The sequence below is a fragment of the Anabrus simplex genome, chromosome 3 (assembly GCF_040414725.1).
Source record: "Anabrus simplex isolate iqAnaSimp1 chromosome 3, ASM4041472v1, whole genome shotgun sequence".
NCBI lineage: Eukaryota > Metazoa > Arthropoda > Insecta > Orthoptera > Tettigoniidae > Anabrus > Anabrus simplex.
Genome location: NC_090267.1, coordinates 503,621,991 through 503,766,169, shown reverse-complemented (window position 1 = coordinate 503,766,169; position 144,179 = coordinate 503,621,991). Strand labels below are relative to the sequence as shown.

Here is a 144,179-nt window from a genome sequence, read left to right as displayed (position 1 = left end):
TACATGTTGTACAGTGTTCGGTTCTACTTGTTTAGTGATCTGAACACACCAATCAATGTTCTGATCACATGTTAAGGTTAACGCCATCGAGTGCTGTGTTCAATTCTAGTCTTGTTATGTTTCAATCTGATCTTCTTAGAACAAAAGTATCCCCTAACATGTTGTACAGTGTTCGGTTCTACTTGTTTAGTGATCTGAACACATCAATCAATGTTCTGATCACATGTTAAGGTTAACGACATCGAGTGCAGTGTTCGATTCTAGTCTTGTTATGTTTCAATCTAATTTTCTTAGAACAAAGGTATCCCCTAACATGTTGTACAGTGTTCAGTTCTACTTGTTTAGTGATCTGAACACATCAATCAATGTTCTGTTCACATGTTAAGGTTAACGACATCGAGTGCAGTGTTCAATTCTAGTCTTGTTATGTTTCAATCTGATCTTTTTAGAACAAAGGTATCCCCTAACATGTTGTACAGCGTTCGATTCCACTTATGTAGTGTTCTGAACACACCAAACAATGTTTTAATCACATGTTGAAGTTAATGACATCGAGTACAGTGTTCGATTCTAGTCTTGATCACTTATTTTGTGTTCTGAACACATCAATCAATGTTCTGATCACATGTTGTATCGAGTACTGGCTGTCTCATAAGGAGCTATGTATAGCCGCCATCTTGCGTCCGCCATCTTGCGCAAGCATCCTTAGGGCGTCTCTAGCCATCTTGTGCAAGGATCCTTAAGCCGCCTCATAAGAGCAACCACCATCTTGCGCAAGCATCCCTAGGGTGTCTCATAAGGAGCCTTGTATAACCGCCATCTTGCGCAAGCATCCCAAGGGAGTCTCATAAGAAACTATGTATAGCGATCATCTCGCATAAGCACCTTTAAGGAGTCATGTATAGCCACCATCTTGTGCAATTAGCGTCGAGAGATGGCTGCTGTAGAATTTTTCTTTTTAAATTATCCGCCACCATTTTTCAACTAAAGAGTGTAGCACTGAGGTTTGCGATGTAAGATGGCGGATGACAGCTGACAAAAAGCGCGTGAGTTTGTTTACTAAACAAGAGCACGTGGAATTTGCCGCCACCACAGTTCAAAGGTATCTAGCTAAAGATGGCAGCACGGTGCTCTCTTGATTAAAGATGACGGATGACAGCTAACAGAACTTTTCAAATTACCCGCTACTACAGAGAGCAGCAAGGTGCTCTGTGGATTAAAGATGGCGGATGACAGCTGACAAAATTACCCGCAGCACAGTGGTCTATTGATTAAAGATGGCGGACGACAGCTGTCAAAAAAGCACGTGGCTTTGTTTACTAAACAAGAGCACGTGGAATTTGCCGCCACCACATTTCAAAGGTATCTAGCTAAAGAGTACAGCACTGAGGTTTGTGATGCAAGATGGCGGATGACAGCTGTCAAAAAGCACGTGGAATTTGTCACCGGCACAAAGAGGGTAGCACGGTGCTCTCTGGCGGTTAACAGCTGTCAGAAAAGCACATGGATTTGTAAAGCGTGTAGAATTTACCACCACCACATAGAGGGCAGCACGGCTCTCTATGGATTAAAGATGGTGGATGATAGCTGACAAAAAAAGCGCATAGGTTTGTTTCCAAACAAGAGCATAAAGAATTTTTCAAATTGCCGCCACTACATTTCAAAGGTATTTAGCTAAAGAGTGCAGCACTGAGGTTTGCGATGCAAGATGGCGGATGACAGCTGTGATGTACCACATTTCAAAGGTAAGTAGCTAAAGAGGGCAGCACGGTGCTCTCTGGATTAAAGATGGCGGATGACAGCTGTCAGAAAAGCATATAAGTTTGTAAAGCACGTGGAATTTACCGCCACCACATTTCAAAGGTAAGTAGCTAAAGAGGGCAGCACGGTGCTCTATTGATTAAAGATGGCGGATGACAGCTGCACGTGGCTTTGTTTCCAAACAAGAGCACGTGGAATTTGCCGCCACTACATTTCAAAGGTATCTAGCTAAAGAGTGCAGCACTGAGGTTTGCGATGCAAGATGGCGGATAACAGCTGTGACGTAGAAGGTAAGTAGTTAGGTTAAGTTGGTAGCACTAAGGTTTAGACCCGTCAAGATGGCAGCACTGCGGATGACAGGTGACGAATTTGCAGCTACTGCGATAAAGAGGGCAGCACAGTGCTCTGTGGTTTAAAGATGGCGGATGACAGCTGTCAAAAAAGCACGCGGCTGTCAAAAAGCACGTGGCTTTTTTACCACGCGCTAGTTAGGTTATGTTGGTACTACTGAGGTTTAGGCCCGTCAAGATGGCAGTACTGAGGTTAGCGATGCGTTGTTGTCTGTCAAAAAGCACGTGGCTGTCAAAAAACACATGGCTTTGTTTACCTCACGCTAGTTAGGTTAAGTTGGTACCACTGAGGTTTAGGCCCGTCAAGATGGCAGCAGTGAGGTTAGCGATGCGTTGTTGTCGATGACAGCTGTCAAAAAGCACGTGGCTTTGTTTACAAATTCAAATCTCGCGCCAAAATTCAAATCTCCCGCCAAAATTCAAATTTCCCGCCAAAATTCAAATTTCCCGCCATAATTCAAATTTCCCGCGGGAGGAGGCCGCCGAATCCCTGTATTATACTACTGATAAATACGTGTCGCATCTGTGGTGGAAATCGGATTTGGAATCCTATTGGGCGGCCTAGTTCCTGAATCTCGGCGTTGAGGTTTTCAATTCGTTGCTATTCAGTCTGCATTATCTACTCTTATAATTTGTACCATGCATGCAACGACCATGACTTTGCTTTGTATTAGAGTTACTCATACTTCAATATGACCTTGAGGTTTCTATTAAATGTACAAGTAAGGTTGCTTACATCTATTATATAATGAAAAGATGGAGATATTCTGGATTGAATTGTATTTATTAATTTAAGTGATCTTACCTAACTACGACGAAACCAAAGCGTGATCCTAATTTTAGATATTTGGAATCATTGATAAAGATATAAATACGGCTGACGTAATTCAATTAATTTAGACTTATTTCAACATAATGCAGTGAATTTGAACTAATTAATCTTCATTTCCCAAGAGCTGTTCGAAATTACGAACGCATGTTTTCATTTATTCATTATTACACCTGAACCTTGAAATTAATTATTATTTTCGAGATCTCGTTTTTAATCTGTTCTATTTGAATGTATATGATCATATGATCATATTCTTTTCTTTTACTTTCATTGTTTTGGGTACCCTTCTTTTTTCTTGTTTCGCTTTGATACCAGGTTTACAATAGGCGAAGTTCAATTTTACTCGCGTCAAGTCCAGCTAATAATAATGCCTTTCTTTTTTATGTGATACCTATCCTAACTAAAATCAATAATCATCACAATCCTAGCTAACTTATGCCGTCCTGATGAGTCTCGTCTTGACGCAACAATAGTCACACGCCCATCCTCGCACATACCTTCGAGGATCGCATTAACTTAATGCTACTGCATACAATAAATAATCAGAAACAACACATATAAGAACATGAAATATGTACACTCAAATGTCAACAAAACATCACATGATATCTCTACTACTTAAACTTAACTACTATGTCCATGAAGTAAAACACCTAACCTAACCGATATCATGGCATGTGTCCTCGTAGTTATGTGCGTGGCAAACTTTCTACATGCCGCAAGCGTATCGCCATCATACCAACTGAAAATCCTAATAACCGAACGTAAATTCCGAATATGGCATCCGAAGTGTCGTGATCAGTTGTAATCGTGCAAGCGAAGAGGAAGGTTGTTGAGTGAGTGAGTGAGTGCTGACATGGGGATTTCAATAGAATTGTACCGGGCGACGATAGGTCGTTGGCACGGTAGAGGCAGGAATACGAGACGCAATATGAGTGGCAGAACCGGACAGCAGGTGAGTTTGGTTTCAATTTTGATGGCTGCATCAGTGATGGCAGTGTTGTTGGTTATTGGAGGGATCGAGATGAGCCCTGGACCTGATCATGAGAATGTGGTTGGTTGGGAAGACATGGAGAAGATAAGGGAATTTAGTAAGGCCCAAACTGAACAAATGAGAGAGCTATTACGAAAGCAATCTAGTGATCTACGAGAAATGGTGAAAGAGGAGATAGGAAAAGTGACGGAAAGGGCGGTCCAAAATAATAAAGAAATATCAAGTTTGAGGGATAAGGTGAGGAGAATGGAGGAAGTGATAAAAGAGTTGAGATGGCAGGAGAAAAAAAGACAAGAGGAAACCCGAAAGAAAAATATTTTTATATATGGGCTACCAGAGAACACTAAAGAAGACCTGGTATTTAAAGTGCTGGAGTTAATTAACGAGAAGATGAAGATCAGCTGCAGAGAGGCCGATATAGAAGAACTACAGAGAATGGGGAAAACAAAAGGCAAGAGACCAGTGAGAGTGAGATTTGTATCAAACCTACTAGTGAGAAAGATTCTGCATAGTACAAGCCGGTTGAAAGGTAAGAACATATGGGTCAAACAGGAGATGGAAAAAGAAGCCCTCAGGAACCAGAAAATGCTACAGTTTCACCTAGGGAAAGTTAGACGTGAAGGATTAAGGGCCTACATAAGGCGCAACAAATTAGTGGTGGGGGACAGTAACTGGACGAGGACCTGGGGAGTAGAGCAGTTAAAGAATATGTACAATACAGCGAGTACATTGGCCGAGGAGGAAGGTGAACGTACGAGGCAGCTGAGACCAGCAGAATGCGGAGAAGCGAGGGACAACCAGCTAGTGATGTAACAAGGACAGAGAGAGGAAGTAACAGATGCTGGGACAACGAATAGCGAAGGCAGTCCAGGCGACCTTCAGAGGCAGCTGAGTGCAGACTCTATGAAAGAAACAACACCGAAACGCAGACGTGTGAGTATCAAGGACTTCTTGCTCAGAAAAGGTAATGCAAATGAGGGTAGCCTTGATAGAGAAGGTGTTAACACTCTAGATGAGAACACTGAAGATCTAGGTGTAACAAGGATTACGAGGTCCAAGAAGATCAGCCAGAGTGAGGGACAGGGGAGAAAGACATAACTAGAGATAAGAGTAGGGTGTATCAATATTGAAGGCCTTAGGAGTAAGTTACAGAATGAAGCTTTTAAAGAGTTATTACATAGCTTGCATATTCTCGCATGTGTGGAAACCTGGATTCCACCGAAAACTATTATAGAAATAGGAGAGTTCACAGTCTATTATAAGTCAAAAGAGAGACGAACCGAAAGGGGCAGATACCCGGGTGGGGTAATGGTGATGGTTAGGGAGGATTCGCAAGCTAGAATAATTCAGATAGAATCAGAAATGGAGGAAATGATGTGGGTCAGAATAAAGATGTATGATGAAGATGAGTCAGACTTATGTATTGGTTTTGTCTACAACCCTCCTAAAACCTCGCCATTTGCGAAAAGGGTTTTCTTTGATGAGTTGGCATTAGAAATCAATAGAGTACAAAATATTTTTGAGGATACAGGCATTCTAATAATGGGGGATTTCAATGCGAGGGTTGCAGACCAGAAACCGGTATACGACAAGGAGACAGAAGCTCTTTATGTAAAAAAAGAGAGTGAGCCAGGATAAGGGTTGTAATAAAAATGGAGAAAAGTTGCTAGAGCTATGTGGTACGATAGAACTATATATTTAGAATGGATGGTGGCATGGCGACGAATTAGGGAACCTGACATACATTATGGAAACAGGGGGTAGTAGCATAGACTTGGCGTTATGCTCCAGGAATGCGTTGCCTGTGATTAAAAGTATGGAGGTTAAGGAATGGGGTGAGTCACATCATCTCCCAATTATTGTCAGAATAAAAGTTAGAGAGGGTAATACACCAACAAGAAATATCATAAAATACAAAGAAACGATAGTCACTAAATATAGATGGAGAGAGGAGCTAAAAAACGAGTTTATGAATTATTATGATGGAGAAATAGGACAGATAGTGAAAGCTGGAATAGATTCAATGATCGAGAGTAACCAAACGAGTACAGCAGTTAAAATAATTGAAAATCCTGTAAAGATGGCAGGGGAGAAGATGAGAATAAAGGAGGGGCAGAATGTAATAGGAAAAGGCTGGTACAATGACGAATGCAGGCATAAAAAGTATGAAGTGATGAAAGCATTGAAGGAGTTTCGGAGCATGGGGGAGGAAACCATAGGATGGGATTCTGTAACTTGAGAAGAGAATATAGGGAATTACTGTATGCAACTAAGTCTGAATGGCAGGAGCAGAGAGTTGTCGAATTAAATAGCAATGCAAAACAGAATGAAAGTAGAAAAGTATGGAGTACAATTAAGGGGATTTGTGGAATACGGAAGCTGCCGCGGCAGACGGTAATAAGTCAGGCTATCTGGGTGGAGCACTATAAGAAACTATTAGAGGCTGAAGATATGTGGAGACCGAGATTAAACGTACCGGTATATCGGTAGGGCTAGGATGTACTGTGCCGGCATTAGATAAGGAAATATCGAAAGAAGAAATAAGGGAGGTACTAGGGAAAGCCAGGAAAGGCAAATCAGGAGCGATTTCGGGTATCACTAACGAATTTTGGAAGCAGCTGGCGCAAAATAAGGATATCCTAGAAAGTATGGCGAAACTATTTAACAAAATATTTGAAGTAGGTGATTTCCCAAAATCTTGGCAAGAGGGAGTGATCTGCCCAATTTATAAGAAGAAGGGAGATAAAAATAACCCTAACAACTACAGGGGTATAACGTTGCTAGATACATTAAGTAAAATATATACAGAGCAAAAAGGATAATGAAGTGGGCAGAGGGGGAATCGATTCTGGAGAGGCTGCAAGCAGGTTTTAGAGAAAGGATGAGGACAACATATAATATTTTTGTAGTGAAAACAATAATAGATAAGTATGTAAAAAAGAAAGGAGGAAAAGTATACATTACTACTATTGATTTGGAGAAAACATTTGATTCTGTGAGCAGAGGGGCGGTCGTGGCCAAGATGAGAGGGATCGGGGTGTCCCAGAAGATGATAACAGCGGTTGAAAATATATATTCAGAAGTAAGGTGCGCAATAAAAACTAAGGAGGGCGTAGTATTTGGAGAAATATTCTCTAATGTAGGATTAAAACAGGGTTGTAAATTGTCACCAGTACTGTTTCTTTCAATCGAAAGGCTTCGAGGCAGGGGTTTACCCAAGTCTTGAGAACCGGGATATTCCGGGCCTCATTTTTGCTGACGACATCCTTCTGCTCACTTTGACACCCAATAGTATGCAAGGTAGTATAAATGTGGTGGTAAATTACTGTCAAGAATGGAACTGAAAAATCAATGTACAGAAAACCAAGGTAATGGTGTGCAAAAAAGGACATAAATTATCAAAGAATGAAAAATGGTGGATGGACGAGATGAGGTTAGAAGTTGTCAATAAAGTAGAATACTTGGGTATGATTTTAAGTGGAAACGGAAAGTGGTCAGAGCAAATAAAAAGATCAAAGCTAAAAGGCATGAGTGCACTGTCAGCCATTAGCATACTGGAGAAGAAGATGCCCAACACAGACTACAGAGTGCATAAAAATGTTTTTAATGCAGTAGTTAAATCTAGAGTGTTGAGCGGAGCAGACATTTGGGGAGTTGAAGAAAGGGTTGACTCACTTGATACAATTACGAGTAGATTTGGGAAAATAATTATGGGTCTACCCAGCTGTACAGCTAATTGTGGAGTGAGAATGATGTGCAAAGATATAAGTCTGCGAGTGGACATTATTAAAAGGATAATAAAGTATTGGTTGAGAATGAAGTTGCGAGAAGGGGGCGAAATTTTACAGATAGCATATCAACACCAAATGAAACATCAGAACCAAGGATACTGGGTGGATGGGGTACGGAATATTTTAGAAACGATTGGAATGGGATGTTACTGGGAAAAAGAATGTTTAGAGAAGTGGAAAATATGTAAAAAGAAATAGTTCTAAGAATTAAGGATATTGAAAAACAAGACATTGATGTACAATGTAGAAGTAAGAGGTCATTAGAAGAATTTTGTAATATATATGGGAGAATGAGAATAAATGTAGAGTTTATAACAAAAAAGAGAATGAGGGGTATGATATGGTGGTTAATGGGGATACATAAAAATAAAGCATATAGAAGGAACGGGGTTGAAAATATATGTTTAATATGCTCTGAAGAGATGGGATGGGCACACCTTATAAAAGATTCCCCTATGACAAAGGAAATACGAGAAAAATTCATAGACGATGAGGAGTAAAGAAAATTGAGAACGAAAATCAGTTGTATACAATTGTAAAGTTATTGAACAGAGAATGGATGCACCCGGATAGAATTGCAAAATTATTTAACATTATTAGGGGAAGGTGGAGCAGGAAATTGAAGGAAGAAAAGAATGTGATACATGTCAGCCAGGAACCGAATTGTGCCTAAGGTATCCTAGACAATATAACTCCGTTGAAGTCTAGAGCCATTAGGTACATAGGCTTAAGGGATAGCATGGAACTACCTCGTTACAGTAGTTCTACTAGTTTTATGTATTGTCGAGTAATAATTTCCGTTTTCTCTCTTTTCTTAACAGCCTGCAAAGGCAATATTATCTTTGATAATCTGAAAAGATATCACTATAAATAGATGTTTTTTGTGCCATAATGCTATATCTGAATGGAACTCCAACATTCAGTTTATAGTATTCTTTCTCTGTTCAATTTCTATGCACCTGCTTTATATGAACATTCATCGCATGTACCAATTATTAACACTATTCACAATAGTTATTTAAGTTACTCCTTCTAATTTTGTATACGGCATGTATCACAAATTATGAAACGATTACAATAAATAATACCCTCTCCCTAATCTATGACTTTCGAGATTAAGGGAGACGAGTATCTTGAATCTTGAATCTTGAAGTGTCGTGATAATCGATTGAACAACCGTGGCCGACATCGCATCGCAATTAATAATCATCAGCATCACCATCTTAGCCTATACTAACATATGAACATAACAATCTTAGCATTCACTCATGTATGAATATTACAACCTTAAAATTCACTTATACATGGGTATTACAATCTCAGCATTAGCTTGTAGCCTATATAAAATACAATTGTGCCATCAATTCTGGTGAATTTTAAGGTGACGAGTACTTTAGATGGTCAAGTGTATCATACAAATATCGCTTGTACCTACTCAACAATACAGGTGGATTTCGGAGGGTTGAAATGTTGCTGGAGAAATTTGTTTGCGTGTTTTACATAATGGGCTGTGGTTAATGGTGGTGTTGCATAGTATTTCAAGAAAGGATAATACTGTTCTTTCTTTACATCTATATATCTTATTTGCTGACCGGAGTTTCATATGTGAAATGTTTTTATACTCTGTGTCTGTTTCAACCCGACGTTGATACAATAATCCTCCCTTCGTTATTTTCCCCTCTGAAATTACATTTGGACTCAAAATACGGGATGGCGCTATTTTTGGTGTTTAATTATTTATATTTTGAGTTAGTGAGTTGCATTTCATTGACGTTCGACTTGTGACCTTTTCTTTAGGTGACTCGGAATAAACATGCATAACCTCTCATATCGCCCAGCGATGTCTGCCATGTTATTTTTGGATTACGGTCTGAAGTAATTGTAGTTGGTCTTGTCTGAGATGTAGTCGGCCTTGATCTGATGGAGTGGTACAATTTCTATCACAGATGTTTTCAACTTTCTCCCTGCATATGCCGCACGGGAGGTCACAGAAGTTTGTAGAAAAGGTCAGTTATGCACCTTCATTGAACTTCAGCCAATTGGTTATAGAAGAAACTGTACCAGGTGGTAGATCTCTACGCCGCACATTTGAATTTTCCGCCTTAAAGTACTCCTCTACTGGAGAAACATTGAACTTGAAACTGGAACTACTGAAACTTTTGCTCTGAAGATGTCACTGTGTGAATTTTGACTCATTTTTGTTTTGTATTTATCAAGAAGTTTGGACATTCTCTTGTAGATGTCACTGCCTAAAAACTATAATCAGACACCCTGGTGCGAAGTGAAGGAACTTTCTTGAAGAAATTTTGTACTCATAAGTTTTTTCTTTGCTAAATTTCGTTCTTTCATTTGTGGGTTGGCAATATTAATCTTTTCTTTCCGCCAGTATTGAAGTTAGCCAATCAATTATTTCTGTAATTAATTTTCAGCCAATCCCATACGTCTTCTTCGATTTTGTGTTTAACTGTGTACTGTAGCCAATAAAAGCATGTGGGTGTGTCTTAATTATTCATGAAAGGTCTCGAATCTTCCCCGAGGGTATAAAACTACTGATTTTCTTGTCTCTCGGCCACTTCATCGACATCAAACTTAGTGTATGGACGTGTAGCAGGAGGCGGGAGCGCCTGTTCCATCTGGCAGCAGTTCTTCAGTAAGGTAATGGCCGCTTAACATCTTTATTTCTTGCTAGCTCAGCAGTTTAACCCGCGGGAAATGTCCAAAACTTTTACAATGTAACCTACCTTTCTAAAAATGTAAACTTGTGCCGGCTTATGTAAAACCAGCATATATCTGTAACTGTAAATCGGGGAGAGAAAGTGCTTTACACTCTCGAGCTCAACTTCATTTTGACTTGAGGTGACTACGTTTTGGTAACTGATTTTCTACTCTTCCTTAATGTGTTAAATTTATTCATTATACGAGTCACCTCCATAGTTTGTTTGGTTTCGATGCACGGACCTCTGGGTTATGGGCCCAGCACGCTTCCACTTAGCCATGGAGCCGGACATGATGACAGAAAATTTACAAAATTTACAATATTAAAAGATCGGAACAGAAAATTCCAGCGACTGAGAAAATTGTTAGAGTTCAAATCAAAAGCAATGTTTAGTCGTCAAAAGGGGCTTAATTGAGACCCATTCAACCACGCTCTGCTACCACTTGCTCCGAGGTATCTGTGGAACAGCAGAGGTAAAAAGAAGGTGCCGGGGTGAGTGGGTCTAACTTCAAAGCCGAGATATGAATTAAAATTTCATTAAAGGTTATATTTTCAAAAATAGGAAAACTTAACGATTTTCACATAGAATTTCAAAATTTATCAAATAACAACAAGTCAACAAATAACCGACAATCAGGTACAAGACCGGGAAAAGCCAAGATACAGAACGATTCTGGGCCTTACGCCCCTCGCTTTACAATTCCCTTGAGCTCATAGCTTAAATATACCAATCACAAGACCTTCAAGGGCAGGAAACCCCTTCATTCAAGGAGCACTTGCTCCTAATTACAATATCAAGCCTCCAGAGGCACTTTTCCAACACTAGAAAAGGGCTGACACGCTCTCAGTTTTTCAAGCCTCTTCAAGGCCATACCATATTTTACAATTACTTGCCATCAAGGCTCAAATTACACCACTGAAACGGGGGTATCTTGTACCCAATCTACTGGGCCTTAGCAGAAGAAGAACAGGTTAAGTGAATGACCCGTAATACACATTTTAAAACCTAAAAGGCACTAGGCCGATGAAACAGTGGCTATTCCCAAACTATGGAGGTGACTCTATTATGAATAAATTTAACACATTAAGGAAGAGTAGGAAATCAGTTACCAAAACGTAGTCACGTCAAGTCAAAATGAAGGGGAGCTCGAGAGGGTAAAGCACTCTCTATCCCCGATTTATAGTTACAGATGTATGCAGGTTTTACATAAGCCGGCACAAGTTTACATTTTTAGAAATGTAGGTTACATTGTAAAAGATTTGGACATTTCCCGCGGGTTAAACTGCTGAGCTAGCAAGAAATAAAGATGTTAAGCGGCCATTACCTTACTGAAGAACTGCTGCCAGATGGAACAGGTGCTTCCCGCCTCCTGCTACACGTCCATACACTAAGATGTCGATGAAGTGGCCGAGAGACAAGAAAATCAGCAGTTTTTATACCCTCGGGGAAGATTCGAGACCTTTCATGAATAATTAAGACACACCCAGATGCTTTCATTGGCTACAGTACACAGTTACACACAAAATCGAAGAAGACATACGGGATTGGCTGAAAATTAATTACAGAAATAATTGATTGGCTAACTTCAAAACTGGCGGAAAGAAAAAATTAATATTGCCAACCCACAAATGAAAGAACGAAATTTAGTAAAGAAAAAACTTGAGTACAACATTTCTTCAAGAAAGTTCCTTCACTTCGCACCAGGGTGTCTGATTATAGTTTTTAGGCAGTGACATCTATGAGAGAATGTCCAAACTTCTTGATAAATAGAAAACAAAAACAAGTCGAAATTCACACAGTGACATCTTCAGAGCAAAAGTTTAAGTAGTCCCAGTTTTAAGTTCAATGTTTCTCCAGTAGAGGAGTACTTTAAGGCGGAAAATTCGAATGTGCGGCGTAGAGGTGTACCACCCGGTACAGACATTAATTTATGAATTAGCTATTAGAAATGTTCAATCGGGAGTGCCTCCGATATCACCAAGCTTAAAGAATCCCTTGGATTGCCAATTAGTATCTCGAACGTGGGAGAGACAGATGTTGATGAGGCTCTCTCCACGATCACGGACAACACTACTGAGCTAGCATCCGTAGTTATATTTTTTGAAGTAGGTGATACATCCCAAAAACAACTTAAAAGAGTACAAGCTAGACTGTTCCATTTTTACCCTAGAGTTAGTGATCTCTTAAATCTTAAGTTAAACGACGTTCAGGGTAAGGAGGCTAGTGCTCTTGTTGAACACCTTTCTTAAATATCCAGTAAGGTTAGTCAATTGTTATCTGGATCTGCTACTCTCAAAACCGACCAGCCCACTGTGGTAAACATAGCTAGCGAGGAGGATTCTTCCAAGGGTAAAGAAGATAGAAAATCCGTGGCAACTCAACAAACTTCTGCCCCATTAGAAAATGAATCTGAGCGTCGTACCTCAATCCCAGCATTTTTGTTGAACAATGCAGTCTCTGAAACAGCTTTTCCGCCCCTAAGGCCTTTTCCTAATATGTCACCCGGGTTCAGTAGTTTGCCTCACCCTTTAGCGATGTTGGTTAGGGGTATTTCTAAGTTCTCCGTTAACTCTACTAGTGATGTAATTTCATTTCTAAGATTTTTAGTCGAGTTCCAGGATCACGCTCTTGTCTTTTCTCTTTCTCCCAGTCAAATTCTTCAAATTATTTACCCCTACTCCATAGGTGTCCTCTCGTACAAGATCGTTAGAGCAATTGCTGAACAGTCATCTATAGAAGATTTCCACGCCCATTTGCTAGCAAATTTCATTCCGGCTAGGGCAAGGTCTTCATTAATACAAAAGGATTATTATACAGTACAGCGACTGGATGAAAATCTTGCCGACTTCATCCAAGACATTAAATTATACACGAGGGTATTTGCTCTTCGTTTCCCTGAAGATCAACGTGTGCAGGCCATTGTGGAAGGCATTTCCCCACCATACAGGTCATACTTGTGTTTTGCGTCGCGTCCGCAGACTTTTGCCGAGTTAGAGGCTATGGCTGTCTCAGCCGAAAGAGTTACATATGCCGACACCTTACGTGTCCGTCCTCGAGTAATTCTCGGCCTCCAGCTCGCCGAACTTTCACAACCCGCAAATGTTATGCTTGTGTGTCTTATGGTTAAATCTAGCGGGACAAAGAATGGAGCAGGGTCATCCCAAGGCTATTTAAAATGCGTCTCGCTTTCCCATATAGCTAAGAATTGCCCTAATACTAATAGCACCCCCTCCTGCTCAACTTCAGGTGCAACTTCCACCAACACAAATAATCAAAAGTGACTGGCTTCGGCTGAGTCGGCAAATTCATCTTTTCAAGGTTCAGCCCCAAGTAAACCATCCGAAATCTCCGGCTCGGAACATGGTAGAGTCTTCCAACCCTACATTTGAATGCCCTAAAGAATGTCTTAAGATTGCGGCGGAGACCTCCCACCGGTACCTTTCCAGAAAATTGAGCTGAATAATGAACCGATTACTGCTCTATTAGACTATGGGACTGTGTGTTCCATTATTTCGGCTGAATGGTATTCCAAATTAAAGCCTGTCTGTAAAATCGGTTCAATGCATTTCGGCCAACCTTTCTCCATTAGAAATTTTAGGTTTCCTATATGCCAAAATTCGCATTTCGAAATTCACTTGGAAAGTAAAACTGTTTGTGGCTAAGCACTTGTCTTGCCCCATTATATTAGGAACGGATTTCATGTCTCACACCGGTTTAGTGCTCGACATTCAGAGCAAGTCGTGCACCTTCAAGTTTGCCAATAATTGTAAAATCCCCTTGTTAAAATGTATTTCTTTGTCATGTTCATCGGTTTCGCCTACCCAGGATGAGATGTTCTTAGACCTTAGACAACTACCTGAGGAGCAGGCTGAGAGTATTCGTAAGTTGTGTCAGTCGTTTCCAGAGGTTTTCTTCGATACTCTTGGTGTTACTGACCTTATTGAATACAAGATTGAGGTTACTGATTCGATCCCAGTTAGGTTTCCTCCCTACAGGCTTTCTCCTCCTAAAATGAAGGCTCTTGAGGAGATCTTTGATCAAATGCTAAAATATGGTATAATTCGACCCTCTAAGTCGGCGTATTCATCGCCTATCTTCCTAGTTCCGAAACCCCAAGGTGGCTTCAGGCCTGTGATTGACTATACGGCATTAAATCGGAAGGTGGTGTTACAATCTGTGCCCCTTCCCGACCTTCACTCTTGTTTCTCATGGTTTCGGAAAGCTAAGTTCTTCGCCATCTTAGACGTTAATCAGGCGTATAATCCAAACATCTGACAGCTTTTGCCACGGATTGGAACTTATATGAGTACAACCGCGTGCCTTTGGGACTCCCCACGGGAGCAGCTGTGCTTACAAGACTGCTATATAGGGTCTTCTTCGACATCAAATTCGAGTACTTATACCATTATCTTGATGATGTCGTCGTATTTTCTGAGACCTTCGAAGAACATCTAGATCATCTGAAAGAGGTCCTTAATCACTTTCGTAAGGTTAACTGTGAAGTTATCTAAGGTTGCTTTCGCTAAGCCTTCCATGTCATTTCTACGGCATATTGTGTCGCCCGATGGCGTTTCGATCGATCATTCCAGAACACAGGCCACAGGTGATTTTAAACCTCCCAAGGACATCAATGGTATTGCCAGATTCTTTGGCATGGTGAATTTCTTCAGGAAATGTATTCCTAACTTCGCTAACAGCGCGGCGCCCTCGAACTTACTTCGTAGGAAAGGCGTCAAATTCGAGTGGGGGCCTTCTCAACAAGCCGCCTTCGAAGACCTCAAATTAGCTCTTTGTAACGCCCCTGTCCTTGCTATGCCTGATTTCTCGAAGAAATTCATCGTCCAAGCCAACGCGTTGTCGTCGGCGGTGACTTCATTCGTTCTTCAAGAGACTGAACTAGGGAGGCGACCCATCGCATATGCATCTAGGACTCTATCGGCTCAAGAAGCCAAGTATTCCATCTATGAACTTGAAGGTTTGGCAGTCTTATTTGCGCTAGAGAAGTTCCGCCTCTATCTGGAACACGTCAAGTTCGACTTGGAAACAGATAACCAATCCTTAAGTTGGGTCTTAGCTAGGCCGCGTCGTACTGGTCGTATAGCCCGCTGGGCCATCAGAATGTCTGCCTTCCAGTTTGATGTTAGGCATATAAGAGGGTCTGAAAATGTTGTGGCGGACGGACTAAGCCGTACGTTTTCTAATGAGGTAGAGATGTCTGAACAGAAATATAGTTCTTCACTTCCCGAGTCCATACCTCCTGGTGTAAATGCCATTATAACTGATGCTCCCATGTTGTTTAGGGATATTGAAAAATATCAACGTGAAGATCCGACTCTTGCCCCTATCATGGAAACCCTTTCTTCTGGGGAACATGTCGTCCCTTATGTGTTGAGGAATGGGGTTTTATGTTGCCCTTCGCAGCATGATAAGAATATGAAGGTTGTGGTTCCAGCAGTTCTCGTACCCATGATCTTCAAGTACTACCATGAGACCCCATTGGGGGGGCATTTAGGCATCTCCAAAACCCGAGAAAAGATCTGAGAAATGTTCATTTGGAAAGGTATGAGCGGTGAAATTCGTGAATTGGTAAAAGCTTGTAAATCATGTTTGCTTAGTAAACCCACCATGTCCACTAAGCTAGGTCATCAAGTCTCGCGCCCCATGGAACGTCTCTATATCGACTACGTAGGACCCTTCCCCCAATCAAAGGGGAATGCCAACAAATTCATCCTTGTGTGTGTAGATGGTTTCGCAAGATTTTCCTGGTTATTTCCGATTAAGCTGGCTACCGCTCAGTCCACCATTTCTTGTTTAAATACCATCTTTGCTTCTTTTGGTCAATGTCAGTACATTGTTTCTGATAATGCTAAAGCCTTTACCTCCATCCTCTTCCGTTAAATCCGTTTTGATCTGTCCATCTCTCATGCGTACTCTCCTCAACCATCTCTGGCTGAACGGGTCAGTCGTAATCTGAGGTCGGCTCTAATTGCCTATCATCATGATGATTATTCTAGGTGGGATACGTCCCTGCATTGGTTAGCTTTCGCTTTGAATTCGGCGGTTCATGAATCTCATAAGTTCACTCCAGCTTCGTTGATGTTTAAGTTTGTACCCAACACGCCGCTCTCTAACCTTTGGTCTCTTAGTGATTTTCTACCTGAGACAATAGATCCCGATAATATTAGAGATATATGGAGGAAGGCTAAGGCCAATCTTAGAGTTTCTCATGAAAAGGTTAGGGAAAGATATGATCGTGGACGGAGGCCAACCAATCTAAAGGTAGGAGATCAAGTCATGGTTAAGAACTTTGTTCCCGTGGGCAAGCTTGCCCCCAGATTTCATGGGCCGTGCATTATTTTAGATTTCCTAACTCCGGTTACATTGTTGGTGAGCAATCCAGCCACCGAGTTGATCTTTGGGGTCCATATTTCACAGATTAAGCCTGTGTAATATCTTTGTTAACTTAGCTACTAAACTTTGCTGGAACTCGGAAGGTTATATTTTTTCTTTTTAGGCCCTCTGCTCTTTCCTTTCTAATTTACCCAGAGTCCAATTCTCACTTCCATACTGAAGTGTACTCCATACAAATGATTTTGCAAAGGATTTTCTGACATCTATATTCAGGTGTGTGCTGGTTAAAATGTTTTTCTTACTCATAAATGTCTGTTTTGCCAATGTTATTCTTCTCTTTACTTCCAGGAAGCATCTATTATCCTCTGTTATCATGCTACCAAGATAATAGAATTATTTCACGTGATCAGTTCTGACGTCATCAATTTTTATATTGGTTTTAATCTCTTTCATATGCCTACATGTCCGTGCTTATAAACCCGCATCGATGTCGCGCTATGTTTCATGTCCGCTCCAGGAACACCCTCAAACCGATACGTTTTGACCACGCTTTATATATCTTAAAGGCAGAAATTAACGACGGGTGCAGAAGATGCGGAGAAACAGCTGAGACGATGGAGAGTATTGTGGATGCTTGTAAGGCCATGTATTGGGGGATAAAACACGACACACCAGGCACACCTTCAATACATTTATTTCGTTATTCACAAATACAGTAGAGACAATACGCGACACTTACGGATTTAGCCTCGTTAAAATGGGAGACAATTCGACGGTGGCGCTCCTAGTGACTTGACCTGAAAAGTCGCGCTAAATTAAAAAATCAATGGAAATGCATACCCTATACGAAAATGGATAAATTAATTACGTCTAGAAAGAAAGTTTTATTGAGATATTAACTTCGAAGTTGCTAAAGCAATTCTGGATAAATGAATGAAGAATTGTTTAAAAGGTTATTATTTAAAGACTGAAATTAGACATATAAACAAGATGTGAAATGGACTGCTTTGAAATGGCTTGATCTTTCATTTATGCATTATTTTTTTGCTCTAGCATTCCTGTCTGAACTTTTACGGTTAGATTTGTCATTTTTCTCATTTAAAAAACATTGTATCATCACATGAAGACACTTGTCAATAAAATATCAGCAAATTCCTTACACACATGATGCAATGAATTAACATTTAAAAGCTGGGCCATTTTCCTTTTAATATGAAGCCTACTAACAGAAAGAAAATCTATAAAATCCCGGCTTTAATCTGAGGAGAGGGATAAAAGAAAGAAAAGTCTTAAAATGTCGTCGATAGTGATGCTTTGAGGAATAATTACGTACAATTAGAGTAAAAATGTACGTAACATACCCTTGGCTGTATAGTCGAGGATTTCTAAAGCCGCTGGCCTGGAAATAATCTGAAAAGATCTTATAATTCTTATATAAGTGTAACGTCACTGCTTTCCTCTACACCTTATCCAAATCACTTCTGTGACATTTCAAAACCCACAGAACACACCTACAACAACACATCGGTATTGAAGGTTAACTTCTGCACTATATAATAATATATGCGTATTATATTTTAAGTCAGTTAAAATATGGGGCTAGCCGGTCAGAAGATTATGAAGTACTATAAAAATCTGTGTCACTGGAAGAATATATATGCAAACATAATATCACTTACATTTTCTCGTCACGAGTGAAGCGCGCATTCTTCTCCACTTCATAGTTACTGCAGCCAAACACAGCACATACCTTTCCCCTCATGTTGAGAGGAGATATCAAGGAATGACACACGTTACTATTTAATTATGTCAACTCACTGAAAACGCATAAATAACACCAAAAACTTCACACACAAATACACGTGCTCTTATGACAGAATCAGTAGTTCTCTGGTCTACCCGCTAGAGAGAGCTCTAATAGCTGTCCCTCGATATCTCGCTGAGTGTCGCGTATTGTCTCTACTGTATTTGTTATTTACTCAACACTCGATACATACAATCGATACAGATATGTCTGTACATGAATAGTTATTAAACTCCCTGGTAGATGGCGGGGCACTGCCCATTTACAATCCTCAACATCCTCCCCACCCTGGTCAATCTCGAGGGGGATGACGAGTTGTATGGGCCTGCTGATAGTGGTACCATCAGCTGTCCGTAAGATGAGTGTCCGCACCTTCCCGTCTGGTCCAGGCCTTCTCTCGGTGATGCAAGCTCTCCGCCACATATGCCTTTTTCTCATGTCGTCTTGAAGAAGGACTCTGCACTCCGTCAGTCTTCATTTCGGGATCTGGACTTCATGGTAGTTCCTGAGTTCGAGAAGATACTCCTTCCATCTCTTCAGGAAGTCCTCACGTAACTTTTGTCTGAGTCTGACTTCCTTTCTGAGGTCTCTGAGGATACTGGGCTCTGGACCAGAGGGCAACCTCGTCAATTGTTCACAATTTAAAAAATGGCTTGGTGTCAGTATCTCGGCGCCATCTTGAATAATAGGTCGAGAGTTTAGTGCGGTTTCTATTTCCACCAGTAAGGTTGTAAGTGTTTTTTCCGTCTACCTGCGACCGTCCCAACACTTTCCTCAGGCACCGTTTGGTCGTTCCAACTATCCTTTCCCACCAGCCTCCCCACCAAGCCGCCCCGCGGAGCAATGAACTTCCAAGAGACCTGAAGGTGAGCGAAGTGCTGGCCCGTGAATGGACTAGTGAACACTTGGGTGAGAATGTCCAGTTCCTTATTGGCTGCCTGGAGCTTCCTTGCGTTGTCAGAGTAGATAGTATGTGGTACTCCTCTCCTACCGCAGAACCGTCCAAACGCCATTAGAAACTTCTCTGTGCTCATGCCCGATGCAAGTTCTATGTGCAGAGCTCTTGTCGTAGCGCACGTGAAGAGGACGATGTAAGATTTCTGTGCTCGGCTCCCCACCTTGATGTAAAGTGGGTCGGCGAAATCGACACCCGCGACGGTGAATGATTGCTTGAGCACGTCCTCGGTCGTTCTTGGCAATTTTGCATGATGAACATCTGTGAATGCCCAAATGACGTAGGCATATATGGATGTGTTTTATCAGCAGTTCCGCAAATGGATGGGAACCGTCGAGATGAAGAGGGTGCTTTTCCTGTGGAGTCAAATGTGCATACTGGAGACGTCCTCCTAGTCGTATGAGGCAATCCTGTAGGAAGGGACTGAAGTGTCCAATTTTGGAACTTCCTGGGAGTTCTCTTTTATCACTCAGGGTGTTGTACTCGGCGATAAAGCTCTCTTGCTAGGACATTCAGATCCAACGCAGACTTGCAGCTTCATATTCGTGTGCGGTCAGATGGCCGGTGAGAGTCTCCGGGTGTCTTGCAATATGGAAGAAACGTAGAATCCACGCCATCATGTGTAACACTTTCCGGTAAGAACTGTATTTTGTGGCGTCGATGGAAGGTTCCCAGGTACTCATCGTTAGCACCTGCCGGTGCGTCTTTCGGATTTCTGGAAGTGAATCCTCTGGGAATACGTTGGGAGGCCAAGTATCAGGGTGTTCGGCGAGTCATGGTGGTCCCTGCCACCACATCACGGAAGACTGTATTTATTGCAGTGACATTTCACGTGACACGAGATCTGCTGGATTACTATCCGTGGGACAATGCCACCACTGAGCTGGAGTCAGATATTCTTGAATTTCCGTGAAACGGTTTCAGACAAACGTCTTCCAGCGATTCGGGTCACTGCGTATCCACATCGTTGCATTCGTGATGTCATATCTAGTTGACTTACATAAATATTTTAATAAGCGTGAACCCATCATCCAGTCTCACTTTCTTTACTGGTGACACTCAGTTTTTGCTGCACGCCAGACGAATCGTAATATTGTCCTCGAGTTGTGTTCTCACGTACAACACAGCTTCGAAAAATCTCTCGGATGCGTCGCAGAAAACACAAACCTGGAAATAAAGAGCACAAGGGCAGAAGAGTACTCAGGAACAGGAGATAAAGTCTAAGGCTGGATTTCATAGTCATAATAAGTAATACTTATGTTCAAGTCAGCAGATGCCATACGAGTAACACGCGTGAGTTTAAGCTCGTGGAATTTAAGTGTTTTGGCAGGTGTAAACAATTGCGACAGTGCTGTAATTCGCCACAGTTCATCTATTTGTATCGTGGAATCAAGTACTATCAACAATTATTTCGTTCTTTGTTCGAGTGCCGTGCAAATAGTGCAATAGTGAAATGGCGCCAGGAACGAAGAAGAATCAACAGCAGGCCGAGTGCAGGAGTGCCAACCCAACAGAAGACACCATGAGGAAATAATAGAAGAGACACTTCAGTCTAAGGTATTCGTGGAATTAATTGTGAGTACCATAGTGGACAAAATTATGGAGTGTGTGTTAAAGAGACTAGAGGAATCGGTGCAGTTCAATATAAATGCATGTGAGGACCTAAAGAATCAGATTGCCAAGAGAGACAAAGAACTCGCAGAACTGAAAGCGGAAGTGAAGTCAAATTATGATAATTTGGAACAATATCAGCGTAGAAATAACCTCCGCATATTTGGCATTCAGGAAGAGTCGAATGAGGACACGGACAATTTAGTATTAAATGTTGCACGTGACAATGGTGCCGACATAAAATTGACTGATATTGACAGGAGCCACAGAGTTGGGCTTAAAATTGGTAATAAACCCCGGCCTATTATCGTGAAGATGACAAGTTATCGCAGCAGGAAGGAGATATTCGCAAAGAAAAGGCATTTAAAAGGATCTCGTGTCACGATCCGGGAGGACCTTATGTCTGCCAGACTGACGGCTCTGAAGGCGGCTATCTCCAAGTTCGGCGTCAGAAATGTCTGGACCAGTGATGGAGTTATCCTGTTTAAGACCGCTGACGGCAGCATGCACCGCGCTACGCAGATGAATGACATTCCATGAGCTTTCTCATATCTAACCTATGTTTAGTTTACTAACCTATAAGTTGGTAACCCTTTGTATTAAGTTTTGTTTCCTCTTCTAGGACACATCTCCCTCTCGCTATCTCTCTCTCTCTCTCTCTCACTCACTCTTCCTTTCACTGCTATTGAATTCCACCCTGCTTGGCTGAACGGCTGTAGTCTACCTGCTTGACCTTCACTAGCTCGTTAATTACGGTACCCCACTGGACACTGACCTTGTCCCAACCCTCTGTACAAACTCCGTACTTACATTAACTTCCTTCTTAGTAATAACTAACAGCCGACTATAACCTTTTCCTGTAAATGGTCACAATAGGTCTAGAAGATGATTATGTAACATACCAACCTCTTTCAGAGACGAGAAGGGGCATCAAAGATTGCACGAGTAGATTGCAGAAGCATGCGGAAGGGAAAAGTATATTAGAAGTTTTTCATACTAATATTAGAAGCATAAGGAAAAATAAGAACATTTTAGACGTTGTTTTGAAAGCATATGATCATAGGTTTGATGTCGTAATTTTAACAGAAAGTTGGTCACTGAGTAATGTAAATATAAGTAACCATGCCTTGTATAAATCTTATTACAATGAGGGTTCAGTTAACAAATGTGATGGTGTTGTATTAATGGTAAAAAATGGGTTGGAGCACGAAATGGAAATTATTGAGTATGATGACTTTAAAATTCTCAGAGTAGTAGTTAACTATGACAACAAGAAAGTAGCTATTACAGGAGTATATCGGTCACATGAATATCACAAACAGCGGTTTTCTCAGTGCTTTAGACCATTATATCCAAGATAGATGCCATGTTGAAACCGAACTGATAATAGGGGACACAAATATAGACCTTTTAAATGAACACGACTGTGACGAACATTTCAACATGGTACAAGAAAGTAATTTTCAGTCCTTAATAAACAATGTTACTAGAGTATCTGGTACAAGTAAATCCTGTATTGATCATGCGTTGATTAAAAGTAGGTTGAGAAATGACGACATTCTGTCTATCATCTCTCAAAGTAAAATTTCAGATCATTATCCTATAATAGTAAGTCTCAACATTCAAAATGCCTCGGTCCCTAATAATATACAAAATTTTCGACGTAACTGTTTTAAAATAGATCATGTTGAGCTTAAAAATCATTTAAGTAAAATAAATTGGGGAGACATCTTAAACAGCAGTGATTTAGATATCAAACTTTTCCTTCCTTCTGTCATGATATTTATCATATAACTTAATTTTCCTTCTTGTTCTTTCCCGTTCTGCTCCTGTATTTACTGTAAATGTATTTTTCTTTGTTAATAACGTTGTTTATGTAAATATGTATTATATATGATTGTACAGTTTTTATTGTGTATATTCGTGTCCTTTGTAAGTATTTATATATCTTTCACTAGCAAGATACCCGTGCTTCGCTACGGTATTATACTGAAATTTATAATTGAATGCTTATTGTTTTATATATAATCCGCCGAAATTCGCGATCTGACTGGTTATCTGAGAGAATCCGCCAAAATTCGCGATCTGACTCGTTTTCTAATAGATTACGGCAAGTTTCCTCCCATTTTTGAATCTTTCTTTCCAGCAATCGATTTCGTACTTCCCGGGCTAGGTCCAGGTATTCCACCCGGTCAGTTGGGTCCCCAAAATCTTTGCCATCTTTTCCTATAAGAATTTTTAATATGGATCAAATCCTTGAGGAGATCCGGCGTGGTGTCCTCTTGGGTGCCTTGGCGGTACTGAACCCGCGGCTGGACTGCATTCTTAGTCATTACCTGTCCAGGACCCGTTTCCAGCGCGGTCTGCACATTTGACGACGGTCCAGAACATTATTATTATTATTATTATTATTATTATTATTATTATTATTATTATTATTATTATTATTATTATTATTATTATTATTATTATTATTATTATTATTATAGATGTTCTGGACCCCATAGCAAGACCGCTACTTGGCGGTAAATTACATCTGCTGCCACTGTCATTGTTAATAATGTGACCAGCACCATTGTCGCGCGTAGCCAAGTGTTCGGGATTTCTGGTGCTACGAATGACATATTCCGTGCATTGTTGAACTTATTATAGAGGTGAACAATTGGACGGTCAATCTCATTCTATCGTTTATTTCAAAGGTGTTTAAATTTTTATTTATATGCCAGGAGAATGTACTGTAATCTAACAACGTTCTCCGAAGAAAAAGATGGCTCTTGAAAACGAACCCAGGAAAGATAAAAAATGATCGATTCATGATCAGAATAAGTACATCGGAAATCTACAGCCTGTTTCCAGTCATTCGACAGGGTCAGGAATGGAATGAATAAAGCCCCCATCTGGCGGCTGCAATAGGAATTGTGCCGGCTGCCGAAGCCTGTCGCACTCCTCTGGGGCAATGGATAATGAATGACAAATGAAATGAAATGATGTTTGACAGTGTTGCTGGAATGAATGAATGATGACAGGGAAAACCGGAGTATCCGGAGAAAACCCTGTCCCGCCTCCGTTTTGTCCAGCACGAATGTATCATGGAGTGACCGGGATTTGAACCACATAACCCAGCTGTGAGAGGCAGGCAGGCGCGCTGCCACCTCAGCAACGGAGGCTCCTTATAAGTACATTATGAACAGTAAAATCAACTATTCTCACCTCCTTTTATACCCCACCGCCGTTAAGTTTATTTACCTCCCCCCCCACATAAAAAAATAACAGAAAGGCATGTTTCCAAACACCAATGTTCACGTCCATTACCTTCAGTTTTGAGATATAAGTATCCCCTTAAAAATAAATCACTTTTTTCACTTCCTTTCACACTCCTTCCCCCCCCCCTCCCTATTGAATTTTCCGGCAAAAACCTTGTTTCTTTAATAGTAAAGGATCTTCTAAATACCAATTATCACGACTCTAACTTCCTCAGTTTTAGATTTGTGTGACCTCATGAAACGAATTCAACTCCTTTTCAATCCCGCCCCCAAGATGATTCCCCCCCCCCCAAAAAAACGCGTTTTTATTTGTTTCTAAAGGAGATCCAAATACCAATTTTCACGTCTGTAACAACTTTAGTTTTTATTAGACGTAAGTATTCTCATACAATTAAGTCAATTAATTTTTCAATTATTGGATTTTCCAAAAACAATGCACACGTAATTCTTTATTTTTAAAGCAGATCCCAAACACCAATTTTCAGGTCTGGAATATCTTCAGGTTCTGAAATATAAGTAGCCTCATTAAAGGTATTCAACCCCTTTTTCACCCCTTGCCACCCTTCCTATTGGGGTTTTCGGAAAACAAAAAAATACGTGTTTCGTTATTTTTAATGAAGATTCTAAATACCAATTTTTACTTCTATAAACTTTAAAAGTGTTGAGATATAGATACACTCATTTTAAAAATTCAACCCCCTTTTCACCCCCCATTAATTGGATTTTCCGAAAACAAAAAATACGCGTTTCTTTATTTTTAAAGGAGATCCCAAACACCAATTTACAGGTCTGTAATATCTTCAGTTTCTGAGATATAAGTATCCTCATTAAAGGCATTCAAATTCTTCTTCACCCCTTTTCACCCCTCCTATTGGGAATTTCCGGAAACAAAAAAATACGTATTTCTTTATTTTTAATGAAGATTCTAGATACCAATTTTTATATCTGTAAACTTTAAAAGTTTTGAGATATAGATGCACTCATTTTAAAAATTCACCCCCCTTTTCACCCTCCCATTAATTGGATTTTCCAAAAACAAAAAAATACGTGTTTCTTTATTTTTGAAAGATATCAAAAGTACCAATTTTCAGGTCTGTAATATCTTCAGTTTCTGAGATATAAGTACCGGTATCCTGATTAAAGGCATTCAACCCCTTTTTCACCCTTTTGCACCCCTCCAATTTGGATTTTCTGAAAACAAAAAAAATATGTTTCCTTATTTTTAAAGAAGATTCTACATACCAATTTTTACATCTGTAAACCTTTAACGTTTTGAGATATAGATACACTCATTTTAAAATTTCACCCCCCTTTTCACCCCCTTGGCGACGGAATATCCAAAAATCCTCTCTTAGCGAGCACCTACATCTTAATATGAATATATCCCCAAAATTTTATTTCTTTCTGTTCAGTAGTTTTGGCTCGGCGATGATGAATCAGTCAGTCAGTCAGTCAGTCAGTCAGTCAGTCAGTCAGTCAGTCAGTCAGTCGGGACAAGTTATTTTATATATATAGATTTTAGATTCATATCTATTGTACATAGCTCAGATCGTTGTAATTCGGCGTTATGCTGTTGCTGATCCTGAATAAATAAATAAATAAAAAAAAGCTGCATGAACCTTTCCACTGTTAAATTGAAATCCAAGGAAGTCAAAAGAACAGAATGGATTTCTTACGGTTTGGTAAAATCTATTCACACAAGAGACCGACTTTATCAACAGTATCTAAAAAATAAGGATAACTTGGAAATTAAAGAACAGTACAGGAAATATAGGAACAAACTAAATGATCTAATTATGAAAACGAAAACTGAGTACTATAGGAATCTGATCAATCGCAATTCAAATAACCGGGGTAAGGTCTGGGACATAGTCAATGAAATAACACAAAGATCAGTTAGAAAAGACATTAGAAATTACAGACCCATTTCGATAACTACAACAATATCAAAAATTTTCGAGAAATGCTTAAAGAACAATATTTACCAATTTTTAGAAAAACACCAAATACTTTCGCCCAGACAGTTTGGATTCATTAAAAATCTCGGAACGACTAATACTATATCCGCCTTAACAAAGAGAATATACGAAAAAAATCTTCTCTGCTCTCCACAGGGATATTTCTCGACCTTGAAAAGGCATTCGATAGTGTGTCACACCGCTCGCTCCTCCAGAAATGGGAAAAATACGGCTTTAGGGGTAATGTGCTGGATCTGCTTGAGAGTTACTTGACAGTATATCAAAATTAATCAACATCTAAGCACACCGATGAGGATAATAAAGAGTGTCCCACAAGGCACAGTATTAGGTCCTTTATTGTTTATTCTATTTATTAATGGTCTAGAGAAAACAATAGCAAATGCCGAACATACGCACATCGTAACATACGCAGATGATACAGTCATTTATATTGAGGGTGATAGCTGGAATCTCGTCAGGCAGAGAGCAACTGGAGCACTGCTTAAAGTTAAAGCATGGTTAGATAATAATGAATTATTTCTAAACATTAAAAAGACAAAATTCATGAATTTTTCTGTAACAGATACACGAAACGATTTTAATGAATTAATTGTACACAACATCAACTGGAAATTTAATTGTAGCTGCTACAAAATTTATAAAGTAAGTAATGTTAAGTATTTGGGATTACTAATTGATTCGAACATGAAATGGAAAAGTCACATTACCGATTTAAGAAAGAAAATCAGAAGAACGGTTTATATATTTCATAATTTAAAATACATATCCAGTATGAAATTGTTAAGAGAGGTTTATTACGCTTTAGTTCAGTCTATTCTTAGCTACGGAATTTTGGCATGGGGAGGAGCCTACAAAAATGTAATCATTAAAATACAGGTTGTTCAAAACCTTATATTACGAATAATGTACCAGAAAGGAAGATTATACCCAAGTAGTCAATTATATGCTGAAGCAAATATATTTAATGTAAAACAGCTCTATGCCCTTGAAATATACAAATATATTAACAAAAACAAAAATATAATTGAGAACGTTGAACATGAATATTCAACACGCAGTAAGATGTACCACCGTTGTATGTTATACAAACCCAAACTTAGCATAACAAAGCGCAATTTCTTGTACTTCATTCCAAAATTCTTTAATGTCCTTCCCGGTTCTTTACAAGTTACTTCATTAGGTCAGAAAATGAGTCTGAAGTGTCTTCCAAAACTGTTATGGAAGAAATAACTAAATGAGAATATCACGTCACCATATCCAATTTCTATTCTATGCTCCACCATGTGCTGTTGATCATATCCGTTATTCACTCATACCCATACTCGTACTTCAGACATCATTTTAAAATATATTTCTCTCTATTTAATTAATATTCTAAATTACCACACACAAGGTTTCACCTTACGTGGTATTTTACTGATATCTACTCGACTATGTTGAGGTTGGTGTGATTTTGTATAATAATAATAATAATAATAATAATAATAATAATAATAATAATAATAATAATAATAATAATAATAATAATAATAATAATAATAATAATAATTTATTTAATGTGTGCAAGAGATAGTTACAAGTTCAATTTATTTTAAGTATAATTTGTTAATAATACTACTACTATTTCTTTAATATATGTGGTTTAGTTACAATATTTCTGAAGTAATAATGTTATTAGAAGAGTTATGTATATATAAAACAGAGTCCTGTAAATATGTAAACGACATGAATGAATGAATAAATACTACTACTACTACTACTACTTAAATCTTGACTTTATTCCAGATTCCGGTACAAATAAGTTCTACTTAATAGCGATATACTTCATAAAGTCTAACTTCATGAAGCTGGACTTATGGAATTCATAGTCATATACGTGCTACTAATGTGATGAAATAAGTTGAACTTTGTCAAGTTAAGGAGACCCTTGACATATTTCGAATCTTATAAAATGGATGAAGATTTTGAGGAAGTGTTAGAAGAAATCCGTGCTTAAAAGCGGTACTTGAGAAATGTTATGGACCCATTTTAATTCTACCAAATTAGTGCTAGGTAAAATGCTACTTATGTAATCTTGGCTTCTGTAATAGTATGTCCCGATTTCACCAAACACCAAATTAGGTGAAAAATGGCTAGTGTAAAATTAGTTGCGTTCTGGAGCTTATTTCTTTCGTAATGAACACCATTAATTACAACTGCAAGGTCATTGTATTAGTTTAGCTGCGTCTTAATTTAATTTTGCTTACTATCCTATCATCCCGGGTCTCGGCACCAAAATATTTGGGGGAAAAATACGAAACACCAAGCACACCTTCAATACATTTATTTCGTTATTCACTCAATACTCGATACATACAACCGATACAGATATGACTGTACCAGTGGCGGCGCATGACTTTCGTCACTGGGGGTTCAACAGAAGTAAAAATCCCCCCTCAGTATCTCCCCTCCCCCCTGACACCTGTACCAGGACTAAGTTCAGATAATGGGCATAACGGTGCACATAATGTGCATGCCTAAAATCTTCCCTGATGAGAACTTGCATCCTGAATGGTGACCACTCATTACATTTGTTCCATCGTAACCTTGTGAAATCAGCTTATCTCTATTATCCACAACTTCGCTCAAAGAAAATTTTAAACACTCTGCTATTGTCTTAGCATCATGACTAGAAGGTAGAGGAAACCCCAGAATCTTTCAACTGGCTTACCGTTGGGAAGAATGATAACAAATTGTGCTGTAGTTGATATATCGGTGGTCTCATCTGCGATTACCGAAAGGAAGTGCGCTGTGGTGATTTCTTTTTCTTTTTTCTCACGACAGATATCATACATGCACGAAAGCAAATCATTCTGAATGTCTTTCGAGGTGTCTTTGAAAACAGTAGCTTTCGACAGATGGTCTCTTAATGCACCGTCAATTTCAGAACTAAAATTGACGAGGCCTCGAAATATGCCAGGATTCGATTATTCACTTGTTCCGTCATGCCCACGCAATGCCATCTCAAATGCGCCACAGAACTTTACACAGCACATAACGAATTTTCCGTACTTGGTCGTTGTCTCTTTCTTCAGACTGCCTGTAAGCACAGTCAAATTACTGACGGTTATCGTGTCTTCCTAGGAGACCGAATTGTAACTGGGCAAGCATATGAGATTTAGAACTTCTGTGTTTCTTTATTATGTTTTTAGACAAATATCCTATATCTACCACTCCGACTTTGGTCCAAGTCCCTTCGCTTTCATCAATCATGAATCATAAAAAAGGAAAACAAATCAACATGTTAGTAATTTCGCACGCGCAGATCCACTCGATTCTTTTATACTGTATAAATTCATTCTGAATTTACGCACGATTTCATTACTTCTACTTGTAGGATTCCTCGTTATATCAAGATCAGGCATTGGGCGTCCGGCATCCTTAATCTTAATCTTAAGTTTACGCTCAAGAGAGAGAGAGAGAGAAAAAAAGAAAAGTTTGTGTTCTGAAGTATCATGTCACTGTTCAAACTCATTATGTAGCTCCTTACCTTTCCCGGGAACAAAAATTATGGACGCAAACACAGTGCACAAAAATACACACACGGAGAAAATATTGTAACTTCTTTATGTCCTAAAAATTAAGTTTCTGAACGGCATAACAGTGCAGAAAAACACTCACACGCTTGCACAGCGTACAATAATATTACGAATTATGATAACTATTGCAAATTGTTGTAAACACTAGCATCACACTTGAAAAACAGAGTAAACTTTAGGGATGTATGTTCGCAATGTTGGTAACTTAATTTTAAGAACTCCTGTAGCTAGGCAATTAGCGTTTTCTTTGGTATTACATTCCGGCTACTCTTTGCCTCGGTGATTTTTAAGTTAATTTTCTCTCAAGAAAGTAATTATTCCAAAGAAGGCAAATGAACAGATGTTTAGTAAATATTGATGTATTTGGGAAAAGACATCAATTGGAATTTGGCTGTTTAATGTGACTGCTGGCAGTAATGATGCTCTTCAACACTAGCGCCAATTATGTGCACTATTTTCTGCTACGTAGTTGAATTCCTGTAAGGGCAACAGACGGCAGGCTCATACTTACCCCAACACAAGGTCAGTCTAGACAGACCTTGCCCCAACACCCCCCGACAACACGACTAGAGAGAGTGGCATATTGCGCAAGCGTAAACCACGGATATAAGTTTCTGCGATATCCTGGTCTTGTCTACGTGCCGGCCGAAGTCCCCCCGCACCTCGCCACTCCCTTCGCCCAGGTACGGACGGAGAGATTTCCTTCCAAGGGGGTTCATTCCAAACAAGTATCCAGCCACGGAGCGTGCGCAGTTCACATGAATTAAAAGCCAGTACGAGTATATTACGGATAGATGGGCTAAGCAAGAGCTTCGAGATTGACAAGGGAGTTATGAATATTTATTTGTTTATTCGTATCAGAAGCATACATTTTACATAGCATAATGGTACTTAATGACATACATATCAAATAGTGTCTGCCCAGAATTTTGCCAAATCACGGGCATTAGGTGCCGCAGCCATCAAGTCCTCTATTGTGCAACTTAAAGGACATTTAGTACAGTTCATAAAATGGGCTGTGGTTTGGCCTTCACCACATTCACATTGTCTGGATGTGCCAGGAAAGCCCCACTTTACCATATTGATTCTTGATCTACCAACCCCAGTGCGAAGCCTGTTCAACGATTTCCACGTAGACCAATGTTCCTCGTGTCCTGGGGGGAGATGTTCAGTTGGTAGCATCCAACCAGCAAGTTGAGGATTTCTAGTTCTCCATAATCTCAACCTTGTGGATTGAGCAGATTCGTTTAAATCTTCGGTTGTATTCAGGAAACTCCTCCTAGACCTCAATCTTCGGTGGGCAGGTTCATATCCATTCAATGGGTGTGCACATGAGGCAAGTGCTTTAGTTCTCTCATTCATGGATGCAACTTCTCTTCTTATATCTGGTGGGACGATTCCAGCCAAACGGTAGATTCTATCTCGTGGAGTTGATCTCAAGCAGCAATGAGTCGACATGTTTCATTTAGAGAAATATCAACTTGTTTAGCATGACTTGATCTGTACCAAACAGGGTAAGCGTACTCTGTAGTGGAGTAGCACAGAGCCAGGGCTGTAGTTCTCATCGTCTTTGGATGTGTACCCCAATTGGTTCCAGACAACTTGCGAAGGATGTTATTTCTAGCCGACAATTTCTGCTTGATGTTCATGCAGATATTTAGGTGTTGGGCAGTGATCTAGTTGAGTATCTTCCCATACTACCTGCAATTTCCTTGACGCCTGTCTGTTCTTTAAATGGAAGGCACATACCTGAGTTTTAGATGGGTTAGGCTTCAATTGGTTTCCTCTGTAGTAGTAGGATAGTTCAGAAAGGGCCTCTGATAACTTTTCTTCTACAACCTCAAAGCAGATTGCTTGAGTAGCAATAGCTCGATCATCTGCATATATGAAACTTCTGGTGCCAACTGGAAGAGGTTGGTCATTTGTATAGATATTAAAGAGCATAGGGGCGAGAACACTGCCTTGTGGCAAACCATTCTTTTGTTTCCTCCATCGACTTTTCTGATCCTGAAATTCAACGAAGAACCTACGATTTTGGAGAAGATTGCAAATTACTTGAGTCATCTTGTAATCTTTTGTCATGTTGTATAATTTTCGCAACAGTATACAATGATTAACTGTATCATATGCAACAGATAAGTCGATAAATGCCACCCCTGTGATTTTATGATTTTCATATCCATCTTCGATATACTGTGTCAGATGGAGGACCTGTGAAGTACAACTTTTTCCTTTACGGAATCCTGCTTGTTCTGGAATAAGAAGTGGTTCAATGATCACAGTAAGTCTTTCCAGGATCATCCGTTCTAAGATCTTGTACAGATGACGCAACAGTGAGATAGGTCTGTAATTTTTCGGGTCATTTGGGTTTTTTCCTGGTTTGAGAATTGCGATTACTCTGACTTTCCTCCACACACGTGGTAATTTGCAGGTGTTTATACAATTGTTGTACAGTTCTAGTAACCATTGTTCAGCAACAGGTCCAAATTGCTTAATTTGCTGAACACATATTTCATCTAGGCCGGCAGCCTTACCATTCTTACACTGATGTATTGCTCTGTTCAGCTCAGATAAAGTAAAAGGTTTAGTGAGTGTATCTGTCTCCTGCTCATAATCCCTCTCAATTCCTTTATTCTGAAGCCAACATGGATTTGATGGTTGTCCATTTCGTAGAAGTTGATGTGATATTTGGTTTGTTGTGACACTGGAATGTGTTGAAGTTTTATTAGGATCACTACTGAGTCGTCTAAGTAATCGCCAAGCTTTTTGACTACTTCTACCCATGTCAATCTCTTCCATCAACCTTAACCACTGTGCCCGTTTTACTTCACAAATAGAAGAGATTACTTGTTGTCCCATTGTGATGGTGTCGTTGCTGAAAGGGTTTTCTTCGAAGAGTTTATGATACTCTGTTAAGAGGGCAGGGGTTTCTTGAGTTAGACCTTGTATGTAGTTTGTTCTACATCCTCTAGGGATTGTAGCTCTAGAACACTCCCTGATTATATTATTAAACTGTCCATATGCTTCTGGAATTGGATTGAGTGGTTTGATCTTCTCAACCAGTAAGTTGGTGAATCTTTCCCAGTTGTGTGTATGTTTAGTCCTCAGCCCTAAGGCTGGTCGGATCCTCAACAGCTCCGCCATCAGCTGTCATAGATGGCCTGGGCATCACTGAAGAGGCGTACTAGGGAAATGAGGAGTGAGGTAGTTTCCCGTTGCTTTCCTCACCGAGTCAGAGGTTGCTATTACATATCAGTCTGCCATGCCCACTGAAATGCATGCACCAACCGACCCTATGAGCAATATTTTCACACCATTCATAGCAGGGACTGGCTGCAGAAGGAATGGCATTTCTAGGATCACTCATACCTCAGTCACTTTCATTTTGTCAAAGCCAAGGATAAAGCTGAGACAGATCAATGAAAGTAACAAAATTGCTCTAGCCCATACCAGAAGACATAGTGCACTGTAAACACTACATCTTACTAGCAAAGGCACCTTTCCCAGTTAGCTTTCTTAAAATTATATCTCCTTTTAAAGTAGACCTCTTGAGGTCTAATGGCAGCTACCAGTTGACACATTATTGGGCGATGCTGTGTATTCGGAATAGGAGCACATACAGATTTAACACACAGATGTGCTATCTTTTCGCTCACAAATATTAAGTCTGGATTATAACCCCGCTTCCATCTACCACTGTTAAAAGAAGAAGGGAGCTTGCTATCATGGATAAGAGACAGATGGTGTTCCTGAGCCCATTCTAAAACATTCTCACCACTCTCGTTGTCTTGTTCGTAACCCCAAATACTGCTGTGACTGTTGAAGTCACCAATGAAGAAAGATACCTTCCAATCATCGAGATTGTTAGGTGGCATGAATGAGAATGTTACATTAGGAGGTTTATAGATGGAATCTATAACCGAATTGCTCAATTCCACTGCGATCAATTCTATATCATTTTCTTCTGTAACTGATGTGGAGAGTATCTGGAGATCTGGCTTGACGAAGACTGCACTACCATATCGTCCATGCGGTCTCTCTGCTGCCAATTTCATACCTGGTATTCTAGGACGTGGTTGGTGTACATCCGTGTGAGTTTCTTGTACACATATTACATCACAGTTAGTTGTTTGGCAAAGTTCTTGTAAGAGCTGTTGTTTACAAGTTGACATACCTTCTATGTTTATAGATATGATGGTCATTTTCGGTTCTGAAAAGAACCTTTCCTGACTTATGAATGTCATTATATAATAGTTGATGTTACTTCTGGATTGGAAAGATCAGCCGGTGTTAACACCTCACCGTTGCCCAGGGAACGCCCGAATGTAAATCATACACTCTTCGGGGAGGCTCTTTCCATGTCCCCCGTTATGAATATTAAGTAGTTGAATAAAATTTGCTATAAACTGGAGGTTCATTGCTCCATTGCGCTATACCAGAATCGTGACAATCGTAAATTGTGTAGCAAGAGCTGGGAATCAATTCGGCACAAATAGATTATGACGACAGACTATCTCATGTGCTCGAAAGCGAATGGTTCAAACTTTATTGGAATCGATCTCTACAGAGAGACAGGGCTATAAGATCAAACAGGCCTGATATTGTCCTCATTGAGAAATATCTCAGGAAGTCTGATCTTCTGGATGTGACGGTCCCTTCAGATCACAATGTCGACGAGGCATATGTCCAGAAAATTGAAAAGTACACTGGCCTCGCAGCAGAAATTCGATAACTTGGGGGACTGGACCTGGCAACAGCGAAGCCTTTAGTCATTTCCGCCACGGAACTGGTGCACAATTAGCTGCAGGATCTGGACATCGCCTATACCATTTCATAAATGCTGAAGGCTGTCATTCTGAACACCTGAAGCTTGACAAGAACCTTTCTATCACAGCAGTAGAGGTCACGAGAACTTGACAACAGTCCATCTCCTGACTGGGGAACCATCATGGCGAATGTAATGTTAATAATAATAATAATAATAATAATAATAATAATAATAATAATAATAATAATAATAATAATAATCACCTGCATGAATCAAAAAAGCAAAAGCAAAGTCATCTCCGTACAGGCAATGAAGGCCCTTGGAGGGGTGGAAGGTAAAGGCTTCCACTATTCGTAACCTCGGCACGTGATGGGCTAGAGAGGTTAGCTCTACGCCCGGCCGCCTTTGTCCCAAGGTAATAACCCGGTACTCGTTTTTGGTGTAGGATGAGTGAACCTCAGGGCCACATGCCCCTCCGGAAGTGGAAATCTCGTTTCTGAAATTTTACAACTTTCTGACGGGGATTCGAACCCACGTCCGTCCGGGCGAACCGAGCACGCCTTTACCGCCTCGACCAGGTAGGCCCTACACATGCATGAATGCGCAGTTAATATTGGCCTCAAAAATCTCCTACACCAAAACCCACTTTATTTCTACATCATACATACCACTCTTTCTGACTATCTTGAAAGTGGAAAGATTGAAGTACCTTGGTGAATGGGGTGAATCGAAAAATTCGCCGTCTTAACACGAGTCAAAAGTTTGAAACAGCTTTCCGACTCACTCAAAATATACACAACAAAAAATATATCTCTCGAAATGCAGTAATTAGAAATAATGTAACTGTAAGTAGACCTGAAGCATTATATGCAGCAAGATATTTAACACTTCGAACACATAGCCTGATTGAAAAAATTGGCAATTAAGGAAATAATTATTATTAGACATATCATTGGTCCCAACCTCAAAGATGGTGTTTACAGACTTCGAAGCAACTTAAAAATATACACTCACACCGAAAGGATATAAAGCGTAATCCTGAAAAGAAGGATAAATTTTCACTCTCAGTTCTTCAGATTGCCAGCTGAAGACACATGTAAACGTTTCTTATGCTACTTCTGCAGTCTCAAAATGATTCCTCTTTGGTTGGTGGAGATCGATAAGAATCTTCTAAAGTATCGAATCACAGAAACAGACATTTAACTCCGAGCACTATTCAAACACAAACTTAGACAAGTTAATCAGGAAGAAGCCAAAACTCGACAGAAGCATATCCATTCTGAAGCATGGAAGAAAGCATACTTCGAAAGGATGAAAACCTGGTGGGATCTCGCTGTTCTTAGTGGCCCTAACGATGACTAATAATAATAATAATAATAATAATAATAATAATAATAATAATAATAATAATAATAATAATAATAATAATAATTGTTAACGTATTTTTGTGGTAGGTAGAGGTGAAAGAAGGTGCGGGTGTGAACGGGTCTCAAACTACGAAATTAAAGTTAATGTAAAATTTAACAAGGTTATATTCTCTTTTCAAAATCAAGAAATAACAAGCATGGAAGGTACAGAGTAGCAAGGCAACAAAAAAGCAACAACAGTATTTACAGGCTTTGGGCTTCGAGCCCCGGACTCACAATTCTTGAGCAGTTAGCCCAAGCTTACATGTACATAAGGTTTCACAAAGGGGCAGAAAACCCCAATCACGCCCAGGAGCACTTGCTCCAAATTCCAAAATAGCGATCCGCTCTCAAAATTTTAAGCGACCTTCAAGCTGTCCTCTAAGGACGTAAACACAGGGGTAAAATACCCAACCTACTGAGGCCTATTAAGCGAGAAAAGGATAATTACATGGCCTCTAAAATACCAAAGTGAGAGGAGGCGAACTGCACTCCTAATACATTTTGTTTTAAAACCTAATCTGGCTCTAGGCCACTAATGCAAGGGCTAATCCCATACTACAGAGGTGACTTTAGAAAAGAACAATTTACATTACATTAAGGAAGAATCGGTTGTGAGAAATAAGTTCACCTCAACACAATATGAGTGGAAGCTCGAGAGGGTTAAGCACTCTCTATCCCAATATGTAGCTTTAAAAGAGAATAGATGTTAAGAGTAGTTACATTTTAGGAAAAGGTTACATGGTGGAAACGCTTCGGACCCGCCCCGAGAGTTAAACTGCTGACCTAGCAAGAAAAGAAGTTATTAAATGGCCATTACCTGGTTGTTGAACTGCTGCCCGAAGAAAGAGGCGCTTCCCGCCCCCTGCTATGTACTATACACACTGAAAGATGGTAGAGAAGTGGCACCGAGACCCTAAAATCAGCAGTTTATATCCTCTCGCGGAAAGTTCGAGGCGTTTCAGGAAAGAAAACACCCGCCCACAATCATTTATTGGCTAGGGTTAAGCAAGATATTCAAGTTGGAGAAGATACATCTGATTGGTTATAAATTAATTAAAGAAATTCGGGATTGGCTAAATTCAAAACAAGGGGAAAGAAAGGGGTATACAGCCAACTTAAACAATGACAGAAAGAAATTTAACAAGAAACAAACTTTTGAAATAAAAATTTCTCCAAAAAACAGTTCTTTCACTTCGCACCAGGTTGCACTATTGTAGTTCTTCAGTAGTGTCCTCTAGAAGAGAAAGTTCACACTTCTTACTACAAGCAAAACAAAAATACGTCGAAAACGACCCAGTTCAGAAACTTCAAAATTTCCAAGTAGTGACATCTTCTGAGGAACTTGAAAATTAATACATTGGATAAAGTTCGGACTTCCTCCAGCAGAGGAGTTTCAACTGGCGCAAGGTTTGAATTAGCGGCGTGGAGGTGTACCGCCCGGTACAATAATAATAATAATAATAATAATAATAATAATAATAATAATAATAATAATAATAATAATAATAATAATCCCTCACAAATGAAAACCAGAAGGAGAGGGCTGGCTTTCTACGGACACCTATTCAGAATGGATTCCCACAGAATTTACTATAATATCTTCAAAATAGCCAGCAAGGATAAAGCCTCTGGATCCCTGTGAATCCAGCAGGTTGAGAAGGATCTAGCAGAACTTAATGTTAATGATGCAATAACAATTAACACAAGTAACTCTTCACACTAGACCCTTCCTAACATCCCTTACAGAAGCAAACCTCAGTGCGACCAGGAAATGATCCGAGGAACGCAAGATACAGTTCAGCAAGAAAATGTAGAATTGCTGGGTAACCAGGAAAGCTCAAGGTACCAAGAAGAAAGCAGCAGCCAAGACTAGAAGCGGTAAACATCGACAACAACAATAACACAGCCGTCAGTTGTCCTCAGGTGGCCCAAAACTGCAAAACGACCTCGACAGTAGGCAATGGTATGATGATAAACGGGGTTAAAAGTCAGGTTGTGGGTTTCACTAATAGGAAAAGTCCTCTCAGTTTTAATTACTGAATGGAATTGTAAATAAATGGTATAGGTCTCTGCACATGATTATGAGGGTATTTAGGGGTTGTAGTAAGGATGAAAAGGAGAGCACATATAAGTCTCTGGTAAGACCCCAACTAGAGCATGGTTCCAGTGTATGGGACCGCCGCGAGGATTACTTAATTCCAGAGCTGGAAAAAGTCCAAAGAAAAGCAGCTCGATTTGTTCTGGGTAACTTTAACAAGGAAGTAACGGTACGAAAATGTTACAAAGTTTGTGCTGGGAAGACTTAGGAGAAAGGAGACGAGCTGCTCGACTAAGTGGTATGTTCCGAGCGGCCAGTGTGGAGATGGCGTGGAATGACATTAGTAGACAATTAACTATGAGTGGTGGTTTCAAAAGTAGGAATTATCACAATGTGAAGATAAAGTCGGGATTCATGAGAACAAATTAGGGCAAATATGGTTTATAGGTAGGGGAGTTAGGGATTGGAATATTTTTCTCTCTTTTTTTTGCAAGTTGCTTTACATCACACCGACACAGATATGTCTTATGGCGACGATGGGACAGGAAATTGCTAGAAGTGGGAAGAAAGCGGCCGTGGACTTATTTAAGGTACAGACCCAGTATTTCCCTGGTATAAAAATGGGAAACCAGGGATCTTCAGGACTGCCGACAGTGGAGTTCGGACCCACTATCTTCCGAATACTGGATACTGGCGGCACTTAAGCGACTGAAGCTTTCGAGCTCGGTGGAATAGTTTACGAAGGGAGATGTTCAATAAATGTCCAAATTCTTTGCAACCATTCAAGAAAAGTCTAGGAAAACAACAGACAGGAAATCTGCCACGTGGGCGACTGTTCTAAATGCAGTTCAATTAAGATAGATAGATAGATAGATAGATAGATAGATAGATTGATTGATTGATTGATTGATTGAAAAGAAAAGTTCGTTCCAGAATAAAGTCGGCCGGATTTAGATCTAGCTACACAATTCCAATAAAAGCTAAAGTTCCAGTAATGATAGCCGTAACATTCGAGTCCTCCACAGACCTCCATGACCAATGTAGTGTATCTATAATTGGGTTGCTCCGTATTGACTTCATAATACAGGAAAATATGTAACTATGGTTCTTCTTACGTTGCAACAAGTTAAAATGTTGCAAGATTAATAATTCATATAGACATTTTTAGAGTGGTGTTGAGTGTTCAATAAATTGTATATTTCCCTTTCAAGGCTGATGAAAGTCCAAGGGGGTCGAAACTAGTACCTTTAATGTTATTTCACATTTAAAATGTCCTTTAAGGCACATTTATTTTATTGACCAATGTAGACTACTTGCATAATGAGTTGTTTGAGTCTTCAGTCCATAGACTGGTTTGATGCAGCGCTCCATGCCACACTATCATGTGATAACCTTTTCATTTCTACGTAAGTATTGCATCCTACATCTGCTCTAATCTGCTTGTCATATTCATACCTTGGTCTACCCCTGTCGTTCTTACCACCTACACTTCCCACAAAAAGCAATTGAACTAGTCCTGGGTGCCTTAACGTGTTTCCTATCATTCTATCCCTTCTTCTCGTCAAATTTAGCCAAATCTATCTCCTCTCACCAATTCGACTCAGTACCTCTTCATTCATGATTCGATCTATCCATCTCTCCTTCAGCATTCTTCTGTGACACCACATTTCAAAACTTCTATTCTCTTTCTTTCTGAGCTAGTTATCGTCCATGTTTCACTTCCATACGCTCCAGACAAAATTCTTCAATACATCCTTCTAATTCCTATATCAATGTTCGGAATGAACAATTTCTTTTCATAAGAAAGCTCTTTATTTATTTTTTAAGTCTGCATTTTATGTCCTCCTTACTCCTTTTACAAGCTATAAATTTCATTTTTGTTCCGCACAGAAGTACAATACAATATATCATGTAAATCGTTACATCATTTAGGCCTACTTGATATATTGTATTGAAAAGGTGAACCCCCTTGTCAATTTATTTCTTGTACTCCCTACTTCTGTCATCGTTAGTTATTTTACTATCCAAGTAACAATATTCATCTACTTCATTTAAGACTTCATTCCTCTCCTTTCTCTTTCTTTCTTAATCAGTTTACCCTCCAGGGTTGGTTTTTCTCTTGGACACAGCGAGGACCTGTACCGCCTCAAGTGCAGTGTCCTGGAGTGTGAAACATCGGGTCGGGGGATACAACTGGCGAGGAGGACCAGAACCTCGCCCAGGCGGCCTCACCTGCTATGCTGAACAGGAGCCTTGTGGGGGGATGGGACGTTTGGAAGGGATAGACAAGGAAGAGGAAAGAAAGTGGCCGTGGTCTTAAGTTAGGTACCATCCCGGCATTTGCCTGGAGGAGAAGTGGGAAACCACGGAAAACCACTTCCGGGATGGCTGAGGTGGGAATCGAACCCACCTTTACTCAGTTGATCTCGCGAGACTGAGTGTATCTCGTTCAAGCGCTCGTACCACTTTTCAAATTTCGTAGCAGAGCCAGGAATCGAACACGGGCCTCCGGGGGTGGCAGCTAATCACACTAACCAATATACCACAGAGGCGGACTAACTTAATTTCCTAATCTAATATTACCTGCAACACCTGACTTCGTTCGACTGAGTTCCATTACTTTTGTTTTCGACATTTATTTTCATCTTGTACTCCTTACCCAAGACTCTGTCCATATTATTGAGCAATTTCACCAGATCTTTTGCAGTCTCAGATAAAATAACTATATCATCTGCTAATCTCAGGGTTTGATTTCCTCTCCCTGCATTGTATTTCACTTCCCAAATTGTTCGTTGATTTCCTTTGCTGCCTGTTGTATATAAACATTGATAAGGAGGGGGACAAATTGCAGCCTTTGTTTTGATATACGCATCACTATAACCGTCTTCTTCGGCGTTTGCTTTGTGTAAATAATTCAACTCCTTTCCTGAAATTTGCTATTACTTCTCGGAGTGAAGAGAAACCACGCTGTAATAATACACACAAGCAAATATATTACATGTACATATGGCGTAAGTCACAACTGCTAAGTCTCTAAACCGTACAAGACAAGGTTAGCTTAAGATGATAACGAAATGTCCTTTCATTTCAACTGAATTGATCTTTGTACAGCAGGCAACGTCGCTTTCCTTTTCGGAGGATTTCTTGCAGATTTTTCTTGCTTCTTATACATCCATCCTTCATTCTTTACAGCCCTTTTACCTTAGTTTTTATTTCAAATACCTCTCATCATAACACCACATCTACTAATAATTCCATCCCTGCTTTACCTACCCATAGATCTGCCATCTATGATAAATCATTCACAGTAATTGCCTGCCATGAGTGGAACCTCCTTCCCGAAAGTATCAGAGGGTTAAGCGCTATTTGCACTTTCAATGAAGCACTTTGGAGACATTTTGTGCACCAGTAAGGATCATCTGTAAACTTGATGCTGCTACTCACAACCATTCTATTGTCATGGATACCCTGGTAGAAGATTACTTTAATTAACCGTTTTCTTTTCCAAATGTTATTAAATGTTATGTACTACCTCCTTTTTACATGTAGGGTATTAATTTTAAGAATTGTTTCCTTTTTATTATATCTAATTTATTTCATCTTAATTGAATCTCATCACTCATCATTCTTGTATTATTATTAATGTAATATAATTATTGTAAAGGAATGCAATGTAATATATGAACATTTCAGTGCCTTGTTAGATGGAAGAGAAGGCCAAAGGCCTTAAGGGAGGCTGGGACTGAGTTTTTTGGTGAAAAAATAAAAAATTATCGATTTTTCAATTTGTGCATATTATTGTACGCCGGACTCCTGTGGATCATTTGGCGGTGGTATTTTTCAGGTTCCGCCATTTTTAAAGTACTAGCGTGACATTTAAATGTCCGGTTGAGTCTCCACCCACTAGCTTTCCTTATGAAAATGGTTTTTTTTTCATATATACATTTTCAGGTATTTAAAATGTTCCAGCTGAACCAATTTGGTTTCAAATTCCATGAGAATTTCATGAGTTGTTAACACGTGTATTGTCTTGTTATTAACAGAAGGATTTTTTATAATGTTGATACTTTAAAAGATAGTAGCCTTCAAAGGGGTATTTTTTTAGCATAATTTGAGTAAAACATAAACACATAAAACACATTTTTTCCTCACATTCATGGACTACATATGCAGACTTTCTCTCTGTTAAAATTCTTTCCATACCTTGAAGTACCTGTACACCAGTTATCAATGTGATATATGAAGTAACTGTTCAGCTGGAGCATTTTTTATGCTTATCGATTTAAAAAAAATTAAATTGTAGGTGTTAATTTCTCAGAAATTTCTGTTGCTATTTTCTTGAAAATTGGTATATGGCCTTTTTTTACCATTAGAAGACCACAAACCAAATTTCATTCAATTCTATCAATAATTACTATTTTTTATAAATTCAGTTCTAACTTCCCTTAATATTGTGAGGTAAAATAAAACATTACTAAATGAATTCTTTACATACGTTTTGGATGCTATAAGGCGAATTAATAAAATGTTGCGTTCGTTATTGAACATCAATTAAGTTATTAAACGCATTATTCGAACATGCCACAATTCTACTTACCTGGTAATACCCAAACAGATTTACAATCCTACAGAAGAGGAAAATATGCTTTACTACCTGCAAATGTAAAACTAGTGACTTTTATTACACAGCAGTAACAGTACCGTTACCATCTCACAAGTCACGAAAAAGTCATAAGTAGGCTACATATTGCCAAGGGCCCTTGAATGTATGGTTAGCGACATTCAATCGAACACAGCATTTAGAAAATAACTATACATCACTACTTTCAGTAGTAACAGTGGAGAAAGAATAGGGTGGCGTGCACCATCTTGGAGTAAATTACTCCAGAAGTAACGTCGAAGAGTTGGAGTATAATGTACTCTTTTAGTTACTACTATAGAAGTAGCGTTCGTTACTCGCGGAGTGTACTTGTGTTTGCGTGTTTTCTTTAAAAGAAACTAAGTAGATAAGGTTATGTGAAGAATATCCTTTTATTTTCCGAACTGTCATCATCATTTGCAGGCGTGCATCTCTCTTATTCTCACTAGTGCTTTAACCATGCGATGAAAGATACGGCCAGCAGTCGTGCGGTAAACTATAGTGAAAGGTTCCGGTACGAAACACTCGTAGGGCACACAGCAACTGTAATTTGGGAGATACAACAAAATTGGGGCAGGAATTCAGCTGCAGGTGATCTCCATGTAGATTTAGAAAGAAGGTAAAGGATTCCTTCCTAATACCAAACGTTCCTTAAACTCTCTCTTTGTGCACGTCATACGGCTCTCGCCTTTCATGTACTGTACACATGATTGCATTTCCCGTCGTTTTCTGCTTCGAGATCGTCAATATAATCTAAGTAATCCATAAACACGTTTGAAACGTCTTCCTATCGTACACAACACGATATTAGCATTGGTCAACAAGTCTAAACCTAGCTTACTGCATTCGTGACGTGAGAGCAAATCCTAACCTATATTCGTGCGTTATTTTAAAGACGGTGGTGCTCTTCAACATTTTACTCTTGTAGTAATTTAGTCCAGGAGTATCTGGAAGGACTAAAATACTCGGAAGTAATTTACTCTCGTATGGAAGTCGCCGAATGCTTAATCTTGGTTGATACACGCCACCCTCAGCTTACATGACAGGGACTATACATCATGCATCTTAACCTTGATGGATGTTAAATAAGGAAAGAACAGCAGTTCACGAAGTACGGTATTCCCAGTGACAAGAGCCTATCATTAACACGTAAAAACAGCGCGTCCATTAAATGAATAAGGTAAATACAATGACATCGTGATAGCACTCATCTGCCGTGAAGTACCTGCCCGTTAAATTCAATTTACGTAACTTGTATTTAAAATCCAATGTTTATTTTCATATCCCACTATGACCTTGAAGATATTGTATATAGTGTGAGAGACGACATTACCTGCAGTCAGTTAGAACACAACCATGGCAGTAGTAGCAGTGGTGGGGCTCTTCTTAGCAGCCGCTATCCCATCAACGTTAGCTTCCTGTGTAAGTTATAAATATCTATACAACACACTGCTGACTGTACTTCAGTTGTGAACCAAGGCTTCATTGTCCACTTCTGTAGTTGCAGGTTACTGTTAAAATCGTTTACCATTATGTCAAAGTAGGCTCCAAATTGAGGGGATCCGCAAGACAGTATTTGGGACCTATGCATTTCGTTACATATACATTCGGTCCCATGCAATGACGGCAGACCTCAAGATGATTTTCGGTGGTTTCACATTTTCACACCACGGAAATTCTGGGGCTGAATTCCAATTAAGACCACGGCATCTACCAGATATATATAATACTCTCACACAACGGTACATCATGGCGTATACCAGGTTAAACAGGTACAGAACTGGCGAGCGAAACATGTCCTTGGGCACTACCGACGGATTAAAAGCATTACGCTAAAACAAAGATTCATTTGATAGTGCGCTAATTGCCAGTTTTATGTGTGCCAGTACAGTTTACCAGTCCGCCGGCCATAGTACTGAACCAAATATTAAGCAGCCTGCAAAGCCATCAGGTAGTTCGGAACAAACCGGTAGATAGAAACACAAACGGACAATGAACGCAGCTGCGGTTGCTGATTCTTAGACAAATACCGACTAGAGTTTCTGTGTATTTTAGACTATATTAAACAAATGGGAAATTATACGATGTTACTGTTAATTTCATTCCCTTTATATCATTTCAGTTCACTGATGACAGGCCGAAAATGAACACTGACCTCGTATCTCTTATAGTTTTCGCTAAGTTCAAGAGTCACCTGTGATTCGAGAACCAGATTGCGCATTAATAATCTAGTGAAGATCTTAGGGTGTTGTATTCAAGAGCGGTAAAAAGTCTTTCACTTTGTTCTACCGCACGACACTCAGGAGCCGTCATCGGCTAAGTTCGTGCATCATTTTCGTGACAGGATGTTTAGCCACATCCTCCCTCTGCTTGAGCTTTTCCAAAGTAAGAATTTTTCACTTGCCTGGAACTCAGTGTATTGTGAACAGACCTACAGGCTCGGTGATATAATTGACCGCTCACGTCACAATGCTATTGCGTGCCCAGTTTATAATCTGTTCTGATTCTGCCTGGTACACATGTTTTGTTTCTAACATATTATAGAGAAAATAAGTCGCTAATATTATTATGAAAGACATATGTCTGCTTACAAATATCCGTATTATCATATCGTTATGATGGACGACCATATCGTATTGTAGATGAAGAAGTCACATGTAAATATCACGTCTTTGCCTGAATGTTTCGTCCTGAAATGACAATTCAAATGTTTCTATAATAAGAGTTTTGTCTGTACATTGCTCAGAATTTAAAAATAATGGTATTTCTATATCGTCATAGCCACAGTAACAAGAAAATGCACTTTTTACTTTTCCGTAATGTCTGTCTGTCTGTCTGTCTGTCTGTCTGTCTATACGTACATCACGAGAAAACGGCTGAAGAGAATTTAATAAACATCGGTATGTAAAGACCAGAAATAAGTCACTACAATCTAGGCTATAAATCATTTTATTCACGCTAAGCGAAATGGTAGTTTAGGGGAAGGCTTAAGATGTAATTCTCAAATATTTATGTTATTAGTGGTCCTATCGATACATAACTAAAGTTATACAAATAAAATTTTCGATCATTTATATCCTATACTTTATTACCCCACCGGCTATGATAAGAGAGATATTTATGAATTTGTATTTTTATTGCTGAGTCCATATCAATACCGAGCCTCGAGAAAATGGGTAAACAGAATTTCATGAAAATCGGTGTATAGAGTCGGGGAATAATAAACTACAGTCTAAGCTATAAAAAATGTTATTCATCCTAGATGAAATGGTAGTTTTGGGGGAAGGCACTTAAATTAAATTTTTAAGTGGCTATGTTATTGGTCCTATCGAAAGGTACTACATAACAAACGTTATAGAGAATACAACTAAAGTGTATGAAGACTTTCATGGCTGGTGTCAATATAATAAAAATCTTCCGGGCTATTATGCCGCTGGCAGCGGGATACAGGAGAGAGTATCTACACGATGCCACAGATGACTACCGCAGCAATAGTCGAAACATCTGGACGAAATAAGAGGAGTGGATTACGGCGTAATAGCCCGGAAGATTTTTATTATGTATTATTTATTATGTAGAGAATACAACTGTTTTACCGTACCGATTGTGATGAGAGAGGTATTTCAGAGTCGGAAGAAAACTAAATGTGATGGCCTACAATATCAAAAGCTCTAAAATTAATCAACAATAACATTACATTGACCATTGTTTGTTGTGTTGGTCTTTGTCTCTTATGCCGCCACTCATTCCCGATAGATGGGATTACTGCTGCGTACCGGGTATAAACAGCCTGACTGAATATTGGCGGGAAGTAGCTGGGAAGGTAGATAACTTTTTTCTTTAGCAAATGTAGAATTCCGTAGCGAAGCACGGGTACCTACATCAACTTCCAAACCCTAGTTCTGGATCTCCTGGAACTGGAGAGAGAGTAACCATGTTTTGCAATTCATATGATTCTGCTTTTCTTCTTACATTTAAATGTATCTACCAACTTACTACATTAAACATAACACTTGTACCTTTCCACTTAATCTCTAAATTGTAGTTTAAAAGAAGAATATTTATTTTTGCCCTAGACATTAACAATGCTTCATTATCTAGGACAACATGTATCTTACCGTTATTATAAATTGGCCCGGGCATTTATTTTGTTACGAGTCCGAACAGATTTATCTTCAGCTTGTAATAGAAACCGTGAATTCTCGACGTACAGCTACGGCCTTCCAGAAGCTGAGGAAGAGACATTTCGTCTATTGTGAGCTAAGCAGATTGACAATACAACCATACTTTCAGTTAGTGCTCTTTTTTCAGTTCCTTTTGCCACATACTTCTTAAAGTACAAAAAAAATCTGTCATTCGTCCTGGTGTGACCCATTCTTTGTTTAACAATTTAGCAATTGTATATACCGGGCGAGTTGACCGTGCGCGTAGAGGCGCGCGGCTGTGAGCTTGCATCCGGGAGATAGTAGGTTCGTATCCCACTATCGGCAGCCCTAAAAATGGTTTTCCGTGGTTTCCCATTTTCACACCAGGCAAATGCTGGGGCTGTACCTTAATTAAGGCCACGGCCGCTTCCTTCCAACTCCTAGGCCTTTCGTATCCCATCGTCGCCATAAGACCTATCTGTGTCGGCGCGACGTAAAGCCCCTAGCAAAAAAAAAAAAAAAAAATTAGCAATTGTATATAATTATTTGTCCATTTCTATATTTTATTTATATTTACCACCCAAAAGTGCACCACTTTCCCTAGATAAATGAGGCTCGTCCAGAGAATATATCATTATTTTTATAATGTTTCTCTCTCAGCCCCTTGTTATCATATATCTCCATTAGCCACCACACCAAATCTTTTATTTCTCCATTTGGGAACCTCTCTTTCATTATTGACATTAAAAAAACCAAACCCCATGGCACTACAGCCCTTGAAGGGCCTTGGCCTACCAAGCGACCGCTGCTCAGCCCGAAGGCCTGCATGTGGTCAGCACGACGAATCCTCTCAGCCGTTATTCTTGGCTTTCTAGACCGGGGCCGCTATCTCACCGTCAGATAGCTCCTCAATTCTAATCACGTAGGCTGAGTGGACCTCAAACCAGCCCTCAGGTCCAGGTAAAAATCCCTGACCTGGCCGGGAATCGAACCCGGGGCTTCCGGGTAAGAGGCAGGCACGCTACCCCTACACCACGGGGCCGTCATTATTGACATAGTTTGGAAAATTTAACAAAAATCTGATAACGTTCTTTTAGTCTCACATTCTGCCATAATCATCTGTTTCTCAATGACCTTCACTCTGATCGTTACTTTCTTGATGAATCTGTTCCCTTTACTGTGCATCCCTTTATGACAGTATTCTCCCATTCCTATTCTGCCTAGCATGCTTTTCACTTTCGTCAGTCAATAATCATCATCTAGATGTTTCACCTGATGTTGGTATGCCAGGTTCAATATTTCCCTCCCATCCCCCCTTCTTAACCTTAACCAATATTTTCCTACATTCCTAGCTATACCTGCTCGGATGCTGATATATTCGCATATTGTTCAAGCTTCGCTAGATGCTGTACATTCCGCTAGACCCAATTATTTTATAGAATGCATTAATATCACAAGAACATTTAAAATACTTTTGTGCAGCTTGTATTCAATATTTGGTATCTTCCACTCTAAAGATCTTGTGCTTTATAAAGCGGCCAATCCTTTCATTTTGGCACGTCTTATTTGTTCCTTCCACATCCCATTGGATGCTATTATAATTCATAAATATTATAATTTACTCACAGCTTCGTCCGCCTCTGTGGTGTAGTGGTTAGCGTGATTAGCTGCCACCCCCGGAGGCCCGGGTTCGATTCCCGGCTCTGCCACGAAATTTGAAAAGTGGTACGAGGGCTGGAACGGGGTCCACTCAGCCTCGGGAGGTCAACTGAGTAGAGGTGGGTTCGATTCCCACCTCAGCCATCCTGGAAGTGGTTTTCCGTGGTTTCCCACTTCTCCTCCAGGCGAATGCCGGGATGGTACCTAACTGAAGGCCACGGCCGCTTCCTTCCCTCTTCCTTGCCTATCCCTTCCAATCTTCCCATCCCTCCACAAGGCCCCTGTTCAGCATAGCAGGTGAGGCCGCCTGGGCGAGGTACTGGTCATACTCCCCAGTTGTATCCCCCGACCAAGAGTCTGAAGCTCCAGGACACTGCCCTTGAGGCGGTAGAGGTGGGATCCCTCGCTGAGTCCGAGGGAAAAACCGAACCTGGAGGGTAAACAGATGATGATGATGACTCACAGCTTCTAATTCTACACCTTCTAATCACCAGCTCCTTTCGTTTTTCTTTAATTTATTTCATCCTTTACAAAACATTACAACTTTCTGCCATCAAAGATTTTGTTAAATATTTTAGTTAGTTCTAGCTTCTGGTTGTTATTCCCTAGATCACTCTTGAATTCACACGCAATTCCACTGACAGCACGGGATTTACCTCCCTTCCCTTTTTTCAATGTGTCTAATTCTTAATATGTCATCCAGTGCAGGCAGAGTGAACCCCTCATGCCAGTCCCAGTTTTATTCCCATCTTTATCCCCTAGTAACTCCTTGTCACTTGGTTAGTTTCATTTCCTTTTTCATCATCATCATCTGTTTACCCTCCAGGTTCGGTTTTTCCCTCGGACTTAGCGAGGGATCCCACCTCTACCGCCTCAAGGGCAGTGTCCTGGAGCTTCAGACTCTTGGTCGGGGGATACAACTGGGGAGTATGACCAGTACCTCGCCCAGGCGGCCTCACCTGCTATGCTGAACAGGGGCCTTGTGGAGGGATGGGAAGATTGGAAGGGATAGGCAAGGAAGAGGGAAGGAAGCGGCCGTGGCCTTAAGTTAGGTACCATCCCGGCATTCGCCTGGAGGAGAAGTGGGAAACCACGGAAAACCACTTCCAGGATGGCTGAGGTGGGAATCGAACCCACCTCTACTCAGTTGACCTCCCGAGGCTGAGTGGACCCCGTTCCAGCCCTCGTACCACTTTTCAAATTTCGTGGCAGAGCCGGGAATCGAACCCGGACCTCCGGGGGTGGCAGCTAATCACGCTAACCACTACACCACAGAGGCGGCACTCATTTCCTTTTTAATACATAATAATTGTGCCCCTTTGGCCTGCCAGTTCCTTTAACTTCCGCTCATTAAATCTTTGTATTCCTTCCTCTGTTTACAAAAATCTGCCCTTAAGTCCCGAGATCGCTCGTTTCTGTACATTTTTTTTACACTGATCTTTATACCATAAGTTTATTTTCCCTTATCTTTCTTACAGCGATTTTTTCCGGCTGTGTTTATTAATCTTTCAAACATTCTTATTGCTTAGGCTATGTTATTATCCACTTTCATATTCTCAATAGCTATCTTCAAAATTTCAAATGTTTTACCCCTGTAACAGTCCCTAAATTCATCTCTGTGTTCCTCAAGTTTTTCTATAACTAAAGGATGTAGAACACACTGAGCACACCAAGTTATTCGTGACTACTTTAGAATTAAATAATACACTAGCTTAATTATTTATTTATTTTTTAGCGTTTGATGAATACAGTATTATTTACAATATATACAACTACCATCTCAAGCTCATAACTAAAGTTCCATGTCAAAATTTAATAGCCAGAGAAGAGCTTCGTTTGAGACACAGTTTAAGTCCTCAATAGAGCCTCTGTAACTACGCAAAGGGCACTCAAATGCAAGGTGTTCCACTGTCTGTTCCCCTTGTCCGCAGTCACATTGCGGTGATGTCTTCCATCCCCAACTAGCTTAATTAATAATGTTACTACCGGGCGAGTTGGCCGTGCGGTTAGGAGCGCGCGGCTGTAAGCTTCCATCCAGGAGATGGTGGGTTCGAATCCCACTGTCGGCAGCCCTGAAGATTGTTTTCCGTGGTTTACCATTTTCATACCAGGCTGTACCTTAATTAAAGCCACGGCCGCTTCTTTCCGATTCCTAGGCCTCTCCTTTCCTATCGTCGCCATAGGTGCGACGTTAAACCACTAGAAAAAAAAATTACTCAGAATTCTCAAAGAAAAAACTCAATTCCACGTTTTAACAAACCGGAAGCTACAGATTACTGATTGAGAGTATCTTTTCGCGGGGGAATTTCGGGAATGCATACACTACAAGAAAGGAAAGAAAGTCTTGTCCACAATTAAAGGATGTGCCAATAGAGCATACTGGGTTCACAAAGTAATTCATAATTATTTTAGAATTAAATAATACGCTAGCTTAATTAATAATTTTATTCCAAGATTTCCAAAGAATCAAAGGTGAGCGGGACTCATACCGACACGATGTGTTCGGCACTACGAGCCGAGTGACAGCGAATATAGCCAATGACGGATTCTGAGTGTCAGTCGCTAGACGGAAGTGTTTGACACTCGAAAAGATGTCTGGTGGCCTACCCAAAACTCATCCTGGTGGCTATAGACGTCTATGTGATCTGACACTGAGGTTAGCCGTTTCGAGACTCTTTAGTGGGGGGAAAATAATCACTATCAGAATGTTGGCCCCATGGTAGGAGAGGTGGTGTTATACAATTTCTAATCACTAGATTGCGTGTAAAAATCTTCAATTCAATTCTCAACAGCATTCATATAAAATGAGGTCACATAACGCTGTTGATGGAGACGTCAAGAGTTGAGCAGACCCCTTGGTATTATTTGAGAGGAGTAGGCTACGTGCCGGTACCGGGGTTTATCCTCTCCCTATCATCATCACCTCATACTAAGACACGCAGGTCGCCTGTGGGAATCTATAGTTAATTTCACTACACGAGGCCTGTATCAGAGCAACAAAGAAGAAGGAAAATAAAGGAAGACAACGAAGCGATGGCTCTTCCTACCATTGTGCTTCCTCCCTGTGAGTATTGCTCTTATGACAACACGGTTTCCATATCGAACGACTCTGCTCAACACTATCACAGGAAAACGGCGGCACATACATTTGTGAAATTCACTATTTAAGTTCAAGAAAAAAAGCGGAAGAAACTCAACTGCACATTACTTTTATGAACTAAAGGGGACGGGGCTTTCACAGAGACTATTTTTGGTTTATACGGAATCAGAGGTACACTAAGACACACACAAAATCTGAGTATTGAAGTGTAAGGTAAATTGGGGCCGATAATAGAGAAATATTATTTTTTATGGGCTCGAGGGGTAAACGATGCATTTAATAGCATTTCATAAATTTCTCCGGGCAACGTGGGGTTCTAGTGTGCTGTCGTATCGCTCACAAAAACAATAGTAAAAATGAAACGCGTTCGTAAAAAAGTGGTAAAATTAAAATGCGCTTAAGGAAGAACGGCTAAATAACAAAACCAAGCACAAATAAAACACAGGACAATTATCTTTATCAGTAAAAGTTACGCCATGACGTGTCGCTGCACACCGCAACACCAAAACCTTCAGTAATATTGTACAGTACGAAAATTCGATGAAATAATATTAATTTTCTGCTTCCCTCTTCGTGAATACTAGTAATAATAGTTAATAATAAGTTAATTATTAACTAGAGGAGCCGCGCTGCTCCGCAGCAATCGTTACAAATAGGTCAGATAACTCGTCTCGATAAGTCTGTCACCGGGCGAGTTGGCCGTGCGGTTAGGGGCACGCAGCGGTGAGCTCACATCCGAGAGAGAGTGGGTTCGAATCCCACTGTCGGCAGCCCTGAAGATGGTTTCCGTGGTTTCCCATTTTCATACCAGGCAAATGCTGAGTCTGTACCTTCATTAAGGTCACGGCCGCTTCCTTCCCATTCCTAGGCCTTTCCTGTCCCATCGTCGCCATAAGACCTATCCGTGTCGGTGCGACGTAAACCAAATAGCAAAATAAAAAAGATATGCCTGCCGTAGTCATATTGCTTTGCCTGGCCTTTGCAATGGATTTATGAACATTTAATAAGAAGAGCGTTACGGTATGCCGCAATTCTTAGTCACAATTCATCCATTCAGACGTCATCATGCCATCTGTGTGTAAAACATCCATCCATATATTAGCTTTTTTTAAGTCTTTCAGTTCTTGATGTAAAGTTTGATATTGTATCGTAGAAAGCAATGTTATTTCTAATCACAGTTCTGCTATATAGAACGGTTGTATTGTGAGTTCATAGCTTAGTCTCGAAGGAGCGTTTTTTGCCAGGCAGAGTATTTTTTAAAGATGCCATGTCCTTCATTCTTACTAATGTACCTAGGTTATCCTTTGACAGGCGTTCCAAGGTAATGTCTAAAGCGTATGCCATGATGGGGTCTGTTTGTACGTAGACTTTTTTCTCTAAGCAGCATGTAAGTTATTAGAAACGCTCTGTCATCTGTTGAATATATTTGGAAGGTGGAAAAGGTTAGGGAATCGAAGAGTATCTAGCATGATCAGAGGAAGTGTATATTCTGTGGCTTGACAGGCAGTAATCAAACATGGCTGCATGCAATGACATTAGTAAGGATGAAAATCACATAATTATATCAGAGTATTAATGAAAGTGTTAGTCGCTTAGCGACCCGCTAGGTGCAGAATGTATTGCGGGTTAGAGTAATCCTTCGCCTGCAATTATTAGAGTGATCAATTAATGATGTGATTCTATGATTTCTCAAAATTGGCTGAACTTGGAGACCTATCAATGTCTTATGATTTACCGGAAGGTAATTCCGGAGAGAATTAAACAGAAATGAAGCAAATCGGTCCAGTAGAGCGGATGGACGAATTTGCCAAAGCTGTTTCTAGGAAACAGTTTTAATATTTAGATTACAGAAGGAATATATTTAACATATGTGTTACAAATTGAAGTTAAGATTCAATTTCGGCTTTGTAGATAAAGTGGATTTATATTTGTATGAAGGTTGCCGAGATATAATGGTTTATGTAATGTTGTGTTGTACACAGCTTGATGTGTGGGTGTGCGTTACATCTGCCTAAATATAGTCGCCTTCTTAGTTCAAGCAGTGTCCCAGCGGTTCTCTACATAACGAGCGAGCAATGTCCGTGATTGGCGGTGGAACCATTCTCCAATAATGTCTTTGACTCACTAATGCTTGTAAACCGCCATCCCTTGATTGTTTATATATTTTGACATAAATATATCTTATGGCTGGTGGCCATTCGAAAATTTATGCAACGTAACGCGACGAAATATGTGACGAAAATATAACTTTAGCAGGTTGTGATGTAAGGTATGGATGGATGGTCAAACAATGTTTCCTAGCAACCGTGCAGGCTGTGATGTAAGGTATGGATGGATGGCTAGACAATTTTACCTAGCAACCGTGCAGGCTGTGATGTAAGGTATGGATGGATGGCTAGACAATTTTACCTAGCAACCGCGCAGGCTGTGATGTAAGGTATGGATGGATGGCCAGACAATGTTACTTAGCAACCGTGCAGGCTGTGTCTTATGGCCGGTTGCCGTCTGAAATTAGCAGCCGTTGATAGATGGCCATAACCGGGAGACGTATTCATGACCATTTGATTTTCGCAAAGGGAAAGATACTTTCCTTTTTAATGACCAAGCTATCCACTGAGCCTGACCTGGTTTTGGGACGTCCTTACTCGTCTGTAATGAAATTGTAAACACCGTCTGAACAGTATACATACAGTAGTGACATGTCCTCATTCTTTTACACATCTTTCATACGGCCGTAAATGTCCGCTCCGTTAACAACATCTCCGACCAGAAACTAAATAACCTCGCTGTGCAATTCTGGACGAATTCATGACGAAACCATACTTTGTAACTTTGCTTCCTCTCAGTACACTAACACTCGAATACACTAGACCGACGCATAAGCAATGTTCTCTTTGTTTGTAAACTCCTGATCACAAGAATTCCGGCTGGAAAAGAAAAGAGTTAACGGTCGGGCGTAGACATTGGCCAACCCTAACAATGAAGGGGAAGTAAGCGAGGCAACGTCACATGTGTTCGTCTTTCAGGAGGTATGGCCTGCGACGTCACGCACTCCGAGGACGCTCCCAACACCATTTCCTCGGGAACTGATTACGATGTTTTTGTAGTTAAATATTCTGACTATACTGGCTTCTCCTAATTAAGGAAAACAATTAATTAACTGGAATTTAATGGTGAATAACTATGCACAATGGAATCCCGCCCCAATACGTACAGCATTTAAGTAATTGATCAGCGCTCACAATAACTCCATAGGAACGGTTTTCCGAACATTCTTGCGTCACTGATGACCATAATTATTTAATGCCAGGTTATTCTTTCTTTGGTTGTTGAGGATAAAATATGATGATGATAATAATAATAATAATAATATAATAATAATAATAATAATAATAATAATAATAATAATAATAATAATAATAATAATAATAATAATAATAATAATAATAATAATAATAATAATAATAATAATAATAAAACCTATGGGAAATAAACTGAGCCGTTATTAAAATGCAACGGCTTTATATAGGTAGAGAAATGGGCATAATAAGGAGAATTATTTTTATACCATACTAGCTGACCTGGCAGACGTCGTTCTGTCAACAATAAATGACAATGGAACGAACTGAAATTCAGTCTGTACTGCACGCAAAAATCAGAATAATGCAATGCATTATCAACATGAAATGAGTTAATTTTCTACTGCTACCAAAAGTTAGTAGCAAACTACGGGAAAAACATGTTTTCATTACCTGCAATATTAATATCTTGATTGTGAGTAAGGTCACAGCTATCACTACACAGAAATAACACTGATTGACTGTAACGTAGATCGGAACTGTTCAGCAGGTCTGCAAATCCCTCACAGAGCCATAATTATCCCCCGTTGCAATTCAAGTAATTTGATAAGTTGATGGCGTGAAGATAATGTGGCAAAACTTACTCCTCTTTCTTCGTAGGAAATAACTATCATAGAAAACACTGATTCAAATGAACATTATGAAGATATTTTTCATTGTAAAGCTTTAAGGTACACGATATTTTTTGTTTGATTAACTGGCGCATAAACAAACAAAGTTGATGGTTTTCAAATATGGGAACAGGCAACATACAATTGACCATGCGAGAAACATGGGTGTTCAAGATTAATGCCCCTGGAAACTGTAAAGAAAAGCAAAGGCTTCCACCACTGTTAACCTCGGCACGTGATAGGGTAGAGTGGTTAGCTCTGCGCCCGGCCGCCTTTGCCCCCAGGAATTAACCTGGTACTCATTTTTGTTGTAAGCTGTGTGAACCTCAGCGCCATATGCACCTCCGGAAGTGGAAATCTCGTTTCTTAAATTTTACGCCTTCCTCACGGGGATTCGAACCCACATCCTTCCGGGCGAGCCGAGCACGCCTTTGCCGTCTCGGCCAGGCAGCCGCTACTAGAAATTGCAGTCGTTTACATTTAAATGGTATGTCAGTCGGCATCATAGAGATGCGTGGTCCTTTATACCCCGTTAGAATGGTTGCTTCGATCAAGTTCAGTAATGTTTTCACCGCTAGCCGTGTGCCATTACAAAGACGCGGTTAGTTGATATTTCGTAACGTTATGACCACTGATTCGATCTTTAATTGAAGAATGTGAGGCGGCAATCCTGGCAAATCCAGCGAGTTCAAAAATCTGTAAATTAAGAAGGACAGGTTTATTATTTTTGTCACAAAAACTATGAAATAAAATCAAATAAACAAAGCAATATGGGGGATAAGTCTGTTTGTTATATGTTAAAAGAAAGCAATGTAGTATGTTACCTTGAAAGTTGGCATGAAATTGTTCCGAAGTACATTTGTTGCCCCAAATGAGGTCATTTGAAAGCAGTTGTAATATTTTCGGATCTTTGTAAGGAAATGTATGGAATCTGTTCTTGTACCTGAAACCAATGAGTATAATGGATCTGGTGGTGGAATCAATGGTACTAATTTCACTTTGCCATTTGCGCAACACAATCCAGCGGCTTCATTTTTGTATTTCAATGCCTTACAGATTTGGCAAACTGAGTGCGTAGATCCAATAGCAACGCATTGGTAGGCATTGTAGTCAATTGAAACATCGTAACTGAAAGCAGCTCGATTCCAACTTGGAAGATTATTAGCTGAACGACGCGCTGCACGGGTTTGTGATATTCGAATCCTTTCAGTTTCATTTCGCTCTTCACGTTGTTGTGCAGTCCGATTAGACTGAAAATTAGCTTGGCTTGTAACATTTCGAGTTCTTCGACCGAAGTTGCTCCGCCCGCGTCTTATAGGTGGCATGAGTCTTGAAATGACTATACTGTATATGGAAGCATACACAAAATAAACCATTCAACCAAAGAAATCGATGAACTTGTTTGTTGAGAAGCGAAGATTTAAAAACATTCAGGGTAGACAAAGGTCTCCAACTATAACAAAACACGACACTGCATGCGGCTGTTTGGAGAGCGATGTTTGGGCGATCCGTACCGCCAGTCGAGGCAGCCATACAGCCAGCCAGCCCGTGCGAAACCAAAACCCAAGGAGACAACTGAGAACTAAGCGAGATAAGGACTTGAGGTTTGTTTTAAAAATAACTTCCATATCTGAAGACCATATGCCTCGTTTTGATCCCCCATGCAAATTCAATAGCAAAGAAGTTGACCAGCGACTGACTTTTTCGTGCCTGCACATAAAAATCTCTGAACATGACTGAAAAGAAACACAAATAGTGCATGTTCTTACCATTTAAATTTAAAAACAAACGTAACTACGTCGAGCTGAAATGTTCCTTTACCAGCAGTGAAAAAATTACAAATATAGTGAATATAACATAGGAGTTATGACATACAAGTTCTATGCAATGAAGATTTTGCATTTGAGATAACATTCCATTATATTAACATTTTCACACTTGATTATTTTGTAAACATTTTTTTATTAACGGTATAAAATGCGGCTTGAAATTTTGTACATAATCCGATATTCACCCGTTTTAACCGATAAAATTGAGATTTACGGACATTTGGCAAACGCGCTGGATTAAAGGATGACAGCGCCAAGCGCAAACGTGGTGGGAGGAAAGAGAGATGAACAGTTTGAATGGAAAAAGAGAAATGGGACTTTTACGTTTGAGAAGGTGCTAGCATTAGGGCCCAGGAAAATAGGAACATGCCCAGAGAGGAAGCTAGGTGGACCGAGGTTAGGGAGCTTTCCATCTGTAAATCCATCCGTCTTTTGTTCACTGACAACAACATATGTACAACATTATAACTGAAGCACTCTTTCAAAAGTAAACCAATAAACTTCTATTGGCCTCTTACATACAAGAGAGAACAGAAAATCTATTATCTCCAGAAAATATAATGGAAACAAGTAGTACTAGAAAGTAATATTAAACGTGAACATTAAAGAAAAAGAAACGGCCTTCAACTGGCCATAGGCCCCTGGACTACGAACCCAGCCCATCCAAACAGCACAGCACACACAGAAGCACAACTCAAATCCACTTACACACCCATTCGCGGCCACAAGCATTAACCTCTCACTCAATACACACATACAACATTCACTCACGATTTACGCTCCGATGTTCGCAGCCCAGAAGCCTTGGGTTCGAAAGGAACCTCCCATTAGTTGCTCAAGAGAGCGACAAATAATTAGTGAGAATCTAACGCTGGATACAATCAGCCACCAAGACTACGTTTGAGAAGGGAAGGGGAAAGGACAGGAGGGGGAACAACCAATGTAGAAACAATACACTCGACTCACAGCGCAGGCGCACTTCAAGTGTCTGTAAGAGTCTTGTGAGAGAGCGTAATAGAAGTTTATCGTAAAGCAATTTCTTAAATACATGAAAATGAAAATATCTGCGATATCCTCCCCGCCTGAAACTGGGCCAAGCCCATACAACACACTTCAGATATTTTTATTAGTCCATTGGGGATGCAATACACACATAGGCGTAGCAGTGAATAGCAAAGAAAACACTTGTCGCTGTCGATATACACGTAGCGAGACTTCTGGGAGGGAGCTGACGAGGTCAGTTACCCAACCGGTTTTTACATCACGCGACACACACACTCCCCAAGTGTGCCGACCGTCGATACGAGTTCATAGAAGGGAAACACCGGGCGAGTTGGCCGTGCGCGTAGAGGCGCGCGGCTGTGAGCTTGCATCCGGGAGATAGTAGGTTCGAATCCCACTATCGGCAGCCCTGAAGATGGTTTTCCGTGGTTTCCCATTTTCACACCAGGCAAATGCTGGGGCTGTACCTTAATTAAGGCCACGGCCGCTTCCTTCCAACTCCTAGGCCTTTCCTATCCCATCGTCGCCATAAGACCTATCTGTGTCGGTGCGACGTAAAGCCCCTACCAAAAAAAAAAAAAAAAAAAAAAAAGAAGGGAAACAAGAGCGGGCAGTACACACTGCACAGAGGAGACTAACGCCTCCAATAGTTGGACGGCTGACTAGATCGCAGTGGTAACAAGCAGTGTCTCAGGACACCACACAGCATATCCTCGATGAGGCAGCGGGTTACAGGAATAGAATAATGCTGTCCCCACATCATGTTGCACAGCACCAAGCACCAAAGCGGGAGGCTGCAAACTTCTCCTAGTGGATCGACTGGCCATCTCAAACCATTAGCATCGGCTCTCAGGATTCTCCAAAGTCTTGTTAACACCACACTGGCTCCCAGGGAAATTCCTGCGACATAAATCAAACACAGCAGAAAGGCGGCACTAAACTGAGGTAAAAGGATTGGGGAACAAGGAATACTTCTCAAACGTAGTAAACTAATGAACGACAGCACATTACACACACAGACATACTTAATCTAATATGAGGCCTCAAAACAAAGAATTGACATGTCAAACTAAGAAATATATATATACAGAACTTACAATAGTAAGTAACCTGGAAATACTTTACAATGTACAAAATGTGACCTGACAAATCATAGCTTCAGGTATAAATTTATGGAAATAAAATAATACATATCCCATTATTGACCTGTATGTCAGCGGTCCAAACATTTACTATCTCGGTCATCAGCTTCTGAATAAGTTACAATATTTAAAGGCAGAACGCCTCATAACTTTAGACATTACCAAGAGACCAATAGTATATTACCGAAACTTGGCGAAAACAACAGTTACCAAGACATTCTCTTAACAAGGCATTAAGTGGCCTTTACCTGAGAAAGATGTACACGGGTCAATTTCCCGTTTGAATTATCCCGAACCGAAAGAGTGATGGGCGTCAAATACTTCACAATTTCCCACGGACCTCGATATCGTTGAGCTAGCTTAGCAGCCTGACGATTGGCCTTAGAACTCACAGGATAATTCCTAATGAAGACAGAATCTCCAACCTTGAAATTACCAGCTTTGCGACCCTTATTATAATAACGTTCCACGCGAGCGTGAGAAGCAAGGAGATTACGACGGGCTCTAGTCCAAGTCTCACGGATGGAGGAGGGTTCAATAACCCCCGGCAAAAGGTCGTTAATCGACCAGAGATTGGCTAATTGAGAATTAGGAGAGAACGCAAACATGAGTTTGATAGGAGTTTGCCCATGCGATTCATGCTTAGCCGAGTTGAAAGCCAAAGACAACCATTCCAAATTAGAGTCCCAACGAGAGTGATCATTTGAGTGATAGGCAATCAAGGCTGATCTCAAGTTGCGGTTAAAACGTTCCGTATATCAAGGATTTGGGTAGTGGGGAGAAGTAGTAATAATGTCTATCCCTAATCCAAAACAGAACTTCTTAAATGCATGAGAAGTGAACACTGAAGCATTGTCCGACACTAGATACTGGCAAGGACCAAACGTTCCAGAAATCTGTTTCAAACATAAGACAGTACTTTTGGTTGTGACATCACGCGTGGGAAATAACCAAACGAAACGGGAAAATGCATCAACACAAACTAGCACATATCTACGGCCAGACCGGGAACGCGAGAAAGGTCCTAAATGGTCTACAAACAGCTTCTCCATAGGACGATTAGCTTGTTCAGAGGCAAGGAAACCTAATCGGGTATTCTGAGCTGGCTTACTTAAGGAACAGACAGTACCAGATCGAATGTACTTACGAATATCTCCATCTATACCCTTCCATATAAAATGATTTATAATCTTTGCTCGAGTTTTGAAGATCCCAAGATGACCACCTAAAGGGGAAACGTGGAAATATTTGAAAATCATAGGGACCCTGGCAGATGGAAGAACGACTTTCAACTTACGATCATGACGAGAAACACAAAGCAGCACACCATCCTTGATGACGTATGGCTTGACTTCTTCTCCCTCAGAAATTCTCCGGATAATGCCAGCGAGAGTTTCATCTTTTCCTTGATGCTCACGCAATCCCTGAAACAATTCGGGAATTTCTAGAAGAACAGAATTAGCTATCTCAACCTTTTCTTCTTCTACCAGATCATCAGTACCAGGGTAAAACATACGACTCAATGCGTCAGCAACAACATTCTCGGAGCCCTTAATATGCTTCACAGAGAACTTAAAAGCGGAAATACGGACGGCCCAGCGAGCGAGTCTACCAGACGAACGAGGCTTCCGTAAAACCCAAGAGAGAGCCCAGAATATGCAATGAAATCGGCTCCCAGAATGACTGCACAGGATAATTCGTTGACAACCACGAAGCTGAATTTCCAAGAAAAGGAAGCTATTCTTACAGAAACCCTAAATCTGCCAAGAATACCTAGCTTACTGCCATTCGCCGTCACATACGTAGAAGACACAGGTTCTAGTTTATTAAACTTATTGGAGCTCTTTAACAGTTCATAAAGTTCCTTATCAATCAAGGACACTACGCTCCCCGAATCAACTAGGGCAGACATGGGTACCTTGTTTAGTTTAACATTCACATAGGGCAGTTGAGGTCGATGAATGGCCTTTACTCGAGTCCAATCTCGCAAATTACTAGGAGACCCAAACAAACTGCTTTCAAACAAACTTGAAAGATCAGAACAACCTTCAGTTTCAGGAATGAACATCGGCGAATGACCGTTGAGTGCGTCCGGCACTCCTTCTGCTACTCTGTTACATGATAGCTTTCCTAGTCAACTTTTGTTGGCGCGATCACCTGTAGATGCTTGGGTACGATTTCGTTGAAGTACAGGGCAATTAGGACGTACATGTGTGTTAGACCCACACTCGTAACACTTACGTTCTACGGGCTGAGAACCGGAGTCACTACTGCTAGGTTTAGAAAACTGCCGCCGAGGACAAGCATTTCGTAGATGATCAGCCGATTTACACAGAAAACAACGTCGTGTTTTGTCTACAGAAGGCGAAACAGGGACAGAAGCGCTACTAGATGACGGTCTATCGATATTACGGAGTGAGTCCGCATATTTCACTCCTTCTGCCGCAACACAAGCGTTTTCTAGCTCAAGGAAAGAATTAGGCCTTGTTGAAAATGACTAATAAGACCTATACTCGGGCGTCAGACCTTCAACAATAGAACTCTCAATCTCACCTTCCGAATATTTCAAGCGGAAAACTCTCGAAAACATTTTAATGTCCCGAACGTACTCTGAGAGTGATTCATTACTTCGTTGTACTCGAAAGAAATGTCGCTGCACTAGAGATGATAGTGCTCTGGTAGGAATATATTCACGTAACAGTTTCGCGCGGAAATCCCCAAGAGAATCACTTTCAGACATAGCCACAGCTATGCGACTGGCTAAGTTTCCAGAAGCATGCGGATAAATTATTTGAAGTATCAGATCATCTTTGACACCATATACAGGACTATGCTCGAGAAATTCAATTAGAGTGCGCAGGAACTCAATAACTTGTTCGATAGAGTCAATAGAATAAGACTTCATCCCTTTAATAAGTAATTGCAGCGGATGTGGTAGCTTTGCAAAATTAACGACTGAAGAAATATTCTCTGTCGCACATGAATCATTGCCGGATGAAATGAGGTGACCAGGCGGTGGTTGCGAAAGTCCCTGTTCAGTAAGTTCAGCAACATCAGCAGGCTTATTTTCAACGGAGACAGAAAACAAGCTATCTCCCATCCCCAGAAGAGTCTCAATTTTATTCGACCACAAAACTAATAAGGTTTTCACATCATCGCCCATACTATCACCAAATAATGCCTGGAGATCAGACACACGGTTTCTGTAATGAAGCAGGCGAGCTTTAATACGACGAATCTGCTTTCGTGTGACATCACTTTGACCTTGACTAAACTCGTCCAACGTGGACTCTATTTGAGACAGCGAAACCCCGATACGACCTAACGCACTCTCAAGAAGAATGGAAGGTTGACAGCTCGATAAACTAACAGGGTTACGTAACGAGGAACGAAGAAGTCTAATATTATCGTCTAATGTACCGGCAGGAGAAACGCCCCTAATACACAGTTCATATCCCAGCTCCTCGATTCGTAGCAATTCGAGACCGAAACAGTCGCGTATCTTATCTTCATTAACGGGTCCCATTGACCCGAGTGCATCTGTACTAGTATCAGTCATCATTAAATACGAAAGAATAATAGACAAGACTGAATTTACTGATGGAAACCACGCTCTGCTACCACCTGAGAAGGTGCTAGCATTAGGGCCTAGGAAAATAGGAACATGCCCAGAGAGGAAGCTAGGTGGACCATTGTTAGGGAGCTTTCCATCTGTAAATCCATCCGCCTTTTATTCACTGACAACAATATATGTACATCATTATAACTGAAGCACTCTTTCAAAAGTAAACCAATAAACTTCTATTGGCCTCTTACATACAAGAGAGAACAGAAAATCTATTATCTCCAGAAAATATAATGGAAACAAGTAGTACTAGAAAGTAATATTAAACGTTAACATTAAAGAAAAAGAAACGGCCTTCAACTGGCCATAGGCCCCTGGACTACGAACCCGGCCCATCCAAACAGCACAGCACACACAGATGCACAACTCAAATCCACTTACACACCCATTCGCGGCCACAAGCATTAACCTCTCACTCAATACACACATACAACATTCACTCACGACTTACGCTCCGATGTTCGCAGCCCAGAAGCCTTGGGTTCGAAAGGAACCTCCCATTAGTTGCTCAAGAGAGCGACAAATAATTAGTGAGAATCTAACGCTGGATACAACCAGCCACCAAGACTACGTTTGAGAAGGGAAGGGGAAGGGACAGGAGGAGGAACAACCAATGTAGAAACAATACACTCGACTCACAGTGCAGGCGCACTTCAAATGTCTGTAAGAGTCTTGTGAGAGAGCGTAATAGAAGTTTCTCGTAACGCAATTTCTTAAATACATGAAAATATCTGTGATACGTTTTTCCAGGCATTTTTTCCAATTTTTCTCTTCGTAAAAACCTTACTCGGACTTCGACGAATATTTGAAAAAAGAATTAGCCAAATTGGTCCAGCCGTTCCCGAGTTTTGCGCTTAGCAACACATTTAGCGATTCATTTTTATTTATATAGATGGCAGTTCCTGAAAAGGAAGGAAAATAAAAGAATATAGAATAGCACACAGCACCTCGACCCATTCGAATACTGATCATGATCAGGCTCGCATGAATACGGATATCTCATGTAATTCAGTGTTTCCAATTTGATAAAACAATGGAGATAAAATGCTTCAGCAGTCGGCGACTGTTATAAGTTTTCAGTGTTTTTTCTCTGCCGTCCTACTGGAACACATAGTTTGTTTTTAGATAAAGATACCAGGAAGAGGGCAAGGAGAGGGGCCTTAAATCTCTCAGGAAATCGGGGCAACTTGAGAAGGCAAATTGAGGGCAAGACTCCTCTTTTAGAGGCCAAAACTGAAAATTCTTTCCTATTAACAAGTAATGAAGAACCATTCAGTTTCAATTTTCCCTAATTAGTATCCTACAATCGTTTTAATGGCTAGAAAAGTATTATTTTTGTGGAAAACTAGTGCACTTTTTAAGATTATACTCTACCTTTCATTTTATAAAAATACATATTTTTTCGTTTGCTGGAAGCGTTCATTTTATTTATGCATTTCCTTACAAAATGCGCTCCTTTGGTTTTTCATTGAAGACAATTCATTATGATATTATGAGAATATCTTACTTCTCTTTATTACCACACACCTATCATTGTTCATAATATTTTGGATTGTGAAGAATATTAATTTACAAGTGTTTGTAAACCGAAGCATTGCCTCTTTCTTTTATTTGCAAATGTCATTTTTTCATTTAATTTCTCTCTCATTTTCATAATTATATTAAGAAAAAATGTTATAAAATTTCAGTAAAAGCTAGGTCCTAAGACTTAATTTCTTGCGTTCAAATTTGATAGCCGTGCATCTTTTAGTGAAGAGTGTATTAATGCTTCTTATGACAGTGCTTGCAAGAGTATTAAAGAAGTATAATTTAATAGGGCCTATATTGACGTATATAAGGGCCATTCTTTCATACAGAGGTTGAGCGCGATGCCATTTGATAACGAACTCATGGTCGAGACCACTAACATTTCAGCCAGTTTTTCACACAAGGATTACAAAGAAACTGGAAAATTTGACCCTAATTAGTGATATATACAGAACGCCTGTTGTCTTCAAGGAGCCGTGTGGTTCGTCACCTCATTCCCCTCTCTCTTCATTCGAGCCAGGGGGACGTGCGGGGAGGCGGGGAAGGAAGTACCTTCCCCTTCACGTGTGTTTCGTTCATGCTAGTTATCCCGTACTTCGATCTCACCACCTCCCCTCACTCTTCAGATGTGTGCATGCTTTAAGCGTCTAATGGGTGTGACCAATGACAGAGAATGTGTAAGCAGGTACTGGGTGGTTCTGAGGGCTATACTGACTTCTTGCCTGAAATTAATATTTCTGGTCACGAGATACAAAAGATCGCGAGTGTACCAAAATCTCAAGTTTCATTTCGACAACCCCTATAAACGTAAAGGAAATAAATCCTTGTCGGGGCTCAAGTTACACAGATGTCGCCACGTGTAGCCTGTTATGTTAGAACCTTGTTTTTAGGTTCTTCCCAGTGTGCATTATTCCTAAAATACTCACATATTTCTTTTGCTGTTTTCGAGCACATGGGCTGCGGTCGTACAAAGTTTTAGTTTAGATCTTCGCAAGGATTGATGACAGAATGCCTTTTCTGTCACCACACGCTCGTTATATTGAAGTCACTCGGACTCTAATCCTGCATGGGAGACGATGGGTACACAAATTTGCCAGTGCTCCTTCCATTTTAAACAATATTACAATATCAACTGTATTGAATTTCTTTTCTTCCAGAATGGCTACAACATGACCGTGCAGCAAATCGTGTCGTGCAAAGACAGTGTCATCGAGTTTCGCGACAACAAGCTAATCCTGGAGGAAGTCGATAACAAGTGCTTCCTAAAGGTCGTTGGGCCAATCATTATCAACAACGACTTCGATAGTGCAAAGGTATGTATATGTTGTTGTTATTGTTGTTGTTTGAGTCATCAGTCCATAGAATAGTTTGCTGCAGCAGGCCACGCCACCCTATACTGTGCTAACCTTTTAATTTCTACGTAACTGTTACATCCTGCATCTGCTCTAATCTGCTTGGTCTACCACTACTGTGCTTACCCCCTACACTTGCGTCAAAACCAACTGTGCAAATCCTGCTTGACTCAAGATAAGGCTAATCATTCTATCTCTTCTTCTGGTCAAAAATATTCAAATCGATCTCCTCTCACCAAATCGATTTCGATTCAGTATCTCTTCATTCGTGATCCGATCTATCCATCTCACCTTTAGCATTCTTCTGTAATATCACATTTCAAAAGTTTCTATTCACGTTCTTTCTGAGCTAGTTATCGTTCATGTTTCACTTCCATAAAATGCCACCCTCCAGAGGAAAGTCTTTCAAAAACATCGTTTTAATTCCTTAATTCCTACATTTCCTTTCTTAAGAAAGCTCATCCTTGCTTGTGCTAGTCTGCATTTTATGTCCTCCTTTCTTCTGCCATCGTTAGATATTTTACTACCCAAGGAACAATATTTATCTACTTCCATTAAGACTTCATTTCCTAATCTAATATTATCTCCATCACCCGACTTCGCTCGAATGCAATCCATTACTTTTGTTTTGGACTTGCTTATTTTCATTCTGTAGTCTTTTCCCAAGATTTTGTGTCTGCCATTCAGCAATTTCTCCAGATCCCCTGCAGTCTCAGAGAAAATAACAATATCATCAGCAAATCTGAGAGTTTTTATTTACTGTCCTTGGAACGTGCTTCCCTTCGTAAATTCTTCTTTGATTTCCCTCACTGCCAATTCCGTACAAACATTGAAAAGGAGGGTAGACTAAACTGCAACCTTGCCTCAGCTTTCATTCCCGACATTGAAGGGGTGGGGCAGGCCAATCTCATTATATTAGAGGCGTTTGTGAAATTACTAAGTGCTTTAACAGGAGCCAGTTTGTGTTTCGGAAAGTTATTCCTCTTGTAATATTTTGTAAATAACAATAATAAATGAAATATCTGAATAAATAAAATTACTCAAAAACTGAGTAAAATAATTGAAATAAAATAATAAAATTAATAACAATAATTAATCGAAATGTTCGTAGTATGGGCGCCAGAGTTCACCAGAATGAATCCCTCAAATTTAGATAGAGCATGATAATAATTATTTATCTCCCAGGGCGTGTACATAAAAGCTGTGTACTGGTACATCGGCTTCAGGCCTTACCTAACCTTCTGAAAACGACTAAATAGGTAGGAACTGCACCTAGGTTCATCAATAACTTCACTAAATCTAAAATAACTATGTTCTCAATAAAATCCGTCCACACACATCAACACACAAAATATGCATATAATACACACACAAAAAATGAAAAGAGTGAGAAAAGGAAAACTAAGCCACCATTTGTAGTTAGTCCGTTGAACAATGTACATACATGTGATAAGAACCCTTCACTGTCTCTGTATCAACAGGACTTGCCGATTCTCATAATTGTACCTCATAAAACTGTGTTCACTGACTCTAACACTCGTTTTAAATATATATTCACTTGAGCAACACACGCTTGTCGTTCCTTAACATAAATTATGGAAAGTCTGAGATAGCTTTCACCAACATATATTACTAGGACGCCACAAAGTGATACAATACCCAGTGCCTAAGCACTCCACGATTTGTAGGTCAGCCACGTTCCACGAACATAAAAAGACTACGTTCCACGAACGTTTGAAGTTCAAACCAGTATAGTGCAGCAGTGTCACTCCAGTACCGTCTACCCAGTTTCACTCCCGTATCGTCTGTCAGCACTACTTCATTCCCATACAGTGTGTCAGCACTCTCGCGGTATGATCAACCTTTATAGACCTGAGTCTGCCCCTTCCCTCACATGATACATCAAGATTGATCATGGCCATCAAATCATGAGCAGATCTTCTAGTCAATACCACCGCCCTGGATCTCTTCCAGTTCCCAAAATAATAACAGGCTCTGGGGTATTTCATATGAGTCATCGGAACTTTCCGACTACATCAACAAGTCCATCACATCAAACCTTGGGATATACACATGAGTCATACAAATTTCCCGAGTTATTATAGCAATGATTTTCCCAGCTGTCGTACAAAACAAATTACTCATACCACATATGGAGACCTCCCAGCTTACAAATATTCATGACAAAATATACAACTGAAATAATGATAATAATAATAACAAAAATTCGACATTCTCAAACTGTAATTAAACTTGAAACATTATAAGCAGCAGAATGGACTTTATTGCTATTGATCTATCCCAGGCTTTCGATAGGGTAGATCATGAGAGAAATGTGGTTGGACTAGACAAAAATGTGGTCGAATGGGTGGGTGACTAAATTTATAAAGAAGAGAACTCAGAAAATTAGACTAGGTCAACCATATCTGACACTGTAATGATAGAGAAAGGGTCCCGCAAGGAATAATTATTGGGCCGTTATATTTTCTTATATATATAAATGATATGAGTAAAGAAGTGGAGTGGCAGATAAAGCTTTTTGCAGATGATGTTATACAGTGAAAATGAAAATCCACAGGCTGTTTCCAGTCATTCGACCGGGTCAGGAATGTAATGAATGAAGCCCCATCTAGCAGCGAGGACAGGAACTGTGCCGGCTGCCGGAGCCTGTCGCACTCCTCTAGGGGCAATGATTAATGACGAACAGATGAAATGAAATTATATTGGAGGGTGTTGCTGGAAGGAAAGATGACAGGGAAAACCGGAGTACCCAAAGAATAAACTGTCCCGAATCTGCTTTGTTCAGCACAAATCTTACATGGAGTGACCAGGATTTGAAGCAGGGAACCCAGCGGTGAGAGGCCGGCGCGCTGCCGCCTGAGCCACGGAGGCTCTATATTATACTGTATAGAGTCGTAAATAAGTTACAGGATTATGAGGGACTAAAAAAAGACTTCTGCAACTTCCTTAGATGGGCAGCAGGTAATGGTATGATGCTAAACAGGCTGAAAAGTTCCACCAGGTGGGAAAGTCCTCTCAATTCTAACTACTGTGTTAATGGGTTGAAAATATATCAGATGTTAACAAAAGGAAAGATCTCTATTCAGGTAATCACATTAATTTAGTAAGGATGGAAACGAGAGAGCGTATAAGTCTCCGGTAATATTACAATCGGAGTATGGTTCCAGTGTATGGACACCAGGAATACTTTATAAGAGAACTGGGAAAGATCTAATGAAAAGCAACATGATTTGTTCTTGGTGTTTTTCGAAAAAGAAATAGTGTTTTGAAAACGTTATCAAGTTTGAGTTGGGAAGACTTGGGAGTAAGAGGACGGGCTGTTCGACTACGCGGAATGCTCGAGCTGTATGTGGAGAGAATCAATCAATCAATCAATCAATCAATCAATCAATCAATCAATCAATCAATCAATCAATCAATCAATCAATCAATCAATCAATCAATCAATCAATCAATCAATCAATCAATCAATCAATCAATCAATCAATCAATCAATCAATCAATCAATCAATCAATCAATCAATCAATCAATCAATCAATCAATCAATCAATCAATCAATCAATCAATACTGATCTGTATTTAGGGCAGTCGCCCAGGTGGCGGATTCCCAATCTGTTGCTTTCCTAGCCTTTTCCGAAATGATTTCAAAGAAATTGGAAATTTATTGAACATCTCCCTTGGTAAGTTATTCCAATCCCTAACTCCTATTCCTATAAATTAATATTTGCCCCAGTTTGTCCTCTTGAATTCCAACTTTATCTTCATATTTTGATCTTTCTTACTTTTATTGACGCCATTCAAACTTATTCGTCTACTAATGTCATTCCACGCCATCTCTCCGCTGACAGCTCTTCTTCTTTCTCTCAATTCTTCCCAACCCAAACATTGCAACATTTTTGTAACGCTACTCTTTTGTCGGAAATCACCCAGAACAAATCGAGCTGCTTTTCTTTGGATTTTTTCCAGTTCTTGAATCAGTTAATCCTGGTGAGGGCCCCATACACTGGAACCATACTCTAGTTGGGGTCTTACCAGAGACTTCTATGCACTCTCGTTTACATCCTTACTACAAACCCTAAACACCCTCATAACCATGTGCAGAGATCTGTACCCTTTATTTACAATCCCATTTATGTGATTACCCCAATGAAGATCTTTCCTTATATTAACACCTAGATACTAACAATGATCCCCAAAAGGAACTTTCACCCCATCAACGCAGTAATTAAAACTGAGAGGACTTTTCCTATTTGTGAAACTCACAACCTGACAGGTCCGATAATACTGCCTTGAGGAATTCCCCTCTTAATTATTACAGGGTCAGACAAAGCTTCACCTAATCTAATTCTCTGAGATCTATTTTCTAGAAATATAGCAACCCATTCAGTCACTCTTTTGTCTAGTCCAATTGCACTCATTTTTGCCAGTAGTCTCCCATGATCAACCCTATCAAACGCTTTAGACAGGTCAATCGCGATACAGTCCATTTGACCTCCAGAATCCAAGATATCTGCTATATCTTGCTGGAATCCTACAAGTTTAGCTTCCTTTCCTAAAACCGAATTGCCTTCTATCGAACCAGTTATTAATTTCATAAACATGTCTAATATAATCAGAAAGAATGCCTTCCCAAAGCTTACATACAATGCATGTCAAACTTACTGGCCTTACTTACCCTTTCCTTTATACACAGGGGCTACTATAGCAACTCTCCATTCATCTGGTATAGCTCCTCCGACCAAACAATAATCAAATAAGTACTTCAGATATTTTACTATATCCCAACCCATTTGTCTTTAGTATATCCCCAGAAATCTGATCAATTCCAGCCGCTTTTCTAGTTTTCAACTTTTGTATCTTAATGTAAATATCATTGTTAGCATATGTAAATTTTATTACTTCTTTGGCCTTAGTCTCCTCCTCTATCTCGACATTTTCCTTGTAACCAACAATCTTTACATACTGCTGACTGAATACTTCTGCCTTTTGAAGATCCTCACATACACACTTCCCTTGTTCATTATTTATTCCTGGAAAGTCCTTCTTGGAACCTGTTTCTGCCTTAAAATACCTATACATACCCTTCCATTTTTCACTAAAATTTGTATGACTGCCAATTATGCTTGCCATCATGTTATCCTTAGCTGCATTCTTTGCTAGATTCAATTCTCTAGTAAGTTCCTTCAATTTCTCCTTACTTCCATAGCCATTTCTAACTCTATTTCTTTCCAGTCTGCACCTCCTTCTTAGTCTCTTTATTTCTCTATTATAATAAGGTGGGTCTTTACCATGCTTTACCACCCTTAAAGGTACAAACCTGTTTTCGCATTCCTCAACAATTTTTTTAACCCATCCAAGAGTCTGTTTACTTTTTTATTTACCGTTTTCCACCGATCATAGTTACTTTTTAGAAACTGCCTCATGCCTGCCTTATCAGCCATATGGTACTGCCTAACAGTCCTACTTTTAAGACATTCCTTTCTATCACATTTATTTTTAACTACCACAAAAACAGCTTCATGATCACTAATACCATCTATTACTTCAGTTTCCCTATAGAGCTCATCTGGTTTTATCAGCACCACATCCAGGATATTTTTCCCTCTGGTTGGTTCCATCACTTTCTGAATCAGCTGTCCTTCCTATATTAACTTATTTGCCATTTGTTGGTCATGCTTCCTGTCGTTCGCATTTCCTTCCCAATTGACATCTGGCAAATTCAGATCTTCCGCTACAATCACATTTATTTCCATGTCGTTTCCCACATAGCTGACTACCCTATCAAATAATTCCGAATCCACGTCAGTGCTACCCTTTCCCGATCTGTACACTTTAGAAATTATCTTTAGAAATGAGCCTTACACCTAGAATTTCATGTGTTTCATCTTTAACTTTTTCGTAGCTTACAAATTCTTCTTTCACCAGAATGAACACTCCCCCTACCACCATTCCTATCCTATCTCTACGATACACACTCCAGTGCCGTGAGAAAATTTCTGCATCCATTATATCATTTCTCAGCCATGATTCAACTCCTATTACAATATCTGGTAAATATATATCTATTAAATTACTTAATTCTATTCCTTTCTTTACAATACTTCTACAGTTCAACACTAACAATTTTATGTCATCCCTACTTGATTTCCAGTTCCCTGTTCCCTTATCAGCGCTCCTTAGGCCATCCCGTTTCCCTGAATGTACCTTCCTATTACCCTTCCAAACAAATTTCCTAACTTATACGTACCACTGCGGTTTAAATGAAGGCCATCCGAGCGCAGATCCCTATCTCCTACCCACCTATTATGATCTAGAAATTTCACTCCCAGTTTGCCACATACCCACTCCGTAGTCTCATTTAAATCCCCAATCACCCTCCAGTCAATATTCCTCCTACACAGTATTCCACTAATAACGATCTCCGCTTTCTTAAACTTCACCCGAGCTGCATTTACCAGATCTCACACATCTCCAACTATGTTGGTACTTATATCAGCTTGCCTTACGTTGTTGGTACCAACGTGAAACACTACTACCTTCTCCTTCCCCTCCTCCCTCTCTTCTACTTTCCTCAACATCTGCCTCAACCTAATTCCTGGATAACATTCTACCCTGGTTCCCTTTCCTCCACACACTTTCCCCACGTGTCTAACGATGGAATCCCCCATGACCAGAGACTCAACCCTACCCACCTCGTTTGATCCCCTCCCCTCCTGGTCAACCCTATCTTTCCTGATAGCTGCAGAAGCTACTTCCTCCTCCATTTTCTCCTTCCCACGACCCTGTTCCACCTGTCTTTTCCTATCCTCTACTCTACATTTCCCTTTCCTACCTTTTCCCTTCCTCGTACTTCCACACATCTCAGCAACAGTTACCTGTCCCTCATCTTCCCTCTGTTGTTCTACCTGGAGTGACTCGTACCGATTTCGCACAAACACCTGTCCTGAATTCTGATCCTGAATAGAGCCCTTAGCCTGCAATCTCCTTCCTCTTAGAACATTAGACATTCTTCTACAACTCCTCCCTTTCCTTCCCCTCCCTCTTGTACACCTACTGTAACCTGTACATTGTTTGAGGGAGTCCTATGTTCCTTCCTGTCTTCTGTGAGAATCCTAATTATCTCCCTCAAACTTTCCAACTCCTCCCTCATACCCCTCAATGCCTCGCCACACCCACAGTAAGTACACTCGCGCTCCTTAGCCATTCTTTACGGGAAAAAATGAAATTAAAAATAACTTTTTTGCAAAAAATAAATGAACGGAGGGATATATTGTCTGGGATAGTACACAACAATAAGGTAATTAATATACGACTACACTACAATACTACTTAGTCGTGCTCTATTTTTTTTCTACAACCCCTAACAGGATAAAAACTGCTGTTAATTACTGAATATCGAAAGTAATACACAAGAACTACACAATTCCAAACTGCAATTAAGCCTATTCTAATTACAACAACAGTATTTTAGTAAGAGTTTCTACAGATACCTCTACTACACCAGTACTACACAAATATTTTACAATAATAAAATAAGCACACTCAATTCTAATAGGATATTACTCGTATACTACTGTACAGTACACTACAGTAATTTTTAAACTACTTTCAGGCGTATCCTAATTACGATACGGGTACCGTACCGTATGTCACTACTAAGCACAACAGAAATGAAATTTGCAAGAGCTACTGTACTCAAAGGTTACCAACGAAGCTAAATGCTTAGACAAATTATTATTAGTATTACGGTCTAATAGATACACACGAAAAATAACATACGAATATAGCAGGCAAGATACGGCACTATCTAAATGTACTGTATCTATACTACAATGTATCTACACTACACTGCGTTTGGTTAAATGCTTAAGTATCGAAAGGATTGCCGTACACGAAGAAAAACACGAATATAACTGGCAAGATACTATCTAATATATTATACCTTATCTTCACTACAATTTTACTGAAATGTGGTTATGTGATTATTACAGCTGGTGGATTACTATTATTTTCCCTACTCCACGGGACGGAGAATAAAAGTGTCCTTAATTAGGCCTACTGAAAAATACGAGGTTGTCTACAGTAATTTCTCAAATATTCCTATCAAAACTACTACTACTACTCCAGGGACTTGAACTGCAATTACAGGGATATATGAACTTTATTATTGTTAGCTAACCGCTCATAAATACTGAAAGATCGAGGGAGCGAAATATAAATTACGGATACTTTAACTACCTACTCAGAAGTACAAATGAATGGAATACAAGGTCAGCTGATTTTTATTTATATTTACTTGACTACACTACACCCTTTGTTCACGACTGTAGCCAACAATGCAATATTTGAATATGAGGAGCGACAATAATCAATAACAATACAACGACTGTTAACTATTACCGTGTAATCTCTTTAACTTATTTTTAAATGGAAGTTTACGGGCGTATCGTGTTTTTTTAATGTAGTTAATTATTACCTTCGCGATAGTTTGAACGGATATCTATACGAAATACCGGAGAAGTTGTTGCAGAAGTTACGGTACTATTCCTTATGATAATTTGCCTTTGTAAGTATAACCAACGAACCTACAGACATTTACAAATATTTTTAAAGTTAATATTATTACCTAAAGTATTTCCTAAACCTAAATTCGGAACAAGGTACACCTACTTAACCTAGAAAACGTAATTTACTGTAGACCAACTGAATTACTTGTTACAAAATTTAAATAAATATCACTACTCCCAATTTCTACCAACAAGCACTAAACACCACTATATAAACAGCACTGAATGAATCAGATATACACAAAATTAAGCTATTTCTGTTACCGGGTTTTAGCGGTAGTTATGCATGAAAGAAGGTGCTGGGTGGTGAATGGATCTCAAGCTACTAAAGTGAAATTAATTTTAAAATTTAACGAGGTTATATTTTCTTTTCAAAAACACAGCAATAACAGACATGGCAGGTACAATGTAGCAAAACAAGGGGAGTTACAATATTTACAGGTTTTGGGCTTCACGCCCTGACTTCAGCGATCAGCTCAGTTTTACCACAAACACAAGTTTTAACAGAGGGGCAGAAAACCCCATTCATCCCTAGGAGCCCCTGGCTCCGAATTACACAGAAAAGCCTCCACGAGGCATATGGCACTCCATTATCAAAAGAGCGATCCGCTCTTAAAATTTAAGCCTCTCAAAGGCCACACCAAACTCTACCTTCAAGCTGTCCTCTAAGGACGTATTCACAGGGGTAAAATACCCAACCTACAGAGGTCTATTACATGAAAAGAAGGTTGATTACATGACCTCTAAAGTAACAATTTGAGAGGAGGCGATCTTGCACTCCTAATACACTTTGTTTATAAAACCTAATCTGGCTCTGGGCCACTAACGCAAGGGCTAATCCCATACTACAGAGGTGACTTAGAGAAGAACACTTTACATTACATAAACGAAGAATAGTTTGAGAAAATAAGTTCACCTCAAACAAATGTGAGTGGGAGCTCGAGAGGGTTAGCACTCTCTATCCCAATATGTAGCCTTACAAGAAAAAGATGAAAAGAGTAATTACATTTTAGGAAAAGGTTACATGATGGAAATGCTTCGAACCCGCCGCGAGTGTTAAACTGCCGACCTAGCAAGAAAAGAAGTTATTAATAGGCCATTACCTGGTGTTGAACGGCTGAAGAAGAAAGAGGCGCTTCCCGCCTCCTGCTATGTACTTAATACACTGAAAGATGGAACAGAAGTGCCCCGGAGACCCCAAAATCAGCAGTTTATATCCTCTCGCGGAAGATTCTAGGCGTTAGGGGAAATAAAACACCCTCCCTCAAAGTTTTTATTGGCTAGGGAAAAGAAACCCCTACATAGAGGAAAAAGAAACACATTATTGGTGGAAAATTAATTAAAGAAATTCGGGATTGGCTAGATCCAAAATAAGGGGAAAAAGAGGGGTATACAGCCAACTTAAACAATAACAGAAAGAAATTTAGCAAGGAACAAACATTTGAAATAAAAATTTCTTCAACAAAATAGTTCTTTGCTTTCGCACTAGGTTGCACTATTGTAATTCTTCAGTAGTGTCCTCTAGAAGAGAAAGTTCACACTTCTTACTTCAAGCGAAACAAAACACATCAAAAGGGACACAGTTCAAAAACTCAAAATTTTCCACGTGGTGACATCTTCTGAGAAAGTAGAGAATTAATAGAATAGATAAAGTTCAACCTTCCTCCAGAAGAGGAGTTTCAACTGGCGCAACTTTTAAATAAACGGTGTAGAGGTGTACCGCCCGGTACAGACCTCCCCCCCCAAAAGTTCCTCCAGGGGTTACACATGAAATCAGTTTGAAACAAAGTCCAAGTAATGATGTTGATACGAAGATAGATAGCAGAAGCATTTACAAGATTTCTTAATTCAGTTTCAAAATGTTGTTGTTGCAGGTGAATGAAAGTCTTTATGTTTGTAGAATTTGAATTTCTGAAGATAAACTTTTAATACTTAAAGGTGAAGAAAAATTTTGCAATGTCCACCAAATATTGTAGTTGAATTCCCAAGTGTAGTTATTGCTTATGGTGACTGTCCATGTAGTTGATGTAGATTGAGTCGAATGGCCGGACCGGCCGTTGCAGCTTGCGTCCAACGGAGGCCGCTCGGACCCCTCAAGTACCCTGAGATACCGCTCGCCCGCACTATGAGGGGAGCAGAGGTGTTGAAGTACGCCGCGCCCGCGGTGAACAGATACAGGCTGCGGGCATGTAGCAGGTCGTGCACCGCACATCAGCCTTGGCCGGGAGGTGAGCTCCGGCTCGCCGTGCACATGTCGTCCTCGCTGGAGAGGAGGGGGCCCATCCCCCTCCCCAGTCGCTGCACGGCGCTGCGCGGCTGCGGGGGCGCTGAAACATTAAAGCTAGGCGGCAGAATTGTGTTGGACAATCATTTTCTTTGAGGGTACAGGCTTGTGGAGAGGTTGAGGGGCCAGCGGCGTGTAGATATCCATGGCATTTACTATTATGAAGCCACAGTGTAAGGTGGAGCAGGAGACGGGAGCGTGGTAATGGCCGTGGCAAGAACAGGATGGCAGTTTAACGGGTCGGGGCAGGTTTTACACAAGGCTTACATCTAAAACCAAAATGTTACAGAAGGGGCAGAATGCCTTAAAAGTGAAACTCAAAAAAAATATAACCTTCATATCCTTTCAAAATAATATGAAGCAAGTTAACACAGAAATTACACCGGTTTCACCTGGGACAGGTGAACTCTAAATATCCTCTCGGTGGCTGGATTACTTAGCAATAAGGTAACCGGCGTAAGAAAATCGAGAATGATACAAGGCCCATGAAATCTGGGGGCAAGCTTGCCCGCGGGAACAAAATTTTTGACCATAACCTGGTCACCTACCTTCAAAGTGGTGGGTCTCCGTCCACGATCATACCTTTCCCTAACCTTTTCATGAGATACTTTAAGATTAGCTTTAGCCTTCTTCCAAAGATCTTTAATGTTGTCCGGATCTATTGTCTCGGGCAGAATGTCATTCAGAGACCAGAGGTTAGAGAGCGGCGTGTTGGGAACGAACTTAAACATCAAAGAAGCTGGAGTAAATTTGTGAGATTCATGAACCGCCGAATTCAAAGCAAAAGCTAACCAATGCAGGGACGTGTCCCACCTAGAATGATCTTCATGATGATAGGCAATAAGTGCGGACCTGAGATTACGGTTAACCCGTTCAGCCAGAGATGGTTGAGGGTAATAAGCAGATGTAGTTACATGAGAGATGGACAAGTCAAAACAGAATTTACGAAACAGATTTGATGTAAAAGCTTTAGCATTATCAGATACAATGTATTGGCACGGACCAAAAGAAGCAAAAATAGAATTTAGGCAAGTAATGGTGGACTGAGCGGTAGCCAGCTTAGTCGGAAATAACCAGGAAAATCTTGTAAAACCATCTACACACACAAAGATGAACTTGTTGGCATTACCCTTTGACTGGGGGAAGGGTCCCACATAATCGATATACAGGCGTTCCATGGGGCGCGACGCTTGATGAGAAGACAAAAGGCCTACTTTAGTGGACATGGTGGGTTTACTGATCAAACAAGATTTACAGGCTTTTACAAGTTCCCGAATTTCACCGTCCATACCTTTCCATATGAACATTTCACGAATCTTTTCACGAGTTTTAAAGATACCCAGGTGCCCCCCCAATGGGGTCTCATGATAGTATTTGAAGATCATAGGCACAAGAACCGCTGGAACAACAACTTTCATCAACTTATCATGCCTCGAAGGGCAACATAGAACACCATTCCTTAGAACATAAGGGACAGCATGTTCCCCAGAAGAAAGGGTTTCCATTATCGGAGCCAGCGTCGGATCTTCACGTTGGTATTTCTCAATATCCCTAAAAAGCATGGGAGCATCTGTTAAGATGGCATTAACACCAGATAGTATGGACTCGGAAGGTGATGAACTGTCGACCGGTTCATGGGTCTCGACCTCGTTTGAAAACATACGGCTGAGTCCATCAGCCACAACATTTTCGGTACCTCTGATATGCCGTACATCAAATTGGAAAGCAGAAATACGGATGGCCCAACGGGCTATACGACCAGTACGACGCGGCCTACCTAAGACCCAGCTTAAGGCTTGATTATCTGTCTCCAGATCGAATTTGACGTGTTCCAGATAGAGACGGAACTTTTCTAAGGCGAATAAGACTGCCAAACCTTCAAGCTCATATATGGAGTACTTGGCTTCTTGAGCCGATAGAGTCCTAGATGCATAGGCGATGGGACGCCTCCCTAGTTCAGTCTCTTGAAGAAGGACTGCAGCTACAGCTGACGACGACGCGTCCGTTTGGACGATGAATTTCTTCGAGAAATCAGGCATAGCAAGTACAGGGGCATTACAGAGAGCTAATTTAAGATCTTCGAAAGCGGCTTGTTGAGAAGGTCCCCACTCGAATTTGATGCCTTTCCTACGAAGAAGGTTTAAGGGCGCCGCTCTATTAGCGAAGTTAGGAATAAACTTCCTGAAGAAATTCACCATACCAATGAATCTAGCGATACCTTTGATGTCCTTAGGAGGTTTAAAATCACGGATGGCCTGTGTTCTAGAATGATCGACAGCTACACCATCAGGTGACACAATATGCCCTAGGAATGACATAGAGGGCTTAGCAAAGGCAACCTTGGACAACTTAACAGTTAACCCAGCCTTACGAAGGCGATTGAGAACTTCTCGCAGATGATCTAGATGTTCTTCAAAGGTCTCTGAAAATACGACGACATCATCTAAGTAGTGATATAAGTACCCAAATTTGATGTCGGAAAAGACCCTATCTAGTAGCCTAGTGAGCACAGCTGCCCCCGTGGGGAGCCCGAAAGGCACGCGGTTGTATTCGTATAAATTCCAGTCCGTGGCAAACGCTGTAAGGTGTTTAGACTCTTCGGCAAGGGGAATTTGATTATAGGCCTGATTTAAGTCCAAGATGGTGAAGAACTTGGCCTTACGAAACCATGAAAAACAAGAATGAAGGTCGGGAAGGGGCACAGATTGTAACACCACCTTCCGATTGAGAGCCCTGTAATCAATGACAGGCCTGAAGCCTCCTTGGGGTTTCGGGACTAGAAAAATAGGCGAAGAATACGCTGACTTAGAGGGCCTAATAATACCATCTTTCAACATCTGATCGATGATTTCTTTCAGAGCCTTCATTTTAGGTGGAGATAGCCTATACGGTGGGAAGCGAACAGGAATCGAATCCGTGACCTCAATTTTGTATTCAATAAGGTCAGTAACACCAAGAGTATCAGAGAACACCTCGGGAAACGACTGACACAATTTGCGGATACTATCAGCCTGCTCCTCAGGTAGATGTCTAAGGTCTAACAACATCTCATCCTGGGTAGGCGAAATAGATGAACATGATGCAGAATTACACTTTAATAGAGGAATTTTACAGTTAGAGGCAAATTTGAATGTGCACGACTTACTCTGAAGATCGAGCACCAGACCAGTGTGAGACATGAAGTCCGCTCCCAGTATGATGGGGCAAGACAAATGCTTGGCCACAAACAATTTGATCTTCCATGTAAATTTAAAAACCCGAATTTTGACATGTAAGGAACCTAGAATTTCTAATGGAGATGAATTAGCCGAAACATATTTAACAGGAGATGAGTCATAGTCAGGGAGTTTACAAACAGATTTCAATTTAGAATACCAATCAGCCGAAATAATGGAACAAACACTGCCTGAATCTAAGAGAGCTGTTATAGGCTCGTTATTTACCTCAATCTTAAGAAAAGGAACAGGTGCGGGGGTATCCGCCGCAATCCTAAGACATTCTTTAGGGCATTCAAAAGAAGAATTTGAAGGCTGGTCGTTCTCTGCATTTACAACCTGTTTACTAGGGGCTGAGTCTCGGGAAGATGGATTAGTCGGCTCAGCCGACGCCACTAGTCACTTTTTATTATTGGCATAGCTGGAATTTGCACCAGAAGTTGAGCAGGAGGGGGTGCTATTTGAGTTTGGGCAATTCTTGGCGATGTGTGAGAAGGCCCCACACTTAAAACAGCCTTGTGATGACCCTGCTCCATTCCTTGTCCCACTTGACTTGATCAGAGGACACTTATTCCGCAGATGGTCAGGCGACCCGCAAGCATAACATTTACGGGGATTGACTGGTCGGCGAGGTGGAGGCCGAGTGTTACTAAAGGAAGGCGGGGGTTCTTTCGCGACACGCAAAGAATCGGCGTATCTAACTCCTTCCGCTGAGACTGCCAATGCTTCAAGTTCCGAGAACGTTTGCGGGCACGCCGCGAAACACAAATATGACCTATAGGATGGTGAAATACCTTCCACAATAGCTTGTACAATTTGATCCTCAGGGAAGTGAAGAGCAAACACCCTAGTATAAAACTTAATATCTTGGATGAAGTCTGCCAGGTTTTCATCCAAGCGCTGTACCCGATAATAGTATTTCTGAATAAGGGAGGACCTGGCCCTAGCCGGGATGAAGTTAGCTAGCAAATGGGCATGGAAATCCTCAATAGAAGATTGCTCAGCGATGGCTCTAACTATTTTGTCAGATAGAACACCAATAGCATAAGGATAGATAATTTGCAAAATTTGACATGGGGAAAGAGAAAACACAAGGGCATGATCCTGAAATTCCACTAGAAATCTTAAAAATGAAATTACGTCACTGGTGGTGTTGACGGAAAACTTAGAGATACCTCTAAGCAACATTGCCAATGGATGAGGCAAGCTGCTGAACCCAGGTGACATAGTCGTTAAAGGTTTCAATGGCAAAGAAGTTAATTCAGAGCGGATGTTACTCAATGACACACGGCGTTCAGATTCGTTGTTCGATGGGGCAGAGATAGTTTGAGCAGCAACGGTTATCCTATTGACTTCTCCCTGAGGAGGCTCTTCCTCGTTACCTACATTCACCGTGGCGGGTTGATCAGTTTTGGGAGGAGCTTCGCCGGTTAGCAATTGAGTGACCTTATTAGACAATTCAGAAATAGTTTCAAGGAGCGTATTAGCTTGCTTCCTCTGAACGTCATTCACCTTTAGAGACAACAGATCATTAACTCTATTTGCAAAGTGATACAGCCTGCCTTGCACACGCTTAATTTGATTAGGAGATGGATCGTTTTCATCAAAAAAGCTGACTACCGATGCAAGCCCAGTAATATTCTCGACAATCGTGGAAAGAGAGTCATCAATTTCTTTCTCTCCCAAATTGGGGATGGAAATGGGCAAATCAAGGGACTCTCTAAGCTTGTTAGTGTCGATTGCAACCGTGCCTCCAGATTGCACATTTCTGATAGTTAACTCGTATATCAACTCCTCTTTGCGCAAATAGTTAAGGAGGAGAACATCGCGAGGGCCGGGCATGATGACAGAACAATTTTGAAAAACTCAAAAAAATTCCAGCAACTGAGACAATTGTTAGAGTTCGAATCAAAGCAATGTTTAGCCGTCAAAAGGGGCTAAATTGAGACCCATTCAACCACGCTCTGCTACCACTTGTTACCGGGTTTTAGCGGTAGTTATGCATGAAAGAAGGTGCTGGGTGGTGAATGGATCTCAAGCTACTAAAGTGAAATTAATTTTAAAATTTAACGAGGTTATATTTTCTTTTCAAAAACACAGCAATAACAGACATGGCAGGTACAATGTAGCAAAACAAGGGGAGTTACAATATTTACAGGTTTTGGGCTTCACGCCCTGACTTCAGCGATCAGCTCAGTTTTACCACAAACACAAGTTTTAACAGAGGGGCAGAAAACCCCATTCATCCCTAGGAGCCCCTGGCTCCGAATTACACAGAAAAGCCTCCACGAGGCATATGACACTCCATTATCAAAAGAGCGATCCGCTCTTAAAATTTAAGCCTCTCAAAGGCCACACCAAACTCTACCTTCAAGCTGTCCTCTAAGGACGTATTCACAGGGGTAAAATACCCAACCTACAGAGGTCTATTACATGAAAAGAAGGTTGATTACATGACCTCTAAAGTAACAATTTGAGAGGAGGCGATCTTGCACTCCTAATACACTTTGTTTATAAAACCTAATCTGGCTCTGGGCCACTAACGCAAGGGCTAATCCCATACTACAGAGGTGACTTAGAGAAGAACACTTTACATTACATAAACGAAGAATAGTTTGAGAAAATAAGTTCACCTCAAACAAATGTGAGTGGGAGCTCGAGAGGGTTAGCACTCTCTATCCCAATATGTAGCCTTACAAGAAAAAGATGAAAAGAGTAATTACATTTTAGGAAAAGGTTACATGATGGAAATGCTTCGAACCCGCCGCGAGTGTTAAACTGCCGACCTAGCAAGAAAAGAAGTTATTAATAGGCCATTACCTGGTGTTGAACGGCTGAAGAAGAAAGAGGCGCTTCCCGCCTCCTGCTATGTACTTAATACACTGAAAGATGGAACAGAAGTGGCCCGGAGACCCCAAAATCAGCAGTTTATATCCTCTCGCGGAAGATTCTAGGCGTTAGGGGAAATAAAACACCCTCCCTCAAAGTTTTTATTGGCTAGGGAAAAGAAACCCCTACATAGAGGAAAAAGAAACACATTATTGGTGGAAAATTAATTAAAGAAATTCGGGATTGGCTAGATCCAAAATAAGGGGAAAAAGAGGGGTATACAGCCAACTTAAACAATAACAGAAAGAAATTTAGCAAGGAACAAACATTTGAAATAAAAATTTCTTCAACAAAATAGTTCTTTGCTATCGCACTAGGTTGCACTATTGTAATTCTTCAGTAGTGTCCTCTAGAAGAGAAAGTTCACACTTCTTACTTCAAGCGAAACAAAAACACATCAAAAGGGACACAGTTCAAAAACTCAAAATTTTCCACGTGGTGACATCTTCTGAGAAAGTAGAGAATTAATAGAATAGATAAAGTTCAACCTTCCTCCAGAAGAGGAGTTTCAACTGGCGCAACTTTTAAATAAACGGTGTAGAGGTGTACCGCCCGGTACAATTTCAATAGGTTTTCACTAATGATATTAGTCGACTACTAAGTTTGAGTGGAGTTTTAAAAGTAGGAAATAACATATCTTGAAGATGAAGTTGTAGGTCAGGAGGACAAATTGTGGCAAATATTCGTTCATAGGAAGAGGGATTAGGGATTGAAATAATTTATCACGAGAGCTGTTTGATAAATTCCTTCCTTTGATATCGTTTAAGAGAATTCTAGGTATAGAGCATCTGCGATGTGGGTGCACGTCAGTGGTGAGCCAAGTAGATCGAGCGTCGTGCGCGGGGTCATGGGCCACGGCCTTTCGGAGAAATTTAACGGATATTATTTTTTAATTATTCATTTTTTAAATTTTTATTTACCGGGCGAGTTGGCCGTGCGTATAAGGGCGCGCAGCTGTGAGCTTGCATCCGGGAGATATTGGGTTTGAACCCCACTGTCGGCAGCCCTGAAGATGGTTTTCCGTGGTTTCCCATTTTCACACCAGGCAAATGCTGGGGCTGTACCTTAATTATTAAGGCCACGGCCGCTTCCTTTCCATTCCTAAGCCTTTCTTATCCCATCATCGCGACGTAAAACCAATAGCAGAAAAGATATTTACTTAATCAAATGGCACTTTTGCAGGTCACGTTCCTTCTTCCTCTCCGCTCACATCTGTTTTATTCGTTCCGATCTCTGTTTCGGGGCCTGTTGTAGGTTATATTGCTGTTTTCTCTTTCCTTCTTGTCTATCCCTGAAGATCACTTATTAAATTTTGTCCCTAAATAACTTCTTATTACGTGCATTCTTATGTCAATATTTGCTTGTTGGAGATGATTGAATGTCTGTAAACCATGCTGGTTGTACTTTAAGCTTTATGATTTTATTAAAAATTTGTTTCGTCAGTTTGTCATTAACCTCTTAACATACCAATTATTTACAAAATTGTGATCTTTTTTTATCTAATTGTTTTATTGTTAAAATGGGCTATTTATTGAAAACTAATGACAGTGGTAACAATAAAAATACATTTTTCGAAATTAACAATGAAATATAAGCCACCGAAAAGTTCCTGCTTTAAAATCCCGAGTATACTCGTGATATTTTTACGGGTTCTAAAATAAATAACACAGCACTAAACAGATGGCAAGTAATACAACATGACACTCAATACTGTTCAAATGTTTGTGGCTGTATGAAATGCCCTAAAACAAGGATCAACACACAATGCTACATCGCTGGAAAGCCGCGAAAACGAACTGCCTGAGTCACCGACATCCACTACGGTTGAGTCAGAGGATCCTAAAGTAATAATTTCATAAACATCTGGTGGAAATATTGAGAAACAACAAGAAACGAGTATATTAGGGCTTTTAAATTAGGTACCGACCAATGAGTGACATTCCCGAGTATACTCGGGCTTTCATGTTAAGAGGTTATTTCTGTTCAAGCGTCCGAAAAACGGCAACCTTCTTTTACGCATGGTGTGTACTGTATTCTCCACGTGTGCGCAGATTTCTTTATTAGATCGTGGCCTGTTGTATTCACCTTCCGTTCTCTTTGGGCCATGAATGCTTCTAACGCGGCTTCTTCTGTTTAATTTTGTTGTCCCTTAATAACGCCTTTTAAAATACATTTTCAGTGATCTGGAATGCCACGTTCATCTTCTTTGCTCATTCCAAGCTGAGTTTTTTGTTTTTCATTCACCTAAATATTTAAAGGAGTTGACTTTTTTGATTTTGTTTTAATTTATGATATTTTATCAGGACAATCCTTAACGCTTGTTATAAATTCTGTCTTTGTGAAGGAGATTTGTAAACCCACATTTCTTGGCTGCTCTATCACGTTTTCGATTTGAAGTATTTATTTATTTATTTATTTATTTATGGATGGATGGAATATGAGGAAAGAGTGAGCTCAACTTACATATAAATATCCATATTCATGGATAAGGTAAGGGTTATTCTGCCCGAAGGCAGGTCCAAACCTCCGCAGAGATGTTCCTGAACCGGAGTTTACGTGCGGTAGGGTGGCCAGTTCCTTTCCGCACCTCCATTCCCTTAACCCCTACCAACAGCGCGTGGCAACCCATCCAACTCTTCATGGATAAAGGAGGTATTATATACTATATATTGTTTAAATCACGTCAACGTTTGGAGTATGTACACTAATTCATCTCATTCGCATATTCACTCTCTGTCCCACACACACACACACACACGCTCTATCGCTCATACGCACACATCCCTTTCATCCAACAAAAAGGTACTGTCTGAATATTTGCTTAGTGGGTGCTAGTGGTTCAGTTTGGTTGTTTGTTATGTTCACAGGTAACGCTGCAAGTGTCGAGGGGTGGAGTACCCGTGATAAACGCTGTCCACGACATGTGTAACAGGGATCGTGATATTATGGCCCAACATTTGGCAGCGCTGGGTTACACCTGTCCAATGAGTAAGGTAAGGTTCATCCCCATCATTACTGTACTGTAGGCCCTACTCTCACTCATAAACACGTGAGGAGTCATTTCAACATTTTACAAACAAAGAAACAAGTAAACCTCGAACTGCCATTTTTTTTAATCCCTTGAGAAGAGCATTCAGTGTCCGGTAAGTAGAAGAGCAAATTCTGTGCAAAGGAAACGTGACACACATTAATTCAAAATACTATGAAATACAGTTTCGTAAAAATATTGGGGAAGCGAACGACGGCGACTGTAAGCAGATCTGCAATTTAAACCAAACTTGGTTAATATACTGTATGTATGCTGAGTGCTCAGCCCGAAGGCTGGTTTGGACCACAACAGCTCCGTCATGGGCCGTCATAAGTGGCCGAGGCGTCGGCGAAGAGGCGCACAAGAGATGTGGTGAGTGAGGTAGTTTGCCATTGCTTTCCGCACTGACCCAGCAATACATATCAGTCCTACAAGCCTACTGAAATGCCCATACAAACCGACCTTATGAGCATAATTTTCACAGCATTCATAGCTGGGACTGGCTGTATAAGGATTGGCATTATTGGCATCGCTCATACCTCAGTCACTTTTTTCTTGTCAAAGCTAAAGTACCAGAATACATAGTGCAGTGTAAGCACTAGGTCTTGCCAGAGAAGGCAGGCGACCTACAGAAAAGTACCGAGGAACCCCTAGGAGCGGAGTGGACAGGGAGTGAGTGACATGTAAGAATAACTGAAAACGACCTATATTAGCATTGAATTTATAGTTTCCTGGGTCGCCGAGATGAATAGTGGCACTTCGGATGTAATTTAAGTCCAAGGTCAGCCATCATCGGAATAGGGAGTGAGAAAAGTTGAAAATGTCTAAAATGACCGAGTTCGTGTAAGTTCACCGGACAAAATATTAGTCACGCCTGGAGAAATCATTACAGTTATCATTTAATCCCTGATATTCCGCCTCTGGACTTGATAACGGCCTGGATTCGGTTAGGAAGTGAGTCTACAAGGTTGTGCAGGTACGTCACTCTCTGAGGACTTGATCGCGCAATTGCGGGGGTGCTAATAAAACCAGTCACATATGCGATGAACTTTGCTGTTGCCATGTTAGTGGTCACCTCAGTGAGCGAACCCAATCCATGATGGGAGAAACACACCCAAAATATGACAGACCCAGCTTGCGCACATCCAGGATGAATTGCTTCATTTGGCTTTGGGTGTACTCGACAATGCGTTCATCAGACCACAGTACCTTCTAGCAGTCATCTACTGCCCACGTTCGATGATTTCTAGCCCATTGAAGATGCGCAGCTTTATGTCACTCTTGCGAGGTGACCGATTCCAAAAGTTCATTGCATGCAGTGCTCTCGCTAACAGGTTGGGATGGACCTTCATTCACTGACTGCAGCAATTCCTCTCGGGTTTTGGGAGCGATTTTCATTCGCAAGCAGTGAAACGCGTCTCCGGTCCCTCTTAATCAGGATCTTTTCCCGACCACAATTCTGACGTCCTGTTTCGAGGCCACGTGTAGTTCACCACTGCTTGTAGACACGTCGAACAGTCCACTGTGGAACTCCAATAAATCAAGCAACTTCAAGTACTGTGCGGCCATGGGCACGGCCGATCACGATTGCCCCATTTTGCCACTCTGTCACACCCTTACCCATGTTGAAACATCAATGTCTCAATGATCGCTACTGTAGAGGCAGTGCGCGTGCGGTTGAGCACGAGACTTGTTGGATGCACCATTTATACAGGCTTAACGATCCATCTGTGCATGAGCACTATCGCGGTGAGCTTCTGTTAAATTCTACAACATACCAAAATGTGTAACTTATAGACTAACTGCGAAAGCTTATCATCTAGTGCCTATGGTTAATATTTACATAAAGAAAGTAAATTATCTTAGGATATGTGCTGGAGATTATGTTCTGTAAGTAATGTTTGCAACACCTCTTTTTGAACAGCTGAGTATTAGGAATATCTCTAATTTCAGCTGGAAGGGAATTCCACAGGCGGATAGTAGCGGGGATGAATGAATCACTGTAACTGGTAGTGTGATGGGCAGGAAAACTTAGCAGGGAGGTAGTTGATGACCTTGTTTGGTGATTATTTCTGGCGAACAGGTACTGGAGGTCAGCTCTCAACTACCCCGGGGTTTCGCTCCGTAAAATGTTATGAATAACTGACACAGAGTGTAGATTTCATCTCTCCTCTAAAGACAATCATGATACCTGATTGAGGTAGGGTGAGATATGGCAATGTCATGGTTTATTGAAGATAAAGTGTATACCTGTATGCGCGCTCTAATTTGGTAGTGTGCGGTTAGAGGCGCGCAACTGTGAGTATCTAGGAAATAGCGGGTTCGAATCTCACTATCGGCAGCCCTGAAGATGGTTTTCCGTGGTTTCCCATTTTCACACCAGGAAAATTCTGGGGCTGTACCTTAATTAAGACCACGGCCGCTTCCTTCAAACTCCTAGGCATTTCCTATCCCATCGTCGCCATGAGACCTATCTGTGTCGGTACGACGTAAAGCAAATAGAAAAAATGTGGTGGTGAGTGTGATGTTTAAACTGTTGTATATCACGTCTCCGTAGTCGAAAATAGGTAGAGTTAGACTTTGTATGAGTAATTTCTTTTCTTTTAAGCGGGAGAAAATCTCTTAGCATTTTAAGTGAGTGTAGTGTGTGGGAAGTTGGCTGGCAGATTTTGTTGCATGTTTAGATCCAGTTGGACTTTTATCAATGATTACGCCAAGATTCTTCACAGAGTCTTTCAGAGTGATTTCTGTTCCCTGGAACATAATCGGAGGATTTTTTCTCTCCAATGTATTGTGGTTATTTTTGGATTCTACTATGATGGCTTGTGATTTTTAGGTTAACTTTAAAGGAATTGCCATTGATGCTTTCATGGCCCGTACTTATAGACATGATATGGGCGTTTGAGCTTATGCCGTGTCAATAAAATGAGGCAAAATTCTTTATGTTTCGCAGAGAACTGTGCCCTCCGTCATTAGAAGGAAATCTAGACTGAGATTTTCGAGATTTTCTGTGTCTAAAGATGTCTCTTTCTAAGATGTCTGTTGAAGTTATGTTTGAGTTTTTGAGGTCCTTTCGAAGTTCGTTAAGCCAGGGTGTTGGGTTCTTAAGCAAGGTTACATAATCTATTATCCTTTCTGTCAATCAACTGAGATTTTCGATATTTTCTTTTGATGACGCAGAGCACAGTTCGCTATGAAACATAAAGAATTTCACCTAATTTTATTGACGTGGCATAAGCCCAGAAGCCTATAATATGTCTTTAAAGGAATTGTTAACAGTCCAGTCTTGAATTCTGTTTTATGTCTTCGTTCACGTTATTTATGTCTAGGTGAATGACCTTTGGGTCTGTGGTGTATATAACTGTATGCATTCTTAATATAAGTGGTATTTACAGTCTTTTAGATTTTCTAGGAGTCGTTTTGGTACATGGAGAAAAGGAGTGGTCCCAAGACACTGCCTCGAGTTACGCCTGCTTTGGTTTGTTCTCAATTTTCGATTTTAGTGCCTGCTGACATATATTGTTTGCGTATTGGGAGATATGAGTGCAATCAAGATAAATGTGTAGAGAAAAAATGGATAGCTTTAAATTTTCCCAGTAATATGTCTGTGTTTTAGCAGCCAAATGCTAATAGTATGAGAATTGCCATTCTAATTGAATGGCATTGGTAACTTTCAGTAATGCTGCGGTGGTGCTGTTGTTAGGTCGGAATCCTGATTGATAACTGACCAGTACGTTATTTGAAGATAGGCCTAAATAGAAAATTGTTTGTGTAGAACAGTGCACTATTTATTTATTTATTTATTTATTTATTTATTTATTTATTTATTTATTTATTTATTTATTGGCATATGTAGTAAGTCGTCGTAGGTCTGTATTCATATATTCATATGTTGGATTACTTCGCACATACCATCTGTGCTAGTATTGTAATATACCTTGTAACCAATTTGATGATAATAATAAATAAAATCATGAATAAAGTATGTAAATAAAATATTGCTCAAAACTTCATAAAATACTTGAAATAAATTAATATTACTCAAACTAATGTATCGAAATGTCCGTAGTATGGGCGCCAGAGTTCACCAAAATGGATCCCTCGAATTTTGATAGAGCATGATAAACTTTATATCCCAGGGCGTGTACATAATGCTGCGTACTGGTACATCTGCTGCAGGCCTTACCTAACCTCCTGAAAACGACTAAATAGGTAGGAACTGCACCTAGGTTCATCAATAACTCCACTGATTCTAAAATAGCCAACTATATTCTTAACAAAATCCGTGCATGAGCACCTCATCAACATACAACATTATACATATAATACACACATAAAATATTGCTGGAAGACTCCATATTTACAACAACAACAATAATGAAAACCGTGGGAAAACGAAAGCGAGAACTAAGCTGCCATATGTAGATAGTCCGATGAGCAATGTACATACATGTAGATAAATACCCTTCACTGTCTCTATATCAATTCGACTTACCGATTCTCATAATCGGCAGTTATCACATCACACAGATACTGTACCTCGTAATACTGTGTTCACAGACTTTAACACTTGTTGTAAAGATATATACACACACGTCTGTCGATCCTCAACATAAATTATGGAAAGTCTGACATAGCTTTCACCAACATATAATGCCAGACCTCCACAAGTACTACGACACTTAATGCATACGCCCTCCACAATTTGTTGATCAGCCATTTCCACGAACATAACAAGACTACGTTCCATGAACGTTTGAAATCCAGTCCATTGCAGCCGTGTCACTCGAATACCGTATATCAGCACCACTTCCTTCCCGTACAGTGTGTCAGTTGTCGTTCCTTCATACAGTGTTGCTGCTTGTAGTTGTAGTAGTTCTCTTCCGCTGTGATGTCGGAGTATATAAAGACTTCGGCATTCCCCTTCGCCTCAGATGATACGTCTGGATTGGTCCTTGCCCGCCAATCATGAGTGATCTCTAGTCAAGACCAAGCCCTGAACTCATACTTGGTCTTAAGACAATAACAAACGCTCGGGTATATCACATGAGTCATACAAATTTCCCTAATACAACAACAAGCTCATATCATCAGGCTGAGATATATACATGACTAATAGAACTTCCCGACGACAACAACAAATACATCTCATAAGACACTGGGGTAGCCACATGACTCATCCAAATTACCAGAGTTATTAAAGCAATGTTTTCCCACTCGTGCAAAACAAATTACTCATACCTACATATGTGGATATCTTCCAGCTTACAAATATAAATGGCAAAATATACAAATGAAATAATAATAATAATAATAATAATAATAATAATAATAATAATAATAATAATAATAATAATAATAATAATGACTTTGCAATACTTTCTGAAAATGTGACATCTGCTATAACCCAAGTAAATGTCTTGGAAAGAATTGCCAGCAGAACTGGCTTAAGAATTTCTGCAGAAAAAACAAAATTTTTAACAAATATTTGGGATGCACCAAAATTTCTGAAAACAGATATTGGCCAAATAGAGAGGGTAAAAAAATTCAAATATCTGGGGGAAATAATCCAAGAAAATGGTTTAGAAAAATCTGTAGTAGAGGAGAGGGTACATAAAATGGAGAGAGCTTATGGTGTCACCAAAGATATCTACAATAAAAGATGCCTATCCAAAAATGCAAAAATAAGACATTACAACACAGTAGTGAAGCCAGAATGCCTATATGCAAGCGAATGTCTGGTATCGAATGCAAGATAGTAGATTAACCAGTAAGATTTTCAGATATTTGTGTGGTAAGAAATCAACGACAAGCTGGGTCAGTGAAGTAAGAAAGGATTTAGAAAAAAGCAATATAACAACAGAAATAAATAATAGAGAAGGCTTTCGGGGAAAAGTATTGAAAATAGAAGGATTCCAAGGAAGGAAAGTAAAAAAGACTTGTTCAAACTGGTCTGAAGACAGAAAGAAGAAACATAGTGAACAGATGAAAGCGTACTGGAAGAAAAGGAAAGAACAAAGAAGAAGGAATTGAAATTGGCCGTGGTCCTCTGGTGGCCCATTCGAAAGAATAATAATAATAATAAATCGAATACTGACAATAATATCTCTAACTTCTACATATAATTCGGGGGTGTGATATATGTACTATCACAACCTGTATGTCATCAGCATATATTTGGCATTTATAGCGGGGAAGTGGGGATGAAATATCATTGATATGCAGGTTAAATAGTGAAGGTCCCAGCACAGACCCTAGAGGGATGCCAGATAATCTAATAGTTCGTTTGGACGTAATTTTCATGACATAATGACTGCCTGGTGGGGACAGAAGTTCGTTCGTATCGCCATTTAGAACGCTTGGAAGGTATGCACAGCCACTTAACGGCGTGGACGGACAAGTTGCCGGCATAACTACTGGCAATTCCAGTGCAAGGACACCTGTGTTACGCTGCTGTAGAGCGGGCTGCGGTATCCCTAGGCTCAATATTCCTGCTGTATGAATTACACTGCGAACGGACTTATTCCCCCACCAAAGAGGCATGGTTCCTATTATAACTGAATATCCTGTGTGTTCCAGGGCGTGATCACGCCAGACCCAGTTGACATAACGAGCCACGTGAACATGCTCCAGATGATGAGAGGTGTGTGGATCATCAACGCTGATGCACGGCACGACGTGGGGAAGAGCTGCGTGAAAGCTCAAATTAAAATCACAAAATAGAATCCTCTGTCTCTCAGCCAAGTGACGTCCTCAGCTCGCGGTCAGCCTGCTAGAAAAACATTTCTCCATAGGTCTGATTAGATGTATGGCATCCCAGAACTTAAAATCATTCGTATATGAATACAACGAACAATGTAAATACTGTAGAACCAATATATTGTAATAATTGAATAAAAATATCAATTTTTGACCAGTAAGATGTTCCTTGTGTCACTTATTATTAAATCACCATTAAACATAAAATTAAACGTTACACCTGATTAGTGTAATATTCCGCCAAATTACTCTCAAGATTTTACAGTTTACCTTTACTTCGCCGCCTGCATTGCTGCCAACCCCACTTGGCTAGCTACTACGCAGCTAACTTAACGCTGCCTCGCCGTACCCTCCACACTTCTCGAAACTGGGGCTCTCTACGTCATTATGATGTCAGCTGTCTGGAATCATCTTACGATAGCTATGTTCGTGAACTTTCTATACTCACGTTATAAATGATCAGCCATCCGTTTCCAAAAATCAGTTCAGTTCTGACACCATTGCGGTTCTGGAGGACTCGTTCCTCCTTTCGGTGTATTTATGCACCGACATAACATCTTCGCTACCTGGACTCCTGTTCAACACAGCATGGGTGAGCCTCTTGACGGTGACGCCGTCTCTCCGGCCGGGAGATTTGTTACGCTGAAGGAGATGTTCGGAGAAGGTGAGGGGGTTGGCGGCCGTGGCCTATACTAGTAACTGCCCTGGCATTTGTCTTAGTGCAGGAGAATGGAAAACCACGGAAAACTATTCTCAGGACAGCCGACGGTTGGGGCCAGCCGTGATGTTCAGCCCTGTCCCGTCCCTCGAATATAGAGGTGTAGAGCCACGGTATAGCCGTGACCACCCCTCCTCTGCTCGGTTGACCGGTCAGAGTGCAGAGCTGTTGGATCACGGACCAGCCACGGCCAAGTACGTCTTGTTATTTACATTCATTTTAGCAGCGGTATTAGACAATCATCTACGAGTTTTTATTATGCTATCCCCAAACTTATGAACTTTCCCGAGAAGCATAGTGATGACGATGGTTTACGAGGTTTTGTATTATTTTGATTACTTAACTGTGTGTGTACATGTGGAAATTTTCCTTTACTTTATGCTATTTTCAACAACGTGGGACGGTTGCTTCGATTCATGTACCTGTCCTGAGTTCCCCTTTTCCTTTTGCCATTATCGGTTCTTTCCTTTTTAATGTGGTTCGCTACTTCTTGTTATTGTTATTCAAACTAGTGTTGGCTACTGAATGAATGATTCGAAGCAGTGTATCGGTTCATTCAAGTGTCCGAGTGAATCGATTCACAGGAACGGCGAGCTCACGGCACACGATTCAGCTTACTCCCAGCGGAGAGTGCTGGCGGGGAGCCGAGCTTCCGCTGCATCGAGACAGTGAATCATGGCACACCGAAAGAATCGTGCGCTTAATAATAAAATTAATGATCCTACACCGCATACAGCGGCATTAATTATGAATATGAACTTTACATTCGCCGTAACACGCATCCTCGTAAATAGTATTAGACAAAAAACAAAATTGGTTTGGTAGGAATTATTTGATAAGATTCATAACCTGAATCTTAACTTTGACGTCCAGGTTATATTTTAGTTTTTTTTATTTTCTACAGTAATTTATGAGTTTCGTTGCATAGTAAATTAATTTTAACAATTCTTCGTATGTGTATATTTCAGTCCTAATTCTGTTTGTGACCTGAACCTCCACGTTATAACTTAATAAGAGTGTGATATTGGACTTTAATTGTACAGGAGGTCTTTTCATCGCTCCGGTCTTGAGGTCTAGAGTGCATACGTAGTGGAGGCAGGAGGCAAGCCTCTTCACCCCCCTCCCCCCCACTGTCGAAAAACTCAACAGGTCGACGTAATGAATGGCAGACATCTTTTAATTATGTGATAGTTTCAGAAAGCTGACTTGAGGGGGAGGTTATAAAATTCATTCTTAATATAAATTTTCTAAAATTCAATATAATCTTTTAAATATAAATCCTCTAACAAGTCTAAGGACTTCATTCTAACTTAGGGAATAAATAGTGTTCACCCTCTTTTAATTCCCATTCAAGTTGGTATTGGAGTGACTGTGATTTTGTAAAACTTGAAATTTATATGTTCTTTAGAACCTGATATTGTTCTCCATCTAGTCACCCTCTGTAACTCAGGGCCATAAGACGAGATAGGGTTTTAAAGTGTTTCAAAATGTATTTCCAAAGGAGTGCAAGCGTTTGCCTCCTAGCATTTTGTTTTCGCCGATATCTTAAACCTTTTCTTTTGACCACTAAGGCCATTTAGTATGGGCACTTATTGTCCCTGTTTAATTTCTAAAGATTCATAATCAAGTGTAAGACAGTAAAGACTGTTTTCGTAATGATCTAATGTAAAATTTGGATTGGAAACTTGTGTTTTTGAAAGGTTGGAATATTGTAAATTTCGGAGCTCGGTCTCCTAGAGTATGTCAGTGGAGCAAAATTGCTCTTTGTAACAGTGTACCTTTCGAGCGACAAACTCAGCTATTGTTTCAGATTTTCAAAGCACTATTGTAACAAGAGCGTACGAGCTCACCATTGTTCTATTCAACTTTTATTTGTTTATCAAGTTCAAAGTCAGAAATAAAGAAAAGGAAAGAAATAAAGTTTCAAATTTAAGTTTTTAAATTATAATTCGATCTTTTCTCTGTCCACCCTTTCACCCCAGCAGCTTCTTACACCTCTGCGTTCCACGGTATCCCCGTAACACTAATAATACAATTTCAAAAGGAATAGCGCTAACAAACGAAAGCACCAGGGCACACGTATACCACTATACCACCGCGCTAAATTTCACTATATTTTTAGTAACGTCATTACCAACGCAATAAACATGTTACTACATCTTCCGCATAACAATACAGTCGTTAAAATCCGTTGGTAGTGTGTAAGAAAATGTTTAGCCTACATATCTGGCTGTTTATCTGACAGTCGTAGTAGACGCACTAAGAAAAGGATTTTGACTGGACGTTTTTTTTATATGCCGGCAGTTCAAACACTGTATTTTAAGTTGTATTCGCAACTGGTCAATACTGCAAGACGTCGCGTAGCTACAAATTAATATGTGAACAGGTGTACAAGAAGCAGCAGCTATTCTGTGACTGTTCTGAACGTCAGTGTCGCCTGCTCTAGTTTGTTACAAGTGCCATAGATCGAACAACGTCTTATTACTCAGCTATTATGTTCTGTCTGCGGTAGTGTTTGCCAGTAATTGGAGCACAAGTTCATTTTGTTCTGATGTAATTGTTCCGGGGTTACCCGTGGAGCAGGAAGAGGTTAAAGAAGGTGCCGGGGTGAATCGGTCTATCTACAATATCAAAGTTGAGTTAAAACTTTAAAAGGTTTCTTTTCCGAAAACAAACTTAACAATATTTCACAGAATGAACAATGAAGCATCAGGTACAAAATCAATCTTGAAACAAGATTAAGAAGGTCCAAGATTAGTGATTTTTACAATTCTGGGCTTCACGCCCGTAGTTTTACAATTTTACAAATGGAAGTGGTATTATTTAGTTAAGGGCAGAAATCCCTTACTTCAAGAGCACTTGCTCCCTAAATCAAAATATCCAGCTTCCCAGAGGTACACTTTACAATTACAAAACTTTGAAAAGAGCTAACAGGCTCTCCAACATTCATCCATTTTTAACCGCCCGCTTAAGGCACCAATACACACAACTCTTACACTATCTGGCCTTTCTAGGCACAATTTGCAATTGACATTACGTTTACAGGGGTATTCATAACCCAACCTTCATGGAAAAAGAACAGGTTAGATAATTGGTCCAAACACAAAATGAATGGAGGGGTACACTTGCACTCCTAGATAATGAAGGTTAAAATCCTAACGGGGCTCTTGGCTCAGAGATACAGGGGCTAATCCCAAACTACTGAGGTGACACGAATAAAGGTTAAATTAATGCATTACGGAAAGGAAGAAAAACAGTTACAAAACGTAGTCACCTCAAACCAAGATGAAGGGGAGTTCGAGAGGGTAGCTCGAAAGTTTTACATTAGCCAGAAGAAAATTTACGTTTTAGAAAAGTCGATTACATCGTTAAAGATTCGGACCTTTCCCCTCGGGTTAAGCTGCGGAGATAGCTACGCCAAAAAAGATATAATTTATGTGGCCATTACCGTATAGATGTTCTAGCTGCCGACGAAATAGGCCTCCCGCCTCCTGCTTTACCACACACACACACACACACACACACACACACACACACACACACACACACACACACACACACACACACACTTTTCAAGACGGTGATCAATTGGCCAAGAAACGTGAAAATCCGCAGTTTATAAACCGTCAGCGAAAGTTCGATAGCATTCAAGATTAAACAGGACACACCCACTTAAATTTTATTGGTTGAGTTCAAAAGTAACACTCAAAATCGAACAAGAAGCCTGTGATAGGTCGAAAATTAATTACAGAAATTTTTCATTGGCCAGATTAAAAACTGGCGGAAAGAAAAAGGAAGTATTGCTAACCCAAAAATAATTGAACATAGATCAGTTATGGAAAACCTAGGAATATGAAACTTCTTTAAATTATAAGTTATTTCACCTTGCACCAGGGTGCATGATCATAGTTTTTAGTAGTGTCATCTGTAGAAGAATATCCAAACTTCTTGATGTATATCAAAACAAAACAAGGAGAAATTCAGTCAGTTTAGGAAACTGCACAATAACAAAATTACTTAATATTTCAGTGGAGACATCTTCTGATTAAAGTTCCAACTTGTTGTGTTATTAGTTTCACTTTTGATTGATGGAGGAGTTCATTTAGGCGCTAATTTTGAATGCGCGGCGTTGAGGTGTACCTCCCAGTACAGTAATATAAAACGCGGCTCATTCAAATTACTCTTTTAGTAATCTTGAGTGTCTTGAGTTCGATCACAGCTCTCAGTATACCATATTAATTAGTGCTAACTGAGCCCTGATATTATTATCCTCCGAGATCTCGCTTCAGCTATGGACTCCTCCGCAGTACTAGATCAAGAGCAAACGGATATCGCTTATAAAATATGAACATGTTATCGCTACAAGGAAGTCGAATATCCAATCCAGAAGCTGGACGAGGAAATACTACTGGCAGTGTTGCCAGGTCTACAAATAAAGTATCCGTAGAACTTACGTTAAAATTTCGGGAGTTTTAATGAAAATTTCTGGAGTTTCTCGAGCATCTACATGTTACAATTAAACTAAGTTATAGAATGAAATAGTCATGTGAAGTTATTATCAGAAAAATATACAGTTTCACTTAACCATACTCTATGGCAACTCTATGCTTCTTATTATCCCTGTAGATGCAGTTATTCATCAGGCGTACAAACTGTGTACTAATTTTAAAGTCGTAGCAGGATGCAGATTTTGTATTCTACTAGCTGATGTGCCCGTGCTTCGCTACGGAATTCTACATTGTATACAGAACTGTAGGTTAGGTTGTGTACACGTTGCGAACAAGACTGCATTAAATTGCATAGCTCTTAACGTTACCCTAGAAACGCGACGGAGAAATCACTAAATCTCTTTTCTCATATGAAGACTGCGTTAGGGAATTTCAATTGTAATGGTAGGCCCGCTTGCCTACCATCAGTCACAGTCAGGTTGGGGAACTGCATTATAATGGCAGACACTCACTCTCCACCTGCCTGTTTATATCCTCAGAATGACTGCCTTAGTGGTTTTTCCAACTGAAATGAACATAGGTCATTACAATGACGTCAGTAGGATTGGCGCGCGTAAAAGCAATGATTTCACATGAAATACTCGATAAAATGAAAAAGCACACATTTCTCACTCTTAACGAACATTACTACGCTGCCGATCTAATAGTCCAAAGTTCCAGAGCTGGAATGACCAGGCCGCAGACAGCAGTGATCCGTGAACACTCTTAGTCTATTTTGTGCGGGGGGGGGATCGAATATTGGTGAGTCCCAGGGAAAAACTATGCCCTTTCACTAATCTGTTTCCTAGGAGTGTCCGTTGAGTCGGAAAATCTCAATTCACTATACTGGTGGCGGAAAAATTTATCTGACTTGGAGGCAATTTTTTCATCCAAGCCAGAGAAGAAACCCCCTCTTCAGTGCTAATGTTGAAAAAAATGAATGTAGAATAGAGTAAAAGTGAAGATGAAGAAGTTCTTTTTAAAATAGTGCTCTTTTCAGGGTTGAGTTTTGAGTTATTTAGTGAATTGTGGTGCTATAATTTGGAATATGCCTAACTTGTAATTCTAGACCTGGTCATCATACTACTACTACTACTACTACTACTACTACTACTACTACTACTACTACTGCTACTACTACTACTACGTGAACCTCTGCCTTAAGTTTGCACACTGCTCATACAAAACAGCGCGTCAGAGTAGGGATCGAATAGCTGTAATACTATGACGATCCAGTGAGTTACGTACCAACAGTACGCTATCAGGAAATGTATGAAACAGAAGAACGACATGCTAAAGAAGAAAGTTTTCTAACTCCCCAGCTATTTTCTGCTAATATTCAGTCCAGCTGTTAAACTCGGTACGCAGCAGTAATCCCATCTATCGGAGTTGAGCGGCAGCATAAGAGACTATCGGAGTTGAGCGGCAGCATAAGAGACAAAGAACATCACCACAAACAATGCTCAATGTAATGTTATTGATGATCAACGTTATGCGCTTTCAATATTGTAGGCCTTCATATTTAGTTTTCTTCCGACTCTGAAATACCACTCTTATCATAGTCGGTACGGTAAAATTGAATAGAACATAATTAGTCGGAAATTGTATTCTCTATAACTTTGGTTATGTAGTACTTTTTGATAGGATCAATAACATAGGCATTTAAAAATTAAATTTTAGGCGCCTTCCCCTAAACTACAATTTCATAAGGGCAAATAAAACTGTTTATAACTTGGATTCTGGAGGTCAAATGGACTGTATCGCGATTGACATGTCTAAGGCATTTAATAGGGTGGATCATGCGAGACTGCTGGCAAAAATGAGTGCAATTAGACTAGACAAAAGAGTGACTGAATGGGTTGCTATATTTCTAGAAAATAGATCTCAGAGAGTTAGAGTAGGTGAAGCTTTTTCTGACCCTGTAATAGTTGAGAGGGGAGTTCCTCAGGGCAGTGTTATCGGACCTTTATGTTTTCTTATATATATAAATGATATGAGTAAAGGAGTGGAATCGGAGGTAAGGCTTTTTGCGGATGATGTTATTCTCTATAGAGTGATAAATAAGTTACAAGATTGTGAGCAACTGCAACGTGACCTCGAAAATATTGTGAGATGGACAGCAGGCAATGGTATGTTGATAAACGGGGCTAAAAGTCAGGTTGTGAGTTTCACAAATAGGAACAGTCCTCTCAGTTTTAATTACTGCGTTGGTGGGGTGAAAGTTCCTTTTGGGGATCATTGTAAGTATCTAGGTGTTAATATAAGGAAAGATCTTCACTGGGGTATTCACATAAATGGGATTGTAAATAAAGGGTACCGATCTCTGCACATGGTTATGAGGGTGTTTAGGGGTTGTAGTAAGGATGTAAAGGAGAGTGTATATAAGTCTCTGGTAAGGCCCCAACTAGAGTATGGTTCCAGTGTATGGGACCCTCACCAGGATTACCTGATTCAAGAACTGGAAAAAATCCTAAGAAAAGCAGCTCGATTTGTTCTGGGTGATTTCCGACAAAAGAGTAGCGTTACAAAAATGTTGCAATGTTTGGGTTGGGAAGAATTGAGAGAAAGAAGAAGAGCTGCTCGACTAAGTGGTATGTTCCGAGCTGTCAGCGGAGAGATGGCGTGGAATGACATTAGTAGACGAATAGGTTTGAATGGCGTCTATAAAAGTAGGAAAGATCACAATATGAAGATAAAGTTGGAATTCAAGAGGACAAACTGGGGCAAATATTAATTTATAGGAAGGGGAGTTAGGGATTGGAATAACTTACCAAGTGAGATGTTCAATAAATTTCCAATTTCTTTGAAATCATTTCGGAAAAGGCTAGGAAAGCAACAGATAGGGAATCTGCCACCTGGGCGACTGCCCTAAATGCAGATCAGTATTGATTGATTGATATTGATTGATTGACTATAGTTTCTTATTCCCCGACTCTATATACCGACTTTCATTAAATTCTGTTAACCCATTTTCTCGTGGCTCGGCGTTGATATGGACTCGGCAAAAAAATACAAATTCATTAATATCTGTGTTATCAAAGCCGGTACGGTAACAATGTATGACATAAATGATCGGAAATTTAATTCTATATAACTATAGTTATGTAGTATTTATCAATAGTGTTACGGTGTTTTGTGGATTTGCAGAGGTGAAAGAAGGTGCGGGCTGGAATAGGTCTCAATTACAGAAGCACGAAAGATGAATAAAAATTTTAACAAGGTTATATTTTCAAAACTTAACAATGGTAGCATAGAATTTTGAGTATACAACAAATAACAACAAGTTAAATCAGGTACACAATTTAGAGAATATTTAACCGGTTCCCACTAGGGGAAATGACAAAGACAATCAGGTATTAGCCGCTGTAAAAAACCAGTTAAGTGATTTTTACATATACTGGGCTACGGCCCGAATTCATTAACTCTTGAGCTCTCAGCTCACAAACAGGGCAGAAAACCCCTAAGTACAAGGAGCACTTGTCCTAATTACAATGTTAAAGAAAAGAGCAGAACCGGTCTCAATATTACAAGCCTATCAAAGGCTACAACCTTCACTTCAGACTGCCCTCAAGGCACGCCAAGAAACAGGGGTATTTGATACCCAACCTACAGGGCCTTTACATGAGGAAAACAAAACATCAGGTTAAGTTACTGGCCCATAATGCAAAATAGAATGGAGGCGATAACTTGCACTCCTACACCAAGTTTTTGTCAAAAATCCTATGTGGCGCTAGGCCGATGATACAGGGGCTAATCCCAATCTATGGAGGTGACTAGTCGGCAAATAAGTTTAAGACTTTAAGAAGGAAGAGAAAAACGGTTACGAAAACATAGTCACCTCAAATTCAAAATGAAAGGGGAGTTCTAGAGGGTGAAGCACTCTCTATCCCCGCTTTACAGATTTGTAATTTGTAGATATACAGAAAAGAATTTACATTTTAAAAGGGTAGGTTACATACTAAAGGTTTCGAACCCTCCCCGAGAGTTGAACTGCTGAGCTAGCAAGAAATGAAGATGTTAACAGGCCATTAGCTTGTAGATGAACTGCTGCTAGGAGAAAGAGGCGCTTCCCCCCCCCCCTGCTACATAACCATACACTAAGAAAGATGTTACAGAAGTGGCACCGAGACAAGAAAATCAGCAGTTTATATACCCTCGTGGAACATTCGAGACCTTTCCTGAATGATAACAACCCGCCCACAAACTTTTATTGGCTACCAGCAAAAACTAATACACAAGACGATGAAGAAACACCTTATTGGTGGAAAATTAATTACAGAAATTTATGATTGGCTAATTTCAAAACTGGTGGAAGGAAAGGATTATATTGCCAACCCACAAACCACAGAACAAAAATGAGTAAAAATAAAACTTAGGAATACAATATTTCTTCAAGAAAGTTCATTCCATTGCACCAGAGTGTGTTACCATAGTTTGGGTAGCGACATCTGTTAGAGAATGTTCAAACTTCTTGATACGGAGCAAACAAACACAAATCAAAATAGACACAGTTCAGAACACTTCAAGATTACCAAATTTACAGTAGTGACATCTTCCGAGAAACCGTTGAGTTAATACAGTTTGAATGTATAATATAACTATTTATAATAGTTTACTTAAATCTGCCTTGATCAATACACCCATTAAATGAAAGAAACATTATTAATTAAACCATACATGTTTCGTGAAATCTCAACCATTCCCTTCATCAGTGGTTGGATCAAAGAATAACACAATATGACACAATCTTTTGTTTTACAATTTGAAGGAGTATTGTGTCCCAATACATCATATCAAAGAGTAAAGAGAACTTATGAAATATTATAAAAATGATCAATACATACAATTTTGGTTGAACTGAATGAGAACACTATACAAATTTAGGATCTTCAAGTTTTTCTTCTTTTCTTCTTCTTTTTGTTCCTTAAATGATTATATGCTAGCCTAAACAATGGGTTATCTTCTGTACTTTTTTCATTTAAACTTGATTCAGAATTACATTTTTGTGTAAGGTAAATTTCTAAATTTTCCAAAACATTCATCAGTTTTCCCTTTTTGGTCGAATGTAATAATTTCATGTCATTGGAAATGTCTGTAAATTTATGATTCATTTCAACCATATGTTCTCCCATTGCCGAATATCTTTTATGTTTGACCGCATTAACGTGTTCTTTGTACCTTATAGCCAAACTTCTTCCGGACTGTCCTATGTATCGTTGTTTACATGTTTGGCATGTTAATTTGTAAATTCCTGATTTATTAAATATACATTTATTCTCTATTTTATCTGAATTGAAAATTATCTTATTAGTATTATTATCCGTTTTGTATGTGACATTGATGTTCTTTTTCCTGAAAATTTTAGCCAGTTGATAAGAGTGCTTATTTCGAAAAGTTAGAACTACGAATTTCTTTTTGTCTTTTCGCTCTTTAATTAAAGTTGTTTTAGGTTCATTTTTCACTTTATTTATCATTCTATTAATAAATCAGTTGGAATATCCGTTGTTACGAGCGATTTGATGGATTATATTTATCTCTCTATTATGATTCTTCGTAGACATAGGTATGTTCATAGCTCTATTAATTAAACTGTAAAATGTTGCCTTTTTATGTTGACCTGGATGATTGGAGCCATTTCTGATAATAGTATCTGTTTGAGTAGCTTTTCTGAAAATTTGAAAATCAAAATGACCAGAATTTCTAGTAACTGTCAAATCTAAATAATTTAAAGTCCTATCATTTTCAGATTCCATCGTAAAATGCACTTGTCTATCCAAAGTATTTAAATACTGTAATATACCATCAGGTTTAACATTTCGTTCATCTATAATAACAAATATATCATCGACGTATCTCAACCATGTAATCAATCCATCTATTTTATCCACTATTTTATTATATTCCATGTAATCCATGAATATGTTAGCTAAAATACCTGAAGCCGGCGAACCCATTGCTAGGCCTTTAGACTGTTTGTAAATTTTGTTGTCAAAAACAAAATAGTTATTTTCCAAAGTAAATTCTAGTAATGTTAAAAATTCTTCAATTTCCACCTTGCTTAATTTGCTGTGTTGCATTAAATTCTTCCTTACTATTTTTATAGTATCTACAATAGGAATATTGGAGTACATATCTTTGATATCCAAACTATGTATCGTGTAGTAGTCTGTTAGCTCAATGTTTTTAATTCTGTTACAAAAGTCAATAGTATTAATTAGGTGCGTCTGGCTATAAAACTTATAGTGTTCTTTTAAAAATATTTGTATGAATTTGGCCGTATCATGGTTAAGTTTATTAACAGTTAATACAGTTTGTTAAAGTTCAGGGTTTCTCCTGTAGAGAGGTTTCAACTGGCGCAATATTTGAATTCGCGGCGTGGAGGTGTACCGCCCGGTACAGATAGGACCACTAATAATATAAATATATGAGAATTAAATTTTAGACCTTCCTCTAAACTGCCATTTCACTCAGCGTGAGTGAAATGATTTATAGCCTAGATTGTAGTGGCTCATCCCCCGACTTCATATACCGATTTTCATTAAATTCTCTTCAGCCGTTTTCTCGTGATGCGTGTACAGACAGACAGACAGACAGACAGACAGACAGACAGACAGACAGACAGACAGACAGACAGACAGACAGACAGACAGACAGACAGACAGACAGACAGACAGACAGACAGACAGACAGACAGACAGACAGACAGACAGACAGACAGACAGACAGACAGACAGACAGACAGACAGACAGACAGACAGACATTACGGAAAAGTAAAACGTGTATTTCCTTGTTACTATGGACATGACCTATAGAGAAATACCACTCTTTTAAAATTCTGAGCAATGTACAGTCAAAACTCTTTATATATATAGATATGCGGGTCGGGAATTTCCGTTCGAATGATGCAGTCAAGCGTGAGTTTTGAGTTCAATAAGAGAGGAGAGATTACGAAATTCGAACCTAAAATGAATGCGGGAAAGTACCTAACGAGTGACGTTATCGATAAAACGTCACGCAGTGAGACGAGGAAAGAGTTTTTCGGCACAAATATATTATGTACCCATTACTCACTATTATTCATTTTCCTTACATTTGAAATACAATAAATTTTGGGAGAATATTTTGTTTCTTTGCCTGCTGCCATTTCTTGATGGATACAGTACTTTTGTATCCATCTCTTGGCACAGTCCAGTGTAAAGTGTAGCTTCCACCGAAGTCCCAGTCTCATCCTTGGCTGTGACAATATGGAAGCTGCTGGGGTATGGGTGGTGCTGAGTAATGACATTCAGAGCACGACTCATTTTGGTGCTGCCATTGGTTTTTGCGGTTTCCTTATAACGCACAACCTTTGGTGGTGCTATTTGAGGATCCAACCAGCCTCTGGGCTGATGACCTAACAGGCAGACAGACAGACATTTTGTTTCTTCGGGTCTTCTGGTGTGATGCAGGAAAATGGGAGAACTCCTGAAATCTCGGGAGACCTGGCAACACTGACGATTGGTGACGTGAATGGAGACTGCATATCGTAAGAACTAAACCAAGGATTATAGGATGAAATCAATAAAGACCAATACAGAATGACTGTGGGACCTGTGAATAAAAATTGTATTAAATGAAACTGTAATTCTTATAATATTTTTTTTGTTAAAAATACCTTTATATCGCCTAATTTCATCGAGCGGGTGGCCACGTGGGTTGGGGCAAACAACTGGCAGCTTGCATTCGGGAGAAGGCGGGTTCGAATCCCACTGTTGGCAGCCCTGCAGATAGCTTTCCCTTGTTTCCCATTTAAAATAATAATAATAATAATAATAATAATAATAATAATAATAATAATAATAATAATAATAATAATAATAATAATAATATAATAATAATAATTACCTTTACGCCCGGCTCCGTGGTTAAATGGTTACCGTGTTGGCCTTTGATCCAGAGGATTCCGGGGTCGATTCCGGGCCGGGTCAGAGATTTAACCTTAAAATGGTTAATTCCTTTAAATCGGGGACTGGGTGTTTGTGCTGTCCCCAACATCCCTGCAACTCACACACGACACATAACACTATCCTCGACCACAATAACACACAGTTACCTACCAATGCCTCATTCCGAAAACCCTCATCGGAGGGTCTTCCTTACAAGGGCTGCACTCGGCTGGAAATAGCGACACGAAATTATTGTTATCATTATTAATATTGTTATTATTGGCTAAATCCCACTAACTACTTTTACGGTTTTCGGAGACGCCGAGGTGCCGGAGTGTAGTCCTGCAGGAGTTCTTTTACGTGCCAGTAAATCTACCGACACAAGGATGACATATCTGAGCACCTTCAAATACCACCGGGCTGAGTTAGAATCGAGCCTGCCCAGTTGGGTCTGAAGGCCAGCGCCTCAACCGTCAAGCCACTCAGCTCGGCAGTTTCCCATTTTTACACCAGGCAAATGCTGGGGTTTACCTTAATTAATTAAAGACACGGCCACTTCCTTCCCACTCCTAGCACTTTCCTATCCTATCGTCGCCTTAAGATCAATGTTTATTCTGAACAAAGAAGGTTTTTTTAATTTTTATAAAAATATTTTAACGAATATAACAAGCAATTAATTCATAGTAGTTTGAGTGCATGATCCCATCCAATATTAATCGTTTTCAAGGGGGTTCTAGGTCAGACCTATGTAACTAAATATCAGATTTTTTTATCGCTATAATGCGAGGTGAGTATTTAAATTATTACAATTATCATTAAACAGCAGGGCAAATCTTTTAAATAGCTAATGTATAAAGGGATCTGTTTAACCTTGTCAAAAGATTTTCCATGATCAATGAGGCAAGCGAGGAGAGTTTGTCAGCACAAACCAATTTTTGATCTGAAACTCTTTCCGAGAGCGTTTCTAAACACAAACCGACTTTCACCCAGTGGAGAAGCTATTAGTTAATTAATGGGGAGGCAGGAAATCTCATTGTTGAGTAGTTCCAAACGTCGAGATTTCTTGGTTGCAAAATGGTTTCCCGTTTTCCTTCAATACTGATCCCTTATCAGTTCCTTCCCAAGCTTTTTCTCGATAAAAATGGCACCGAGACTGTTGAGTTTTTAATTGTTCATTGTATTAACCAAGGTTGTTTTAATTTATTCATAGTGCTCATACTCCTTTCAGAGGAAACCGTGGTCACAGAATTTTATTTTTATTTTTTATTTTGACAGTTCCACATACACTGGTTCGAGTTCATTGAGGGCAATATAATGTGCGCGATTTTGAGGCGATAAATGTTTTTCTTTATCGGAATAAGTGTTGATAAATTCATTTTCCAATTTTTCTCTGTTAAAATGGGCAAATGTTCATAAGACTGTTCAGTTTACTAGAAGGGAAGCTCCCTTTATAAACTATGAAGTGAGTTGGATCCAACAACACAATAAACTGGATGCGTTCAAAACCGCCATTTTGTATTTCCATTTGAATAATTAAGGTGTAAAGAACTTCACATATTGACATCTACATTTATCTCACTGTTTATTTGGCGACATTTTTCAACGCAAGAGGATAACGTGTTTTCTGATTACATGTCCTTGAGGATACCAGTGTTCTTTCTAATTCCAGTATTGGATAGAATTACATCAGATATGGGTTTTTGTTGTGGTTTTATATTGCAGTAGAGCAAGAAGATAGTCTGTATTTAAAAATTCTCGATTGAGACAGAGAAAGTAAATGTACTGGGCCTTCATGAGCGTGTTAAGTAACCCAACAGCAGAATTGTACAACTCACTGACCACACCCTCATCATTCTCTGCATTGTATTTTAATAGCTGCCTCAGATCATCAGTAGTATAAGTCAGGAATTCTGCGGCCTCCGCCTCCACCGGGCTCCCAGGAGCCTAATCCTCCGCCGCCACACGGGGGGCTTCCCAAGGGCCCGCTCCTCCGCAACTAGGGGCCTCTTCCAGTGCTGCCAACTTAACCTTACTAACGCGAAATTTGAATTTGTAAACAAAGCCACGTGCTTTTTGACAGCTATCATCGACAACAACGCATCGCTAACCTCACTGCTGCCATCTTAACGGGCCTAAATCTCAGTACTACCAACTTAACCTCACTAGCGCGAGATTTGAATTGGTAAACAAATCCATGTGCTTTTTTGACAGCCACGTGGTGTTTTGACAGCTATCATCGACAACAACGCATCGCTAACCTCAGAGCTACCATCTTGACGGGCCTAAACCTTAGTGGTGCCAACTTAACCTCACTAGCGCGAGATTTAATTCAGTAAACTAAACCACGTGCTTTTTTGACAGCTGTCATCTGCCATCTTTAATTAACAGAGCACCGTGCTGCCCTCTTGTAGGCAATTTCGTCAGCTGTTATCCGCCATCTTTAATCTAAGAGCACCGCGCTGCCCTCTTTATGGCACGTGGTAGCGGGCAATTTGAAAAGTTCCGTTAGCTGCCACCCACCATCTTTAAACGAGAGAGCACAGTGCTGCACTCTTTAGCTACTTACCTTTGAAATGTGCTGGTGGAAAATTCCACGTGCTCTTGTTTGGAAACAAACTCACGTGCTTTTTTGACAGCTGTCATCCGCCATCTTTAATCAACAGAGCACCGTGCTGCACTCCTTAGCTACATACCTTTGAACTGTGGTGGCGGCAATTTGAAAAATTCCACGTGCTCTTGTTTGGAAACAAACCTACGTGCTTTTTGACAACTGCCGTCCACCATATTTAATCAAGAGAGCACAGTGCTGCACTCTGTAGTTGAAATGTGGTGGCGGCAATATGAAAAATTCCACATTCCCTTGTTTGGAAACAAACTCACGTGCTTTTTTGACAGCTAACATCCGCCATCTTTAAACAAGAGAGCACAGTGCTGCACTCTTTAGTTGAAATGTGGTGGCGGCAATTTGAAAAATTCCACGTGCTCTTGTTTGGAAACAAACATACGTGCTTTTTTGACAGCTGCCGTCCACCATATTTAATCAAGAGAGCACAGTGCTGCACTCTTTACTTGAAATGTGGTGGCGGCAATTTGAAAAATTCCACGTGCTCTTGTTTGGAAACAAAGCCACGTGCTTTTTTGACGGCTTTCATCCGCCATCTTTAATCAACAGAGCACAGTGCTGCACTCTTTAGCTACTTACCTTTGAAATGTGGTGGTGGAAAATTCCACGTGCTCTTGTTTGAAAACAAACTCACGTGCTTTTTTGACAGCTGTCATCCGCCATCTTTAATCAACAGAGCACCGTGGTGCACTCTTTAGCTACATACCTTTGAACTGTGGTGGCGACAACTTGAAAAATTCCACGTGCTCTTGTTTGGAAACAAACCTACGTGCTTTTTGACAACTGCCGTCCACCATATTTAATCAAGAGAGCACAGTGCTGCACTCTGTAGTTGAAATGTGGTGGCGGCAATTTGAAAAATTCCACATTCCCTTGTTTGGAAACAAACTCACGTGCTTTTTGACAGCTAACATCCGCCATCTTTAAACAAGAGAGCACAGTGCTGCACTCTTTAGTTGAAATATAGTGGCGGCAATTTGAAAAATTCTACGTGCTCTTGTTTGGAAACAAATATACGTGCTTTTTTGACAGCTGCCGTCCACCATATTTAATCAAGAGAGCACAGTGCTGCACTCTTTACTTGAAATGTGGTGGCGGCAATTTGAAAAATTCCACGTGCTCTTGTTTGGAAACAAAGCCACGTGCTTTTTTGACGGCTTTCATCGGCCATCTTTAATCAACAGAGCACCGTGCTACACTCTTTAGCTACTTACCTTTGAAATGTTGTGGCGGCAAATTCCACTCGCTCTTGTTTGGAAACAAACCCACGTGCTTTTTTGACAGCTGTCATCCGCCATCTTTAATCAAGTGAGCACAGTGCTGCACTCTTTAGTTGAAATGTGGTGGCGGCAATTTGAAAAATTCCACATTCTCTTGTTTGGAAACAAACTCACGTGCTTTTTTGACAGCTGTCATCTACCATCTTTAATCAACAGGGCACCACGCTGCACTCTTTAGCTACATACCATTGAAATGTGGTGGCGGCAATTTGAAAAATTCCACATTCTGTAGTTTGGAAACAAACTCGCGTGCTTTTTTGACAGCTGTCATCTACCATCTTTAATCAAGAGAGCACCATGCTGCACTCTTTAGCTACTTACCTTTGAAATGTGGTGACGGCAATTTGAAAAATTACACATTTTCTTGTTTGGAAACAAACTCATCTTAAAGGGGGGACGTTCATGAAATGGGCCCAAAATGTCAATTTTCAATTTATCTTTTATTTAATAGTAGAACTCGTGATATTGCATCCGAACTGCCTGAAAGATAATAATTAAATGTGTGACGCGACCTTACTGCCACGCCCACTTTTGAAGAATTACTTTAATACTAGCTCGGTGAAGAACGATTCCGTGGATTTCTTTCAAGCAAACTTGCACGGGATACATCTAGAAGGCTGTGATACATACTATTTGGTTTTATATATCATCTATGACTGTGTTCCGCATCTTAGAAACAATACTAAACCAGCTGCTTGTTTATGAAGAAGCAATAATTTCGGTATAACTCCCGATAAGGCACCCCAGGATAAGTAACATAGTAATCATGGCTGACGGTGGGCGAATGGACTCTGCCATTGGCTGAAGATTAGAGCAATGAAATGTCGTTCCCATAATTCAAGACAGCGAGAAGTTCTTGTTTTGCCTTCTGCTACTGACGGAGATTTTACGCAAGTGTTCGATTCTTTCATCATTCCATAATGCTATGGTCACAAGGAGTGTATTCAAGACTGGATAAACTGATTTTGCAGAAGTTGGTGAACGCAAGACATGAGAAACAAACCAGGAATGAGGTTAGGTCCGAAGTAAGAACTGTATTGGATACATATTTTCACATGGTGTAAACAGATGAACCACCAATTCGTAATCTGTGCCACATTAGCTACTGTAAATATCTACAGGCTCAGAGGGATAATAACCCCAACATCCATAAGCAGAAGCTTCCAAAATGAATCCTAGATGTTCTCAAGCCCACTTACAGGTTTCTGGCCGATCCTGAACTTCTCGAAAAGTGTGTTCTTGGCAAAACACAAATCCAAATGAAACTCTAAATTGACTAGTAAGGAAACGATGCCCTAAAACCACATTTTCACCTGCTACAGTTGTCAGAATTGCAACGTATGATACAGTTCTTCTATTTAATGGCGGAAACTTAGTGTGGATGAAGGTATTAGGCTGTAAGGTAAGAATGTTCACTCAAGACATCTTGAGAAAAATAGATTTCCAGGGCCTCTCTACAGCTGAAAAGTCAGTTGAAGACCTGGTAAAGCAATGAAGGCAGAAAACAAGAAACCAAAAGAGAAGTCTTGAAGGAAAGGAGGACACTCAGTGCAGTTCTGGAGCCTTTTAATAAACAGAATTGCGAGGTAAAAGTAAGATAAACTTTAAAGCATTTTCTCAGAATCACCATTTACGTTATTAAAGTACACCTTTCTCAGAAACTGGGAAAGATAGAGCCATGATTTCTGGCATCCCCATTGCTGTGTGTATAACAAGCATATACACAGGGCCAAATTTTAATATCATTTCTGTATGCCGAGATATACAAGAAAAATATAGATATTTTAGGGAAATATTTTCAGTTTACAAAATAATTAAACATAAAATTAATTAAATACAATTTTATTTAAAAATGCTTCTGTGGAGTTGTTTCTATACATATTGAGGTTACACTGTACAATTTTCCTGACAATTTGTTGAAAAGTGTATGAGAAAATGGTACCTTTGTTGATCACGGGGTCATAAAATTTATAAATTGAAAACTCTTCAATTTAATTTTGCATAATTTATGAAAAATAGTAAAGAGATGCATTTTCCTGTCTGGCCATGCTTGCCATGCTACGGTAACCGAGTAGACCGTACAGCCAGGGACTCGACGCCGAGTGTTAGGCGGCGGAAAATAACTTAACTCCCCACAAGAGCCAACGGCTTCGGGCGGATGAGCTCTTGTGGGAGGGTAATGGTCCCTCAGCAGAGGAAATGCTGCTGAAATACCATTGAGCTGCAGCGTCTGTACCCCAGAGGGGCGGCTGCAAAAGGCGTCTGTTCTCCAGGTTAGGGGCGGCTAATTATATTCTGGCAGCAGCTATAAAATGCCCTCAACGACAGACGAAGCGACCCGTCGGTTGAGGAATCATTTGTCGCATCTATGGCTACGTCTCTTCTAAATTCGGAACATACTAGGGCGTCCCCTCAAAGCGACGCGCGCCACTTACGCCCGAGTGACGTGATAAATGAGCAAGGGTTACCTACTCATGGACGGGGTAGGCTAAAGCAGCTAGTTCAACCCAAACAACTACTGAGATTTACTACTCTCAATATTGGTACGTTGACAGGCCGACATCGTGAACTAGCAGAAATGCTTAAAAACAGACGTGTCAACATTGCCTGCATCCAGGAAACCAAGTGGAAAGGTTCAAAGGCAAAATAAATCGGAGATGGCTACAAACTCATCTATCATGGTACCAGTACACGAAATGGTGTAGCGATAGTCATCGACCAGAACTACCGCAACAATGTCACCAGTGTCAACAGGGTGTCAGATAGGCTTATGTCCATCAAGATTGACTCAACTTCCATCACTGCCCACATTGTATCTTGCTATGCACCTCAAACTGGATGCACTGAGGATGAGAAGGATGAATTTTGGAACAGTCTGGATGACCTCCTTGGAGCAATTCCCCAGGATGAGTCCATTATTCTTGGAGGAGATTTAAATGGACATGTCGGGTCTCACAAAGAAGGATATATGCGATGCCATGGAGGACATGGGTTTGGTGTGCGAAACGATGACGGATGTCGGATACTCGATTGCGCAGAGGCTCATGATCTGATTGTTACCAACACATATTTTAAAAAGAGGCCAACACATCTGGCTACTTATACAAGCGGTGGTCATGCTACTCAGATTGATTATTGGCTAATCCGTCAACACGATTTTAAGCTGGTAACGGACACTAAAGTAATTCCGTATGACAGCATTGCCCCTCAACACCGATTGCTTGTCCTCGGTATTCGTAGCAATGTTACACAACCCAAACCTAAACCTAAGACTGGGCCTGACCAAATTAAGTGGTGGCGGATGAATGCCCAACGAAACGAGTTGATGACAGCCTTGGCAAACTTCTCCGTGAAGTCCGATCAATCCGTTCAAGACATGTGGAAAGATGCTGTGGAACAGATATATCAGGCGATGACAAAAACGTTGGGAAAAACCATACCCGGACGAAAATATATTGATAAACAAACCTGGTGGTGGACAGACGAAGTGAAGCAAGCAATCAAGGAGAAAAAGATAGCCTACAAGACTTGGTGGAACTCACGTCTTGATACTGATCTTCAGCAATATCGCGATCTGAAATCTGCAGCAAAAAGAGCTGTAGCTGCAGCAAAGGACCATTATTACCAGTCACTATACGACCAGCTCGACACACCATCAGGAGAAAACAATATATATCATCTTGCTAAGTCCCGTCACCGTTCAACTCAGGATATTGGACACGTCATGCACATCAAGGGAGCCGACGCCAAACTGCTACGAGATCAACAATCCATTCTCCAGCGTTGGGCAGATTACTTTAATAACATCAGCAACAACGAATTTACGCAGCCACCAATTTCTAGTCCTGATCCTATCGTAGGCCCTGTTCTCTCAATTACATCCGAGGAAGTAATGCTTGCCATTAGCAAAATGAAAAATGGAAAAGCAACTGGTCCAGATGACTTCCCAGCGGAAATCTGGAAAATGCTCGGAAAGCCTGCTTCAGAGTTCCTTGTCTCACTCTTCAACCAAATCATCGTCGAGAAACAGCTTCCACACTCATTGACAACTAGCACAACAGTTCCAATCTGGAAGGGAAAAGGAGATGTGAGTGATTGCTCGACCTATCGCCCTATACGACTCCTCTGTCATACTTTCAAGATCTTTGAACGTGTACTTGACAGCAGACTCAGATGTATTGTCTCTGTAACACCAAACCAGTGTGGATTTGTTAAGGGATGCAGTACCATCGATGCTATCCATGCCACACGCCTCTTGATGGAAAAGCGCAGAGAGAGACAGAAGAGTGTACACATGGCATTTCTAGACCTAGAAAAGGCTTTTGACCGTATCCCACACGAACTTATTTGGCGAGCTCTTCGTTGTCATGGCGTCCCTGAAGAGTATGTAAGCTGGGTGCAACTTCTGTATCGCAATTCCACTAGTGTCGTCCGGAGTCCTGCTGGAATCTCTCCGCCTTTCGATATCACTGTGGGTGTTCATCAAGGTTCTGCCCTTTCACCATTACTATTCATCCTCTGCATGGATACGGCAACAGCTGACATACAGACTTCACATCCCTGGACCCTTCTTTATGCCGATGATGTGGTACTTGCACAAGAAACCCGTCCTGAACTCCAGCATCAGGTTCAAACGTGAAGAACAGACTGGCTGAAAATGGACTGCAGATCAATATCCAGAAGACAGAATACCTGGAATGTGGCCCCCAAACCAGAGGTACCATAAGTATCAGTGAAGAAGACCTGCAGAAGACCATACAATTTAAGTACTTGGGATCCGTCGTCACCTCAAACTGTGACACCACTCCTGATACTCGGATGAGGGTAAATGCAGCTTGGCTCAAGTGGAGACAGGTCACTGGAGTCCTCGGTGATAAAAAGGTGCCTCAATATCTAAAGGCAAAAGTTTATAAGAGTGTGGTACGGCCAGCAGCGATCTATGGGACTGAATGTCGCCCCATGACGAAACAACAGGAGCAAATGTTGACAACCATGGAGATGAAGATGCTTCGATGGTCCATGGGGCTGACCCGATGTAACCACATAAGGAACACGGACGTCCGGCATAGGTTTGGTGTCGCGCCCATCATAGACAAAGTTAGGGAAGCCCGTCTCCGCTGGTACGGCCACGTCATGAGAAAACAGGACGACTCAGTTGCCAAAACAGCGCTCCACATCAATCCAGAGGGAACAAGACCACGAGGAAGACCGGCAAAGAGATGGACTGACAACATCAGGGCAGACATGCACAGTGTTGGCTTAACACCAGAAGATGTCAACGACAGACAGAAATGGAGGAGATGTAGTAAAGCAGCAGACCCTGCAAGTCGGGATTAATGCTAAGAAAGAGAGAGAGTAAAGAGATGCATTTAACCATTCTTAACCTCTGTACTAAATTTCAGTTATGTACCTTACAAATTGTGGATTTGTTGAATGATTATATTTGCACATGTATTTCATGCACGTCCCCTCTTAATCAAGAGAGCACCGTGCTGCACTCTTTACCTACATACCTTTGAAATGTGGTGGTGGCAATTTGAAAAATTCCACATTCTCTTGTTTGGAAACAAACTCACGTGCTCTTGTGACAGCTGTCATCCACCATCCTTAATCAAGAGAGCACCGTGCTGCACTCTTTAGGTACATACCTTTGAAATGTGGTGGCGGATAATTTGAAAAATGCTTTTTGACAGCAGCCATCTTTAATCTACAGAGCACCGTGCTGCTATCTTGCGGTCAATTCCGTCATCTGTCATCCGCCATATTGCATCGCAAACCTCAGTGCTGCCCTCCTTAGCTACATAACTTTGAAATACGGTGGCGGATAATTTAAACAATTCTACAGCAGCCATCTCTCGACGCTAATTGCACAAGATGGTGGCTATACATGACTCCTTAAGGGTGCTCACGCAAGATGGTTGCTATACATAGGTTCTTATGAGACTCCCTTGGGAGGCTTGCGCAAGATGGCGGCTATACATGGCTCCTTATGAGACGCCTTAAGGATGCTTGCACAAGATGGCTGCTGCTCTTATCAAGAAAGCTAGCTTAGAGGCTAACGTGCCGTGCTAGTTCGATTCATATAATTTGGGGCTTAAATGCATAATGTTAAATATCTCGAAACGGTGCATCGTAGAGCAAAACGGACAAAATTGTTCCGCCCAATACGCAGGTTCGCAGTATCAGGAACATGATAGCATAAGAAAAACATAGTCTAATGATGAGATTAACGGTTCGGTTCCTACTTAGGCTCTTTGGCATTTGCTCTGTTTTAGCTTGTATTGAAGCAAGTTTTTGTAACATGATCAGGTCTAGCTATGGTAGAGAGTATAACGTGCCGTGCCGGTTCGATTCATTAAACTTGGGGCTTAAATGCAAAATGTTATATACACTGACTGACAGAGCAAATGCAACACAAAGAAGGAGTGGTTCGAAAGGGATGAAAGTTGGGGAAAAAACAGAGACGGCACGGACGAATAATTGATGTTTATTTCAAACCGATATGCAGGTTACACAATGCGCACGGCATCGACTCAGTAGGATGTAGGACCACCGCGAGCGGCGATGCACGCAGAAACACGTCGAGGTACAGAGTCAATAAGAGTGCGGATGGTGTTCTGAGGGATGGTTCTCCATTCTCTGTCAACCATTTGCCACAGTTGGTCGTCCGTACGAGGCTGGGGCAGAGTTTGCAAACGGCGTCCAATGAGATCCCACACGTGTTCGATTGGTGAGAGATCCGGAGAGTACGCTGGCCACGGAAGCATCTGTACACCTCGTAGAGCCTGTTGGGAGATGCGAGCAGTGTGTGGGCGGGCATTATCCTGCTGAAACAGAGCATTGGGCAGCCCCTGAAGGTACGGGAGTGCCACCGGCCGCAGCACATGCTGCACGTAGCGGTGGGCATTTAACGTGCCTTGAATACGCACTAGAGGTGACGTGGAATCATACGCAATAGCGCCCCAAACCATGATGCCGCGTTGTCTAGCGGTAGGGCGCTCCACAGTTACTGCCGGATTTGACCTTTCTCCACGCCGACGCCACACTCGTCTGCGGTGACTATCACTGACAGAACAGAAGCGTGACTCATCGGAGAACACGACGTTCCGCCATTCCCTCATCCAAGTCGCTCTAGCCCGGCACCATGCCAGGCGTGCACGTCTATGCTGTGGAGTCAATGGTAGTCTTCTGAGCGGACGCCGGGAGTGCAGGCCTCCTTCAACCAATCGACGGGAAATTGTTCTGGTCGATACTGGAACAGCCAGGGTGTCTTGCACATGCTGAAGAATGGTGGTTGACGTGGTGTGCGGGGCTGCCACCGCTTGGCGGCGGATGCGCCGATCCTCGCGTGCTGACGTCACTCGGGCTGCGCCTGGACCCCTCGCACGTGCCACATGTCCCTGCGCCAACCATCTTCGCCACAGGCGCTGCACCGTGGACACATCCCTATGGGTATCGGCTGCGATTTGACGAAGCGACCAACCTGCCATTCTCAGCCCGATCACCATACCCCTCGTAAAGTCGTCTGTCTGCTGGAAATGCCTCCGTTGATGGCGGCCTGGCATTCTTAGCTATACACGTGTCCTGTGGCACACGACAACACGTTCTACAATGACTGTCGGCTGAGAAATCACGGTACGAAGTGGGCCATTCGCCAACGCCGTGTTCCATTTATCGTTCACTACGTGCGCAGCACAGCGGCGCATTTCACATCATGAGCATACCTCAGTGACGTCAGTCTACCCTGCAATTGGCATAAAGTTCTGACCACTCCTTCTTGGTGTTGCATTTGCTCTGTCAGTCAGTGTATCTCGAAAACGGTACGTCGTAGAGCAAAACGGACATAATTGTTCCGCTCAATACGTAGGTTCGCAGTATCAGGAACATGATAGCATAAGAAAAACAGTCTAATGATGAGATCAATGGGTCGGTTCTTACATAGGCCCTTTGAAATTGACGGCTATCTAATCCTACAAGATGGCGGCTATACATAGCTTCTTATGAGACAGCTTAAGGGTGCTTGCACAAGATGACTGCTGTTTTTATGAAACGCCCTAGGGTTGCTTGCGCAAGGTAGTAGCGACAAGACGGTGACTATACATAGATCTTTATGAGACAGCCTAGGGGCGCTCGCACAATATGGCGGCTACTGTTATGCAGAAAGCTAGCTTAGAGGCTACTGCGAAAGATGGTGGCTGCTGTTATGCATGCGGTGGAGGAAAATTTGAAAAATTCTATTTGACAAGCTGCTATCTTTACTTAACAGAGCACCGTGCTACCATCTTTAGCTACTACCTTACGTACGTGGTAGCGGGTAATTTGAAAAATTCCACGTGCTTTTCTAACAGCGGCCATTTTTAATCAACAGAGCATCGTGCTGCTATATTTACAGCACTAAATCTCATACTTTTGAAATGTGGTGGTGGGTAATTAAAAAATTCTTCGTGCTTTTTTGACAGCTATCAGCGGTTATACATAAGCTGTTAAGGCCTCTTCCTATGACAAGGCATTGCTCTATCGAACAAGTTTAAACCTGCATCGCGAAGGCAAGCGTGTGCAGCGATAACATGCAGGTTTAAACTTGTTCGATAGAGCAATGCCTTGACATAGGAAGAGGCCTAAACAGCTTATGTATAACCGCTATTGTTAAAAGATGACCGCTGATAGCTGTCAAAAAAGCGCGAAGAATTTTTTAATTACCCACCACCACATTTCAAAAGTATGAGATTTAGTGCTGTAAATATAGCAGCACGATGCTCTGTTGATTAAAAATGGCCGCTGTTAGAAAAGCACGTGGAATTTTTCAAATTACCCGCTACCACGTACGTAAGGTGGTAGCTAAAGATGGTAGCACGGTGCTCTGTTAATTAAAGATAGCAGCTTGTCAAATAGAATTTTTCAAATTTTCCTCCACCGCATGCATAACAGCAGCCACCATCTTTCGCAGTAGACTCTAAGCTAGATTTCTTCATAAGAGTAGCCGCCATCTTGTGCGAGCGCCCCTAGGCTGTCTCATAAAGTGCTATGTATAGTCGCCGTCTTACCACTACTACCTTGCGCAAGCAACCCTAGGGAGTCTCATAAAAACAGCAGTCATCTTGTGGAAGCCGCCTTAAGCTGTCTCATAAGAAGCTATGTATAGCCGCCATCTTGTAGAATTAGATAGCCGTCAATTTCAAAGGGCCTAAGTATGAACCGACCCATTGATCTCATCATTAGACTGTTTTTCTTATGCTATCATGTTCCTGATACTGCGAACCTACGTATTGGGTGGAATAATTTTGTCCGTTTTGCTTTACGACGTACCGTTTTCGAGATATATAACATTTTGCATTTGAGCCCCAAGTTTAATGAATCGAACCGGCACGGCACATTATAGTCTCCACCATAGCTAGACCTGATCACGGTACAAAAACTTGCTTCAATACAAGCTAAATAGAGCAAATGCCAAAGAGCCTAAGTAGGAACCGAACCATTGATCTCATCATTAGACTATGTTTTTCTTATGCTATCATGTTCCTCATACTGGGAGCTTCGGTATTTTGCAGAAAAAATTTGTCCGTTTTGCTCTACGATGCACCGTTTTCGAGATATTTAAAATTTTGCATTTAAGCCCCAAATTGAATGAATCAAACTAGCACGGCACGTTAGCCCCTAAGCTAACTTTCTTGATAAGAGTAGCAGCCATCTTGCGCAAGCATCCTTAAGGCTTCTTATAAGGAGTCGTGTATAGTCGCCATCTTTTGTCCGCCATCTTGCGCAAGCATCCTTAGGGCGTCTCAAGCCATCTTGTGCAAGGACCCTCAAGCCGTCTCATAGGAGCAGTCGCCATCTTGAGCAAGCATCCCTAGGGCGTCTCATAAGGAGCCATGTATAGCCACCATCTTGCACAAGCCTCCCAAGGGAGTCTCATAAGAACCTATGTATAGCAGCCATCTTGCGTAAGCACCCTTTAGGAGTCATGTATATCCACCATTTTGTGCAATTAGCGTCGAGAGATGGCTGCTGTAGAATTTTTAAATTATCCGCCACCATATTTCAAAGGTATGTACCTAAAGAGTGCAGCACGGTGCTCTCTTGATTATAGATAGTGGATGACAGCTGTCACCAAAGCACGTGAGTTTGTTTCCAAACAAGGGAATGTGGAATTTTTCAAATTGCCGCCACCACATTCCAAAGGTATGTAGCTAAAGAGTGCGGCACGGTGCTCTCTTGATTAAGGATGCTGATGACAGCTGTCAAAAAAGCACGTGAGTTTGTTTCCAAACAGGAGAATGTGTAATTTTTCAAATTGCCGACACCACATTTCAAAGGTAAGTAGCTAAAGAGTGCAGCACGGTGCTCTGTTGATTAAAGATGGCGGATGAGAGCTGTCAGAAAGCACGTGGCTGTGTTTACAAACAAGAGCACGTGGAATTTTTTAATTGCCGCCACCACATTTCAATGGTATGTAGCTAAAGAGTGCAGCACGGTGCTCTCTTGATTAAGGATGGCGGATGACAGCTGTCAAAAAAGCACGTGAGTTTGTTTCCAAACAAGAGAATGTGTAATTTTTCAATTTGCAGTCACCACATTTCAAAGGTAAGTAGCTAAAGTGTGCAGCATGGTTCTCTCTTGATTAAAGATGGTATATGACAGCTGTCAAAAAAAGCACGTGAGTTTGTTTCCACACAAGGGAATGTGGAATTTTTCGAATTGCCGCCACCACATTTCAACTAAAGAGTGCAGCACTGTGCTCTCTTGATTAAAGATGGTGGATGACAGCTGTCAAAAAAGTACGTAGGGTTTGTTTCCAAACAAGAGCACGTGGAATTTTTCAAATTGCCGCCACCGCATCAAAGGTATGTAGCTAAAGAATGCAGCATGGTGCTCTGTTGATTAAAGATGGCGGATGACAGCTGTCAGAAAAGTACGTGGGTTTGTTTCCAAACAAGAGCACGTGGAATTTGCCACCACCACATTTCAAAGGTAAGTAGCTAAAGAGTGCAGCACTGTGCTCTCTCGTTTAAAGATGGCGGGTGGCAGCTAACGGAGCTTTTCAAATTGCCCGCTACTACGTGCCATAAAGAGGGCAGCACGGTGCTCTGTAGATTAAAGATGGCGGATAACAGCTGACGAAATTGCCTGCAAGAGGGCAGCACGGTGCTCTATTGATTGAAGGTGGTGGATGACAACTGTCAAAAAAGCACGTGGCTTTGTTTACAGATTCATATCTCGCGCTAGTGAGGTTAGGTTGGCACCACTACGGTTTAATCCCGTCAAGATGGTGGCACTGAGGTTAGCGATGCGTTGTTGTCTGTAAAAAGGCACGTGGCTGTCAAAAAAGCACGTGGATTTTTTTACCAATTCAAATCTCGCGCTAGTGAGGTTATGTTGGTAGCACTGAGGTTTAGGCCCGTTAAGATGGCAGCAGTGAGGTTAGCGACGCGTTGTTGACGATGATAGCTGTCAAAAAGCACGTGGCTTTGTTTACAAATTCCGATTTCGCGCTAGTAAGGTTAAGTTGGCAGCATTGGAAGAGGCCCCTGGCTGCGGAGGAGCGGGCCCCGGTGAAGGCCTCCCCCGTGCGGTGGCGGAGGAGGATGTCCCTGGGAGCCCGGTGGAGGCTGAGGCCGCAGAATCCCTGACTTATACTACTATCATCATAGTGTGAAAATATTGTGTGGAAAGAAGATGAGCTCTTTTTGAGGACATACTAAAAGTGAATGAAACGCTGTCAGATTATGAATGAAGAGTCTGAGTGTTTTAATTGTTTTGGAGCAATGGAGACGAACAAGGTTTAATTTGTGGGCATAACAGTGTAGAAATATTGCTCTTGGGCAAAATTGTATAACGTAATGCTGATAAATCCAATTTCCTGCCATTGTGAAGCACCCATCGTATGTTTGACATCCCAAAAGCCTATGAATCTTTTTCCCAAAAAAATCGCGTATTTTAGCAAAAAATTACAAAAGTTAAAATTTCCAAAAAATCAAAATGTTAAAATTTTACGTAAAGTAGACCAGAAATTAATATTTCTATAAAATTTCAAAAATCACAAAAATCCCCTAATATCAGAAAAAAAAGCTAAAAATTGTGGCAGAATGGTTAAAACCAGTAAAGATTAACGAAAATACACCAAAATTCACGATAATTTACTAAAATTTATGACACTTACCAATTTCACGTGGGGAGACAAGAGAGAGCTTAGAGGAAGAAAATTATAAAAATGAGATGAAAAAGTATAAAGGTAGACTTATGCGCCGTCAGATTTTGCACTGAAGCTAGTATATATCCTCCATTCTCCTCTTCACCAACAAAGTAGGAAGTGGCTAGCTGATAACAGATAATAGCTTTAACCGCAGATTTATAATGGCCGCCGGCTGCCGGCCGACAACCCACCACCTACTGACATCTGGTGGATATTTCAGAAAATAATAGCTTCAATGAATATAGCGCGATCTATCAGCGAAAATAAATAATGCATTGATCAGAGCCAAAGTTAAGAACTATATCAGTTTCAGTACTAAATGAACTTAATAAACCCGCTGTTGCAAATTCGATTCTCGTCCTCTCCAATAGCTCAGCTGGTTGAGGCTGGAATGTGTTGGATTCCGTTCTTTAAAATATGAGGCGCCCGTATATTGAAGTTCGCATCCCAATAGTTCCAGAAAATTTGAGCACTTGTTGTGATAGGTAGATCTGAATGTTAGGATGCGAAAATGGCAGAATGGTGAGAAAAGCGAATGCGAACAAATGACAGCGGGCCTACTGAGATAATAGCTCTACCGAATGAACACAAGTTAATTCAGGATAGATGCGTAATATTAGCACTGAGAATGAGGCTGGATAAATTAAAGTAACTGCGTGCGTGGAGATATCCGGAAATCTCATTTTTTCCTTATGCTCGCTGTTATCTCTAATCTCTTCCGGTCAACCACTGCAGTGCTCCGCTCGTGCATCAGTTAATTATAATTGCGGAAGTAGGTGAGTTACAATCTCTATTACCACAAAAATATAAGTATTTTTTTAACATTTATGTGTATTCCGATATCTGCAGCTCACAGTTCGATTCCAAAACCAAGTAAGTAGATAAAGTCACGGCTTCGGCGGCCTCCTCCTCCTCAGGCCTTCCGCAGAGGCCTTCTCCTCCCACGGGAAATTTAAATTTTCGCGCCAGATTTGAATTTTGGCACGAGATTTGATTTGGTAAACAAAGCCACGTGCTTTTCTGACAGCTGCCATCCGCTATCTTGCATCGCTAAACTTAGTGGTGCCCTCTTTACGGCACTGCTGGCAATTTAAAATCCACGTGCTTTTTTGACAGCAGTCATCCGCCATCTTGTATCGCAAACCTCAGTTTTGCACCCTTTAGCCTCTACCTTTGAAATGTGGTGGCGTTAATTTGAAAAATTCCACGTGCACTTGTTTGGAAACAAACCCACGTGATTTTTTGACAGCTGGCAGCAGCCATCTTTAATCAGCAGAGCATCGTGCTGCTGTCTTTAGCTACTTACCTTTGAAATGTAGTGGCGGCAATTTGAAAAATCCACGTGCTTTTTGACAGCAACCATCTATAATCAACAGACTACCGTGCTGCCCTCTTTAGCTACTTACCTTTGAAATGTGGTGGCGATAATTTCCACGTGACAGCTCTCATCCTCCATCTTGCATCGCAAACCTCAGTGCTGCCCTCTTTAACTACTAGCTTTGAAATGTGGTGGTGGATAATTTGAAAAATCTACGTGTTTTTAACAGCTGTCTTCCGCCATCTTGCATCGCTTACCTCAGTGCTGCTATCTTTACGGTACTAAACCTTATCGTGGTGGTGGTGGTGGTGGTGGGAAATTTAAAATCTACATGCTTTTTTGACAGCTGTCATCTTTAACCAAGAGAGCACCGTCCTGCCTTCTTTTCGGCACTGCGGGTAATTTGAAAATTCCGTCAGCTGTCATCCGCCATCTTTAATCAACAAAGCATCGTGCTGCTATCTTTAGCTACATACATTTAACATGTGGTGGCGGCAATTTGAAATTCTATCCAGCTGCCATATTTAATCAACTGGGTACCATGCTGCTATCTTTAGCTACTACTTTTGAAATGTGGTGGCGGGTAATTTGAAAAAATCCGTTAGCTATCATCATCTTTAGTGCATACGCGAACCTAACCTCTCATCTACTATCGTGAAGAAGAGTATCCCTAGTTTACGACAAGATGGCCATTTCGACGCTAATTAGCGCTTGGAGGCTACTACACAAGATGGCGATGGCTGTTATGGCTACCTCCTCCACCTTGTAACGGACTCCTTACGTCACCGGCACCTATTGCTATGAAAATCGCCATATAGATAACCTTTTTTTCTATTATTAATATGGACTTACCCTCATCTTGATATAAACCAAACTTTTTCTGCAACTGGACTTTACATACTTCAGTGAATTTGGACACATCATACTTTGCATGAACTCTGCTCTATCCATCTCTACGATCTACGATAAACTGACTTCCTTCTCGCCAGCTGACGTCATACGACATAGCCTGGTTTGTCGCGCATGCTCCAGTAACCTCTGGAATCTTCCAGACATATTTTTTCTCATTATTTCCCCTCCACTCCACTGTATAAATACCTGGCCTCTCTCTGGACATTTTGAGATGGACTTTGGACTGTGTGGAGGGAGGAACATCTAACGTCGTCTCCGTCCTTAGAGACATGTGCCCAGGAGTCTCCATTTTCGGGCAGTACCACCTGTTTCATAATGAGGTATGACAAACGCATAATTACTTTTCTGCAAATACTTCTACTTGCATCGGGAGCTACTTTCCGTTGAATTTCTCACAGGGAGCATTTCCACGCCGAGAGTTCACTCGTATTTTCAATATTTAAAATCTCTTTTGTCGAACCTAGTGTCAACTTTGTTTCTAACTGTGCGTGTGGTATATTTGCAACTCCGCGACTTCTACACACACTCGTATTTAATCAGTGCTTCACCATTTGTGCTTCTGAATGTTTTTGAACTCTTTCATTTGAACTATATAATGATTTCTGCCTGCATGACAACGTTACTTAGTGTCAATTCGCGTGGTAACTGAAGTGTTATGACTTGCATATCACTTTCGAACTTTATTTCGAAGATTTCCTGGTGGTATACTCTGATTTTGTAACTGTGAACATCTTTTTCTTTATTTTTGTTGTTATTCTGGGTTTCTCTTCTTATAGTCGTATTTATCCTTTCCTTGTTTGTCCCTTTTCATTCCTGCTTTATTCTCTCTTGTTCGTTTTCTTTCTCGTGGATATCTTATTTTTGTTTAATAGATTTGCATTTTGTATATGTGGTTGGGAAAATTCCATATTTGTATATTCTTTTCATGTAAATTTCTGGAATTTCGATTTAATTATTTCAATATATCTGTTTCCCAAATTTTATCATGGTTTCTCATCTATGTTCATCCGTCATGTCCCTTATTCCTCCTCACACTCTCCTTTAATTTTTAATGCTATTAAGCACTGTTTCCACTGCGCTATGTGTTGTTACTCTGGAATGCTTTTTGGAGATTTTGATTACCACGGCCTCTGTTCTCAATTCGGCATTTTCTTCACGGCGTGAATATTACAACCTACTGATTAGAAACTATTTGGTGTCATCGATACGTTGAGATCTTCCCTTAGCACTATCACATATATACATATATAATATATGTATATAACCCCAATGACGGCTTATAACCTCCCCCTCCACCTCCTCCTTCTCCCCTACCTCCTCCGCCTCTTCTACCTCCTCCTCATCCTCTGTCAAGGTATAGCTCTATCGAACATGCATCTCCAAGGCAAGAGTGTGCAACGATAACATCATTGTGCATGTTTATACTTGTGGATTACAAAAGAAACATAACAAGACTAGAATCGAACACTGCACTCGATGTTGTTAACTTCAACATGTGATTAGAGCATTGATTGATGTGTTCAAAACACTAAATAAGTGACCAAGACTAGAATCGAATACTGTACTCGATGCAACATGTGTTTAGAACATGTCAGGGGATACCTTTGTTCTAAGAAGATAAGATTGGAACATAACAAGACTAGAATCGAACACTGCACTCGATTTTGTCAACCTCAACATGTGATCAGAACATTGATTGATGTGTTCAGATCACTAAACAAGTGATCAAGACTAGAATCGAACACTGTACAACATGTGTTTAGAACATGTCAGGGTATACCTTTGTTCTAAGAAGATTAGATTGAAACGTAACAAGACTAGAATCGAACACTGCACTCGATGTCGTTAACTTCAACATGTGATTAGAACATTGATTGATGTGTTCAAAACATTAAATAGGTGATCAAGACTAGAATCGAACACGGTACTGGATACAACATGTGTTTAGAACGTATCGGCGGATACCTTTGTTCTAAGAAAATCAGATTACAAAAGAAGTGATTGAAACATAAGAAGACTAGAATCGAACACTGCAATCGATGTTGTTAACTTCAACATGTGATTAGAAGATTGATTGATGTGTTCAAAACACTGAATAAGTGACCAAGACTAAAAACGAACACTGTACTCGATACAACATGTGTTTAGAACATGTCAGAGGATACCTTTGCTCTAAGAAGATTACATTAAAACATAAGAAGACTAGAATGGAAAACTGCACTCGATGTCGTTAACCTCAACATGTGATCAGAACATTTTTGTTGTGTTCAGATCACTAAATAAGTGATCAAGACTGGAATCGAACACTGTACTCGATACAACATGTGTTTAGAACATGTTAGGGGATACCTTTGTTTCAAGAAGATCAGATTAAAACATAACAAGACTAGAATCGAACACTGCACTCGATGTCGTTAACCTCAACATGTGATCAGAACATTGATTGATGTGTTCAGAGCAAAACTACAAATTCAATGATTTGCCTAGTACGAAAATCAAAAACGATAGTAGCACACTATACACATATCGCGTAACTAACTCGCTCAGTAAACGAAATATAACTTCAATGATTTGCCTAGTGCGAAAATAAGAAAACACTGTGCACGTACTGCGTAGCTAACTCGCTCAGTAAGCGATATAGCAACACTTCAAATGATTTGCCTTGTCTTGTGCGAAAATAAAAAACATGCTGCGTAGCTAACTCGCTCACGACGCAGCTAACATGCTCAGTAATTGCAAATACACGGGTAATCCACTAGAACACTAATATACGTTTTATCAAAATAAAAACCATACTGCGTAGCCAACTCGCTCGGTCACTCGCTTAGTAATTGCAAATACATCACAACACGACTAGAACACTCATATACGCATACACGTCACTCTTTTTTTTCGAAACACACGGACAAGAACGTTGCGAGATACTACACCTGACATACTTACATGTTAAAAGATGGGAGGATGATAAAAATAATAAATCATAAATTGTTTTTATTCATGTTGCCTCCTCCAAGTTGTAAGAGCAAATGGACGCAGTACTGTGAGTTTCTGCTACAGCTTGCTTAGAACATGAACGGAAGTGGCATGTTATCTCTCCAAAAATACGCATGACCTTGTTCCTGCATACACGCAAGTCAGACACTTACAGAAATAAAATGATGGATACTGCGATTCAAATCCCGGTCCTAGCGTCAGGAAGGGTATCCGGCCAGATCCTTATGTTTCATGTAATTACACGTTGTCAGGAAGACTGACAATCGGGCAGGAAAGGGCTAGCAGCGTCTGGCCACCCCCTAGCATTTGCTATCTTCAGGGCTGCCGACAGTGGGGGTTCGAACCCGCTATCTCTATATCTTATTCACAGGCATGATATAAGTAGTGAGAATGATTGCGGGTACAAGATATTGATGGTGATTCATCTGTCGGATGCGGGAGTTGAGCCAAGTGCAGTCTTCTTCGACAGGAGTAGCCTATGTGCCGGCACCGGTTTTACCAGGACATCCGGTTATAAAACCCGCTACAACAGATTTATCTTACTTCATATCGCGTATACTGCGATTTAAAATCCTAGTCCTTTGACGTTAGGAAGGGTAACCGGCCGTAAAACAATGGTTTATGATGGAAGACTCTAGTTACTGCAATTTAAAATCTTAGTTCTTGCGTCAAGAAGAGCATCCAGCTGTAAAACCCCGATTCTCGTGTTAATAAGGGCATCTAGTTGTAAAACGGATTCTTGCGACTTAAAATCTCGGTCCTTTGACGTTACGAAAGGCAACCAGTTATATGACAATGTTTTATGATGTAAAACGCGATTTAAAAGAAAAGCATCCAGCTGTAGAACAGATTCTTGCGATTTAGAATCTAAGTTGTTTTGTCAAGAAGGGCATCTAGCCGTAAAACAGATTCTTTCAATATAAAATCTTATTTCTTGCATCAAAAAGAGCACCCTGCTGTAAAACAAATCCTTGTGATTTAAAATCTTAGTTTTCGCGTTAAGAAGTGCATCCGGCTCTAAATCAGGTTCTTGGGATTTAAAATCTTAGTCCTCGCGTCAAGAAGGACATCTATCCGTGAAACAATTGTTCGAGATGTGAAGCACAAGATACTGCAATTTAAAATCTTATTTCTTGCATCAAAAAGAGCACCCGGCTGTAAAACAAATTCTTGCGATTCAAAACCTTAGTTCTCGCGTTAAGAAAGGCATCCGGCTGTAAAACAGATTTTTGTGATTTAAAATCTTAGTCCTCGCGTCAAGAAGGGCATCTGGTCCTAAAACAATTGTAGGTGATGTGAGACACTAGATATAGCGATTTAAAATATTATTTCTTGCATTAAAAGAAGCATGTAGCTGTGAAACACCGATTCTCGCGTTAGGAAGGGCATCTAGTTGTAAAACAGATTCTCACAACTGAAAATCCCAGTCCTTTGACGTTAAGAAGTGCATCCGGCTCTAAAACAGATTCTTACGATTTAAAATCTTAGTCCTCGCGTCAAGAAGGACATCTATCCGTAAAACAATTGTTCGAGATGTGAAACACAAGATACTGCAATTTAAAATCTTAGTTCTTGCGTCAAGAAAAGCATCCGGCTCTAAAACAGATTCTTGCAATTTAAAATCTTAGTTCTTGCGTCAAGAAGGGTATCTAGCTGTAAAAGAGATTTTTGCGATTTAAAATCTTAGTTCTCGCGTCAGGAATAGTATCCTGCTGTAAAACAGATTCTTGCGATTTAAAATCTTAGTTCTTGCTTCACGAAGGACATCCTGCTGTAAAACAGATTCTTCCGATTTGAAATCTTAGTTGTTGCGTCACGAAGGGGATCCGGTCGTAAAACAGGACTAGGGCGAGGAAGCAGCTAGCCGCTTTTTAGTGTCAAGAAGGGCGTTCAGCTTTGGGAGTAGGTTATGTGCTGGCACTAAGTTTTAAATAAGTTCCGGCACCGGGTTACGTCTTGTGTTGTTAAAATAGCAGGTTCGATCCTTGTTCTGCATAACAGGTAAAGTCGCTTAGGTGGGGTACTAGTTTTATTTTACAACACTGTCGTTGAGGTAGGACCTGTGTTTTACACAGTCAGTGAGAGCGAGGTGAGGAATGCATGCGTTGATAAAAATTGTACACTGCTTTCCGGCTGTAGTAACCTTGAGCAAGCAGCGAGGACACTGTGTGTATGGTAAGGCATACAGTTTACACACCTGTAACTCCAAGATTAATTCTAGCTCTAAGTAGCTTAATTAACAGACAATGGCATTTTCTTGACCGTGTAGGTCAAAATGCTTTCTAGCATTTAGCTGGTGTAAGTTCCTAAGATAAAATATTATGATTGTACGGAGAGGGTAAAACCCGGTGCCGGCACATAGGCTACTCCTGTCGAAGAAGACTGCACAAGGCTTAACGCTCCCACCCGACAGATGAATCACCATCCAAATCTTGTACCCGCAATCATTCTCACTACTTATATCATGTCCGTAAATAAGATATAGAGATAGCGGGTTCGAACCCCCACTGTCGGCAGCCCTGAAGATAGCAAATGCTAGGGGGTGGCCAGACGCTGCTAGCCCTTTCCTGCGCGATTGTCAGTCTTCCTGACAACGTGTAATTACATGAAACATAAGGATCTGGCCGGTTGCCCTTCCTGACGCTAGGACCGGGATTTGAATCGCAGTATCCATCATTTTATTTCTGTAAGTGTCTGACGTGCGTGTATGCATGAACACGGTCATGCGTATTTTTTGGTGAGATAACATGCCACTTCCGTTCACGTTCTAAGCAAGCTGCAGGAGAAACTCACAGTAATGCTTCCATTTGCTCTTACAACTTGGAGGAGAACATGCAGACAATCAATTTATGATTTACTAGCAAGATACCCGTGCTTTGCTACGGTTTTATACTGAAATTTTTAATTGAATGCGTATTGTTTTAGATTTACAATCCGCCGAGATTCGCGATCTGACTCGTTTTCTGCGAGAATCCGCAAAAATTCGCGATCTGACTCGTTTTGTAATAGATTACGGCAAGTTTCCTCCCATTTTTCAATCTTTCTTTCCAGCAATCGATTTCGTACTTCCCGGGCTAGGTCTAGGTATTACACCCGGTCAGTTGGGTCCCTAAATCTTTGCCATCTTTTCCTATAAGCATTTCCAATATGGATCAAATCCTTCAGGAGATCCGGCGTGGTGTCGTCTTGGGTGCCTTGGCGGCACTGAACCCGAGCCCGGACTGCATTCTTAGTCATTACCCGCCCGCGACCCGTTTCCAGCGCGCTCCGCACATTTGACGACGGACCAGAACATTATTATTATTATTATTATTATTATTATTATTATTATTATTATTATTATTATTATTATTATTATTATTATTATTATTAATATTAATATTATTATAGATTTTCTGGACCCCACAGCAAGATGCAAGCCCGCTACTTGGCGGTAAATTACATCTGCTGCCATTGTCATTGTTGACAATGTGACCAGCACCATTGTCGCGCGTAGGCATGTGTGCGGGATTTCTGGCGATACGAATGACATACTTCCGTGCATTATTGACCTTATTATAGAGGTGAACAATTTGACGGTCAATCTCATTCCTATCGTTTATTTCAAATGTGTTTAAATTTTTATTTATATGCCAGGAGAATCTACTATAATCTAAGAACGTTCTCCGAAGGAAAAGATGGCTGTTGAAAACGAACCCAGGAAAGATTAAAAGTGACCGGTTTACGATCAGATTAAGTACATCGAAAATCTACAGCCTGTTTCCAGTCATTCGACAGGGTCAGAAATGGAATGAATAAAGCCCCATCTAGCGGCGACAATAGGAATTGTGCCGGCTGCCGAAGCACTCCTCTGGGGCAATGATCGATGAATGACAAATGAAATGAAATATTGGACAGTGTTGCTGGAATGAATGATGACAGGGAAAACCGGAGTATCCGGAGAAAAACCTGTCCCGCCTCCGTTTTGTCCAGCACGAATGCCACATGGAGTGACCGGGATTTGAACCACGGAATCAAGCTGTGAGAGGCCGGCGCGCAGCCGCCTGAGAAACGCAGACCCCTTATACATTATGAACAGTAAAATAAATTGGTCTCACCTCCTTTTATACCCCACCGCCGTTCAGTTTATTTATCCCCTCCCCCCAAAATTAAAAAAGGCGTGTTTATTTATGTTTAAAGGAGATTCCAAACACCAATGTTCACGTCTATTACCTTCAGTTTTGAGATATAAGTATCCCATAAAGATAATTCACTTTCTTTCACTTCCTTCCACACTCCTCACCCCCCTTCCCCCTAAGTGAATATTCCAGCAAAAAATACTTGTTTCTTTAATAGTAAAGGATCTTCGAAATACCAATTATCAAGATTCTAACTTCTTCAGTTTTTGATTGATGTGTCCTAATGAAAGGAATTCAACTCATTTTCACTCCCGCCCCCCAAGATGGTTTCCCCCCCAAAACGCGGTTTTCTTTGTTTTTAATGGAGATCCAAATACCAATATTCACGTCTGTAACAACTTTACTTTTTATTAGATGTATGTATTCTCATACAATTAAGTCAATTAATTTTTCAATTCTTTCACACACACCCCCGCCCCCCCCCCCTTCATTGGATTCCAAATATCAAATTTCACGTCTGTAACATCTTCATTTTTGAGATATCAGTAGCCTAATTAAAGGAATTCAACACCATTTTCAGTCACTTTTACCCCCCCCTCGACCCAAGTGGTATTTCCGAAAACTAAAAATACACGTTTCTTGACTTTTAATACAGATAAAAAATACCATTTTCCACTTCTGTAACATGTTAAGTTTTTTGAGGTATACAGGTACTGTAGAAATTCTCATTTTAAAATTTCACCCCTTTTTAGTTCCCCTTAAGTGGAGTTTCCAGAAACGTTTCTTAAAATTTACAAGAGATTCCAAATACCCACTTTTTACGTCTGTAACATTTTACGTTTCTTAGATATTCTGTAGATATAATCTTTCAAAATTTGTCCGCCATTAATTGGATTTTCCAAAAAAATAATAATACGTGTTCCTTTATTTTTAAAGGAGATCCCATAGACAAATTTTTAGTTCTGTAATATCTTCAGTTTCTGAGATATATGTATCCTCATTAAAGGCATTCAACCCATTATTCACCCTTTTACACCCTCCTATTGGGATTTACAGAAAACAAGAAAATACATACATACATACATTATCATTATGGACTGTTATGCCTTTCAGCGTTCAGTCTGCAAGCCTCTGAGAATTTACTAAACGTCGCCACAATCCTCGATTTGCAGCTAGTGTTGTGGCCTCATTTAGTTCTATACCTCTTATCTTTAAATCGTTAGAAACCGAGTCTAACCATCGTCGTCTTGGTCTCCCTCTACTTCTCTTACCCTCCATAACAGAGTCCATTATTCTCCTAGGTAACCTATCCTCCTCCATTCGCCTCACATGACCCCACCAACGAAGCCGGTTTATGCGTACAGCTTCATCCATCGAGTTCATTCCTAAATTAGCCTTTATCTCCTCATTCCGAGTACCCTCCTGCCATTGTTCCCACCTGTTTGTACCAACAATCATTCTTGCTACTTTCATGTCTGTTACTTCTAACTTATGAATAAGATATCCTGAGTCCACCCAGCTTTCGCTCCCGTAAAGCAAAGTTGGTCTGAAAACAGACCGATGTAAAGATAGTTTCGTCTGGGAGCTGACTTCCTTCTTACAGAATACTGCTGATCGCAACTGCGAGCTCACTGCATTAGCTTTACTACACCTTGATTCAATCTCACTTATTATATTACCATCCTGGGAGAATACACAACCTAAATACTTGAAATTATCGACCTGTTCTAGCTTTGTATCATCAATCTGACATTCAATTCTGTTGAATTTCTTACCTACTGACATCAATTTAGTCTTCGAGAGGCTAATTTTCATACCATACTCATTGCACCTATTTTCAAGTTCCAAGATATTACACTGCAGGCTTTCGGCACAGTCTGCCATCAAGACCAAGTCGTCAGCATGGGCCAAACTGCTTACTACATTTCCACCTAACTGAATCCCTCCCTGCCATTTTATACCTTTCAGCGGATGATCCATGTAAACTACGAACAGCAAAGGTGAAATATTACAGCTTTGTCTAACTCCTGTAAGTACCCTGAACCAAGAACTCATTCTACCATCAATTCTCACTGAAGCCCAATTGTCAACATAAATGCCTTTGATTGATTTTAATAATCTACCTTTAATTCCATAGGCCCCCAGTATGGTGAACATCTTTTCCCTCGGTACCCTGTCATATGCTTTCTCTAGATCTACGAAACATAAACACAACTGCCTATTCCTCACGTAGCATTTTTCAATACTGAAAGTCTGATCCTGACAGCCTCTCTGTGGTCTGAAACCACATTGGTTTTCATCCAACTTCGACTCAACGACTGATCGCACCCTCCCTTCCAAGATGCCAGTGAATACTTTGCCTGGTATACTAATCAATGAGATACCTCGATAGTTGTTGCAATCCTTCCTGTTTCCTTGCTTATAGATAGGTGCAATTACTGCTTGTGTCCAATCTGAAGGTACCTTACCAACACTCCACGATAATTTTACTACTCTATGAAGCCATTTCATCCATGCCTTCCCACTATACAATCAATCAATCAATCAATCAATCAATCAATCAATCAATCAATCAATCAATCAATCAATCAATCAATCAATCAATCAATCAATCAATCAATCAATCAATCAATCAATCAATCAATCAATCAACCAATCAATCAATCAATCAATCAATCAATCAATCAATCAATCAATCAATCAATCAATCAATCAATCAATCAATCAATCAATCAATCAATCAATCAATCAATCAATCAATCAATCAATCAATCAATCAATCAATCAATCAATCAATCAATCAATACCGATCTGCATTTAGGGCAGTCGCCCAGGTGGCAGATTCCCTATCTGTTGCTTTACTAGCCTTTTCCGAAATGATTTCAAAGAAATTGGAAATTTGTTGAACATCTCCCTTGGTAAGTTATTCCAATCCCTAACTCCCCTTCCTATAAATGAATATTTGCCCCAGTTTGTCCTCTTGAATTCCAACTTTATCTTCATATTGTGATCTTTCCTACTTTTATAGACGCCATTCAAACCTATTCGTCTACTAATGTCATTCCACGCCATCTCTCCGCTGACAGCTCGGAATATACCACTTAGTCGAGCAGCTCTTCTTCTTTCTCTCAATTCTTCCCAACGCAAACATTGCAACATTTTTGTAACGCTACTCTTTTGTCGAAAATCACCCAGAACAAATCGAGCTGCTTTTCTTTGGATTTTTTCCAGTTCTTGAATCAGGTAATCCTGGTGAGGGTCCCATACACTGGAACCATACTCTAGTTGGGGTCTTACCAGAGACTTATATGCATTCTCCTTTACATCCTTACTACAACCCCTAAACACCCTCATAACCATGTGCAGAGATCGGTACCCTTTATTTACAATCTCATTTATATGATTACCCCAGTGAAGAACATTCCTTATATTAACACCTAGATACTTACAATGATCCCCAAAAGGAACTTTCACCCCATCAACGCAGTAATTAAAACTGAGAGGACTTTTCCTATTTGTGGAACTCACAACCTGACTTTTAGCCCCGTTTATCAACATACCATTGCCAGCTGTCCATCTCACAATATTTTCGAGGTCACGTTGCAGTTGCTCACAATCTTGTAACTTATTTATCACTCTATAGAGAATAACATCATCCGCAAAAAGCCTTACCTCCGATTCCACTCCTTTACTCATATCATTTATATATATAAGAAAACATAAAGGTCCGATAACACTGCCCTGAGGAACTCCCCTCTCAACTATTACAGGGTCAGACAAAGCTTCACCTACTCTATCTCTCTGAGATCTATTTTCTAGAAATATAGCAACCCATTCAGTCACTCTTTTGTCTAGTCCAATTGCACTCATTTTTGCCAGTAGTCTCCCATGATCCACCCTATCAAATGCTTTAGACATGTCAATCGCGATACAGTCCATTTGACCTCCAGAATCCAAGATATCTGCTATATCTTGCTGGAATCCTACAAGTTGAGCTTCATTGGAATAACCTTTCCTAAAACCGAATTGCCTTCTATCGAACCAGTCATTAATTTCACAAACATGTCTAATATAATCAGAAAGAATGCTTTCCCAAAGCTTACATACAATGCATGTCAAACTTACTGGCCTGTAATTTTCAGCTTTATGTCTATCACCCTTTCCTTTCTGCCATCACCACATTTCGTCGCCGACTCATATTGAAGACATAAGTATGATAAAATTAACAAACTCGCAGGGATTAACAGAAAGATCCGATGTCAACTCAGTTACTCTCTTAAAGTCTCTAAAAGAATCATAGGCTTTTAGATAAGTATTAGGAGGATTAATATTCCACATTTCTTCTGGAAACTTTTCGTTTCTTCCGTTTTTCAGGTAAATGTTTTGAAGTTGAACGTGGTCAAACTTAGAAGAATTTAGATCTTGATTACCTTTTCTATTAGTTTGAAACACAACAAATATAAAATACAGCATATCAAATTGCATTGAATTGTAGTAATTTTTAATTTCTATTTCGAAGTTCTTTTTTCCACTAATGCCAGAATTTTCTTGAGTTTTAAATTACTCGCAGTACCGTTAAGATAGCAGGACTGAGGAAAGCGAGGAATGTTGGCGGATGAGAGCTGTCACGTGGAAATTACCGCCACAACATTTCAAATGTAAGCAACTAAAGAGGGCAGCACGGTGCTCTGTTGATTAAGGATGGTTGGTGTAAAAAAGCACGTGGAAATTTTCAAAATGCCGTGACTACATTTCAAAGGTAAGTAGCTAAAGACGGCAGCACGATGTTCTGTTGAATAATGATGGCTGCTGTCAGCTGTCAAAAAAGCACGTGGGTTTGTTTCCAAACAAGAGCACTTGAAATTTTTCAAATTACCGCCACCACATTTCAAAGGTAGTAGCTAAAGGGTGCAGCACTGAGGTTTGCGATGCATGATGGCGGATGACAGCTGTCAAAAAAGCACGTGGCTTTGTTTACCAAATCAAATCTCGCGCTAGTAAGGTTTAGTTGGCGGCACTAAGATTTAGACCCGTCAAGATGGCAGCACTGTGGTTAGCGATGCGTTGTTGTCGGATGACAGCTGTCAAAAAGCACGTGGCTTTGTTTACAAATTCGAATCTCGCGCCAAAATTCAAATCTCCCGCCAAAATTCAAATTTCCCGCCAGAATTCAAATTTCCCGCGCCGCGGGAGGAGGAGGAGGCGCCCGAACTTCCTCCAGCAGAGGAGTTTCTACTGGCGCACATTTTGAATTAGCGGCGTGGAGGTGTACCGCCCGGTACAGACCTCCCCCCCCCCCCCCCAGGGGTGACACATGCAATTGTTTGCAAACAAGGTCCAAGTTATGATGTGGATATGAAGATTAATTGCAGAAGCATTTATCGAAATTGTTGAAATTTTGTTTGATTCAGTTTCAAAATTTTTGTTATGACTTGGTGAAGTAAAATCTTTATATTTGTAGTAGTTGAATTCAGAAGATAAACTTTTAATACTTGAAAGTGAATAAAAATTTTGCAAGGTCCACCAAATATTGCAGTTGAATTCCCAAGTGTAGTAATTGCTAATAGTAACTGTCCATGTAGTTGATGTTGATTAAGTTGGATGGCCAGACCGGCCGTTGCAGCTTGCGTCCAAAGGCGGCCGCTCGGACCCCACAAGTATCCTGAGATACCGCTCGCCCGCACTATGAGGGGAGCAGTGGTGTTGAAGCACGCCGCGCCCGCGGTGAACATATACAGGCTGCGGGCAAGTAGCAGGTCGTGCGCCGCACATCAGCCTTGGCCGGGAGGAGAGCTCCGGCTCGCCGTGCACATGTCGTCCTCGCTGGGGTCGAGGGGGCCCTTCCTCTACCCCAGTCGCGGCACGGCGCCGCGCGGCTGCGGGGGCACTGAAACATTAAAACTAGGCGGCAGAATTTGTTGGACCGTCATCTTTTTTTGAGGGCACAGGCTTGTGGAGAGGTTGAGGGGCCAGCGGCGTGCAAATATCCAAGGCATTAATTAAGCCACTGTGTAGAGTGGAGCAGGAGACGGGAGCGTGGTAATGGCCGTGGCAAGGACAGGATGGCAGTTTAACGGTTCGGGGCAGGTTTCACAAAAATGCTTACATATAAAACAAAATACTATAGAAGGGGCAGAAAGCCTTAAAAGTGAAACTCAAAAAAAAAATAACCTTCGTATTCCTTTCAAGATAATATGAGGCAAGTTAGCACAGAATTTATACAGGTTTCACCTGCGACAAGTGAACCCTAAATATCCTCTCGGTGGCTGGATTGCTTAATAACAACGTAACCGGCGTAAGGAAATCGAGAATGACACACGGCCCATGGAATCTGGGGGAAGCTTGCCCGCGGGAACAAAATTCTTGACCATTACTTGGTCACCTACCTTCAAAGGGGTGGGTCTCCGTCCACGATCATACCTTTCCCTAACCCTTTCATGAGACACTTTAAGATTGGCTTTAGCCTTCTTCCAAAGATCTTTAATGTTATCCGGATCTATTGTCTCGGGTAGAATGTCACTCAGAGACCAGAGGTTAGAGAGCGGCGTGTTGGGAACAAACTTGAACATCAAAGAGGCTGGAGTAAATTTATGTGATTCTTGAACCGCCGAATTCAAAGCAAAAGCTAACCAATGCAGGGACGTGTCCCACCTGGAATGATCTTCATGATGATAGGCAATAAGCGCGGACCTGAGATTACGGTTAACCCGTTCAGCCAGAGATGGTTGAGGGTAATAAGCAGAAGTAGTTACATGAGAGATGGACAAGTCAAAACAGAATTTACGAAAAAGATTTGATGTGAACGCCTTAGCATTATCAGACACAATATATTGGCACGGACCAAAAGAGGCAAAAATAGAATTTAAGCAAGTAATGGTAGACTGAGCGGTAGCCAGCTTAGTCGGAAATAACCAGGAAAATCTAGTAAAGCCATCTACGCATACAAAGATAAACTTGTTAGCATTTCCCTTAGACTGGGGCAAGGGTCCTACATAATCAATATACAGGCGTTCCATGGGGCGCGACGCTTGATGAGAAGACAAAAGGCCTACCTTGGTGGACATGGTTGGTTTACTAAGCAAACAGGATTTGCAAGCCTTCACTAGTTCACGGATTTCACCGTCCATACCTTTCCAGATGAACATTTCACGAATCTCTTCACGAGTTTTAAAGATTCCAAGATGCCCCCCTAATGGGGTCTCATGATAGTATTTGAAGATCATAGGCACAAGAACAGCTGGAACGAGAACCTTCATCATCTTATCATGCCTCGAAGGGCAACATAGAACACCATTCCTCAGAACATAAGGGACGACATGTTCCCCAGAAGAAAGGGTTTCCATTATCGGAGCCAGCGTCGGATCTTCACGTTGGTATTTCTCGATATCCCTAAAGAGCATGGGAGCATCAGTTAAGATGGCATTAACATCAGATAGTATTGACTCGGGAGGTGATGAACTGTCGACCGGTTCATGGGTCTCGACGTCGTTGGAAAACATACGGCTGAGTCCATCAGCGACAACATTTTCGGTACCTCTGATATGCCTGACATCGAATTGAAAGGCAGAAATACGGATGGCCCAATGGGCTATACGACCAGTACGACGCGGCCTACCTAAGACCCAGCTTAAAGCTTGATTATCTGTCTCCAGGTCAAATTTGATATGTTCCAGATAGAGACGGAACTTTTCTAAGGCAAATAAGACTGCCAAACCTTCGAGCTCGTAGATGGAATACTTGGCTTCTTGAGCCGACAAGGTCCTAGATGCATAGGCGATGGGTCGCCTCCCTAGTTCAGTCTCTTGAAGAAGGACTGCAGCTACTGCTGACGACGACGCGTCGGTTTGGACGATGAATTTCTTCGAGAAATCAGGCATAGCCAGTACAGGGGCATTACAGAGAGCTAATTTAAGGTCTTCAAAAGCGGCTTGTTGAGAAGGTCCCCACTCGAATTTGATGCCTTTCCTACGAAGAAGGTTTAAGGGCGCCGCTCTATTAGCGAAGTTAGGAATAAACTTCCTGAAGAAATTCACCATACCAATGAACCTGGCGATACCTTTAACGTCCTTGGGAGGTTTAAAATCACGGATGGCCTGTGTTCTGGAATGATCGACGGCAACACCATCAGGTGAGACAATATGCCCTAAGAATGACATAGAGGGCTTAGCAAAGGCAACCTTGGACAACTTGACAGTTAACCCAGCCTTACGAAGGCGATCGAGAACTTCTCGCAGATGATCTAGATGTTCTTCAAAAGTTTCTGAAAATACGACGACATCATCCAAGTAGTGATACAAGTACTCAAATTTGATGTCGGAGAAGACCCTATCTAGCAGCCTAGTGAGTACAGCTGCTCCCGTGGGGAGCCCGAAAGGCACGCGGTTGTATTCGTATAAGTTTCAGTCCGTGGCAAACGTTGTAAGATGTTTAGACTCTTCGGCAAGGGTAATTTGATTATAGGCCTGATTCAAGTCCAAGATAGTAAAGCACTTGGCCTTACGAAACCATGAAAAACAAGAATGAAGGTCAGGAAAGGGCACAGATTGCAACACCACCTTCCGATTGAGAGTCCTATAATCAATGACAGGCCTGAAGCCTCCTTGGGGTTTCGGGACTAGAAAAATAGGCGAAGAATACGCCGACTTAGAGGGCCTAATAATACCATCCTTCAACATTTGATCGATGATTTCTTTCAGAGCCTTCATTTTAGGTGGAGATAGCCTATATGGTGGAAAACGGACAGGAATCGAATCCATGACCTCAATTTTGTATTCGATAAGGTCAGTAACACCAAGAGTATCAGAGAACACCTCTGGAAACGACTGACACAACTTACGAATACTCTCAGCCTGCTCCTCAGGTAGATGTCTAAGGTCTAACAACATCTCATCCTGGGTAGGCGAAATAGATGAACATGATACAGAATTACATTTCAATAATGGGATTTTACAATTAAACGCAAATTTGAAAGAGCACGACCTGCTCTGGAGATCGAGCACAAGACCAGTGTAGGAAATGAAGTCAGCTCCCAATATAATGGGGCAAGACAAGTGCTTGGCCACAAACAATTTAATTTTCCATGTAAATATAAAAATACGAATTTTGACATGTAAAGAACCTAGAATTTCTAATGGAGATGAATTAGCCGAAACATATTGAACAGGAGATGAGATATAGTCAGGTAGTTTACAAACAGATTTCAATTTAGAATACCATTCAGCCGAAATAATCGAACAAACACTGCCTGAATCTAAGAGAGCTGTTACAGGTTCATTATTTAACTCAATCTTAAGAAAAGGAACATGCGCGGGGGAACCCGCCGCAATCCTAAGACACTCTTTAGGGCATTCAAAAGATGAATTTGAAGACTGATCGTTCCCTGAATTTACAACCTGTTTACCCGGGGCTGAGTCTCGGGAAGATGGATTAGTTGACTCAGCCGACGCCACTAGTCACTTTTGATGGTTGTTGGAAGTTGCACCAGAAGTTGAGCAGGAGGGGGTGCTATTTGGATTTGGGCAATTTTTGGCGATATGTGAGAAAGCCCCACATTTAAAACAGCCTTGTGATGAACCAGCCCCATTCCTTATCCCACTCGACTTGATCAGTGGACACTTATTGCGAAGATGGTCAGGCGACCCGCAAGCATAACATTTACGGGGATTGACTGGTCGGCGAGGTGGAGGCCGAGGATTACTAAAAGGAGGGGGGGTTCTTTCGCGATACGCAAAGAATCGGCGCATCTAACTCCTTCCGCTGAGACGGCCAATGCTTCAAGTTCAGAGAAAGTTTGCGGACACGCCGCGAAACACAAATATGACCTATAGGATGGTGAGATACCTTCCACAATGGCTTGTACAGTCTGATCCTCAGGGAAGTGAAGAGCAAACACCCTAGTATAAAACCTAATGTCCTGTATGAAATCAGCCAAGTTTTCATCCAATCTCTGTACTCGATAATAGTACTTCTAAATCAGAGATGACCTCGCGCGAGCAGGAATAAAATTTGCAAGCAAGTGTGCGTGAAAATCTTCAATAGATGACTGTTCAGCTATGGCTCTTACTATTTTGTCGGAGAGAATACCAATTGCATAAGGATAGATGATTTGCAAAATTTGACATGGGGAAAGAAAAAACACAAGGGCATGATCCTGAAATTCAACTAGAAATCTTAAAAATGAAATTACTTCACTGGTGGTATTAACGGAAAACTTCGATATACCTCTGAGCAACATTGTCAATGGATGAGGCAAGCTGCTGAACCCGGGTGACATAGTAGGTAAAGGTTTCAGTGGCAAGGAAGTTAATTCAGAACGTATATTATTCAATGAGTTACGGCGTTCAGACTCGTTGTCCAATGGGGCAGAGATAGTTTGAGCGGCGACGGTTATCCTATTGACTTCTCCCTTAGGAGGCTCTTCCTCGCTACCTACATTCATCGTGGCGGTTTGATCAGTTTTGGGAGGAACCTCCCCAGTTAACAATTGAGTGACGTTACTAGATAATTCAGAAATATTTTCAAGCAGCGTACTAGCTTCCTTCCTCTGAACGTCATTCAACTTTAGAGACAACAGATCGTTAACTCTATTTGAAAAATGAAACAGCCTGGCTTGCACACGTTTGATTTGATTAGGAGAAGGATCATTTTCATCAAAAAAACAAACTACAGATGCTAGCCCAGTAATATTCTCGACGATCGTGGAAAGAGTGTCGTCAATTTCTTTCTCTCCCAAAGCGGGGATGGAAATGGGCAAGTCAAGGGACTCTCTAAGCTTGTTGGAGTCTATCGCAACCGTGCCTCCAGATTGCACATTTCTGATAGTTAACTCATAGATCAACTCCTCCTTGCGCAAATAGTTAAGATGGAGAACATCGCGAGGGCCGGGCATGATGACAGAACAATTTTGAAAAAGAAAAATCAAAAAAAAAAAAAATCCAGCAACTGAGAAAATAGTTAAAGTTGTAATCAAAGCAATGTTTAGCCGTCAAAAGGGGCTAAATTGAGACCCATTCAACCACGCTCTGCTACCACTTGTTACGGAGTTTTCCGTGGTAGTTAGAGGTGAAAGAAGGTGCGGGGTGGTGAATAGGTCTCAGGCTACGAAATTAAAGTGAATTTAAAATTTAACAAGGTTATATTTTCTTTTCAAAATCAAGAAATAACAAACATGGCAGGTACAGAGTAGCAAGGCAACAAAAGTACAATTACAGCATTTACAGGATTTGGGCTTCGAGCCCCGCGATCACAATCCTTGAGCAATCAGCTCAGTTTTACCCCAAACACAAGTGTCAACAGAGGGGCAGAGAACCCCACTCATGCCTAGGAGCACTTGCTCCCAAAATACACAGTAAGGCCTCCTTGAGGCGCGCAGAAAAGAAAATGTTCGGGAAAAGAGCAACTTGCTCTCGAAATTCAGGCCTGTCAAAGGCCACACCTAATTCCACTTTCAAGCTGTCCTCTCAGGACATATACACAGGGGTAAAATACCCAACCTACTGAGGTCTGTTAAATGAGAAGAAGGTTAATTACATGACCTCTAAAACAACAATTTGAGAGGAGGCGATTTGCACTCCTAATGTATTTTTTTCAAAACCTAATTTGGCTCTAGGCCACTGATGCATGGGCTAATCCCATACTAAAGAGGTGACTTTAGAAATTGACAAATTTACATAATGTTAAGGAAGAATAGGTTGAGAAAATAAGTTCACCTCAAAACAATATGAGTGGGAGCTCGAGAGGGTTAAGCACTCTCTATCCCAATATGTAGTTTAAAAGATAGAATAGATACAAGTTTCTTTACATTTAAGGAAGGTTACATAATGGAAAAACTTCGGACCCGCCCCGAGAGTTAAACTGCTGAGCTAGCAAAGAAAGAAGTTATTAATTGGCCATTACCTTGTTGTTGACCGGTGCCGAAGAAAGAGGCGCTTCCCGCCCCCTGCTATGTACTTTACGCACTGAAAGATGGAACAGAAGTGGCCCGGAGACCCTAAAATCAGCAGTTTATATACTCTCGCGGAAAGTTCGAGGCGTTAGGGGAATGAGAACACCCTCCCCAAAAAACTTTATTGGCTAACCGAGAAAACCCCTACACAATATGAAGAAGAAACACATTATTGGTGGAAAATTAATTAAAGAAATTCGGGATTGGCTAGATACAAAACAAGGGGAAAGGAAGGGTTAATATTGCCAACTTAAACAATGACTGAAAGAAATTTAGCAAAGAACAAACTTTTGAAATTGAATTTTCTCCAAAAAAAAAAAAAACAGTTCTTTCACTCCGCACTAGGGTGCACTATTGTTGATCTTCAGTGGTGTCCTCTAGAAGAGAAAGTTCACACTCCTTACTACAAGCAAAACAAAAATACGTCGAAAATGACACAGTTCAAAAACTCCAAAATTTCCATGTAGTGACATCTTCTGAGAAACTTGAAAATTAATACCGTCGATAAAGTTCAGACTTCCTCCAGCAGAGGAGTTTCTACTGGCGCACATTTTGAATTAGCGGCGTGGAGGTGTACCGCCCGGTACAATTTATTTACATCTTGTATGTACAAGTTTTATCTCGAATCGTTTTTACCCTAGTGATGTTCGCGTACTTCTCGATGCAATTCTTGAATGTACAAGTTTAAACTTGCCGTACTACGCTCTCAGCGTA

At 40.6% G+C, this 144,179-nt stretch overlaps 1 protein-coding gene across 1 annotated transcript; it reads left to right on the top strand.

The window, feature by feature from the left end:
- Window positions 1-44,178: 44,178 nt before the first annotated feature.
- On the top strand, window positions 44,179-93,110 carry LOC136867482 (uncharacterized). The gene is made up of 4 exons (XM_067144691.2): window positions 44,179-44,262; window positions 65,997-66,152; window positions 86,036-86,161; window positions 92,776-93,110. Exons 1-4 carry the CDS (start codon window positions 44,197-44,199, stop codon window positions 92,917-92,919), a joined length of 492 nt encoding a protein of 163 aa, XP_067000792.2. The 5' UTR covers window positions 44,179-44,196; the 3' UTR covers window positions 92,920-93,110.
- Window positions 93,111-144,179: the final 51,069 nt, after the last annotated feature.

Bases quoted from the DNA above. Each gene is read 5' to 3' on its own strand.
- LOC136867482 (XM_067144691.2), top strand. From the start codon at position 44,197: ATGGCAGTAGTAGCAGTGGTGGGGCTCTTCTTAGCAGCCGCTATCCCA. The intron at 44,263-65,996 runs GTAAGTTATAAA...CTTTTCTTCCAG, and splicing joins CATCAACGTTAGCTTCCTGT to AATGGCTACAACATGACCGT. The intron at 86,162-92,775 runs GTAAGGTTCATC...TGTGTGTTCCAG, and splicing joins ACACCTGTCCAATGAGTAAG to GGCGTGATCACGCCAGACCC.